Source organism: Bidens hawaiensis, unplaced genomic scaffold (genome assembly GCF_021521415.1).
Source record: "Bidens hawaiensis isolate Kalapana, Puna unplaced genomic scaffold, B.hawaiensis_p1.1 tig00024989_1, whole genome shotgun sequence".
Classification (NCBI taxonomy): domain Eukaryota; kingdom Viridiplantae; phylum Streptophyta; class Magnoliopsida; order Asterales; family Asteraceae; genus Bidens; species Bidens hawaiensis.
Window position 1 is genome coordinate 104,639 of NW_027493966.1, and position 144,179 is coordinate 248,817.

General features: G+C 36.1%; 3 protein-coding genes and 4 pseudogenes across 4 annotated transcripts; 2 read left to right on the forward strand and 5 right to left on the reverse strand.

Annotated features, from left to right (window-relative positions):
* Nucleotides 1-44,032: 44,032 nt before the first annotated feature.
* Nucleotides 44,033-49,047, forward strand: LOC143570460 (tRNA (guanine(26)-N(2))-dimethyltransferase 1-like). Its single transcript, XM_077056109.1, has 12 exons — nucleotides 44,033-44,254; nucleotides 44,755-45,012; nucleotides 45,080-45,167; nucleotides 45,861-45,982; nucleotides 46,068-46,207; nucleotides 46,340-46,412; nucleotides 46,513-46,601; nucleotides 46,685-46,790; nucleotides 47,404-47,616; nucleotides 47,706-47,900; nucleotides 48,357-48,434; nucleotides 48,540-49,047. Exons 1-12 carry the CDS (start codon nucleotides 44,117-44,119, stop codon nucleotides 48,774-48,776), a joined length of 1,737 nt encoding a protein of 578 aa, XP_076912224.1. The 5' UTR covers nucleotides 44,033-44,116; the 3' UTR covers nucleotides 48,777-49,047.
* Nucleotides 48,939-50,965, reverse strand: LOC143570461 (UDP-arabinopyranose mutase 1-like; annotated as a pseudogene).
* An 18,730-nt stretch (nucleotides 50,966-69,695) lies between these two features.
* On the forward strand, nucleotides 69,696-71,836 carry LOC143570464 (COBRA-like protein 4). The gene is made up of 6 exons (XM_077056110.1): nucleotides 69,696-70,043; nucleotides 70,111-70,190; nucleotides 70,282-70,738; nucleotides 70,841-70,988; nucleotides 71,166-71,443; nucleotides 71,528-71,836. Exons 1-6 carry the CDS (start codon nucleotides 69,992-69,994, stop codon nucleotides 71,803-71,805), a joined length of 1,293 nt encoding a protein of 430 aa, XP_076912225.1. The 5' UTR covers nucleotides 69,696-69,991; the 3' UTR covers nucleotides 71,806-71,836.
* A 111-nt stretch (nucleotides 71,837-71,947) lies between these two features.
* LOC143570462 (protein COBRA-like) lies at nucleotides 71,948-75,688 on the reverse strand (annotated as a pseudogene). The gene is made up of 6 exons (XR_013141935.1): nucleotides 75,553-75,688; nucleotides 74,835-74,914; nucleotides 73,927-74,373; nucleotides 73,165-73,323; nucleotides 72,395-72,672; nucleotides 71,948-72,304 (listed from the first exon to the last, which is right to left on the reverse strand). The product of XR_013141935.1 is annotated as a protein COBRA-like (transcript).
* Nucleotides 75,689-80,399: 4,711 nt separating this feature from the next.
* Nucleotides 80,400-82,948, reverse strand: LOC143570469 (receptor-like protein kinase FERONIA pseudogene; annotated as a pseudogene).
* Nucleotides 82,949-95,718: 12,770 nt separating this feature from the next.
* On the reverse strand, nucleotides 95,719-97,043 carry LOC143570470 (uncharacterized). The gene is made up of 3 exons (XM_077056114.1): nucleotides 96,113-97,043; nucleotides 95,882-96,047; nucleotides 95,719-95,794 (listed from the first exon to the last, which is right to left on the reverse strand). Exons 1-3 carry the CDS (start codon nucleotides 97,041-97,043, stop codon nucleotides 95,719-95,721), a joined length of 1,173 nt encoding a protein of 390 aa, XP_076912229.1.
* Nucleotides 97,044-126,536: 29,493 nt separating this feature from the next.
* LOC143570471 (receptor-like protein kinase FERONIA pseudogene) lies at nucleotides 126,537-133,474 on the reverse strand (annotated as a pseudogene).
* Nucleotides 133,475-144,179: the final 10,705 nt, after the last annotated feature.

Sequence of the window (144,179 nt, forward strand, 5' to 3'; positions counted from 1 at the left end):
CATACATGTAATAAAAGGTAGGTAAGAAAAAAAAAAATCACATCACAACCACATATTAGTCTAAATAAAAATTTTTGATTAAAACCATTGTATTCGCTACAAAGTATTTCCAATCAATCCTTAAAATCGTAGAAAAATAATAGTTTGGATGGAGACAACCCCTCCATCTAAGTGTCATCATCACTAGATGTCGTCATCTGAGGACACCTCTGAATGTGCCTCCTCCTCAGCCGGTTCCTCCTCCGGTTCTTCTTCGGGTTCCTCCTCGGGATCTTCCTCGGGATCTTCCTCAGGCTCCTCTTCGGGATCTTCTTCAGGTTCTACTTCGGGTTCTACTTCAGGCTCTGCCTCGGGCTCGGCCTCAGGTTCTGCTGCGTTCTGATCGAGTTGCGTTTGTAGGATATCGCAACGTTCTAACGCTATTTCCGTTCGGGTCCTTGCTTCTTGGAGTTGTTCTTGCAAGTCTATCATCTCGGCTTGCATCTTCATCATAACCTTGGTTCGTTGTTCACTAGTCTCTTGCATTTCTTTCATTGCCGTTGTCATGCGGGCAATCTCCTCTTGAGTCTCGGTTCCATCTTTAAACAGTCTAGCAACATTTTCTCTAGTGTAGCGCATGTAACCCACATCACGCTCCAAACAAGAAATGACAGCTGCGAGGACTCGCTCCACAGGTTCGGGTATAGGTGGTAGAGTGTTAGGGTAAGCAGGGTGGTTCGGGTGAGGCAATGGGGGAACTTGTTCACGGTAGACCATACGTCTGATCATGTTGGGGTACCATTCCCAGCTAACGTTGTTGTCATACAAGCCTCCGGATAGGCGGTACCTCTTCGGTGCAGGAGCTTCGAGTTCCGGGACTACGTGGGGTGGCGAGGCAGTAGGTAACTGCGGTTCCTTCCCGTGAGAATGTGTCATCGAATCGGATGATGATGAGGGTGGCGTCGACATTTCTACAGGTATGCCGTGTATATGCGCGCGTATGAGTAAAGGAGGTAAAGAAATAAGATTTCAAGACTACACAAACCTATGCAGTGCGTATTATTATAACTAATGGGTCGTCGCGGTTATAGTCTAGTATGCATGCGGCTTCTAGTTCGCTATAACCAATGGCTCTGATACCAATCTGTCACACCCTCAAAATCCACTAACGGAGTTTTACCGTCAGAGGGTGTGAACTGGCAGGATCGGAATCATTAGTTATAACCAACCCAAAGAAAAACGTTTAAATGAAAGTAAATGCGGAAACGTAAAACCTTAATTCAAAAGTTGCGTCACGCAGGACGACTTAAAAACCAAAAGTAACTGTTTAAGTTTAAATTTGCAGAATAAAAGTGTTTTCAATAATGCATGCTCCTAAACCGCGCGCCCGCCTCGGCTACCTGAGAATAACATACTAAAAGTGTCAACACAAGGTTGGTGAGTTCACAAGTAAGATAAGATAAATTGTTTAGCGTTTTGCGTAACCTCGTTACGACGTTTAAATGTTGCGTAACCTCGTTACGGCGTTTGAGTGTGTAACCACGTTACAACGTTTAAGTATTGCGTAACCTCGTTACGACGTTTGAGCGTGTAACCATGTTACAACGTTTAAGTGTTGCATTACCAGATAGTGTTATGTCAAATTATATATCGATAGGTAGCTAATCTATACAACAAGTATTGCTAAGTGGTTCGCGACCGAAGCTGACTGTTTATCAAGTGCCCGTCACCAGGTCCTCCAGACCATGGTATGTGTTAGCCCAAATTTACACCCACTCAACCTCCAGTTGAGCTATAACGTCGGGTGGGGTTTGTCAAACCCAGTAGTACTACCCAAAAGTGACTCGCTATTCCAAATATTAACCGGTCCGATGTGTGGGACTTCAAGTTGTTACAAATGCCGCTTAGCCTTTACAAGTGATATATAATTTATAACAAAATCTTTCATATGCGTTTATCTCAGAAAATATGTTTATCGGAGTATGTTATCTCCCCCAAGTGAAAACGTTTGAAAGCAGTTTAAGAGTGGGGTAAAGTGAACTCACTGTTTGCGAAGAATATCCGATCTAGATCACCGAGTGATGCGCGTCGTAGAAAACTCTCTAGCGTTCTAAAACAACAAGGAGATTTTCTAAGTATCGGAACGTTTAACGAGTCTCTAGACTCGGCACATAATACCTATGCACGTAACATGTTTCGTTTGTGTATTGTGTGTGACTCTACAAGTACAATCGTGATACGACATATGAGTGAGCAATTACTTCCGTGTCATGTGTTAATAACCTACTTACTAGCAATAATTCCCGTAAGGGCAATTTGGTCAACAAACAAAGACTAACTAACCAATATTTCCCGCAAGGGTAATTTGGTCAATTCATGGCAATCAACTAGCAAATATTTCCCCGCAAGGGTATTTTGGTCAAAATTACAACAATTATATAGAAACTACCATATTTCATGCATTCCTATACAACTCAGCAGCTAGTTTCGTTATGACAGAATTTCTACTTGAAAGATTGTACTAGTTCACCGATTATAATGTCTCAATTAATTCACCAAAAATTACCACAGAAACATACATGTCTTAGGTTTCCAGAACATATTTTATCTTATTTTTATTCCATATAGATTGCTCACAATGATCAAAACATTACAGCTAACTTATATCAGCCAGATTCATGCACATCAGAATGTTATTTGCAATTCCCGTTAAACGAAAAATCCAATAAATGCAAGACCACTTGGGTTTGGTTCCTAACTCAGTGAGTCAACTTCCAGAAGTGGAACCAACCCAATTGGTCTCGTGGTTCATGAGATATAATATTTACAATATAACCTAACAGCAGGTCTAACAGCTCAGCTTTGCATCACGTTTTTGTAAAATCATAAAAGTATACTTCTACTTATCCAAAAATTACGAATTTATACTTTATAGAAACTAGACTCAACCTAGTTTACTGCAGTACCCACAATCTCAATCAATTTTCACGTTTACACTTCGTTACAGTCAGTTAAACATCGTATATACATTCTGTCCAGAATCTGTTCACATCAAAACTCAACATAACCATAACCTATGAACTATCATGCATCCATATAACCTTCTAGATACTATAACTACTATCCATGCATATCAATCATACCATACATACAAGATTAGGGTTTGTGTTCTAATTCAAATCAAAGACAATCAATGAATCATGTAACAACATCAAGAATCATATTAATCTATCATCCAACTATCAAGAATCATATTAATCATATAACACCTAGAATCGGCTGAGTTAGGGTTTGTATACAACTCATTAAACATCAAAATTACACAACAAGGAGGTAAGGGATGATCAAGTATACCTTCCTAGCACCTAGTTCTTGGATTAAACTCTTGATTTGATGTGTGTGTGTGGAAGATTGTGGACGGCAGCCGTGAGTAGGGAGGAGCAAGGGGCCGATCGGGTTTTTAATAATAATAATAATAGTTAGGGTTTAGAGTTTATGTTATATTTATAGGCCAACAAGTTACATTCTAGTCCCTAAACTTCCAATTGTTGTTTTTCTCTAGAACATTCCATCATACTTGAACAATAAGTTAACATGACCATACTATTATCACATAGCACATAATCCTAACACATAATAATCATATAATTAGTGTCTTGACGTTTGTCGTTTATTTGTCAATCGTTTGCGTTAACTCGTTTGCGTTTCGGTGCAAATCCCGAAAGACTACACATGTAGTAAGTGTTAAGCGTCATTTAAACCCTAGTTTAAATGTAATGAAGTGTGCGTTAAAGATTCAACAATCTTAAAGTTTGAATTGACGGAGTTGAGTTAACGAGGTTAACCTGAAATTGACGATTGTCACATAGTAGATCATTCGTGTCATATGATTTTGTTTAAAATTCCTCTTTTGTTATCGATATCCTACAAACACCTTTAGAAGTTAAGGTTGTAGATAGTAAAAGCTTTATAGTGTTTGACATGAGATTGTAAGATTACAATAGAAAACGAGGATTTCATTGTTGACCTTATACCCATGTTTATGGGTGAGTTTAAGGTGGTGGTAGGAATGGATTGGTTATCTCGATACCTTGCTAATGTCATATGTAACCGCTAAATGATTTATCTAACTTCACCAAGTGGCCGACACGTTCATGTATACAGAGAAGAGAAAAGCTATTTTAATGTTTGCTCGGTGATGAAAGCAAAGAAGTATTTAAGTCATGATTGTGAAGTATTTCTTTCATATGCAGTTAATGTTGGTCATGAGGTGAAAAGATTAGAAGATATTCATGTTGTGAAGATTTTCCAGATGTTTTTCCTAATGAATTATCGGGTGTTCCTCCGGAACGCGATGTTTAGTTCGGTATGGATCTGGCACCCGGGGCCAAGCCCATACATAGCTAAGGCTCCTTATAGATTAGCTCCCAAGTAGATGAAAGAATTGATGGTTCAACTACAAGACCTCCTTGACAAGGGGTTTATTCGCCCAAGTACCTCTCCTTGGGGTGCTCCCGTCTTGTTTGTCAAAAAGAAAGACGGGAGCATGAGGATGTGCATTGATTATCGGGAGTTGAATAAATTGACCTTGAAAAATATGTACCCTTTGCCTAGAATTGATGATTTGTTCGACCAATTACAAGGCGCCAAAAACAAATCCGTGAGCTCTTCGTGGGAAAAGCGGACAATATTGGTGATGCGAGGGGTCATATGTTACAAGTTGTATCAGAGCCACTCTTTTGCCTTTTGGGATGGTGGAGCAAACCTTATCAGAGATGGTGAGTCCCCGAGAGTGGTGTGAGGTACACCTTAAGCAAATCCCACATCCTGGATGGGATGGTGGGGCAAACCTCATCTAGGACGATGAGTCCAAGGGGGGGGGGGGCGTTTGTAACATCCTAGGAAAATCAGACATCGGCTATGGATAAGGGAGATCCTTGGTTCATAAGTAAATGTCCTGACTCTTATATCACCAACGCGTTTAGGGCTTAAAGGTAGTAGACGAGAGGAGAGCTCCATAGTTAATAGTGCTCAGTTGGAAGTAGTAGCAGGATGGGTGACCTCCTGGGAAGTCTCTACCTGGGCAACCAAAAACAAATCCGTGAGCTCTTCGTGGGCAAAGCAGACAATATTGGTGGTGCGAGGGGCCGAATGTTACAAGTTTGTAAAATCCTAGGCAATCCCACATCGGCCATGGACAAGAGAGATCCTTGGTTCATAAGTAAATGTCTTGCCTCTTAAATCACCAACGCATTTTGGGCTTAATGGTAAGGGACGAGAGGAAAGCTCCACAGTTAAGCATGCTCAGCTAGAAGTAGTAGTAGAATGGGTGACCTCCTGGATGTCTCCAGCTGGGCAACCAAAAATAAATCCATTAGCTCTTCATGGGCAAAGCGGACAGTATTGGTGGTGAGAGGGGCGGATGTTACAAGTGGTGTCAGAGCCACAATTGTGCCGTTCGGGATGCTGGGGTAAACCTCATCAGAGATGGTGAGTCCTCGAGGGTGTCCTGAGGTACACCTTAGGCAAATCCCATATCTTGGATGGGATGGAGGGGGGGGAAACTGTAACATCACATAAATTTCGGGCCAAAAATGTCAAGAATCAAAGTCAAGGGACCAAAACTATCGATTTCCAAACTGCAAAGACTAAAATGAAAATTCTGATTTCCTGACCTATCGCGATACACGATGGATCAGAGAGGACACCGATCGCGTACCGCGATAGGGTTGTCTAACACATGTGACACGTGTGCCACTTGGCACACAGTGGCAACGTCTGCCGCCACGTGTCACCACGTGGCAACACGTCCGCCACGTGGTGCGGCGCCTACCACGTGTCACCACGTGGAAGGTCTACACTGTGACTCAGCTAGCCTACATCGCGATACGCGATGGGCTAGCCAGGGAACCCATCGCGTAGCGCGATGGGGTCCAAAAACAGGCCTATAAATAGCGACCACGGGATTCATTCCCATCACACTAAAATCACACACATTACTCTCTCTCTAACATCTCTCTAGACCTCGAAAAGCGTGCCCTCGATCCACCTCGATAAACGTGCCCGAATCCTCGTTTTCCATGCCATACCTCAATATTCGTGCCACTCCCCGACGACATTCCAAACATGAAGGAGGTGTTGTCCCGACATCCCGACAATCATCTCGAAGTACGTGCCGTGAAGAGTTTGTGTCTCGATTCGCGTGCCCAAGTGGAATATTAATCAAGGAAGGTTGATAAAAAAAATAGCGTCGAAGTGCTGTCCGAGTGTGTAGGGTTTATTAAGCCAAGAAAAAGGTAGGCATAATGCCCAAATAGAATAATAATAAAATATTATAAAGGCTTAATACCCTAAGTCGAGATTATACTCGATATCTCGAGAATAAAAGAAATATAACAAAGAAAAAGAAAGAAAAGTAATTGTATATGTATGTGTGAACATAATTCTTTGTTATGAATATTATTTTAGTATAATGAATATTCTTAAATAATAAAAGAAAAGAAATGCGTTTCTTAAAGAAGAAAAACCTAGGGTTTTATAAATAAACTAAAGGTTTATAAAGATTACTTTTTAACTAAAAGTTTTTAAGTAAAGAGAGATGTTGAACTAGAGGTTCATCGAGATAAATAAGACTAAAGGTCTTAAGCTGGATTGTATATCCGACTAACAAAGGTTATATGCGTACTATAAGTGCGAGATAGCAAAGGAAAGACTCACGGACGGTGTTGGAAACCGATCCCATTGAAAAGGTGAATACGCCCCACTTTTATAAACTTGTTTTCAAACAAACAAACGTGTTATGTGTAAAACTTTACATGAGGCTACGTGTCTCTAAAAACATTGTAAATAAGAGTATAAGTCTAGCCCTCAAGTTGTGTTATACGTTTGTCTGGATCCTTACATATGTGGAACGCGGTGGGCACATCGCACCATGCTTGGTCATGACCTCCAGCCACGATGGACCTAAGTTACGTCCGAGTGAGACTGACCATGTGTATATTTATGGTACCTAAGTTATGTCGAAACGTTGCGGTGTTTTGCTGAGGTGACCTAGTGTAGAGACTCGAGTTTATGATGATTGTTTAACTTAATTATTCCTAAGCCAAGATGGGCCGAGACTTACGTGGTCTCGAGGGGTGATTAAGTAAAGAAAATATTTTTAGCGTCAACATATTCACCAGCATTCGTTGCTGACATATTTTATAACATTTTGCAGGTAATCAAGATTAGAGCTTGTGAAGACGAAGAAGCTCAAGAATCTGATGGCTCGGATAATTTTGTTTGAATATTAAAATATAATGTTTTTGTAAACACATAAACAAGTAAATACTAAACGAGACTTTCGTCTCGTCTTTTTGTAATGTAAATATTTACAATTTTGATCCTTTTATTTTATAAAAGTCTTCCGCTATAAACCGCTACTCTGATTTATTTACAAATATGGTACCAACTATTGATCGCACTCCTAGGCCTAAGATAGGGGTGTGACAGGTTGGTATCAGAGCCATCGATCTTAGCGAATTGGGTATCATAAAACAATACCCAAGCTTCGATCCAAGCATAGAAAATATTTATTTGTTTAACTGAATAGGGATAAGATTGGTTGGTAACCTTTTCTTTCCCTCTCCACATTCTAAACCACCCAATAAAGATGTCCTACGAGAAATTAATGGAGTATTATAATAATGAAGCAAGAAGAGCAAGAAAGTATTACAAATTCCCAAAGGACATCATAAGTAAGGATTACTTCGAATCATTCTTCAATTCCAATGAGGGACACGACCAACATCCCAATAATGAACCAAGTCCCATCTACCATCTGGTAACACGCCACATCAAGTGTACCAAGCGCCAAGGCACTCAAGTTATCACCCGACGAGTCTACCTATGTATCAACCATCCAAGATCCCGACATATTATCCTTCCGAAGTTCCGACTTATCAACCAACCAAGGTTCCATCATATTTTCCATCTGGAAGTTCAACACATCTACCGAATACTCACCCTTCATACACTTTCCTCTCCAACTTACCAATCAAGGAGGAACCAAAATCTTCTTCATCCGACTGGATGCAATGCCACTCCGATCAAAGAAGATGGCATACCGGCATATCAACTATGGATTCTGCTGATTCCCGCGCCAACAAGGAAGGGATTTCTCATAAGCCCAAGATGAGGGTGACAATGCCATACGAGAAGATTCACATGCCAGGAATAACTGAAGAAGAACCAGAAAAGGAAACAGATTCCGAGGAGGAATACCCTGACAATCCAAGCCAAGTAACAACGTCAATCGAAGAACAACACTCAACTCCAAGCTATGGTTCTGTCGATCCCTATATGCAATTTCTCCATGAACTCAAGGGAAAGGCGTCATCAAGTTTCCCGCCATACCAAGGAAAAATTCCATCCATTGAAGAACAGACCAATGAAATCCGTGAGCAAAACAAAGCTGCCGATGCATTCTTCAATTATCCCTCTGATGTGACAACATCTCCGTATCCAAACCCGAAGAACTATGACATATTGATGATGGGTTACCGCGACCCACCGCCAAGGTATGGATACCCGAATGAGATACCGCAATCACAAGAGGAGAATTTGGACAGAGCCTTGCACGAAACTAATGACCTTAGGAAGAAAATTGCCTTGGATGGGAAGAAAAAGAAGAAGATAGGAGAGACGCTTCTTCTAAAGTGCAACAAGCTAACCAAGGTGGTGAAGAAATTCATGAAGGATTAAGGGGATGACGATGTTGTAGATGAAGTTTACTTGTTAAGATAGTCTGTATGATATGTGTAACATATAATAAGGATAGGATTTATATATTGCTTAAATGATATATAAGTATGTTGTAAAATAATATACATATCATTTTATGATATGTATATGTATGTGAAATAAATAAACTTGCATATTAAGAAAAGAAATATGTTAAATTTCAGATAAAGAATAAAAGATAAGAATGTCTAGACAAAGTAATAACCGAGAGGCCCCCAGAAAGGAAGCCGATAAACGTGAAGAAAAAGGGAAAGGTCCCGAGAAATAACAAGTGGAACCAATCCCCGATAAATATATGAATCAAATCCAACAAATGATCAAAAAGGCTGTTAGGGAAGAATCTGAATTTAGATCCCAATCTAGACAAACAAAACATTCTCAATCTGAAAATTCTTCTCGAAATTTCGTTTCTAAACCTCGTTCTCGACCTTCACGTATGGATGAAAGCATGCATGAGTCGAACGATGATGCTGGAGTTCGCCAAGAATTTAAGAAACTCAAAATAAGTGGGTGTTCGTTTAAAGACTTTAAGTACTATGGGCCAAAAGAATTCCATGGAGATAAAAGAACCATCACAACCGTGAGGTGGCTTGAAGAAATGGAGACGATTGTGATTACAAGCAAATGTTCTGATGAGGAGAAGATTCAGTATTCTGCCCTGATGTTCAAAAGCGAAGCGCTCGAGTGGTGGAACACGTTAATCATGAGTAGAGGAAGGGAGGCGATGTATAGTTTGACTTGGAACGAGTTCAAGGAGTTGTTGATATCGAAAATCTGTCCGATGCATGAAACGGACCAAATTCAAACCAAGTTCTTGAATCACAAGGTTGTTGGAACAAACGTTCGTGAATACAACACGAAATTCCACGAATACTGTCGTTTGGTTCCCCAGCTGGTTACCCCTGAATCCAGCAAAGTTACACGTTATATTTGGGGACTTCCACGAGAGATTCGTGACATGGTAAGATCGCACTTACCACAAACCGCTGACTCCGCGATGGAGTTGGCTGGATACTTGATGGGCGGAATGATCCGCAATTAAGAGGAGGATAAGAAGGTCGTAACAACACATGACTCAAGGAAAGGAGGAGACACCCGTTTCAAGGGTAAAGGAGTTGACCAACGAAGGTCTGGCTCCAACCTCGGCATCCCTCAATGCAAAATTTGTAAGAAATACCATAGGGGTAGATGCAACTTTGCTCCTCGAGTCTGTGAATCATGTAATCGACCCGGCCACGCAACGACCGATTGTTGGAAGAAGAAGATGACCTGCTATAACTACAAAGAGATGGGAAATCTTAGCTTCGAGTGCCCCAAAAATAAACCCGCGACTGGTGGTGCGGGTGGTAGCGGTCAAAAGAACGAGCCCAAGAAGGGCAATGCAAGAGTCTTCGTCCTGGATACGAAGAAAGCGGCCGACACACCGGAAACCATTACCGGTACATTCCTTGTTAACAACGCTTATGCTAGAGTCTTGTTTGATTCAGGAGCCAATTTAAATTTTATAGATTATAATTTTTGTAGTTTATTAAACGAACCTTTAATCAAACTTAATAAAACTCTAAGCGTCGAGACCGCTAATGGCGAAATCGTTAAAATCTCCGAAGCCTTAGAAAACGGAAAAATCTTAGTAGCCGGTTACGATTTGCCTATTCAATTGCTACCTATGACTCTTGCTGATTTTGATGTTGTGTTGGGTATGGATTGGTTATCCGACAACCATGCTCGTATCCTCTACAATAGCAAGACCGTTGAACTTCGAGCCCCAGATAAACGAACTATTCGAATTGAAGGGGATAAAGACGCTGGCCGAATTAGCTTAATCTCCATGATAAGGGCTAAAAAATGTTTAAATCAAGGATGCTTAGAATTCATGGCCTACGTCACCGAAGAATCAAAGCCCAAAGAAATCAAAGACGTTCCTGTTGTTTCCGATTATGCCGATGTCTCTCCCGACGAACTTCCTGGCATTCCTCCCGATCGTGAAGTAGAGTTTAGGATCGATCTTGTTCCTAGTACTGCTCCGATCGCCAAAACTCCGTATCGCCTCGCGCCAACCAAGATGAAGGAACTGAAGAAACAATTGGACGAGCTTCTCGAGAAAGGCTTTATCCGACCAAGTTCATTACCATGGGGAGCGCCAATACTTTTCGTTAAAAAGAAGGATGGATCCATGCGTATGTGCATCGACCACCTAGCTCTAAACAAAGTCACAATCAAGAATCGATATCCACTCCCTCGAATCGATGATCTTTTCGACCAATTTCAAGGTGCTAGCTTCTTTCCTAAAATCGATCTTCATTCCGGCTATCACCAACTCAAAGTTCAATCCGAAGATTTTCCAAAAACCGCCTTTTGAACAAGGTATGGCCATTATGAGTTCACCGTTATGCCATTCGGACTTACTAATGCTCCAGCCGCGTTCATGGACATGATGAATCGTATTTGCAATCCTTACTTGGATAAATTTGTTATCGTCTTCATCGACAACATACTTATTTACTCTAAGTCTAAGGATGATCATGAAAATCATCTTCGAACCTTACTTGAAATTCTAAGAACCGAGAAATTATACGCCAAGTTCTCGAAATGCGAGTTCTTATTGCACGAGGTGCAATTTCTTGGTCACATCATCAATGTCAATGGTATTCAAGTGGACCCCGCTAAGATTGAAGCTATCTCTAAGTGGGAGGTCCCAAAGTCGCCAACAAAGATTCGAAGTTTCTTGGGGTTGGTCGGCTATTACCGTAGGTTCATCGAAAACTTTTCCCGAATCGTTGTTCCCCTAACTTCTTTGACTCGTAAAAATATCAAGTATGAATGGGGAACAAAGCAATAAGAGGCGTTCAATATACTCAAACAAAAGCTTACCCAAGCACCTATACTGGCCTTACGGAAGGTACCGAAGACTTCATTGTCTTTAGTGATGCATCTCATTTCGGTTTGGGATGTGTACTAATGCAATGAAAGAAAGTAATCGCCTACGCCTCTCGTCAACTCAAGGTGCACGAAAAGAACTATACAACTCACGATCTAGAGTTAGGCGCCATAATCTTTGCACTCAAGATATGGAGGCACTATCTCTATGGAGTAAGGTTTATCGTGTATACCGATCATAAAAGCTTAAAGCACGTTTTCGATCAAAAAGAGCTTAATATGCGCCAACGATGCTGGATGGAAACTCTAAACGACTATGATTGTGAAATTGTCTATCATGAAGGTAAGGCCAACGTCGTGGCTGATGCCTTAAGTCGTAAAGAGCACGAACAGCCGAAAAGAGTCCGAGCGTTAAGGCTAGAACTTCAAATCGATCTTATTGACCAAATCAAATCTGCTCAAACTCAAGCGATCAATGAAAACAAGATCTCCGATGAAAAACATAACGGCACCATTGACTCGTTAGTCAAAAGTGACGATGGTATCCTTAGAATGGGAAGCCGAATTTGGGTACCAATAATTGGAGACTTGCGTGAGAAAATCATGAATGAAGCCCATAAATCCAAGTACATGATGCACCCTGGTAGTGACAAAATGTATCAAAACCTCAAACCAAACTACTGGTGGAATGGGATGAAAAATGGCATCGCTTCGCACGTTGCGAAATGTCTAACGTGTTTGAAAGTCAAGGCTGAACACCAAAAGCCATCGGGATTGCTTCCCGTATGGAAGTGGGAGTTAATAACCATGGATTTTATAACTAAACTCCCGAAGACGACTCGACAACATAACGCTATATGGGTGATTGTGCACCGCTTAACAAAATCCTCACACTTCATTCCTATTAATGAGTCGTACTGAATGGATAGATTAGCACGTATTTATGTGAACAACATCGTTGCTCTACATGGAGTACCGCTATCTATAATCTTTGATCGAGACAGTCGTTTTACGTCTCATTTCTGGAAGAACTCCCAACAAGCCTTAGGCACAAAGCTTAACCTTAGCACCGCCTATCATCCGCAAACTGATGGGCAAAGCGAAAGGACAATTAAAACATTGGAAGATATGCTCCACACATGTGTGATAGACTTAGGTGGAAGTTGGGATGACCACTTGCCCCTAATGGAATTCTCGTATAACAATAGTTATCATACAAGCATTCAAGTCGCACCATTTGAGGCATTATATGGTCGAAAATGTAGAACGCCCGTGTGTTGGTCTGAAACTGGAGATAATCAATTATCTGGACCCGAAATAGTCCAAGAAACCACCGACAAAGTTCTTCAAATCCGAGAACGACTTAAGACGGCATGTGATCGCCAAAAGAGTTATGCCGACGTCCGTCGTAAGCCGTTAGAGTTCAATGTTGGTGACAAAGTTTTGTTAAAAGTCTCGCCATGGAAAGGCGTAGTTCGCTTCGGCAACAAAGGAAAGCTAATTCCTCGATTCGTCGGACCCTTCGAGGTAGTCGAACGAATCGGCACTGTTTCATATCGTTTGCGACTGCCTGAGGAAATGCAAGGGATACACGACATATTTCATATTTCGAATCTGGTTAAGTGTCTAGCCGACGAATCTCTTTCGATGCCATTAAAAGATGTAGAAATTAATGAAAACTTAAAATTCATTGAAAGACCAATACAAATAGAAGATTCGAAAACAAATAAACTTAAAAGACGAACATTGAAGATTGTGAAAATGAGATGGGATTAACGAAGAGGGCCTGAGTATACTTGGGAACTCGAGTCCAAAATGAGAAAGAAATACACCCACTTGTTCTCGTAAGCAATCTCGAGGATGAGATTTATTTCAAGGTGGGGAGGATGTAACATCACGTAAATTTCGGGCCAAAAATGTCAAGAATCAAATTCAAGGAACAAAAACTATCGATTTCCAAACTGCAAGGGCTAAAATGAAAATTCTAATTTTCTTGACCTATCGCGATACGCGATGGATCAGAGAGGACACCCATCGCGTACCGCGATAGGGTTGTCTGACACATGTGACACGTGTGCCACGTGGCACACTGTGGCAACGTCTACCGCCACGTGTCACCACATGGCAACACGTCCGCCACGTGGCGCGGCGCCTGCCACGTGTCACAACGTGGCAGATCTACACTGTGACTCAGCTAGCCTACATCGCGATACGCAATGGGCTAGCCAGGGAACCCATCGCGTAGCGCGATGGGGTCCAAAAACAGGCCTATAAATAGCAGCCACGGGATTCATTCCCATCACACCAAAATCACACACATTACTCTCTCTCTCTCTAACATCTCTCTAGACCTCAAAAAGCGTGCCCTCGATCCACCTCGATAAACGTGCCCCGAATCCTCGTTTTCCGTGCCATACCTCAATATTCGTGCCACTCCCCGAAGACATTCCAAACAAGAAGGAGGTGCTGTCCCGACTTCCCAGCAATCATCTCGAAGTACCTGCCGTGAAGAGTATGTGTCTCGATTCGCGTGCCCAAGTGGAATATTAATCAAAGAAGGTTGATAAAGAAAATGGCGTCGAAGTGCTATCCGAGTGTGGAGGGTTTATTAAGCCAAGAAAAAGGTAAGCATAATGCCCAAATAGAATAATAATAAAATATTATAAAGGCTTAATACCCTAAGTCGAGATTATACTCGATACCTCGAGAATAAAAGAAATATAACAAAGAAAAAGAAAGAAAAGTAATTGTATATGTATGTGTGAACATAATTCTTTGTTATGAATATTATTTAAGTATAATGAATATTCATAAATAATAAAAGAAAAGAAATACATTTCTTAAAGAAGAAGAAACGTAGGGTTTTATAAATAAACTAAAGGTTTATAAAGATTACTTTTTAACTAAAAGTTTTAAAGTAAAAAGAGATGTTGAACTAGAGGTTCATCGAGATAAATAAGACTAAAGGTCTTAAGCCGGATTGTATATCTGACTAACAAAGGTTATACTCGTACTATAGGTGCGAGATAGCAAAGGAAAGACTCACGGACGGTGTTGGAAACCGATCCCATTGAAAAGGTGAATACGTCCCACTTTTACAAACTTGTTTTCAAACAAACAAACAAACGTGTTATGTGTATAAAGTTACATGAGGCTATGTGTCTCTGAAAAACATTGTAAATAAGAGTATAAGCCTAGCCCTCAGGCTGTGGTATACGTTTGTCTGGATCCTTACATATGTGGAACGTAGTGGGCACATCGCACCACGCTTGGTCACGACCTCCAGCCACGATGGGCCGGACCTAAGTTACGTCCGAGTGAGACTGACCATGTGTATATTTATGGTACCTAAGTTATGTCGAAACGCTACGTTGTTTTGCTGAGGTGACCTAGTGTAGAGACTCGAGTTTATGATGATTGTTTAACTTAATTATTCCTAGGCCAAGATGGGCCGAGACTTACGTGGTCTCGAGGGGTGATTAAGTAAAGAAAATATTTTTAGCGTCAGCATATTCACCAGCATTCGTTACTGACGTATTTTATAACATTTTGCAGGTAATCAAGATTAGAGCTTGTGAAGACGAAGAATCTCAAGAATCCGATGGCTCGGATAATTTTGTTTGAATATTTAAATATGATGTTTTAGTAAACATATAAACAAGTCAATACTAAACGAGACTTTCGTCTCGTCTTTTTGTAATGTAAATATTTACAATTTTGATCCTTATATTTTATAAAAGTCTTCCGCTATAAACCGCTATTCTGATTTATTTACAAATATGGTACCAACTATTGATCGCACTCTTAGGCCTAAGATAGGGGTGTGACACAAACCTCATCGAGGACGATAAGTCTGAAGGGGGGGGGGGTGTTTGTGACCTCCTAGGAAAATCCCACATTGGCTGTTAACAACAGAGATCCTTGGTTTATAAGTAAATGCCCTGCCTCTTAAATCGCCAAAGCGTTTTGGGATTAATGGCAGTGGACGAGAGGAGAGCTCGACAGTTAAGCGTACTCAGCTGGAAGTAGTAGCGGGATGGGTAACCTCTTGCTAAGGCTTCACCTGGGCAACCAAAAACAAATCCGTAAGCTCTTCGTGGGCAAAGAGGACATTATTAGTGGTGCGAGGGGTCGGATGTTAAAAGTGGTATCATAACCACACTTGTGTCGTTCGGGATGGTGGGGCAAACCTCATCACAGACGGTGAGTCCCCGGGGTGTCGTGAGATACACTTTAGGCAAGTCCCACATCCTGGCTGGGATGGTGGGGCAAACCTCATCGAAGACGATGAGTCCAAAGGGGTGGGGGTGTTTGTAACATCCTAGGCAAATTCCACATCAGCCATGGACAAGAGATCCTTGGTTCATAAGTAAATGTCTTGCCTCTTAAATCACCAACACGTTTTGTGCTTAATGGTAGTGGACAAGAGGAGAGCTTCACAGTTAAGCGGGCTCTGCTGGAAGTAGTAGCAGAATGGCGACCTCCTATGAAGTCTCCACCTGGGCAACTGAACACAAATTCGTGAGCTTTTCGTGGTCAAAGCATACAATATTGGTGGTGCGAGGGGCCAGATCTTACAATATATATATATATATATATATATATATATATATATATAATGGATTAGGATCATGTGAGAACCATTTTGAAATTGAGAACTTTTGAGAACCATTTTAAACCACAAAAAAACTCTTTTTAAGAGAAATAAAAAAAAATTAGAAAAAATTAGAAAATAAAAGTTAAAAAATCAAAATTTTTTTATTTTTCAATTCGATTTCATAAAATATTAAAATAAATTCGATTTAGCAAAATTTTAAATATATGTATAATACTTATTTTTTAATTGTATACATGTTATTCTTTATACACATATGTTTATTTAAGATAAATGATATGTAACATCCGGCCAATCGCATCACCAATATTGTCAGCTTTGCTTACGAAGAGCTCACGGATTTGTTTTTGGTTGCCCATGTGAAGACTTCCCAGGAGGTCACCCATCCTACTGTTACATCCAACTAATTACATTTAAAATGCGTTGGTAATTTAAGAGGCAGTGCATTTACTTATAAACCAAAGATCTCTCTTGTCCACGGCCGATGTGGGATTTGCCTAGGATGTTACAAACACCCCCTTCCCCTTTCGACTCATCATCCTCGAATGAGGTTTGCCCCACTATCCCCTCCAGGATGTGTGATTTACCTAATGTGTACCTCACGACACCCCCGGGGACTCACTGTCTCTAATGAGATTTTCCCCACCATCCCGAACGGCACAAGAGTGGCTCTAATACCACTTGTAACATCCGGCCATCGCACCACCAATATTGTCCGCTTTGACCATGAAGAGCTCACGAAATTGGTTTTGGTTCCCCAGGAGGTCACCCATCCTGCTACTACTTCCAGCTGAGTACGCTTAACTGTGGAGCTCTCATCTCATCCACTACTGTTAATCCCAAAACGCGTTGGTGGTTTAAGAGGCAGGGCATTTCTTATTATAACCTTTATATATATATGTGTGTGTGTGTGTGTGTTTCATCTGTTTTTCCCTCAACTTTTTGACTATGGCACTGTCCTTAGCCTCTCTTTCCTTTCTTAGCATTTCCTTTAATCTATCAGACTTCTTTTCAGCTTCGTTCCCAAAGGCATCAAGGAGGTTCTCCCCCTTTTATGGCATCAGCAGCAGCATCAGCTTGCTCTTGAAACCATGGAGCAGGAGGAGAAATCCCTGAAAGTATGGATGAGCAAAATCAGTATTGGTCGGTTGGTATCGGTGCCGAAATCGTTACCGAATCGGTACCCAATTTTGAGTTTCGGTTTTGGTACGGTAACGGTATGGTACGGGACCAGTATTTCCCGAATTTTCACCTTCAGTACATGTACTGTCCCGGTCTCGTACCGGTACCGGTACCCAACCGATTATTTCGGTATTGGTACCAAGAATTCGCGTATTTCGAGACAGATATTTTCGGGATCGGGACCGTACCGGTACGGTCCCAATCTCACCCTACCTAAAAGTGCTACCAATTTGAAGCAACTTTCTTTGCTTTTATCGACAACTACTTTTCATCTATTGGTCTAACCAGGCTTCTTTCATAGGCCTATTGCTATTGATGTGTGATCAACTCTTCAACATTCTTGGGCTTGAACTTTTTGGCAGGATGAGATGGTGGTGAATCATCTTCTTATGGCAAAACCATTCTTCTTTTGAAACTACTGTCAGAAGCCTTTGGTTGACCTGGCTTTGACTCCTAGGTTTCAACTACTTTTGGAATAATAGGTGGTTCTTGTGTTACCTTGGGTGTTTCAACAGTCTTTGAAACTACTGTTGGTTTTTGTGAAGCACCAGTAGTTTGTGTAGCATCAACATCAACAGTTTTTGAAAGTGTTGTTCTTGAATCAGTTCTTGGTGTAACAACAGTTTGATCATCAGCAGTTTGGTGAACTACTGGTATTTCTTCATGTTCATCAGTAATTTGGGAAACTATTGGTCTTTGTTTTGTTTTTCCAACCTTTCTTCCACCTTTGGACACTGATTTTAGCCTTTTTGGGATCCAGTTTCATCAAGTTTTTTCCTCAGTCGTTTGACTAAGGCTCTGTCCTTAGCCTTTTTTTTTCTTTCTTAGAATTTCCTTTTATCTATCAGCTTCTTTTGTAGCTTTATTTGCTGATTCCTCATGCTTCTTTTCAGCTTCTTTCTTGGAGGCATCAGGGATGTTCTCCTCTCATTTTGCATCAGCAGCAGCATTAGCTTGCTCTTGAAACCATGGAGCAGGAGGAGAAATCCTTGAAAGTTCTACCAATTGATTTCTCCGATCTACCATCTGCTTTCTGGACTCATTAGTAAGAGTGTTTATGGAGTTTCTAAGCATGGTGGTATCGGTATTTACTTTGGTGTGGAATATTTGGAGTTGTGAGGAGATAAAGGATTTTACTTCAGCAAGCTATGGGTTAGAGGTGGTTATACCCTTTAAAGTACTGCTTTGAGTTTTCTTTTGAATGACTAATTGGTGGATGCAAGATTAAAATTTTCTCCGGATGGAGGCCAACAATTTGGGTTGATCTTGGGGTTGTTAAAATTGAGTTTGAGTCATTTTGGTGATGAGCTTCTTGAGCTGCAAGACCTCAGAGCTCAAACTTTGAACTTGATCCGTTAATTCTTGAATAATTTTAGCATCAACTAAATAAATAGTCTCATCTGTTGTCCTGCAGTCAGTAGTTTTACCTACATCAGGAGTTAAATCTGCAGCAAAGTCAGGATTTGTATCATGAAATTATTCAAATGCACGTTGATCTTGGTACTGGGGACTTCCAACTGTAGTTGATATCAAGATATCATTAGTTGTTTCCGGGATAGAAGTCTTAGTGCCTAAACTATTGTCCAACTGAGAAATAGTTGTTTCTATAGATGTAGAAGTTGCTTCTATTCCTTTATTCAAATCACCTGTAGTGATAGGGATAATAACCTCCTCTTGCTCTAGGATACTAATGCATATCTCAACATCAGTAGTTTTGGATGGGGTTTCCCTTTCAGTTGATGAGGTAAAGAAAGGTCTGCTTTCAGTGATGTTGGATAGTTTAGCAATTACTTGAGAAACATCTTCAGTGGTATTAATTTTATGATCCAAAAGGGGTGAAAGAGAATTAGCCCAGGGAGAGGGCTTGAAGTTGGAATGCTAATTAGCCCTTCAACTCTTTGATGTGGCCCCCATATGCTTAAAACAGTTTCCTTTTGTGAGGAAGACTGAGGAATTGGCTTGGGTGGAGATGTGACATGTTGTGATGAGGTAACAACAATCAATTTTCTTCATGGCCTATGTGTTACCAAAGGTGATTCAGGCGCCTCTTTTTCTTGAACTACCATTTTGGGTGTCTTTTTGGATTTGGCTTTTGAAGATTTCTTTATTTGTTTCTTTGTGGTGGTAGGTGTGGGTTTTAAAGTGCTAGGTTAAGCACTTTTATCACCATGAACAATGGGATATTTTTCTATAACCGATGTTGTCAGAGCATCAGCAGTTTAAAAAAGTTCCTCTTCTTCAACGGTAGTTGAAGATTTGGAATCATTCATTCTCGCAAAGATCTCATTGCTGAGACTTTGACTTCGAACAGATGTTCCTTGGATCAAATCTGATTTTGTAATATCTTCATAAGATATATCATTATGAACCTTGGAAACATCAAAAATGGTTTTCCCTTTAGTTGTCATTGCTTTTATGTTTGAAATCAAGTCATTAAAGAGTTATTTTGAAAAAACAGTAGCTTTCACCAGTTATAATAGAGTATGCCATATTTTGAACATTTACAAGCAACTCATTCCAACATGTGGGTTTGCAAGGCATACATTGAAGTAAAGTGTGAAACATAAATTTCATTGAAGTGGGGAACAAGTTTTTATAAAGAGTGGCTTTTTGTGTTGAGGCATGATATCCCCTTTTAATAAATTCTGTTTTCAGTGAATGTGATTCAAATTCCGTTGTACAATCGTTAACATTCAACACAAGATGTTAAGAAAGAAGAAATGAAGATACAAGCACATTAGTGTTACCTACCTTTGTGTGAATGTACAGTGGCATCTTCTCATCCATGTCATATTGGATTTTTGCATTTTTTTCAAAAGTCATTAAGAGTTTGAGGGTAAATATCGGGATTAGTGATTAGGAGACTGAAAAACCTGTGATTGTGCTGATTGTGTTGATTGTCAAACCCCAACCTAAGGAAGAAATGTCGGGGTGTGAGCTGATTATTGTCCTCTCGGCGGTCCTTGCATGGCTTTTAGTAGACTTACTAGGATGTAGATTCTTCACTGCAGCAGCTAAAGCTTGAGCAATGGCGGCTTGAACAACAGGGTCAAGTTGATACCCTTCGTTGTTACTCTAGTGCTGCCCAGTTGCATTTACTTCTTCTCTTGTGTTAGTAACTGGTCCTTCAGAAGGTTCCCGAGTAATACGTGGCCAACCACGACGTCCAGTACGACCTCCTTGACCAGCAACCTTTCTAGCTCCAACCATTCGTATTCTATAAGGAAACACAAACGTCATCACTCAAAGTATATTTAGTACAAGGATAGTAAGGCTAACAGGTAATAACAATGCCCAGCTGTGATTAGTTGATCACGTTACTCTTCATGTTCTATACACTTCCCTTATTGAGTCCAGTTGTGCTAGGTTCTACTTTTAACTGTTAAGCATTCAACCATTTAATCACAATCCACAAACAATCAAATAATCCTATCCCTAGCAATTAAGCTAACTTTCTTACATATTCTTACAATACACATGAAATTAATCAAGTACTATACATTTAGTTAGCTTACTTGAGTGACACATGGCTTTCTTGAACTGACATCTTCTTTCTTTTCTTATTAAATTCACATTCAATGTTCGAGTTTAAGCATGTAGGATGCTTATTTTTCTCGAACTTATGCTCTGATACCAACTTTTAAGGCCCCGGTCCCGGTGCCCTACATTATCGTTGGATTTACTCATAAACACAGTTCTAAATATCAGAGTAAATTAAAACTTTTCGCGGAATATAAGACTTCAAACATATATTACATAAGTCTTAAAATTTAAACTATATAAAACACGTCTTAAGTTTAAGCATTATTAATTAAGTCTTCAGATGCCAGCTTCTTTATTCTTCTGCCAGGTGTCACTCCTCAAGCCAGCTGTCTCATCCTACTCATGTGTGTGCATATTAAAAGTCAGCTACGCCAAGTGAGTTCTAATTAATCAGACAACATGCAACACGTTCACATACTTAGATATATATGTATCCGAAGATACATATAGCATACTTAGCATGTTATTTTTCTTTCATACGTACTTACATACATACTTTCATTCCTTATTTCATACCTTCATTCTTACATAATTATTTATATATTTTAAAGAGCATTTCGCCCTATAACCTTCGCATATATTATTATGGTTTGCTCCCTACATTCGCATATATTATTAGGGTATGTTCCCTTCTTAACCATACCAACATTTCATCTCACAACCATACATACCTTTCCTTATATATATTTATAAATAACTTTATGCATACTTTTAACTTTTTCTATATCGTTCATATATCATTCATACATCATTCAAAACAATAACATATCATACACTTACCACTTAAGGTAAGTATATTAACTAATCACGTTGAGTATGCACATAGCCTCGAAAGCATAACAAGGAAATTAGGCTAGAAACTCACCTGGATTCCGTTACGTTCGGAGTTAATCGTAATTCCCTTCCTTAGTTGTGCACGACTGACTGTAATAAAGCACATAAGTTAACTACTACTTTAGTGTTCGTTTATGTCCTTGGCCCTTCTTTCTAGGTCTATCTCATTTTAAATATTACCTTTCCTTATTAATTAGTTTCTTATTCTTAGCGTATGTACCGTATAAGTCCATATTCTTTGCTTGTATACGTATACGTCATACATACATATAAATATTACATACACATGCATTATACATGTAATTACGGCATACATACATACACAACATATATACATACACATTATACATACATATATGGCACTCATACATGCACAACATACATACATGCATATGAGTTATATCCATAAACTGCATGCGACATACATACATATATATGTTATATACATATACGGCGTGCATACACGGCATACATACATATATACATACATATACGTAATATACATATACGTTATCTACATATACGGTTTGCATACATATATATACGTTATACACATACACGGCCATATATACGTACATATGCGTTATATACATATACAGCATGCATACATACATATACGTTATATACATACACTGCTACATATACATATACGGCATGCATACATACATATACATTATATACATACACGGCTACATATACATATACGCTATATACATATACGGATACATATACATATACCCAATATACATATACGGCATGATTACATACTTATACGGCCATGTACATATACGCATATATACTTATACGGCCTATACATACTTATACGGCCATGTACATATACGCATATATACTTATACGGCCATGTACATATACGCATACATACTTATACGGCCTATGCATACTTATACGGTTTATACATATATGACATACATACTTAGACACCCTATATGTGCAGACTAGCCCTCTTCTTCGCATTTTTAGGGTTTTTATTCGATTCTAGTGCCGTCAGCCGCCGTTAACCACCATGGTTGGCTGGATTTTGATTGTTTATAACTGAAGTAGCTTCGGGGTGTCCAGATTATAAGCTAAGGTGGTCCTTAAGCTCGTTTTTTGTTGATTAAACACCCGAATAAAGCTTGATCTATATTCAAACGGATTTTCGGCATCTCGGGGTTGCAGTGTCGGGTTCTAAAATGTTAGGTCAGCTGAGGTAAATGATTTCTTATCTTCGGTTGGTCTTAGATCGTAGAATAGAATAGTGTAGAGAGTGTTTAGCTTGAGTGTGTGTTTCTGATGGTGTAGTCTAAGGTGTAGAATGATGGAGATGGAAATTCTAAGTCCCGAATTTGGATCACTACAATTATAATATCAATAAACAAGTATTGGTGCGGAATACCAACACTTGGTGACTCAAGAACACAAATAAACACAAACACATAACACCGGGATTGCTTCAAAACACACGTATTATTGATATACGTCGGGTGCTTAAGCACTATTACAACCTCGTCTAGTATACACGTAGACGGCCAAACTTACAAGTGAACGAGCAACCTAACCCTATACATTGCATTATCTATATATAGGGAACCAACAAAACTGGCCCAACATCTAACCAAAAGCCCACCGAGATCCCAAGGGATCTCGGTTTACATCATTGCCCATAGCCCAATCCCAGCATACAAGCCAAAACCAAACATAAGATAGGCTAAGTACAAACCACTATAATCTAGGCCAAACAATCTCCCCCTTGGTTTGTAGCTTGGTCTTCAATCATGTTCCATATAATCAATATCAGCATCCTTCAACGCACCAGCCCAGAATTTGCATCTAATAATAGACGCTACCATGCTCGTGTATTCCTTAGCAGCTACCTCAAAAAGTGGCTCAGCTATTATCTGGAATGTGCTAAGAGTCTTAATATCTTTTTCACCAAACTTCAGCAGATCCCTTGGATCAACAAATCTATATTGCCCCTTGCCCCTCTGTAATTTGACGACAACAGTGGCAGTTGCACTATCGTAAATCCAGAACCGCATGTTGTCCAATGTACCGTCTGGAATTGCGTCAGGTACAGGAATATGAGTAGCCTTCTTTGTGGCAGGCCACATAATGTTTACCATTGTTTTTCCTGTCTTCGGATCTATGACTCCCTTGGCTTTCTTCAAGAATGATTCGGCAGTTGGCATTGTTGGAAAACCTCGATCAACCTGATTTCTCAAGAAGTTCCAGACTTTCGTAGCCCGTTTATCATTCGACGGGTTGTGGAACGGAGAGTTTATCAAGTCACTAAGATTAACTCTAGTCCAAGAACCAAAGTCTTTCATCTTTTTGTAATACTCTGTTGTTCCCGACTTCCTTTTTTACCGACCACATATTTTTCTCAGCGTCAAAACCCCACGATATAACTCCCGATCTATCACCATAATTATCCGAGAAACCCTTTTGAAAAGTTACGACAAACCTGTCTGGATGGTCTGATGATTCCACATTCTGATTTGAGTTCTTCATCACCAGTAGCTTTCTCTTAACTCTATCTGACTTTTCATTGGTGATTGGTGGTACAGACATATACTGTTTCAAGGTCTCAGACTCATAAATGTTGTCAGCTGGACAAATAGGAGAGCCCTTACCTTGATCAACGTTGGGTGTTTGAGAGGCCACATCATCATTGCCTTTAAATTCATCTCCAAACTTTTGAAATAGTTTTTGTTGGAGGTCAAGATACATGGCCGTCAATCCTCCCATGCCAGACTGTAACTCTTTAATCTTGGAATCCTTTTTAGAGTTGCTTGCATCCAGTTCTTGAATACGAACATCCTTGACTACTGAATCTTGCTCGAGTTCAAAGACTCAACGTTGTAGTGCGTGAATATCAACAGGAGCATCTTCAAGAACAACTCCCTTACCCTTGTTCTGAAAATAAGTTTCTTGCATGACAATAATTTGGGCAACCTTGTATGACGCGACAGAACTTGACTGACCTTGATCAGCTGGGCCAGATGAACCTGAGGGGATGTGCGGAATATCTATCTCGAAATCAAAGTCACTAGCAAAGTCATCAAACATCTGATCTTGAAATAAAGACTCTGTAGTGGATGCACCTTTGTCTACTTGAGTCGCTGGAGCATGAGACTCAGGTTGTTGTGGGCCAGTGAGGGTGACTATTGTTGGTGCGGGGTTGTTGTTGATGTAACAATTGTTGTTGGTGTGGTGGTTGTTGTTTCAGCTTCATTGTCCAACCCACTAGATCTCGGATCTATCTTTTTTCGTTTACGAGGGATGAGATCAGCGGTTAGTTCTTCAATCAGATCTTCTTCAATGTTTTCAGCAACTGTCTAAGGAGGTCTCAGAGCAATTGACTATAATAAAGCTTTGGCAACTTCAAGAGCACTCAATTTCTCCGCATTCGGAGTGGTGTCCGTCTCACGGTGTTGTGTCTCATTATCTTCATCATCAGAAATCTCGAAAGCTGCAGCACGTGGTTGAGCTGGTGCCACATGCTCATCAGCAACCTGAGCTATAATGGGTTCAGCTTCCGTTTCACCAAAACGTCCAAATTTCACCAGAGCATTTAGGTCCTAATATAAAATCTTGGACCCTTTTCTGGCCTGTTTTATTAACCCAAAGGTGTTGGGTCCCATTGACTTCATATCCAAGGTGTCAACGGTTTTGACGAGATCTGTGTAGTGAAAATCGAAGATCATCTGCAAGAATCTTGGATACATAAGGAACATCTCTTTCTTCTTCCCTTTTAGATTGCTCATCATTTCATTGAAAACGAACTTGGAATAGTTGTAATTACAATCCATGATCAGAGCAACGAAAGTAGACATCTGAGTATGGCTGATCTCGTCTGATCCTCCATTTCTTCCCGACACACAAGTAAAGAATGTGTGTATTAAGAATCTCCAGTATGGGTGAAATAATTTCTTGATCGCCAGAGGATAAGTACCCTCGTAACCCATCCTGGTGAGGATCTCAGTAACAGCTGCATTAGAATATTCAGCTGGGTAATCTGCTTGATCATCAAACAGCAGCACCTCTCTGATAATAGCTTCTGTGACAGTGACTGGCTTCTCTTGTACTTTGGAATCTATTGACACAGCTCCATCTAGCCCTTGTTGATTAATTTTGGCATTTTTCCAAAAATCAGTGATCATCATCTTGCATATAACAGGATTTTCTCGTAGTGCGTGAGAAATCCTGTAGGTGTTGAGGCCGACAATCATAGATTTGAATTCCATGTGAGCTAGAGGTGGATCAAATAAATGTCCAGCAATATTATGAGTATCAACGAATTTTAACGGAGCCTGATCAGCCATTTCTGCACCAAACGAATCAAGTTAGTCAATGTAAACTTATTTGTTAATGTTCAAAAACAGCCCATGATTTATAAGTAGTTTCGGGCCATAAAATTGAAAGCAGGCCCAAATATTCATTAGATGGCCCATAAGAACATAATACCAATATTAGCTAAGCCCAAGTGTCAGTTTTAAGTCCAGGTGAAGAGATCTCGGTCAAAGAAGTGTGTTCTCGGTCAACAGTTAATGAAAGTCAACCGAGAACAGGAGTTCTCGGTCAATATTAACCGAGAACTGGAATTCTCAGTCAAGTCTAGGTGATCTCGGTCAACAAAAGTCAACCGAGAACACCTTGACAGCTGTTGACTGAAAACCCTTTGGTTTCCGTCTTGGAAAGAGTGTCATCTTCTTCAAGTAGCCGAGATCTCCATTAAACCTGCAAAAATCCATTAAATTTGTAACCAAGAACCTCTATTAAACCCTAAGATATCAACCGAAAAATCTAATCTCTCATGAATCCACTCAATCTATCAAACCATCCATGAAATCAATTCATGAGAACATCAAACACACATCCATCATAACTTAGGTCTCATAATAACAACTGGTTCAATGACCTTGTTCATTACCTGTGAATCAATCAAACGAACACCGATAGATGATTAATGAGGTTAGTTTAGTATTCGGCTAGAAGGCTTGAGAGAGAGAGAGAAGTAAGTTTTGAAATCTTGAAGGTAATGAGGGTAAAACTTTAGTTTCAAAGATATTTATACTGCAACCAAAACGGGTCGAGAACTCATAATGGGCTCAAAGCCTTCTAACAGCCCAAACTCATAATGACTTAGAAATTGTAAGTAGCCCAAAACCTTCTAACAGCCCATGTTGAAAAAGGACCCAGATAAAGTAACACGTTTCAAGGAGAGTAATTTCGAGATAAACCAAACAAAACAAAATAAAGTAAATTAAAAATAAAATAAAATGAAATTTAAATGAACTAACTGAAAGAGAAACAAATATTAACGTACAAAAGAACTCCCTTAAATTTTATAAGATTGGGATCAAATTTCAGTTTTTATAAAAATGCCGCCCGTTTATGATAAGATCCGAACATGGAATCATATCGTTTAAGAGGCTGTCACTAGGATTCATATCCAACGTTATTATGACACAAAGAGACAGGTTGATAGCAGGTATAACATACTTAGCATGATTTTCATTGCATCAGTGATATGATTAAGGTTCAGTTCGGCATAAAGCTTAGATGGACATCACTCATGGATCTGTGATGCCTCCTATCTCTTCTCAAAGCGTATTTGGCTTTCCCCAGATCACCCCAATTTGACTCCAACCCCCTAGTGCTTGATCAAAAGATTTTGTAGATAAATAGATATAGTTTAAGCTTTAAGGTTAAACGTTGGACTTACAAGCCATCCGGACTTACAGGCCTTTCATTCGAGACATGACAGGACTTACTTTTATGCCCCTATCTCTGTAGTTCTAGTTTGACCCTCTAAGCTTTCAAAAACATAGATTTTGATAGGATAAAATGAACACTTTTGGTGATTTTTTTTAATAACAATATAATATTTTTGGTGATCAAGACACTAACGGGCCTGTGTATGATTGGGTAATTGCTTTTCTGCCTATCATTCGGAGAGATGTATCTGGAGACATGCGCATTGCTTCAAAATGACTCTCCACAGTAAGTTTAGCATATTTAGTTTATATCACTTTAACTTTTATGCATCATGGAAAGAAAGCTACCATACAAATCAATGACTGTTCTAGAGCCTTTTAAGCTTAATAACTTCACCCGTTAGGCACACAAAAACAATTTACCTATCATTTTCCAAAGGTTGGATCAATTTTCATTTTAAAATATTTTGAACCTATTAATTGAATAGTAATATCATTTCCTAAGGAGTTATGTAAACCACACGTGTTGAAAATTCAGTCACCCCGGTCACTTTTAAGCTTTTAGGTAAATGGTTATCCTGTATGACCACAAGTGGTTAACTGGACCAAACATGTATGAAGATACATGTCCTTCCAGCTCAGAGTTACCGACATAATTTTAAGTGAAAGAATACAAAACACAAAACCCATCACTGGGTAAATGGCTATCCTGTGAAACTAAAAGTAGAACGCCGGACCAACCATATACAAGTATATGTCCTTCAAACTTGAGCAACCGATATAATTTTAAGCGAGAATGAAATAAAAACAACGCACACGTACAATTTTTTTTTTTGAATTTTTTTCTAAAAGACAACGCGCACACACTGTTTTTGACTTTTTGATTTTTCTCCCCCTAAATTTGTGCAAATTAAACAAATATGTACAAATTTATTCCCAAAAAGACTCAATCCTCAAAACGAAGCATTTTAAGAAAACTCACAAGCACATAAATTTGGCTGTTCCGACCGGTTTTGTAAATAAGTCCGCCACATTGTTGTCAGTGTGAACTTGTTCAAGGTGAATCAATTTTCGATCGAAACAGTCACGAATAAAATGAATTTTAATATCGATGTGCTTGGTTTTAGAGTGCTGAACAGGATTTTTCACAATTGCAATGGCAGCATCATTATCACAAAAAATTGGAGTATCAAGAAATTCCAAATCGTAATCCAGCAGTTGGTTCTGCATCCAGATAACCTGAGAACAGCAAGCTGACGCAGCAACATACTCCGCTTCGGCGGTCGATGTAGACACTGTCTGTTGTTTCTTACATTGCCATGAAATGAGACGATCTCCTAAGAAATGGCATCCAGCAGATGTGGATTTCCTGTCAATGTCATCTCCACCATAATTGCTATCAACAAAAGCATAAAGATCAAATTCTGATTGTTTGGGATACCAAAAGCCCTAACTTCGGTTGTCCCTTCAGATATCTAAAAATACGTTTAACAACAATTAAATGAGAGAGTTTAGGATTATCTTGGAAACGAGCACATTGGCAGACTGCAAACATGATGTCAAGACGACTGGCTGTGAGGTACATCAGAGACCCGATCATCGATCGATAATACGTTTGATCTATGGGACTCCCTTCAGGATCAGATGACAGCAATGGCCTTTCTGCCATAGGAGTTTTGGCACTCTTGGAATCTTGAAGTTCAAACTTAGCCAGCATATCTTCAAGATACTTCCCTTGATGCAGTAACATTCCTGTCGAGCTTTGGCGAACCTATAACCCCAGAAATGTTGTCATTTCACCAAACGAGCTCATTTCAAACCTTTTTTCATTACCCTTCAAATTATGTGCACAACTCAGCGCTGGTGGATCCAAAAATAATGTCATCTACGTAGATCTGGATGAGAATCAAATCTTTTCCTGTTTTCCGGAACAAGGTTTGGTCGATGGTTCCACGCTTGTAGCCATGATCAAGAAGATGTGCGGTCAATGTAGCATACCACGCTCGAGGAGCCTGATGTAACCCGTATAATGCCTTGTCTATATTGTAGACGTGATTTGGTTTCTTAGAATCAACAAAACCTGATAGCTGATCAACATAAATCTCTTCATTGACTTCACCATACAGAAAGGCGGTCTTAACATCCAACTGATACACTGTGAACCCCATATATGATGTATAAGCCAGAAAAATTCTAATGGCCTCAAGTCTAGCCACTGGGGCATAGACTTCAGTGTAATCTAATCCCTCAACCTGACGAAACCACGAACTACCAACCGCGCCTTATTTCGAACAATAACCCCGGTGTCGTCTTGCTTATTTCTGAAAAACCCTTCTTGTATCAAGAGATTTCTTTCCTTTCGGTAACTTAACCAATCTCCAAACCTTCAACTTATCAAACTGATTCAATTATTCGTGCATAGCATCAACCCAACTAGGTTCCTGAAGAGCCATTTCTACTGTCTTTGGTTCAATTTGAGAAATGAAACAGGAAAACATACAACTATTTATGTGTCATGTCTGACTTCTGGTGGACACTCCCGTTTCAATGGGACCTATGACATTCTCAATCGGATGATTATTGTGGATTCTCGATGGAATTAAATGATCGGAGACATCACTGTTAGGTTGCAGGTTTGACAAGTTCTCACTAACATCAGCAAGGGGATTCTTCCAGCCAGAGGTTGTCGTACTGTGAGAGTACGAAGTACCGGCAACATATTCATTTGGAATGGCATCGGGAAACAGTGTGCTCCCGAAGATCTGACGGATGGAACTCTCCCCCTCAACTGTAGCAGCATCTTCAAACGTGTTCGGCGAACATTCAGTTTCTGAAGATTCCTTTGGCTGAGCGTTGGTTGCAGGTGAATCATTACTTAACTTAGCGACATCGTCATCCAGTAATGGAGAGATGTGAGACACTGCCTGTGAATCATCTTTTACAGCTTCCACTTTGGAACCACCTGAAGGTTCCATGTTAATGACTAGAAACACGTTGAATGGTTTGAAGAGTTCATTGTAATCAAATAACCAGTCTGGACCAACACGAGCATCAGTCTCATTTTCTTCCAACCAACGAACCTCATAGGACTCTAGAATCTGCTTGGTTGATTTATTGTAGACCCTGTAAGCTATATTACCCGCATAACCAACAAAATAACACTCATCAGCTATGGCCCCGAACTTTGGAGTAGACTCAAGATTTAGTAGTGTACAGGGACAGCCAAACGCTCTGAAATGTGCAACAGTGGGTTTGTGACCATAGATAATCTCATATGGGGTTTTCATCTTGGATTTGTTGATTATCACCCGATTCTGAACATAACATGCCGTATTAATAGCTTCTGCCCAGAAGAACAAAGGCAGTTTAGAATCACACAACAAAGTCCTTGCTGCCTCGATAAGAGTTATGTTTCTTCTTTCAGCCATGCCGTTTTGTTGTGGTGTCCGAACGGCGATGTATTGACGAAGCACCCCTTTCTCTGAACAGAATTGATTTAATGATGCATTCTTGAATTCAGTTCCATTATCACAGCGAATTCCCTTTAGCTTCAAATTCAGTTGGTTTTCCATGAGCACAACAACCTTCTTGATCAAATATGCAGTTTCACTCTTATTCGATAAGAAAAACACCCAAGTAAAACGTGATATTCATCAGTAATAACAAGACAATAAGAGCTACAAGATAAACTCAAGACATGGACTGGTCCAAAAGATCCATATGAAGTAATTGAAAAATAGATGAGATAGTGTTGATTAACTTCGGCTTGTGAGTTTTTCGATGATGTTTTCCCAAGGCACAAGCCATTTTTCAATGGTTACAAAATCCTTAATGGATAGGCCACGTACCAAATCATTTTTAGCAATACGATTAAGGTTTTTAGAATTTGCATGACCAAGACGACGATGCCATAGCATGGCGTTATGTTCTGACACTTTTGAAAACAAACAGGTTATTTTATCAGGAACATTTTTGTTCATGTCGATCACATAAGCATTATCTTTTCGTTGTGATCGAACAAGAATCCAGTATTCTGGTATAATTATACCAGGTTTCAAAATCAGACACTTTTTCTTAGTAAAATGAGTTGAGAACTCTCTAACATAAATTTGTGACGCGCTCAAAAGATTGTGCTTTAGTTCTGGAACAAAGTTAACATTTTCAAATTTTAGAACACCGTTACTTACAGTACCCTTTTGAGTGATCTTTCCTTTCTCTCCTCCCGCAAAGGACACATACCCACCATTAAATGTTTGAATGTCGTGTAGTTGGGTGATGTCCCCTGTCATGTGCCTGGAACAACCACTATCAACATACCAAGGTCTGATGATATTCCTCCATAGCTGTCCCTGCACAAAGCGCGGGATTAGTTAGTTTTTAGTACCCAGTCTATAGTTACACTGGGTGACCCTGATTCGTCTACAGTCGTCACGGATTGCCATGACATGTCCTTCTGATCGTCAAACATAGATTTGGTAGATACTTTCACCGGAGATTTAGGCAACCATTTATGTCTGTATGATTTAGTATTATAAGTACGAATGGTTGTCGTAACCTCCGGTGTTTTGGGTTTGGAAGGAGACGAATCAGCCTTTTCCTCCTGTTTTGGTTTAGACTTAGTTTTCATATTTGAATTTGAATTTGAAACACCTTTTCTAACCCTTTTTCGAAACATGTTAGGTTTTGTCTGATGAGGAATAAACCTGCCATATTTGTTTCGATTCCAATCATCGTCAAAGGAACTAGCCTTATAAGGCCTGAATCTTTTCCTGTACGAGTTATGAGGCATATAGGGCATATTCCTCTGATAAAATCCATAATAAGGAACATATGGACGATGTGGACAATTTCTGGCAATATGTAAAAAAACATTTTGGGAAACTCCTCGTCTGGACTGGTTGTGTGGACCAGTTTTTCTAAAACTGCGAGAACCCCTTTTAGCAGCCTTTAACTTATCACCTTGTTTGTCATTAGAGCATCCCTCTTTGACAAATTTAGGTGCAACGTATTTTTTAGAAATTTTGAATTTTTATTTTTATTAGAAACCACATTATTAGAATTCAAAGTTTCAACCGAATCAACCACACAACTATCCTTGCTCTTTAAAACAGAGCCCACACACACAGTCAAAATAATAGAATTCAAAACAGGAAGTTTTAAAGAAACATTAGAAATAATGTCATTATTAAATTCAAAACAAGGGTCGTCAACCTCATCAGTCCACTCCTTCACAATTACTCTTTCTGCACATGAATTAGATAAATTAGAGTCGTTCATATCTGAAGTGGACGGACCAGCATTCACAGAACTGGTCCCATCACCTTTGTCTTGTTTACCATACTTCATGTCCTTTATCTTTTCTTCCTATTCTTTGGTAACAGGGGTATGGACATAATTTTGGTTGTAAGGTGGGGGAACTTGACTGTATCCTATTCCCTCACCTTCATTCTCCTCCCACCACAACTGGTTTTCAATCATTGAATCAACTACCTTACTGGAACCATCGAATTTTTAAAATGAAGTTCAGCCCTTTCAAACTTACTAGTTAGATTCAAGATTTCTAACTTGGAGGCTTCCAGTTTAGCAGTTAATTCAGCAATTTCTTGTTTAGCATCAAGGTGGTGACACCTTTATATACTAAAATCAGACTTAATCTTAGAAATGTCTTTTTTCTATGCTTCTATTTTATCTAGAAAACCTTTTTCATTTTTCTTAAGTTTGAAATTTTCTGATTTTATTAGGTTATCGTGATGAAGCTTATACAATTCTATTTTTTCAACACAATCTAAAGAGCATGGTTGGAAACTTACCTCAGATGAATTTGGAGAAGTGAATGCCATATATGCAAATTGAAGTTCCTTGACCTTCTTCTCAATAGCATTTTCTTCTCTAGTGTCTTCAACATTGGCAAAGTTTGCGGTCTGATTTCCAATGTTGAGCGTAGCCATCTGACATTCCCAAGAGAACTGTTGAGCAACCATACCTCTTTCACCGTTACCTGAACTACCTCCAGCCTCACCTCTGGCATTCCCAACTAGAACCAATGCCCTTTCCGTGTTTCCATCCTTCGCTGGGTTAGTACATTCACGAGCAAAATGACCCGGCTCGTGACAGTTGTAGCACCTAAGAGTGTCTTTGTTAAAACCAACCTTTTGATTATTAGGCATGTTCCAATTATTTCTACCCGTCCTCTTAGTGAACATCTTTGCACGAAACACTGTCATGGCAATTTGCCACGAGATGTCCATTTATTCAACATCATCAGGATGGATCTGATCAAGTTCGGCAGCAACCACAGGTTGAACCAAGTCTCCAGCTAAAAATGCATTATAACAATTCATGATTCCCGCCATTAGAGCTATATTCTCCTGAGTCTCTTTTGGTATGGTAGGAATCTGACTGAATTTCTGACTGGGAGTGGCCCCTGAGTGAGTAGTTTTTCCAGTATCATTTGAAGATTGTCCAGACTTAGTGAAGAATACCGGAGCTGGTTGGGGTGGGATAGAGGATGATTGACCTTGAGTGGATGAGAACATCTGGAAATTACCTTGAGGTGGTTGTTGAGTAGGCTTGAATAGTGAGAAACTATCTTGAGAAATAAGAGCATTGTTGGAGGCAACGTTGTATCCAGCCGCATTGTAAGAGCTTGCATGATTTATTGCACGTTGCTTATCATCCATATCACATGCCTTAATAGTGGCTATCATTTCACTCATAGACATTCTGTTGAGATCTTTAATCTTTTCGATAATCGCAACATTCATGTCCCAACTCTTTGGCAATGAGTTCAGCAGCTAGTTGTTTATTTCAGAAGTTTGCATATAAATACTTTCTGATCTCATTTCAGTCACAAGTGATATGAATCTTTAAAGTTGGGTTTCCAACGTTTTTCCCAGAACATGATTAAACATGTTGAACTTTTATCGCAGCAAGTCTTGGCGACTTCTCTTCATATCTTCATTTCCCTCATACAATTCGATCAGTGCTTCCCATAACTCTTTAGCAGACTGAAGTTCTCTAAATTGAAGAGCAATCTCAGGTGAGAGTGCCATGATTATAGTGGAAAGAGCCTTCTCATCTTCCTCAACTTTAGCAAAATCATCATCGTCATACTGTGCAACAGGTTTCACAATGACTTCAGTTGAGTTATCCTTTTGATAAGTGATTCTTTGAGGTCCCCTAACAATACTTCTCCAGACTTTTGCATTTTTCATCTTGACATATTTTTCAATACGAAACTTCCATTCACTAAACCCCTCATGAGACAAGAGACGGGGTATACGAGTGGCAGTCCCCATGATGGAGTCAAGTTCTTGATGGAGTGAAATGTTGTTGTTTGATCCATTACTAATTGTTAAGTGATCCATATCAATAGTTGATTAAGGTCCAAAAGTTTAATTGTCCAAGTAATAAGCCCAAGTTAAAATCAGACAAGCCCAAACAGTTTACTAGGCTGGGGAAAAATGTCACACTGTTAACCGAGTATGACTGAGAACTCAACGTTTGACCAAGGTTGACCGATAACAACTAATGTTGACCAAATATTGACCGAGAACAGCTAATGTTGACCAAATATTGACCAAGAACAGCTAATGTTGACCAAATATTGACCAAGAACTATCAATATTGACCGAGAACGAAGCTTGGTGACCGAGAACTGTTCTTGACCGAATAATGTTCTTAACCGAAAACAAATTATTGACCGAAAAACTTGAGTTGGCCATATTTGACAGAGAACTAAGTTAAGCCGAAAATCAAAATCAGCCGAAAATTGATTGTGGTCGAGATCAATTGGCAGCCGAGAACCCTGTTTTTCTCCAATAGTCAACCTAAATGCAACAAACTTCCGAGAAAATTGGAATTTGACTTCCTTTCCAAACCAAAACCGATCTTTACCAAAAATTTAACCTATCTTCTTCTCCGAACAGTGACCCACCGGAAAAATAACCAAGACACCAAGGAACACAATTCTTGAATCTTTGATATCACAATAACGAGCCTGAATAAGGTCTAAGGCTCTGATACTAATTGTAAGTCCCAAATCTGGATCACTACAATTATGATATCAATAAACAAGTATTGGTGAGGAATACCAACACTTGGCGACTCAAGAACACAAATAAACACAAACACGTAACACCGGGATTGCTTCAAAACACACATATTATTGATATACGTCGGGTGCTAAAGCACTATTACAACCTCGTCTAGTAAACACGTAGACGGCCAAACTTACAAGTGAACGAGCAACCTAACCCTATACATTGCATTATCTATATATAGGGAACGAACACAGCTGGCCAACATCTAACCAAAAGCCCACCGAGATCCCAAGGGATCTCGGTTTACATCATTGCCCGTAGCCCAAGACCAACATACAAGCCAAAACCAAACATAAGATAGACTAAGTACAAACCACTATAATCTAGGCCCAACTGAAATACTCCCTAAGCCCATGGACCTTAGACCCATCTTCATCTTAAGTCCATAATTAATTCCATCTATTTTAGCCCACCATCCTTTTTGTGACATTCGTCATTTTCCTATTCGATTCGTATTCGCCCTTGTATTTGTTTTTATCATGAAACCCGACCCGTTTTGTATCCCGAACCTTTCAATAATATAATAATGATGAATTTTATGTTACATATTTGTTTTATGGTTGTCGGATCTCAAAAACACGTTTTACAACCCTTAAAATGCCCCTAAAACGCTCAAAACGAGCTTCATGGACTAAAACTGCCAAAGTTGGAAAAATCAGATTTTTCCCTCGGCGACCTTAGCGCCGCGCTAAGTGGCAAGGGCAGAGCCCTTAGCACCGCGCTAAGGGGATATGCAAAAGCAGTAACGATTTTTGTTGTTTTGCGTTTGTTTGACTCTTTTTTCTCCACCCATTTGCATGCAAACACTTGAATTAAACCTCATGCATGACGCATTCAACTTACCTTATAAATACAAGCCTATTCCCTTCATATTTCCCTGCTCATTTCATCAAATCTCTCTCTCAATCTAAGATTTCTAAGGTTATTATTCAAGTTCTTGGCAATTTGACTTTCCAAAGACAAACTGAGTTTGATCTTACATTCTAACTAACTTCTTAGTAGTTAAAGCTTGTTGTTGTAACATATATATATAATATATATACCCCTTGTTTTCCTTCGGATTTCACTTCTCCGGTCTCGGCCGGTGAAGTGTCGAGCTTATAAGGCAAGGCTACATGAAGGATTATTGCAATCCTTGATTATACTATATTCCGTCTTAATGCTTATTAATCTTGTAGTTACTATTTATTTCAGTTTCTAATTCATATTTATTGAGTTCCATGGTATTGGGTATGTGGTGACTAGCCTCGGTTTCATCCCGAGTTGAGAACCGAAACGAAACCGAACTTTCGTGTAAAAGCTTTATTATTAACATTTTGAATGTAAAACTTAAGTATTATTATTTATAAGTTATTTTACAAGTTCCATGGTATTTGGGCATGTGGTAACTGATGTATATAAAAATATACATCTTTTTAGTATCAAATAATTTCTAAAAACTGCAACTTCTATCAAATAACATAGCTCAGAATGCTACTTATCATACCAAAATGCAATTTCAGATAAACCCAGGCCTCAAACGAAGAAACAAGAAAAAAGACGAATAAAAACGAAAGAAAACACAAGAAAAACAAGAAACACGCCCCATGCTCCAAGAAACACGCCCCCATGCTTTTGAACACAAGAAAAGACAATAAAAACACACAAGAAAAAAAAGCACTGAAAACAAAAGCACGGGGTCGTGCCTTCTCAACCACGGGGCCGTGGTCACCTTTCAAATAAGACAAAAAGAATTAGCACATGTCACAATAAAGCACGGGGCCGTGGCTGAGTCATCATATACGATCTGACAGCATTTAATGCAACTGGACACCTAGACACGGGACCGTGCCTCAAGAGCACGGGGCTGTGCCTCTCACTCCAGACTGCCTATAAATAGAGGCTCTTGTTGCATTTGATTAGTGTGCTTGAAGAATATCTCTAAACGGGTTTCTCTTATAAAAACACCCACATTACACTCATATTGAAGATCTTGTGGATAGTTTGAAGGCTTGGAAGTTATCATTATCATTTATCATCATAATCATCACCCACCATCATCATTAAGAAGGAATATTTATCTACAATTGGTTAGATTGTTCTAAGTTTAATCATGTGTTTGTTATTATCATCCATTTTAATGTTCATAATCATGCTCATTATGAGCTAAACTCCATTTACCATCTAAAATCTATGAAGAAGCTTTGTTTTACTTGATGATTATGTTTAACTTGTGATTTAGTTTAGTAAAGTACATGGTTATTTTTCAATTATCTTTTGATGAGAAATGTTTCACTATCTTAATTCAACAATTCAAAGTTGGTGATTAACAATCATTCATGATCGACTCATGTTCTTGAAATAAAGAATACTTTGATAATTTATTGAAACATGGATCCTTATATTGTACTTAGAAATGATGAGATATAAGCTATGATCAGTTTCTCTAGTTTTGATAATTCTGAAATAACATTGTTAAAACGATTGCTTAGGTTATCATGCTAGTTAAAGAAATCATATGTCAACGGAATGCATAATTATAACTTACTTAAATCAACCAAGGGGAGGTTGTGTGATTAACTATAACCACCCGAAGTTGTTAGAATTGGTATTTGAGAAATCGAAGTCAATCCTAATCTTTCTAGTTTACTAAACTACTTGTCAACACAAATTGACATTCTCGTGGTAGCATGACATTAGGAAAGGGTTAACATTAAAATGCGCATGCTACTTTCTTTTATGTCATAAGATATGCTCACTTAGAAATGAGGGGCTATTCTATCATATATTATTACGGCAAGTTTATCACATGTTTACTTTATAATCATCAAGGATAAATGGAGTGGATTCTTGATCTTAGGTGGTAACCTTCATATATTTGAAACACTCATTTAGAATTTCTCTTCTTGTCACCTATATATTATATAAGTATTTCTATTTTATAAAAAGTTTGAAAACCAACATCAAAATGATTAAACCCTCTGATTAAACTAAAACGAATATTCATTATTAGAAACATTTGTGTCCACGGATCGATACTTGATTCTTACCAATACTATTCTACATATACGATAGGTACACTTGCCTATTTTGTGTGTGTTTAGTCCTAGTAGAAATCACTTTTATAAATTTAAAACACGATCTTGTGCAAAAGCTAAATCTCCAATCAGTTATCAATTTTACTACCACACGCAGCACAACACATCTGTAACCATCCTCGGTCTTATTCCGAGTTAAGGACCGAACTAAACCGAGTTTACTCGCTTAAGACACACAAGTGTGTTTTGGGCCATCGAAACTCATCTTTTTCTTCAAGATTATAATTTAAACTAATTTTAAATTATTTTCTCAACATACTTGGCATGTCGGAATCCAACTTGATCTTATAACAAGTTGGGGCCGATAAAACTGAATACTCGCTTAACGAACGTTAAGGTTCTCCATAATAGAACTATATACTTGGTTAAGTCTTTTTGGATTTTATTGAGCTATCTCATAACATTTATCACTTTGAAAAGTTGACTGAGTCTGGTTAATTATCAAGTCTCGAACCGACAAATCTGAACACTCGTTTAAAAACTCGTTTTGGTATTTATATAACAAAGGGTCTTGCAATAGTGCATTATAACCAACGTAGTTACTTAACATAGGTTGAGTAATACTAATGAATAGAATACCAAAACCCAGTTTTCGGGTAAACTTATTTTTCAAGAGACATTTCTTTAATTTCTCAAATATTTACATTTTAAACCCAAAACTTTATTTATTTACTTTACTTGTCAAATGTTTTACTTTAAACCCTTCCAAAACTATCTACTAACTCAAGACCCATTTAATCTAGGTCTTGCTTGTTAAACCGATAGCTCCAATTATTCATGAAACAATCCTTCAAGTTACTTAGTTAACGTGAGTACTTTTTCATCCCTCGTTTTTCATCTTACGTTTTGGGGTGGCATTGCATACTTATTCAAATTCAAATGATTTGTACTTTGTGTCTCAAACCACATACTCTTTAGTATATGTTAATTAAATAAATGCTCGATTTGGTGCTGTATGCTTTACATGATTACATGCTATATGTTTATTGCTTTAGGCGGGCTGGCCTCTGTGAAACTATTAAGTATGATCATACGCTCCCCTAGCTGTTTTAGCTTAATTGCTAGTAGCATAAGGCAACTATTATCCTAGTATATTTGGTTGTTACCATATAGAAAGGTGTCTCAAACTATTTACTATTTGCATATCGAAATTGTTGCTATTATATATTATTCCATATACGAGTTGTGGATTTCATCTATTATATACTTATTGTTCAAAACCATGAAAATTGTTCACCAACATTCGTGTTGACAAAGTTTATTTTATGCAATGTTACAGGTTTATTACTTGATTGATTTGGAGACTTGAAGAACTATGATCTTGTGACCGTTTAGGTTATTAGACATAAATGAACAATTTATTTGTTTGACTATTTATTCGGTTATTTGTATGAACAATGTTGTGTTATTTATGATATTATGAATTTAAATGAGTTGTTTAAATATTGTCACTTAATAGTGTCGTTGTGTAATGGACAATCGGCTGTGCCCCGACGTTTCCGTCGCTTTTGGTCAGGGTGTGTCACACCCCGACCAAAAGGCAGCGGAACATGCCGGGGCGTAACGTATTGATTGGACAGTAGCTCAAAAGACACTAATTAAAGCGACAATAAATATTTAATTTCATTAACATTAAACACGTACACAAGTTCAATCAAAACAATTACATCATATTTATTGTTTGAATATATATCCTAAGGTAAAAACTAATATCTTCAATCTTGAATAATATCAACTACTTGTACCTGTAACATGTATGAAAATAGAGTTTGTCAACACAAATGTTGGTGAGAATACATAAGTTTTACTTTTATATATAGAGAGAGATAAATCGCAATCCATATGTAAATGATGAGTATTACAATTCTTATGAAAATGTAAACAACTAAATAGATGTGGACTCGTTCTTATTGATACGAAATCAACGTACTTGGGTAAATATATGATCATACTAGATGAGGATAGATGAGGATGAGATACCAAATACCAAACATAAAATAAACAATTAAGCACATAGAGCGTTTGTTATAGAGCATGCAATAATCACACATAAACATATATTGAATTGTGTTTTGAATAGATGTGGAGTAAAACATAAGTAAATTTGAATATAGTATACATGCTGCCCCCAAAATATAAAAGATGGAAAAAGGGGTATGTAAACTCACCTTCGAGATAAGGTAGATGATAACGGGGAGTTGGGTAAAGTGAACAAGTTAGTTAGATTCCGCGACGAGTCCCGACGAAACGCCCTAGTTTCATGTACAACTAAAATAAATATTCGGATGCTAAAAGGAACAAGATTTGATAATAAGGGTTTACAACGGATTTGGGATTTGTAAAGAATTAAATATATTTTATATACATTTTGTATAAGTTGAATAAAACGTAACGATTAATTATTCTCACAAGTGATTTTTAACTATAAAATTGCTAACATTTATTATATAATTATGTATTTAAACGAAAAACTTATTTTGATGGTCGGCTCGTTTAGCGAATAAAACTATTCTTAGTTTAATTCTCTTTTAACAATTTAGGTTTTAAATCTAGAAAACATAAATATTATAGACATATGTAAAACATGCATGTTTATATTTACATGAACGGAAACATTAATCGAGATTTATTTTGAAGGTTAAATGAGGTTTGGTTTGTTAACCGAGTGAGAAATGATATTGATTTACAAACTATTATTAAAGGAATAAATTTTTAAAACCAAAACAAATAAAATTAAAAACACAAAACTAAGCACCCCAGGGTTCGAACCCGGGTCCCTGGGCGAGTCAAAGGTTTAACACAACGCACACCAGCCAACTGGGCTTGTGTGTTAATTTTTTAAAGGAATGAAACAAGAGATAAATATTCAGAACCCCAAATCAGTTCCCAACCCCTTTAGAACCCTAAATCGATAAAGCCCCAAATTGACGAACATACACCCTCTGTTGAATCAAACTAACAAAGGGGTTTTAATACTCAACAAAAACCGATCACAACCAATATATCAATTACCTTAAACGAGTACGAATTGAAAGATAATGGCAAGTTAGGGTTATCGGCCACGAATGGGTTCAGATGTCGATATTAAACGGCTCCTAGGTTGCAATTGGTTTAGGGTTATGATTCGTAATGGTCTGAGGAGTGTGGGTGCAAGTTTAATTGAATTTTAGACGAGTATATATAGGGATTAGGGATTAGTTTAGGTCGCGGTTCATGATGAGCGAAATTGGTATACCAGGCTGTCATTTTCCAAGATTAAACGAGCAGGTAAACGCGTGTTTGGTTAATTACTGATTTGGCAATGCAAATCCCCTAATTTTCGGCGTGTATTACGGGTCAAGAAAACAAGAGGGGGGGTTCGACGGTGGTGACGGGAAGGAGAAAGAGGTTTGGTAGATTGGCATAACTGGTCCCTGATTTATGATTGTTGTTTAAAAGCTAGATATGTTAAGCTATAAGGGTTAAAATGAACAAGTTGGATAGTTCTAGTATTTTATCAAATAACGAAACAAATACGAGTGGTGTAATTAAATAAATGTCAAAGACCAACCAAAATAATAAATTATTGGTTTTAATAAATAGCAACGTCCGGTTAATCATAATAAAAAATTTAAGACGGGTCGTGTTTTCGGGTCTAAAAATTAACGGATGTTACAGGGTGTGACACTTTTTATTATTATATTATTATTATTCTACTAACTCAATTAATTATTCTGGCGCAATTAATATTTCAATATTACTCAAGCAAATCTCGGGATGTTACATGTTCCGCTGTTTTAGTCGGGGTGTGACATCCTTAAGTTGTAATCATGTTCTTTAACCACTATTATAGTTACACGCAAAGCCATCCGGCTTGAGGTGTTGCATGAGGCATACCCCTAGCCAACACGTCAACTAATTAGTTATCCGATATACGATCATATACCTCTATACGAGCGCATACCATAACACATGTTGGACGATACGAGCGTATGTCATACATTAGGTTCCATATACGTGTGTGTATATTAACATTCGACCTCTCATGTTAGCAAAATTGTATGCTTTGCCATCAATAAGCTTGAAGATTTGTTATTGGTCGCCCAGGGTGGAAACTTCCTAGGCTAGGAGCGTATCCATCATAATACTACTCCTGGGTTATGCTTAAGTGTGAAGTTCTCCACTTCTCCACAACTATTACGCTCAAAACATTTTGGTGATTTTTAAAATTTTGTATTTCTATTGAACCCATCGTCTCTCATATTCATGAACATGTACCATACTATTAGCTGGTTATATATTCTTAATGTTTAAACCTAATTACTCAATTCATTTAAACCCACTTTTATTAAAGAGAAAATTATGATTCCCCCCCCCCCCCATCCCCCGCGTAATATGGGCATGATACCCCTAAACCATTGAATCTTAATTTGCGCGTATTGAACCACTGAAGTTTTCCGGCGGGCTCAGTATCCCCCCTTCCGTTAATTTTGACTGTTAAGGACTGTTATATTTGGGGGTATTTTAGACTTTGTACATCATAGAATTAGGTGATTGAATTGAGCTACTCTGGTATACTGTTCGGGATTTAGTTCGAGAAACCAGGTACTGTTTTTCCGGTTACACCATCCATTCTCTTTATACTCCAATCTTCTTCTACACTCAATTTAATCTTTCTTCTTCTCCTCAGCTTCCTCCCAATTTCCTTTTTCTTCCTCTCCTCATCTACCTCATCCATTATGTTCAACTTATCCATCCTTCCACACCACCCAAAGAGTAATCGTATAACATTAAGGAGTCGTTTGGTATAACGCTAGCGTATTTATGTTTCCAATAAAAAGGTTATCTCTGAATCAGTTAAAGGTACAATATATTTGGTTCTCTCTTAGTGACTCATTCAAATTGTACAATTCAAAAATTACAACTTAATTAGTGGGAGCTCTTAGGGTGAGGGTAGTGGGGTGTGGTGGGCGCGAACGACGTGGTCGCCGCGCACACCACTACCCCATAGACATGGACGGGGGCGCTGACGGCCGCCGTGGAGCTGAACGCGGGAGTGGATAGAGCTGTTAGGCATGGGGTGGACCAATCAAGCCCCACTGCACCTTATGGGACTTGATCCAGAGGCTTGATCATGTGCCACGTCAGCGCCTACGTGACGTAAATATATTGATCACTTGGGGGTTGGATCAAACCCCACTACCTTTAGCCTTATTAATTCAGCACCAGATCGTAAAGCAAACCTCATTGGTTTAATATTTAATTAATAGGATGTTTGTATACCCAAATTGTTTAGAATAAAAAATAGGGTTCTTTTTTTGTTAGTTCCCACTTTATAAACCACTCAACTTGAATACTTTGAGCTTCTTCCGCAAAACCCGGTACTCTCTGAACTATCTTAAACATATCGCCGGAAGAATCCCACAAATGGGTAGCGTTGAAGAACATGAACAGATTAACAAGACCCAGCAGCCTTTTGATCTCAATGACTACACCATTATCAAAGAAGGCGAAGCTGAGATTTTGATGCACAAGAAAAACCAAGTCTTTTACAATAAAGCCCAGGTCTATTATTAATTAATTAATATTTTCATGATTTATAACATTTTTATGTTCTTATGGATGTTAATTGTTCAAAGTATGTTGTGGGCGTGATGTGTTGTGTGTCTTTATAGTTAAAGTTTGTTAATTTACTCTCTATAAATAAATAGGATGCCTCATTTGATTCAAACAAATTGGGGCTTTTTATTGGAATTAATGTATTGTTTTGTCTGATGGGATGTAATTGCATTACTTTGTTGTTTACTTTAGATAGTCCATTTTATTCCTTTTTAATTCAAAAAATACACCGAATAGACATTTAAGTGTCACATATACATATGAATCAAGTTGTTAAGTTATGCATATGTCTGTTATTGAGCCCTTGATTTGAGGGTACCCGATTCTGTTGTTCGCATTAATTAAGGATATTTTTAGATGGTTGACAAGTAGTCAAATGTTTGACTTAAACTATGCGCAAAGTCAAAGCCTCAAAGGTTGTGACATCATGGTTATACGTATATCAGGTTAACAACCGAGACATGTCAATTGCTGTACTGAGGACATTCATTTCAAAGTGTAAAGAAGAACATGAAGCATTGATGGCTAAAAGAATGAATAAAGCATCAAAAAAAGAAAACCATTCTTCGAATGGAATCTCCAATGGTGAACATGAAGCTTCAGAGGAGATACCCGAGGGTGAACCGTGTAGCAACGGTGATGAACACGAAAAACCTGTAGAGGGTAAAGTTCAAGGGCAACTTAAGCCACCGAGAGTTCTTGAGGTTCCCATTTTTATTGGTATTTGCATGTTTTATTTATTTTTTATTTATATTATCCTTGGATTTATAGGCTCTGTCAGCTTCGGGACTAAGAGCTCTTAGATATGCAAGAGAAGTGGAAGAGATTGGACAAGTGGTCGCACTCGACAACGATAAAGGTGGGTCATAAAAAATGTTATTTTAGCACATTCCTTGAATTAATTCATTGTGATTAGGCGTGTAAATAAATTGAACGTTTAGTGAACCGTTTGGCGAGAAGCCTGTTTATGTTTATTGACGAGCAAACATGAACACATGTCCAGTTCGTTTATTAATGTTCGTGAACGTTCATTTACGTTCGTTCATTTATGGTCGTTTATGTTTGTTCATTTATGTTCGATTACGTTTGCTTAAGTTCGTTCGCCTACATTAATATATATAATCATTAATTTTTCTTAGGCACATTACAATTTAGACTAGTGTTATGATATTAAAATATTATCCTTTAAAACTTATTATAGTTTTATTAGATTGTTAGGCCCAACAAATTGATATTCACGTTTACATTCAGTTGGTGTTTGCTCATCTATGTTCAGTTATGTTTGTTCGATTTTTGGTCATATTATTAACGATCAAACATAAAAGAAAACGAACACACTCATTTTCTTAACGGACAAACATGGACAAGAAAACCTCGTTTGTTTAATTGTCTGTGTGTCGATTGTTTGTTCAGTTATAGTTAAAAGAACAAACATGAACATGCCTTGTTTATGTTCGTTCAGTTTGTTTACAAGTCTAATTGTGATAGTGCAAATCTTGGTTGAAAATAGTAAAAATACTTGAATTTGATATTTGTTATTGCTTTTGTGCAGCATCTGTTGAAGCTTGCAGGAGAAACATAAAGTTCAACGGTGCGGTCGCGAGTGCGAAGGTGGAATCGAATCTGGTTGATGCTCGAGTCTATATGATGACGCATCCTAAGGAATTTGATGTGGTATGCATATGTGTTTATCTATCAACCATCAAATTATAATTCTTTTGTTATTTGTATTTCGTAACCATTGTTTGTTGATTTTTAGGTTGATCTTGATCCGTATGGTTCACCCTCTGTGTTTCTGGACTCTGCGGTTCAATCAATTGCAGATGGCGGGTTGCTAATGTGCACCGCGACAGATATGGCGGTTTTATGTGGTAGCAATGGCGAAGTCTGTTATTCAAAGTAAGATTTATTCTTTTGCTTGGGGAAATACATATATGTTCTTGAAAAGTTGCTTAATACTCAAAATATTATGTTTAGTTGTTTACCCATTTTGACGTTGACGCCCTTAAATAATGTTTTATTATGACTTAGATATGGTTCGTACCCATTGAGAGGAAAATATTGTCACGAAATGGCTTTGCGGATCGTACTTGCATGCATTGAGGTATTTCTCTAGAAAAGTGGATTCGTTTAATTTGTAATTTAATGTTGTTTGTTAAAAATATTTTAATATTCCAACATTTTGATATCTTCTTTGAGTGCAGAGTCATGCAAACCGATACAAGCGATACATTGTCCCTGTGTTATCTGTTCAAATGGATTTTTATGTTCGCGTGTTTGTTCGAGTTTACACGTGAGTGTCATTCGTGCAAATGCCAATATATAGACATATAGTCACAATTTTTGCATGTTTACCAAGTTATAAAATAAATCCAGGTCAGCAAGTGCAATGAAGAATACGCCTCTTAAGCTCTCATACGTGTATCAGTGTGTCGGTTGTGATTCCTTTCATCTCCAACCAATTGGAAGGACCGTTTCTAAAGTATGCTTCTTTTTAACAATCTTTGAATTTGTACATGAATCAACACATTTGAGGGTGTGCATATAATCGAATTAACCAAAAATCGATGGGTCGGTGTAATGTTTTATTTTAATAACTGAAACTAGTGGGTCAGTTTTGGTGATTTCACTGTTAACCGAACCTACCCAGTATATAAAACCGAACCGTATAACCAAATGGTAAGTAATATATACAAATGTCAAATTGATAAAGGCCCAGTTATTCAAGCGAAAATGTGTAATAACAATTTATTTAGTGGTTAAAAAATTTTAATCCCAAACTTTCACGCCCAAAGTTTCAAGACCAAATCTGGTTCACTGTTAATCGACTTATAATCGAACAAACATGTTAAACTGATAAACCGATCGGTTATCATTCTCTGGTTAACCAAAAGTTCGGTTATGGTGACAATTTTCGGCCAAAACCGACCCATGCACACCCCTACTTTGAGTCAAACTTATACTTTTTTTATTGACCCATTTTGACCTGGCCTAGTTGGACCCGCAGCTCGACCCCATGTTTTGGCAGGCTTACTGTTGACTATCTTGAATTTAAATTTAATTAACTTCCTTCATATTATTATCTTTTTTTGAAGAATACTAGTGTAAGGTATCTTCCTGGGTTTGGACCCGTGGTCCCACAAGAGTGCAGCGATTGCGGAAAGAAATATAACATGGGTGGGCCCATTTGGTCTGACCCGATTCACGATCAAGATTGGGTGGCATCAATACTATCAAATGTGAAAGCTATGAAGCATCGGTATCCCGCGTTTGGTCGGATTTCTGCTGTTCTGACAACTATTTCAGAGGTTGGGTTATCTCCTTTAACTTGACTCTATTAATATTTGACCCGTTTTCCATTTTATTGACTCGTTGCACTTGAACTCCAAATATTCAGGAACTGCCTGATGTTCCTCTGTTCCTGAGTTTGCATAATCTATGCGGGACCCTCAAATGCACGTCTCCGTCAGCTGTAATATTCAGATCTGCCGTGATTAACGCGGGTTATCGTATATCGGGAACTCACGTTAACCCGTTGGGGTTAAAATCCGATGCTCCTATGGATGTTATATGGGATATCATGCGTTGTTGGGTGAGTGTGTTTTTACCCATTTTGGTCATTTCACACCATAGTTATCAAAATCGACCGCTTAAGGCGCTTAAGCGCATTAAATGTGATTTCAATGCATCTATATTAAAAGCGCCACACATGTAACATAAAAGATTACCCCATTCAACGGCAGGGACTAAATTTGTAATATAATTTAACCACAAGGACCAACCGTGTAGTTAATTCTAATCGTTATCATTCAAGAATGCATTTTCTGCATATCCGCTACTTTTTGAAAATCACCCGACTAAAGGTTTAATTTCTAGAGGTGGCAATGTGAGTGGGTTGGGTTGGGTTGGGTTGGATTTGGGTGATGGGTCAGGATGGGTTAATCTGTAATATGGCTAAACCACGGGGATCAAGCGTGTGAATAATTCTAATTATTTTTCCAAAAAATATTCTTTTAATGCTAATCTTTTTTTTTTTCTTTCTATCAAGGTTAAAAATCATCCCGTGAAGGAGCAATCGTCCGATCAGTCAGGAAGTGTAATCCTCGCCAAAGAACCCGTTCTTCAGGTTTCTTGCTGTGCTTTATTATTATTTTTATACATTTATCGAACCAGTTTCTTTTATTATTATTTTTTTTGAAATTTATGTTTCGTTTTTCGATTCGTCAAACAGGCTAACTTTGCACGAGCAGTGGCATCTCTAAGCAAAGCTCAAGCCAAGAAGGTGGCCCGTTTCCTTCCAAACCCGGAAAGACACTGGGGCCCGAAACTCAGAGCGGGCCGAACCATAACCAGCAAACACGTCTCGTTATTGGGTGCAGACGCAGTCAATGAGATTCTTAACAATAATGAACAAGAAGCCGAAGAGCCACAAATGAAGCGTCAAAAGACCGAAGACCTAAGTTCTTAACAACCTTAAAGTTTTGCTTTTGTTTCAGTTTTGTTTTTTTTGTTTTGTTTTCATTCTTATAATTTGAAATTTTGAACTTAATAATATTACAGACACTATGTTACGTGTTCAGTCCAATCTTACCGAGCTTGGCCCGGTTTGATGATCAAGGGTTTGCAAAAAGATTAAAAACGAACACGAACCAAACTGAACCGTCGTATTATTATCTCCTCACTTGCCATTAACAGTGTTAGCCGGCGGGTTGAGCTCGTCCCAAGTGTCAATCCACGTAACCATCGCGTCTGCAAGTTTGACAAAATATGGGTCGATTTTTCCAAGCTTATCTTTAACTTGTTTCGCCAACTCGGTAACAAGATTGAACTGTTGTGCACTCTTTCGGGAGAATAACGTCTTGAAAAAAAGGTATCATTTCTTCTTGCCAAAATATGCCTTTGTATTCTTTTTTTAGGTTCACAAACGGGTTACTCGCCTTACTATGCCAAATGTAAGGCAAGCCCGTTTTGATCCCGAACCCTAAATGGTCACATATCACCTTCACGCACCATCTTGCCCACATGTCGTCGTACCTGCCAATGGGTTGACCGTCACCCATGAGCCCGAAGTACATAGCCGGGCCTATTAGGGTTCGGTCAAAGGCGAGGTTCATTCCACACATAGGGAATAGAACACCCTTTGGAAGTGTCATGACTGCATCAACATACCTGAAAAAGAGTCTGAACCATGTTAACAAACCATGTATATATTGGCCGGACGAATGATTTGGCAATGTACCTTGTGTTTCTTTCTCGTGGCTTAACGAGTTGTGTCGGTGCGTCATAGTCAGGGATGTTGAGCCAAAGCCCGTGAGACACGGCGGTTGGTACACCCTCACGGAGGCTAAACGGGTAGCCACGGACGAAGTCTGCACCAACTGAGAATGGGTCATACAGGGTGTTGAAGAAGTAAGGCGTCGATGGGTTGAGGAGGTTGTTGATGTGTTGTCGAAGCGCATCTATGTCCTTTCCGGTAGGGTCTTTTGCGACCTGTCAACATATCGTCAAAATCGTTATTTTAAGGTTTTGATGGATTTTAGGTCAAACCGTTAGTAGCGGGCTTTTACTATTACAAATAAAAACCAACTGTTTAAAATTAATATCAAACCACATCATTTCTAACGGTCTAAATAACAAGAGAATAATGTTCCTACAATTAGAGCATTATAAAAAGTTACAGTGACCAAATTTCTACTTTCTGGTTTGGATTTTTCAAGTGGTTTCAAGTATACATCATAAACCAAACTGTTTGGTATGATTGAAAATCATTCAACTGGCTGACAAAAATTAAAAAGAAAAAACAACTAGTTAAAAATTGTTTTGAAAACCGAAGATAAAGCCAAACTGATGACTGATTTAGTCATTTCCAAACTAATCGTAAAAACCCCTAGACAGTGATTGATGATACCATTTGGTCTAATTGAAATGATATGATTATCTTATTTAATATTTCTCTTATCCCACCCTCTCCTTAAATGTTACTGTATGAGTGAGATGTTACTAGCTATGTTTGTCTGTATTTACATATAAGTTAAAAAAATATACAATGAAAAGAAAAAAAATCATAGAAAAAACTCACAAAGCAATCATCATCAATGGTGAAGATATACTTCTTCTTGGACACCATATAACAGAAGCACCGACAAGCCGAATCCTTAAACGAGATACACGATGCTTTTTGACCCAAGATTTTATTAATATCGTTACGATTATAAAACTCGTAATCAAACCCATCCGGGACCTTGATGACCTTAGACGGATCACCATCTTGAACGATTATTAAATGATACGGTTGAAAGAACGGTCTCCACATTTCAAGAAACTCGAGGTTTCGAATAGTGGGTATGACGATATCAAGTTCATCTTTTAGAGGGAATGCTGAAGCAGCCGTGGTTTAAAAGATATAGGGGAAAACAGAAGTTAATGGTTGAGTTAATGAGTGTGTGTGTGTGTGTGTGTGTGTGTTATATAAGTGTGGAGTTAGAGGTTGTAACGGCTGGGATTTGTTCAAAGTAAATTTATATTCCGAGTTTGTTGGTTTGCCTTGTGTTAGTGTTATACTTACCGAAAGTGGAGGGTTTAAAATTTTGTCTAAGGGGTTTAAGTTACTGTTTCAGATTTGTGAGATGCTGGGTTGGTTAAGTAGTCAAAATAAAATGTACATTTTATAAGTGTTCATCTTCTATGAATGTCTTATAAGCAGTGTTTTAAAAACCGGTTCAAACCGGCCGGTTGAACCGGTTAAAACGGATTTCACATAGTAGGCTGGTATTTTGAGTCCGATATTTTTGACCGGTTTGCTAGAACATCGTACAGGCGGTTTTTGTTTAAAATACCGGTTTTTACCGGCAAACCGGTTTTAAGCCCAATAAATTGTTGATATTTACAGCCCATATTTTTTCAAAATTACTTTTAACCCAACAATTAACATTTAAACGTGTAAACTTTAAGACTATTTTTTTTAAAAACTGAGTGCTTTTGCATTATTTTTTAAGGTGGATTAACTTTTGGATTATTTTTTGTTATAGGAATCATTTAGTTTTAGGTTATTTTTGGATTGAAGTTACATTTATATGCAATTATAAAGTAAAATATTCAACCTGTTGAACCTCCCGGTTCAACCGGTTGTACCATTTTTTAGCCTAATTCGATACAATTAAAATACCGGTTTTTAAAACATTGCTTATAAGTTATAGCATGTTTTTTTTTTTTCAAAACAATTAATAAGTAATTTCTTTTTTAAGAAAGATTCAATAATTGTTCAGAAATATCTCTAATTCGATTGTGCAAATTCGACTTACAAGATCCTTAAGGATGACAAATCTTTCATCTTATTTTAAATCATGAAATCATACCATTAGATTTTTGAAAGTTTAGTCAACTCGTAGTTTTAAGAAAACATTTTATATTCAAAGATTTAAGGAAAAAGGTTCTTGTTTATGTTATTTTTTATGCACGAAATTATGCCATTATATCTTGAAAGTTCACTAAAATGGTAGTTATAAAATAATACATTTTACCTTTTGAGTATTCAGTGTTAATGGAAAAATGTGAAAAAAAGAATCAATAGAACTAATACAATTAAATTAATTACTTAAATTATTAACTTATACGTAATATAACTAAAAGTACTTTATGCATTACAAATGTTAAATTTGAGTATGTGAAAAATTGTTTTATTTTTATTGAAACTATATAGATTAAAAATATTATTGTTTTAATATTTCACCTAGCTAAAATTACCCGGCCCACTCCAAACCATAAACCAAACAGTGAGGCCTGATTTATCGAACCGTATACCTGAACTGAACCGGTTCACAGTTAACCCAGCCAAGTAGTCTAACTTAGCTTGGTTCCAATCTACGGTTGCCGGCCAAAGTATGCTAAGTTGCTCACAAAACCAACAAACAAACAAGCTAATATAAGTATATTAATTTATGGAATTTATATCGTACAAAAACTATCACACACTTGTACAAGAAAAATATTATAATTCACAGTACTAGACCAAAATACATGGGTAACAATTATGTAACAAAAGTACAAAACCAGTTCACGAATGTGTCATTCCAAAGGAGATTGTAGCGATGCCTATTTGGTGTTGGAGAAAAAGGAGTTGACAGATGGCATGACCTCAGGTGGTCGTGTACGTAAGAATCTCCGAAGTCCATGTTCAGCGTATTTTTCACCCTCTTCGTGATTTTCAAGCACCCCCATAGTATGATGCGCCTTATTCACCCTGTAACACCACACAACAATCATTAATTCATTATACAAATTATTAATCAAAAATAAGTTAAGAACAACAAACAAAACTAGCCACAACGTCAATGTAAAAGCCTAGAGATCAGTAATTGTAACACGTGGTTTGTTAATAACATGACACCATTCAATTTCATCTGTTTTGTCTACGTACCTATGGATATATTTTTTATATCTGACTGAAAACTTCTTAATATTGTCGATCGATATACATGTTTCCTTCTTTTTATCTTTTTTCTAGATGATCTTGATGTCTTGAAAATCAAAATAATGATATTTCCCTGACATCAGGGTTCACGAAAACATTTCTAGTAAGCTGGAAAGCACACATGCTCGTCACAAACGTCATCGCAGCCATTAAAGGATAAACCTGCATCGTTAAAATTAAGTATTTTTAAAATATGCACTTTATAACACAAGGATCACGTGGAACATTGTATATTGTGGGTTCTAAGTTCTAACTTCTACATGCTCATGATAACATATAAGTATATAACAATATTACTATGGTTAACACATTAAAACAAGACTTGCGGTCATTTTTACCTCAGGTCGCACCCAACGTGGCATTTTTTAAGAATTTTCGCTACTTTTGGAACTCCAAAAATGTTAGAAATATTATTAGAAAGGATTGATTTGAGTCGCGATCAATTTGGAATGTGAGAATGAAGAATGCATAGGAGCGTACGTATTTAACTATTTATACTGAGAGAGGGTCACTGGGTTTGACTGCGTACAAGAATATGAATATTCAAGCCAACAGATAAATAGGGTCATTCTTAAGTACCGTTTGATGGTCCCAATATACCCAGAAGACAAAACATGTCCGATCTGCCGTAAGGCTTGCCTGGATAAATTCGGAGAGCATGCGGTTCATTGTAAGGAGATGCCTGGGTTCAAATACCGACATGATTGGGTGCGGGACGTTCTTTGGAACATCTTAAGGCGAGCTGGGATATCAGCTAAAAAGGAAGCCCCCATAAACTTCCTTACAGACCCCACGGAAGGGAGATCCACTCTACGACCGGCAGATTTGCTCTTCTTTGGTTGGGCCGGGGGAAAACACGCTTGTGTTGACCTCACAGGGTTATCTCCGTTAGCTGGTTTGAGGGATAATGGGTTTGTAGCTGGGCAAGCAATAAAAAGGGCTGAAACGAAGAAGGTGGAGAAACATGCTAAAGCCTGAGAAGAGAACCAACATGTTTTTGTCCCTCTGGCTTTTGATACATTTGGCTCCTTGGCACCGGAAGCTATCCGTTTCCTAACCAGGGTCCAACAGGTTGTGCATAGCAATGTGTCGACTCCAAAAGGGCAGGGGTATGTCTTTAGCAGGTTAGGGTTTGCAATTCAGAAAGGGGTGGCGGCGCAGCTTGTTGCCCGCCTACCTGCTATATTGATGTAATATCTATGTTTCTATATATTGTAGTTGGATCCTTTTAATTAAAAAAAAAGCCAACAGATTGGTTTGTAAAATTATAAATACAATGTTATAAATATATATTATTATGGTTATCAATACCTAATATAGATTAGGCTTATTCTTCAAGTTATATTTTCCTATATATACATATCATTGTATCTTATTGTAAGAGGCACCATATTAATGAAATCTCCATCTTTCTCCCTACATCTCTTTCTCACATGTTTGGCTATTAGGTTTGTTTCACAACACGTTATTAGCACGAATTGCTTTTGGAGTTGGATCGCAAATCATAAGGCAAGTAGCTTATATAATTGTTCTCTATTCTCTTAAGTATGAACCATATTGTAAGTAATACAATTTTGGTTTTGTTTGAGACTCATCATGTTCTTTTTATTAAATCTCTTCGATTAACTAATTCGTATTATAATTTATGCAATCTTGGTTAAGTCAAGATTTATATTTATTATTCTAATAACTGAATTATGAACTAAGATTTGATCTAGTATTATAATTTATCTAATTTTTTTATTGAGAATTTGTGAGTTGCTCTTTGTTAAAATTGTTTCGGTTATTGATTTTCCAATGGGTGAAATAAACTCAAACAGGTGTTTGATATGGACATGGGTGATTGTTTGAATACCCTTTATAAATATGATAATTTATATAAATTCCAACCTCACGTTTAAGCATTTAACTTATAATTTCAATAAAAAAATAATTAGACTAAAACACACTTCTCGAATTGATGAAATATTTACACAAATATTAAATTCTTTTATTATAACTCGTAAGATTTGTTTTCAAACAACTACTGTTAATAAATAATCATATTGTTTAAATTGTTTCATATTTATATTGATAAATATATTTATATGCGTAACAAATTTTTAAGTAAATTTGTTTTCTTTGACTATACATTATGAAAAGAAAAATGATGGTACACATTTATTTGTTTTTGGTTTTTATCTTAGAGAAGTAATATTGTGATATACTAAACTACTGATTCAATATGTTTATTACTGAAGAATAATATTAAAAAATAACTGTTACACAAAATTTTATTAGATCTCATTGGTTTCTCTATGAAGATCTATTCCTTTCAAAAAGTGACGATAACGTTTTCTTGATAATTAGTTGATTTTAAAATCATTAAAAAGTATTTAATATTTATATAAACATGAATGATTTTTAAGGATTTGCATTATGACAGCTAGTTTTCAACAAATTTTGCTATTGAATCTCATTTGAGCCTTAGCTAAAGAAATAGATTTCTTTTCAATAGAATTTGACTTTATACCATTTGTTATAAAAAAAAGGTGACAAATTGGAACTATATGGATATATTTTGTGATGATAATCTACAATGAAAATTCTCGCATATAAGATATATTTGTTGTTTGTTATATTGTTATATAGGTGGTTGCCACACAAATTATATGTATTTGGTTGTAAGTGTTGAAACCTCTTATATTGTAGAGTTATATTATAACTCATTTTATATGATATCATGTTATAAAGTCATATATTTATTATTTAGCTTTGTGAATGCTTTGTATTCTATATCTTATTAATATAGATAGTATACAATCAAACAACTAACCAAAGTTGTATTTTATTATTACTCTCATAAAAGAGATGTGCTTATATATGGCACCTGAAGTGTCATTCTCTCTAAGATCTCATTATCAAATGTTATAAAATATTATCACGATAAATCTTATATGACTCATTCATGTAGTTACTTCTCAATACTTGTTATATGAAGAGATGATTAAGAGAAGATTAATTATGAGGAAAAATCGGAAACGACAATTTTTCATTAGTCAGACCTCAAGTATGCTCCTGAAGTAGCATATCATTAAAGCGTATGAAATGTTTGAAGTGAGTTTGTATCTATGTCCGAGAAAATTATGAATAAACCATGAAAAGTGTTTGGTTTGATATCATTCCCCGAAGTGAATGTGAATACGCACTGATTGTTGCGATCATGGACATAATAGAAAATTTGTAATAATGATTATATTAATAATGAGATCGACCACCACATGTGGCAAAGAGATTGATCATATATGAGAACAAAATCTAGAAATACACAAATGAAATTACATGATCATTTGAAACGATAATACAATGTTCACTCATATTTACAATCTTGTACTAAAGAAGCATGATACATATACGATCATAAACCTGAAGTTTATGAATCATGATTATCTAATGGCATGACCGGTTAGACCACACCGAGTCAATGATGTGAAATATATTGAAAAACCATGAGATTCTTCATGATGATTAAACATGCAAAGTTTGCTCTCAATGAAAATTACCTATTTATTAAATAGAATAGGGTGTGAATCCCTAAATATTATGGAATCTAATATGCTACCATTTAGCATTTTCAAAATCGATGCATCGTCTAAATGGTTATAAAGATCGCAACTTCATGTTTGCATGATCTATTGCTTAGCTAATAAGATAGCAAGCATATTATTCCAGATTGGTATATTTACATTCGATATAATAATGAATTTGATTCCGAAGTTAATAATGGTCATTGGAATAAGTGTTTAACTTCATAACAGATTATGTTCTTGCATAAATTGTATTGTTAAAGACGATTACTCAACGTCTATAATTCGTTGCAAAGGCAATCATTACGAGAGCAAAGGTTCATGTTTGTATTTGAGTACATATGATTTTATTGTCTTTAAACTAATTCACATCAAGCCAACAAGTTATGACACTTCCTCCCCATTGCAATTGGTTTATTGTCAGTAACCAAATATTTCTCATCTAATTTTTCGTATGTGTTATATACTGAAATTAATCCACCACAAGACACAAAGATGAGAACACAAAGGAAGTTGGGAATATATGTCGGTATTAAATATTATATATGATTAAATACTTAGAGCCATTAATGAGATATTTGCTTATGGCTCATTAGTTTTCACTTTAGTGAATCAACATTCCCAACATTAGAGGGAGATTTAAAGCAGTTGGAAAACAAATTTAGTTGGAATGAATTATCATTGATCCTCAAACTAAATTATATGAACTAAAAGTTCAAAGGATAATTCATGAATAAAGATCAACGAATGAATTACCAGACGATTCACTGACCAAAAGAGAGTGTCTAGCTAAGACACCTATACGAACTGCTAATGTTCCAATTAATAAATGTCCCGGAAGGACAAATGCAAATTGATAAGAATTCTAATACACGCTTGTAGCGTGGTAGATTGATCGGTTCCAAAGTTTAAATTTCCTCGAGAATTGGAGCAAGTAATAAAGATGGTCAAGTCGAGGTGCAGTAAAAGGTCTTTTGAAAGAGATTAGACATGATGGTTCTTGAAGAACCTTAGGTATCTGAAAACAAAATGCTCTCAATAAATTATATTGTATCATGTCTACAAAGATATATGAAATCGAAATAAAGTCGACGTCGTTATAATTTTATTTATATAATATAATCAGCGCTTGAAATGATGATGAGGATCAAGATCTAAATCTGCCTATAAAAAAAATGATTGGCCAAAGTGGAAAAAACGCAAACAGGGCAGAGTTGAATTCTCTAAATAACTGAAAGTTTGTTGGACCAGCAGTCCGTACAACTAAAGTTGTAAAATGTGTTAGATACAAACGGTCTTGTATATGAGTTATGAAAATTCATCAAGTGATATAAAGCAAAATTGATGGCACAAATATTTTTGCAAAGACCCATGATTAATTATGAGGATTGAGGAGACACATTCTCCAATGGTGCAAGCAATGACTTTCCGATAACTAAAAAGTCTGGTAATATAAAGAGAGAATTGATATGCGTCCAATAAATATTGTTATTCAGTTGATACTGAGAGTTTACAAGAAAATCTATGAAGGATTTGAATTATCAAATCATGTAAAGTAAGTTCTCGAGAACATAATGATTGTTGTGTATAGAGTCATATTTGATACTTTACGATTATTGAATATGTTGAACATAAATGGAACTCCTGAAAAGTTTTCTAAGGTAATTGAATGCTTGAAAGATTAGTTGATTTTGTGCATCAATAAGCATACACATAGAAGAGAATACACGTTATGAGTACAATATCTCAATAACCAAAGAAATTGTACAATATGGATTTTGATATGTGATACAAAGTGATGTGCTAATGAGCAAGTTTATGCAGCAAATATCCTGATAAAGTGAATGCGTATGCAGAATTTGTCAAGTAGAAAAGAAGTCCATGATGAATTGGTAAATGGATTTATGCTTATTACGTATGAACTAAACTATTTGAATTGAGCTTGGCACAAATCAAGAGATATTTTGATAAAGAGGGAGATAAGTTGGGTATAATTAGCCATATTTTTATCAAAATTTCACTCTTAAAAGTTTATTATAATCACAGTTTACAATGACGATATATCACCGAGAGAAAATTATGAGCTTTTAAAGAGATAATTGTTTTTGAAAGACCTTGACAAGGTGTGATTATTACTCGACTTATAGTTCGAGTATATGTGTAATTATATATTTATATGTTTATAAATCCACCAAAGATTTATGAAATGTTGAGACATTTTACCATGGACAAATTTAATTCTTTTAGCATGTTAAAGGAAGTCACACAATGACTCTATATCATTTCCTATCTGAATATGAATATTATTGGTTCGAAAATACAATAATTAAATGCATATGTGCATTATGTCGTATTGTTAGCTATATATGATTATTATTTTCTTTATTTATATTTATCGGCTTGTGCCCTGCTAGGAGACAAATTGGAATGGGTTAAAACATATATTTCAAGTATGAAAAGGTATGTGTTTATAATTTACTAACCCATCAAAACAAGTTTGGTTAGTCTTGTTGATGCAGAGAAACACAACATAATCATAGTGTTTACTAGATGAAGCAAAAGAAGTTTTCACGTGAAGATCATACAACATTATTCAACTTAAAGATTCAAATGTCAAGGGACGAAGACGCAAATGATTGACTACAAAAGTTTTGGGTAACTTTCACATAAGATCGATATTTACCATTTTAAAGGATATATAAATCAGGGGGAGACAATACGCGCTGCACTCTTTTTCCCTTAGCTATGGTTTTGTCCCACTGGGTTTTCCTAGCAAGGTTTTTAATGAGGCAGCATATCCAAGCGTATTGAGTTGATAACCAAGGGGGGGGGGGGGTTTATAAATATATATTATTATGGTTATCAATACCTAATATAGATTAGGCTTATTCTCCAAGTTATCTTTTCCTATATATACATATCATTGTATCTTATTGTAAGAGGCACCATATTAATGAAATCTCCATCTTTCTCCATACATCTCTTTCTCACATGTTTGGCTATTAGGTTTGTTTAACATACAACATATATTGTATTTAAATAGATTTTCTTTTTTATTGTTTTTATACTAACTTTAGTTTATCTTTTTAAAAGTTAATAAGTAAATAGACTAATACGGTTAGGACTTGTAAAATATATACTTTACTTCAGTTTTAAACAAACCGACAGGTCAATCCATTTAATTAAAATGATTAAACAAGTCAATACAAACACAACTCTTTTAACTATATGAGTTAAACATAATAACTCACTACCTTATTGTTTTTGTGTCGGATCTATGATGGGTTTTAGGTCATGTCGAAAATTGTCACTCTAGTTATCAAAACAGTTACAATTACGATATTTTAGTTGACATGTATATTTAAATTTTAGTTTTAAACAAGTAGACGGACCGACTTGTTTAATTGAAAAGATTAAACAAGTCAATCCAAACACAACTCTTTTAACTAAATAAGTCGACATAATAGCCCGTTACCTTATTATATGTGTATCGGCTCCATGTTATGTTAGAAATTGTCACTCTACTTATTAAGACAATTAAGAATTTTCGGTTAAAATGTTTATTTAAAAAATTCTTAATAATATCTACATCAACTAACCATTATTATGCATATTTTATCCAAGTTAAGGTATGAACATAATATATGAATTGTGTAATATAGTTTTAGAAAATTACATGTTGTAGAAAACGAAAACCAGGTGCTACAGCCAACTGATTTGTTTGCGGGTTAACGTGATGGATGGACCACGGTCAAAGTTTTTATACGCGTTATGGCTGTACATTTCATTCTTTACATGGCTTCTTATTTAAAGGGCATTGGCTTCTTATTTAAAGGGCATTGGAGGGTAATTTGGTCATACGTATTCTCTGAAAAAAACAAAATAAGTGCGTATTTAATTTGTTATATACGTTTGAGATTTTAGAAAACCAAGCCGTATTATTTAATTTAAGGAAATTGGATACTAATAATCCAAACTATTGACAATTGGCCAATAATAATCTCAACTAACAATCTAACCGGTGACAGTCCCAACTTCCGGTGTTGTTACCAATAACAATCTCAGTCTAGTAAACCATTAACTCCGTTAATTATAATTGTTAAATTTGTGTTAAATGACCGAAATACCCTTCACTAACAAATAAATAATAATAAATAAAATTTACCCTCATCGTTTTATTTCTTCCTCATAAATCACAAATCACAAATCACATTATTCTGGTCATCTCCGACCTGCCACCATCTCTGGCCCGCCACTGTCAACAACTATCTCCGTTAACATCTCAGTCCGCTACTACCGTCATCTTCGCCCATCACCACCGCGATTTTCCGGTGAAGGAATTCTGATCGGTGGTGGTTTTGCGGTAGTTACAGCGCGGTTTCCGTGGTTGTCGAAAATTAGATAAGCGACGGCAACATGACTACAGTGGCTATTAACGGCCATATCGATGGCAACTGTTTTTGTCGGTTCATGCGGCTGAAATGGTAATGGTTGTCAAGACTAGATCTGTATCTTTCCAGCGTCATTGTCACAGCCCGATATGAAGGATGTTGTAGGTGTCGTTAAGGTTCCGCCCGTACCCAGCGGCGGGTTTGGTTTTCCGGTGTGGATGATGGTGGTTCGGGCAGAAATGGGGCCCCGACTTTGGTTTTCCGGTGTGGATGATGGTGAGGGGCGACGAACTAGTGTGTTGCCGGAGATGGTGAAGGTAACAGTGGCCGGAGATGGCGACCAGAATGTGTGAGGGTATTTCGGTCATTTAACACAAATTTAACGGTTATAATTAACGGAGTTAACCATTTATTAGACTGAGATTGTTATTAGTAACAACACTGGAAGTTGGGACTGTCACCGGTTAGATTGTTAGTTGAGATTATTATTGACCAATTGTCAATAGTTTGGATTATTAGTATCCAATTTTCCTTAATTTAATAAAAGAATATTTGTATACATACAATTATAATCCATAAAAATAGATAATTTTTAGGTACGGAAAGGGTTTATGTACAAAATAATCTTAGCATAAAAATGTCAACATTACCAATCTGCAAAAATGTTTTATAATAACAAAGAAAAAACCTATAATAACAAAAAATAATTAAAATATTGAATGTTATTTGTCTGCCACGTTATTGTAATCGCTTTATAGTAGCTGAATGTTATTTACAAAATAATAATCAAAATCAACAACAAAATAATAACACCAAATAGTTATAACAAAAGAATAAAACCTAATACTACCAACAAAATACAAATTAGCAAATACTTATAACGTCATAGAGGGCCGGCCCATAGGGGTGGCGGGGTGGTCGACAACCATAGGCGCGACAACCCGTTAGGCCCGAAATTTTTTTAAAAAAAACTTTATGTTTATTTTTATTAAAAACAATATGTATATTTAATGTTGAAACCTAATTACATGACCACTAGCTTGGTCTAGTGGCAAAGGGATATTACTCTCAACCAAAAGGTTATGGGTTCAATTCTCATTTGAGACATGCTTAATCTTATTTTTATATAAAAATTTTTTACACAACTCAAATTATAACCAAGTAAACTTATATACAAATTTAATTATTTAAACCAACAAAATACTCCTTTTTAATTAAGGCCTAAAAAAAATTCGTCTTCGGCCCAAATTTTTTTTTGCTTTCTCGGAGCCGGGCCTGACGCCATATAATAAGAAATCAGCATATACGAAAAAAATTATCAGCAAATACTTATAACAACAAACCTAATAATAACAATAAACTGGTTCTCATTTTTATCATATTAAAAAGTATTTATGTTTGATCTTGAAACTTGATAACCATGTGTTGTCTTATGTTAGAATACTAACATAAGAACCACATTTTATACATAATTAATAGTTTTTTTTACAAAAGATATCATATTAGAATACTAACATAAGAACCACATTTTATGCATAATTAATAGTTTTTTATAAAAGATATCATTAAAACGATTATTTTATTCTCTTTAATTGATTTGAGTATGATATTGCTATAATTAATTTTATTTAATTCATAAATTTAACATTTAACATAATTATATCAAAACTTCAAAGACTTTCTCTATGAATTTGGATCTTCCACAATGAAGAAGCATGTTTTTCTTATACTAGAATACTAAGAACATTCACATCCCGTTCCGTATCTCCATCTCTATAATTACACTACAAAACACTACATTTCTCTTTTTTGTTTAATTAAATAATACTTTTATCATTACAGTTTCTCTCTCCTCTACTCACAACCAATCCAACAAATATTAAAAAATAGAAAGGGGCAAACTAGGGGTGTCCAAAATACCTGAACCCGACTAACCCGAACCTTAATAGGGTCGGGTTTCGGGTTAGATATTTTTTAAGAAAAACCCGACTAACCCGACCCGATTAACCCAAAACCCGATCGGGTTAACCCGATTAACACCCCTAGGGCAAACAATATTCCCCAAATGTTTCCCTTAATTTACAAAAAATCACAACATTTCTCTCCCCACCATATGATTTACACTCACAATCATTCAAAACTCCACCCTATAATTTACCAATTCTCCTCACATAATTATGGGGGATGAGATAGGAATGCTCTAACCTGTGATAGTGATAGAAAAGAGAGAATAGAGTCTTAAATTTGTAATTAGCGTATTCTAGATTAGTAGCGTAAATTTAAATTATGTTAACTAGCAATGTCTTATCTAACAATCTATATAACTACCTATCATAAAATCCTATGTGTCATTCTCATATTGCTCCCCTATTTTTCTAGAGCCGCCAGATTGCTAGATTTCAAAATAAAATAAAGCCATTCTTTTCAAATTCGTCGATATAACCTAAAAAAAATAATCCTCAAGACCTTCTTCACCCCACGTCTCATCTAATACCCAACACTTCCCACCATCTTCGTTCCTAAATCGATCATCCTAATCCGCCTCTTTCACTGTGATTTATCCTTGTGGGTGATCATCCGTATGTTCACCCTAAATCAGTTTATATGTTTTGAATAATTAATTCGATTTCTATCATAGATGGATCTCCTGACATTGAAATCTTTTGTCAAACTGAAACAATTAAATGGGATTACGAGGAACCAATTAAACGGGATTACTAGGATTGATTAGATGAGATTGGTTATGATGATGTAAATAAGTGAATTGGTTGAGTTACCATTAGGACACCTCTTTCAATACAATGACCCAGTTTTAAGAGAAATCACGAAAATCTCTACTAATTTTATACTTTATAAACGTTTAGAGCATCGTTGCAGATATTATATTAACTCAATAGTAACTTATCTTTGGAATGCTGACCACAATGTTTTTTTTTCTATCAATATTATCATACTTTTAATGTAGGTATACTTTGATTAAAGTTTTATTTCTTTTTTCTAAATAGAGGCTTCTCATGCATTTGACCCGAATTCACGGGTATGGGTCTTACTAAACCCGGATAGTCTTTAAATGAGTTATAACATCTCATATATTTATGAAACTCTTTCATAATCAAACAATAATTTTTGCGTACATCAATCGAACATCATAATGCAAATGTTATTTATAACTTTATACCATATTGGTGTGGTATAACAACAAATTACACTGTAATCTTATACGCACATTGCTTTAGGATATTATAACAAAAAGTTATTTTTGTTATATACTTGTTATATACTACGTGGTGTCTTTGAAATTCATGAAGCATATGTACTTTATGATTTCAGTGTACATATTTGAATCCAACCTTACAAACTTTGAACGTGCCGAGGTACACAAATTATGAAGAAAAATGGTTATGAAGTCTGCAAGTTGCAGGTGAGTTTTGTTCGTTATGTATCAAAACTATATTATAAGTAATAAATTAACAACCCGTGATATATCAATAGTCTGACTAAATGATTTTGTATTTCATATATTTATTAGTTTGTGAAAGTTTAGTGTTTTAGCTGGTTAACCGAGTAAGTGGCCTTATTGGCCCGTGGTCTGATTTTTATATAGAACGAAAGTCAACATGGTAAACGAACCAAACGAGTGAAACGAAGGAACTTAAACCAAATGTAAACTAACGAACATAAATGGATTTAAATAAATGAACATTCAAGAACATAAACGAACTAGATGTGTGTTCGTGTTCTTTCGTTTTTATAACAGTTCGCTTACATGTTGTGTTTTTCTTTATAATTGTTAATATGAAGGCTTTTGTTTGGTGAAACTACAATTATATTATAAATAGTAGATGATTGTTCTGACCTGCACTTAGAAGAACAAAAGCTGAAATAGTCAACATTATGCTTATATTTCTATTAATGCTAATATGCGAAATTGATGTTTTTTTTTCTCTTTGGTTCAGGTATACAAACTGTTGATTTTTGGTTGGGTCAAAACTGGTTTGAGGAGAATCGGATCCTGTTAGATACCGGCGTTCAAAACTGGTTTGAGAAGAATCGGATCCGGTTGGATACCGGCTTTGGGTTGAAATTGGATCAAGTACCTTACATGTAGGTATGTTTTAAGTTTTAACTCTTAAAATTAAAGCAATTCTTTTTCCTTAGGATAATATATCTTAATATCTTATACACAATTAAAAAAATTGGCTAATCTAACTCAACGATGTTTGTTTAATCGATTCAATTTGGCTGTAAAAGATCAGAAAACTTCAATTTGCCAATTGCCACTATGACCTCTCTCTAATACTTAGAAGTCTTTTTGTTTTTTTTTTGTTTTAGGATGATATGAAGTAATAAGTGTTAGTGGGTTTACAAATTTGATGGTTAAGTTATTTATGTATGTGTGCAATTAACCAAATTAAACGTCTATTTTTTTTATTTGTTTGATGAATAATATGAAGACTCAACTTTAGTGCATGTGCACCTGCTACTCATCTTCATCTAAAGACGTTTTTTATAGCAGTGGTTCTACCGTCATAAATAAGTTTAATTACCATAGCTTTTTATTTGTATCTTATTTCGCTTACTATTGTTTGTTTATTTGTTGCTGGGCATGTATTTACGGTTATGGCTTTACTCACTATTAGGGTTGTGAAAATTGTAAAAGGTTTGATCTTCTTGGGGATTTTTGTTTCATAGGCTCTGTTGACTAATGGGTTTGAGATATCTTAAGTATTGATGCTTACATTCTCTATGTGATAAATTTAGCGTTCTGTATATATATAGTTGTATTGTAGTGTAACGCCCTAAATTTGAAAACGACTATTTAACATATTTAATTGCGGAAAGTACGGTCCCAGAAGTTTCTTTTGTTTCCAATAACATAAAATCCATTCTATCAACCGAACATCACGAATAATATCATAGAAACTTGTCTTAATAATCAAAGACAATACATATTTTAAAACTTGTTCATGACTCTATCAAAATTAGAACTTTGAACTTTAGATGTGTATTGGTGTCATAGTCCGAGCACTTGATCTTCGACTTTCCGGTTCCATTTGGGGGCTTCACCTAAAGCAATCTAACACCACATATTAGTTATTCGTTATTACCAATATATATATATATATAAACAAGACATTAAACCCGAAGTAACATTAGTCTAAAATTTCAAAACCAAACCAGGTCCGGCGTAGTCTACGCCAGCTACCGTTATGCAACTCCAACGGTTCAATTCTTTATGTATCTTAACTTGCCCGATTGATCCCGAGCTTCTCGTACCTGTTTCTAATCACCATATCCAAAACTAAATGAAGTTCATTAACAATATAAAATAATATCCCAACATGATTCAGTTGGAAACCATTACTGTTATACTACAATAAACCAAACCCAAACAAACGGGTCAAGATCATTGATTACTTTATCGTCAACTTTTATTCTCTTCATCTCATAAGCGTGTATATCCCTTCTTTATTAAACATAACACAATTTCTAAAACTACATATATCCACCCATTTGACCCGTTATCATTTGGTTAGTAATGTATATACTTTGACCGGTTACAACATTACTAAAGTCACTGCTAACAGTCACGATTTTATTAACGAAGCACGCATAAAAGCATACCACACCACTTCAGAAAATTCTACAAAAATTCCATAAAATAATTTATGATGGTAAATAACTTCCTACCAAAAATCATGTCAAAGTAAAATGGTTAAGAACCCGAAACAGCACCTGCAAACGGGCTGACCTGGTTACTGAAAATCCTCATTTCATAGATAAATAATTCACAAAACCAAATCAAACGATTTTAGAAAAATCTATAAAAATTACATAAATTCCATTATGATATCAACTAACTTTTGGCAAAGATTCGTACAAAAATAAAACGATTAAGGTCCCGAAACGAGACCTGCACGTGGGCTGGTCTGGTTTGGACAGCAACCGTTTTTCAGTTGTACAAACCTGTTTTGACTTCTTTTCTAAACCAGTTTGACTTGAAACCTTTTATAGGATGTAGACAAATGTGTCGGGACTGTTGAAACTATATTTCAAGTAGAACCGACACTTTTCAATGTCCAAGATAACCCGCGACCCGCAACTGTGTACCACGAGCAACAACTTAGCATTTACCAAACTAATTGTTATATTTGCCAAATTAGTCATAACTACACTTGTTTTATGATACTTACTTATTATAAGTAGTAACTAGCACAAGTAAGGGATGTGTTACTAACCTTCGCCCGTAGGATATTACATACTTAGATTCTTCTCCTCGCGTTTGGTTAACTTCCAAGCTTCATATCGAGTAACTAACTTCCAAGTCAACACAACACATTAGAATGTATTATAAAAGATCTTTTAAAGTGTGATCCTTAAATAAAACAACACATCTCATATGATTTTTATCATACATTTATGTTTTTTACATATCTCTACACAAGTTAAAACACATTTTCCATTTAAATTTCACAATGTCTTCTTTGTGGCGTTTTATCAAACATCTTGTGTGCATTATTAACCTTTCAGTTTACTAGATTTCTGCAATATCCTAGAAACCCACTCTTTTCATCAATTAACGTCCCACTTAACCCGAGTCAATATTAAAGCATTGACAAGGTCATTAACAACTTAAAACTTATCCACAATAACAAATTGTTTCAATCTACTATTAAGTATCATTTACTAGTATTTCTATAACATTATTATAAATGATGAACATTCTTTTTAACCTACCTAAAAGTAATCACATAATCTAATTCTTTCACCAACAATGGAGTTTCAAGCAACATCAAATCAAAACATTAACTATACTTCTTTCCAATATTACAATAATCATCAATGAAACCAAACCCATCAACATTTGAGTATTTCTAAGCATTTAAAGATTAAGGCAAGGCTTACCTCTTGATTTCACAAGGTGAACATAAGGATTAGATGCTAGGTTTCAGATTTCAAGTTTTCATACAAACTACCAAACCTAAGTTTAGTTTTTCATACAAACTACCCCAAAGTTATTGTTGTTCCTATTCTTTATAAAACATTACAACTATTATTTATATAAATATGTCAACTTATGACTTATGTGGAATATACTATGATATTGAAATCAATATTTTCCAACTGGGATGTTACATGTAGTAAGTAAATGTTAAGGGAATTGAATAGGAAGCTTTTAGAGGTATATGCATTAAATATGCACTCTATGCAGCCTTCTAGCCATTTAACCCGTTTCTGATAGTGGGCATTTACAGTTTTACAGATAATGAAGATCTTTTTAGGTACATGGATTACTAACCTACGGGCCCCACCTTTCTGCTGGTGCAAAGATCAAAATCGGGTTAGTAGCATGCAAAATTAGTTATTATTAATCAACTATGATTTAATTTGATTTGTACTTGATATACAATATGCTCATTTTGTTGTAAAGTATGGTCTCTTTCTATTATTTTCTCTATATCATGGTCGGTTTGTATATTGTAATACTGTTTCAGTGGATTTGTGTTATCTGGTTCTGCAAAATTAAAATTAACTCAACATTGGTTAACATTGGTGTTGTTTTGGAAAAGATTCGTGGGAAACGAGTTGTGTTTGTTGGTGATTCATGGAGTAGGACTCAATGGGAGTCATTGATATATTTTCTTATGAATGGAGTGGATAAGACGACTGTTTATGAAAATAACGAGAATAAGATAAGTAAAAAAGATTAGGTATATAGGTGTTTGGTTTAGTTCGCATAGTTTTATGGTTGGAGTTTTATCTCCTGGTTTTTTTAGTGCAAATTGGGTCGGTTCCTGGACACGCGACAAAGAGGCTTTGGTCAATGATTAAGCTTTGGCTATGTGTCGGGGTATGGAAGTGGTCTTTTTGTATCATAATTTGTCGTGTTCTTTTATGTTCGTTCATTTAAAATCTAAACGAACCGTTCAAGAACATAAAAAAACATAAATATGTTAGTTTATTTTCGTTTATATTCGTTCATTTAAAATATAAACGAAAAGTTCATGAACATATTTGAACAAATGCAAACGAACATAAATGAGCATATGTGTACAAATGTAAATAAACATAAACATCAACGAATAAAAATGAACACAAACGAACAAATATAAAACATTAAGTAGATGATTAATTTAATGTTTCATTAAAAAATAATCATAAATAAACATAACTGGATCAAAATATATATAAATTCTACACGAATATAACAAACTTTCTTATAATAAATTAAATGAAAACAATTAACTATAAAAATATAATTGCAAAATTATTTAGAAAAAAAATTAAATAAACCCGCGTGACACGCGGGCTAAAAGCTAGTGGACATATAAAACTCTTATTTTACTCTTTCATCATTAACTCAAAATTCTCATCTTGGAGTTACAAGTGTAGGAGAACCGAAAACATACTAACTACTATCTACAAATCAATGGCTAAAGAGTTAAAAAACTATTATATGTTTAAGATGTCTCATTAGGTACGAAGGTCAAGGGATATGGGCCAGACCCCAACTCAGATCCGACATTTAAGACGCCCGAAAGACGTCAGCCCAAATACTCAACCGCAGTCGGCCCACCTCCTTGGGCCCAAAACATGGAAACAAATTATTTTCGGATCCTTTCGATTGGACTTTATTTTCTTACATGTTATGTTGTTGTGACTTTCTATAAATTAGGTTTTTACTCATCCAAGTCACTTTTGGTGTCGACTTCAACTCAAGCAAGAGACATCTAGAATAATTACACTACAAGAACAATTGAGAAACCAAGACAATCCGTTCAATTACTCAATCTATAACTTTATAATCACATCATCCTAAGGTTACCATGTCATTTTCATTTGAAATATTACACCCCATATATTTTTTAACAAAACCCCGAAACCGACACCCGTTTCTCACATGTCCAAACATCCAATCAAGCTTGCAATACAAACATCTACCGGTCTTAGTAATGACGGTTTAAAGTCAGATTAATTGTCACTTTCTTGACACAAAATGTGGTCGTTGGGTTTTATTCTCTTTTATGTGCTTCACCCATCACACAAAGTCTTTGCTTCTAGAAACAGACACCCCAACAGACAAATTTGTAAATTACACAATGTCTATATTACATTACATATATAAATAAACATTTCAGAATTTAACAACCAGTAGGTGATCCATCTTCAAGCTCTCTATAACACCTACAACTCACAACCAAATATTATTTCAAGTTGCTCAACCGTGTCTCACCGTTTAACACGAAACATTAATATGAGAATCATCATCTCCGCATGGGTCTTTCTTGCAGTATGTTCGTTTTCAGGTATTACATGTTTTCAAATCCTTACACTTACAACATAACTTTATCTAACAATATTATTGCTTTGCAGCGGCTTTTGATCCTCTAGATCCAACGGGAAACATAACGATCAAATGGGATATAATGTCTTGGACCCCAGACGGTTACGTGGTATAAAACATGTCATTAAAAGCTTGTCATTTTTAGTATTCATTGATGTTTATTTAAACTTTCATAATGCTTTATTGATGTTTGTTGTTAGGCGGTGGTAACGATGAACAACTTCCAAATGTACCGCCACATCCAAACTCCTGGGTGGACCTTAGGTTGGACATGGGCTAAGAAAGAAGTGATATGGTCAATGGTCGGAGCTCAGACCACTGAGCAAGGAGACTGTTCAAAGTTTAAAGCCAACATGCCACATTGTTGTAAAAAGAATCCTACGGTTGTGGACTTGCTGCCCGGTGTTCCGTACAACCAACAAATCGCCAACTGCTGCAAAGGCGGCGTGGTGGCGGCGTGGGGTCAAGATCCGTCGGCTTCGGTGTCATCTTTCCAGGTCAGTGTTGGGATGGCCGGAACGACAAATAAGACGGTCAAACTACCAAAGAACTTCACTCTTCTAGGCCCGGGACCGGGGTATACGTGTGGGCCCGCAAAGATTGTTCCTCCAACTACTTTTCTCACAGCTGATCGGCGAAGAAAAACCCAGGCGTTAAGTAAGCGATCCTTGTTTTGTAATTTGAATAGCAAATAGTTTGACTTTGATATTGACTTTGACTCAAGGTGAAAGACTAATGAGTTGGGTTATGTATATGCAGTGACATGGAACGTAACGTGCACATATTCTCAATTTTTGGCGTCAAAACATCCGAGTTGTTGCGTGTCTTTCTCGTCATTCTACAACGAAACGATCACACCGTGTCCTAATTGTGCATGTGGTTGTGAAAATAAGAACAAATGTGTCAAGTAAGATTACAAATTCTTAAACATAAGTTGGTACTACTTTTTACAAAACTTATAATATATCTCCTAGACCGGCATACCTTACTAATAGAGTAATAGCAGTGCTATGGACATGATGTTACTAGCTTAGGTTTGTTTGCTATTAACTTATAATATCTAATCATTTGATTATGTTCATAGGAGTGACTCTAAGCTTCTAAGTGTTGTCGGAATAAACACGCCAAAAAAGGACAATTCGCCATTGCTTCAATGCACTCGACATATGTGTCCCATCAGGGTCCACTGGCACGTAAAGCAAAACTACAAAGACTACTGGAGAGCCAAGGTGGCGATAACTAACTTCAACTATCGGATGAACTACACACAGTGGACACTCGTGGTTCAACACCCGAATCTCAATAATGTTACTCAAGTTTTTAGCTTCAACTACAAGCCCCTCATCCCCTACGAGTCTATAAGTAAGTAACGCCTAATACATAATATGCTTTCTTCGGGTACTAGACTGACATGATAACGGATGTCTTGTTATTTTGGGCCTGCAGATGATACAGGAATGTTCTATGGGATGAAGTTCTTCAACGATCTTTTAATGGAAGCGGGGCCCACGGGAAACGTACAGTCCGAGGTGCTGCTACAAAAGGACCAAAACACGTTCACTTTCAAACAAGGTTGGGCGTTTCCTAGGAAAGTCTACTTCAATGGTGAAGAATGCATGCTTCCTCCACCGGAGTCTTACCCATTCCTACCAAACTCGGCTCATGAAACCCGAGTTGCCGCGTTAACTTTATTAATTTCACTTATTATGTTTTTCCTCTTCTAATCACCATTTTCTCACACATTTTTTATAGTTCCGCGTGTATCATGTGACAGTGTACTACAAAATTTTGTATATTTTACCGAAAGAAGTTTAAAATTTGATTATTATATAATATATAATAATAATACAAGCAAAGAACAATGTTGTTACTTTCTACAAGAACAAAGTTCATATATTACTATACAAAATGTTGCATGATGAAAACAAACCTCGGTTAGTTACTCAAAAGAGGAAGAAGAAGGTGAAATATGTCATGATTAAAACAAGCATTGACCGTTTGACCCGAGGACTAGCATTCGGGAGATGTGGATATGCGTCTGGTGGTGGCATTACACAATTGTCACCGTTGAAATAAACTCACGCGGGAAAGCCCAGCCTTTATCAAATGTAAAAGTTGATTTATCTTTTCGGAAGAGTAATTCTGATTGAACGTTCCCCATCGGTCCAGCTTGGTTAAGAAAATCGTTGTAGAATTAAACGCCCCATAGCATACCAGTATCATCTGTAGATAAATAAGTTACAAATCACCATTAGACGTGTTTTAAACTTAATCATTAGTTATAAATAAATCACCAAGAAAATAATTACTTACTTACAGAAGAGTAAGGAGTCAACGGTTTGTAGTTAAAGCTGAAAATTTGAGTAAGGTTATCAAAATTCGGGTGTTGTACGACTAAATTCCATTGTGAGTAATTCATCCGGTAATTAAAATTAGTAATCGTGACTTTGACCCGCCAATAATCCTTGTAGTTAAGCTTCACGTGCCAATGAACACGAATCGGGCACATATGTTTGGTGCACTGAACTAGGGGTGTTAAGCTGTTCTTACCGGGCCCATTAACAACTGAAGCTAGATATGGTGAGTTTGCGCTGCAAAACAGCCAATAAAATTTGAATAAAAACTAGATACAATGATAAATGTTGGGGTAAATAACAGTTTTCACTTTTCACCATTTATGAATGGGGTAACTTGCATATCGTGTCCTTTAACTTTAATAAGTACAAAAAATGTCCCTAAAGTTCACATGTTGCCACACTTTTCGCCCTTTTCACTAACTTTGTTAGCCTTTTCAGTTAGTGTTTTAAAAATGAACAATTTGTGATAGAACATGTAAATTTTACAATTCTTCTCTTTTTTCCTTTACTACAAAATTACACATTTTCTCCTTAAGTTGTAATAACAAAATAATTACTTTTGAAAACAGTTAGTGAAATGACGAAAAGTGTAACATATTAGGGATTTTTTTTATTTTATTTATTGAAGTTAAAAGAGACGATCTGCAAGTTAGCACATACATAAAGGATGAAAACTGTAATTTACTCTAAATGTTGTAAAAATGGAAGCACAGAAACTAAACATACTTCACACAACTTCCAGGGTGAGTATCATTGTTTTGGCATCCACAAGTGCATGTCGGGCATGGCACAATAGTATCGTTGTAAAATGATGAGAGTGACACACAACAAGTGGGGTTTTCTGAGCTAGAAACTGAGAATACGTGCACGTAACATTCCACGTCACTGCGCACCACGGGGAAATTTAGTTATGGCAATTCCAAACATGACCAAGACACGACACATAAACAATCAGGTTTGGGTTGACATATCTAAGTATCTAACCCATTTAAGAGAATGGGTCATGCACGGGTAGACTTGTTTAATTAAATGGGTTGTGTTTTGGTTGACCTGTTTAATTAAACGGTCGTGTTCGGGTTGACATGTTTAACTAAACGGATTGTATTCAGGTCGATTCGCCAACCCGTTTATGACCTGTTTAACCCATTTTTATACAACCCAACAGCTTGATTAACACATTTATTTCTTGATTGTTACCCACCAACCCGTCTGACACACTTAGATATAAACGGGTTGTGTTACGGTTGCCCTGTTTAACGAAACAGGTCAACCCAGAAAGCCATTTAACCCATTTCTTACAACCCACCAACATGTCTGTTTCTTGATTATTACCCGCCAATCCATTTGATATGTTTGGATAAATGTGTTAAATGGGCCGTGTTCAGGATACTCAATTTTATGCATTATTACCCGCACCCGTTAATCCACCAACCCGACACAGTTGATACCCCTAGTAAAATACAATTTAGCATTATTGCTGATACTCACTCATAGCTTGAGTCACTCTTCTTCCATCTGGACTTATAAACTTTGTCGGTTTACCAACAACAGCAGGCCCACATGTATATCCGAGACCCGGTGCAAGCAATGTAAAATTCTTGGGCGGTTTAACCGTCTTGTTACTGGTTCCGGCTGACCCAACACTAAGCTGAAACGAGCTCCCGTAATTGTTGGGCTCTTGGGCCCACGAGTTTATAACTCCACCTTTACAACAATTGGCTATTTGCTGGTTGTAAGGAGTCCCGGGTAATAAATCAACAATCGAAGGCGTTTTCTTGCAACAATGTGGCGGTGTAGTTTTGTATTTTGAACAATCTCCTTGATCCGTGGCTTGACCACCCATCATGCTCCATATAACCTCTTTCTTAGCCCAGGTTCACCCGAGGGTCCACCCTGGTGGCGATATGTGGCGAAGTTGTACATTGTAACAATAGCCTACATGTTATAAATTAAATATAACTTAGTTAATAGAGGTGTTCAAAACTTATAAATTTAATGACTTTCTGTTCTTGCACCCTAAGAACATAGAAAATTGTAGACAAAATATGAATTTCACTCAATTCTTCGACGTTTTGGTCTCGTTAATGATCATCTCATAGTTTTCTTACCTTTTTGTGTTATTAGTACGTAGGGGTGTGCATGAAGCTGAAATCATCGAAATAACCTGACCCAATCTAAAACGATGGTTTGGTTATTTTTATGTTTCCAAAGGCCGAATTTCCTGTTTGGCTAAGGTTTTGCAAGTACCAAAAACCCAAAAACTGAACCGAACCAACTTTAATAAGCTAACCAAACCCGTAAAAACCGAAAAAAAAAAGAAAAAGTGACTTGTGTTATTGAACTTAAAATTATAAGTTTTATTTTTATTAGTGGTCTAACTCAAGTATGAGACTTACAACATATCCATCCGGGGTCCAACTAATGATGTCCCATTTGATTGTGATGTTTCCGTTTGGATCAAGTGCATCATAGGCTTCTGCAAGTAAAGAACACGAAGGTTCGATTAATGATCATCAAGATGGATACTTCAAATGAAAGATGACTATGCATTAAGCTACTATTGTAAAAATGATTAAAAGACTCCTATTCTTTGGAAACCATTGACTGATCAATCTTGACTGAATGAAGTCAACTAAAAAAAAGATAGTAACTTGTTCTTTGTTCTATCATTCTAGATAATCAAGCATATACATTAGGGTTTTTGATCAATCTAGGCATTTACTGATCTTTATCTACAATACAAATTTATACAAAACATGACAATAAAAATATCAAAAAACAATTAAAAAATCAAAAATTCATCACTGTATTCATCAATCTTTAAAATATTAAAAACCCATTAGTAAACAGAGCCTCTGAGCCCAAAATCCCCAAAAAGATAAAAACTTTATTCAAATTTCAAAACCCTAAAACCAATTTGATCAACAAATCACCATCAGATTCATCAAAGATTAAAACTTTAAAATCTTTCACACCCACCAGTCAACTAAACTAGTAAACACAAAACATTGACTAAAAAACGCTCCGATCAAACAATCAATCATAAAAACCCTAAAACCAATTCGATCATAATGGTAATTAGAACCTTCAAAAACTCAAACAATTAGTGCAAACCTGTGCATGTGAATTGAAGTGAAGAAAGAAATATGGTGATAATAATGGCGGAAACAGAGAATGGTTTAAGGGATGATCGGAAGCAATCCATTAATAAGAAGATTTGGTTATTGGATTGTTAATTAATAATAATAATGGGGTGGTGAATTGTTCAAACTTGGAACAAGTGATGAAGGCAGAAAGATGTAATAATAAAAAGGGTTTTGAAAAGTGAGTAGTGGGAACTTATGATAAAAATAATAATAAATAATAAATTGGACAAACAGCTCCCTAGATAAGTGCTGTACAAGATGTCAATGTGATGTTTTTGAGTTTAAACTATTACTTTGTACCAACATTCTTTTTGGCTACCAAACAAGTTTTTGTTTTTGTTTTTTTTTTAAATAAGTATAGTGCTTTTCTTAAAGTAAAAATTTGGAACTAATAGTATATTTGAAAGTTTGGTTTTGTGCAACCATGCTATAAAAAATTAAAAACAAGTTATTTGAGAGGGGGAGAGAGAATAGAGAGGAGCAGGAGATATAAGAGTTCTTTTTTTAATTGATTTTGATTATGAGAGGGGAGTGTTCCTGTTAGTAAAATATGCTCGATCGGATGCCATGGGCGGTTGTTAAGAAATGTCGTTTAAAGAAAGAAAAACAAAGAGGGGACAAAGCTCGGACAAGAATACAAATGCTTATGTGACTACATTTTTAAACTCGGTATTGTGAGTGTTCAAATGCAATCATTTCTTTTTTTAGTAGTAACTGGATTATAAAGATTTTTTTTTCTTTTTACATATTTATATAGTAAGTCCGTCACAAATTCAAGTATACAACTTTGTGTGGGTGTAGGCAGGGTTCGGTCCGGTTATTGTTAATAACCAAAACCAACCTTGTTAGAAAACTAAGTTGTAGAAAATATATTTTGTCTTGTTATATCCGTTCATTAATTTGGATATAACTCTCTTCATAATATAAAAATTATATCTAAAAAAACCAGACAAATAAAATACATAATTTGCTAGAAATAAAATATAATCAATGAAAATTGAAAAGGAAAACCAAATAAATAAAACTTTTACCATTTCAAACGCATAGAGAGAGAAAGATGGTAATAGTTTTATTTTCATTTGGCTTTCTTTTTAATCTACCTTTAACCAATTTATGTTTGACAATTTCATTTGTAAAAATTTAGAATAGAAATAATATAAAAACAAGATAAAATGGAGTATTATTGTTTTTATGGCCTTTTATGTCTTTAACTTAGTCAAGTCAAAAACCATTAGTCCATCACACACCTTTTTGAGATTTGTTTGCGTGTGAGATGGTGCTTCATGCTTCTTTTAAATCTTTTTCTATTTTATTTGGACAGTGCAAAACCAGCTCACCCTGGTAATTACGTGTGGGCCTTTCGGGATTTATCATTTATGTTTCTTTCTCCGCGTATTTTTCTCTTTTCTCTCTTCTTTCCACTTTTTAATCTTTAGTAATGGTACTTTAGTATATCAAAATATTATGATCTTAGTTTTATTTAAAAACAAACTAGTTTTTAAGACCCGCATCAAGAAAAAAAATAGAGGTTAAAATATTGAATCACGCACATACGTTAACTTGTAAAACAAAAGTTAAATGTCAACTTATAAAGGATATACAAACGAAAAACTTTAAAACAAATTCAGATAATGATAATATGGACACATCTATCTATGTTATAAAAAATATAGACATGTGTTTTAAATCAAAAACTATAGATATGAATAATGATAGGCGTTGCGATAAGGTTGTTAAGCCGCACACATAATAGATGCGGAAATGCTAGGCCATGCACGCGCGTCGCGGAGTGTTAAATCGCAAAATTCATATTGAAACTTAAGACATAAATTAAATATATTATAGAATATATTATTAGAGTTTGATTATTATATTGTTATCGTAATTAGGAGATTGTATTTGATTATGTTTACTTGTATTTATCTCATTGTATTCGCATATATATATATATATATATAGTTTATAAATAATACATTACATCTTATAGGGTGTTCATTATTCTACATGCATGGCATCAAAGTCTTAGGGTTATGCCATGTTTCATCTCTTATTCTTCTCGTTCTTGTCCTATCCCAGGGACGTTTGTACATACAATTATAGTTTGCTACGCTTTAACCTACCCCGCCACTTTCAAATTATCCGCAGTGGATTACGATCTGCCACCACCATATAGATTACGACCTACCAACACCGTCGTTGCAATTTTTACAACTAGCTATTTCCTTTTTATTATTTTTTTTTCTATATGTTTTGGTATGGGTCAACCACGGTTGTCTTTAAGTGCTCCTTTGATTTTCTATGTTTTTCCTGTATTTTCTCTATTTCTTTTGTTTTCGTTGAGAAAATTCTTATCATGTGGGAAACCTTGTATATATATTTTGTTTACTTCCTTTAAATAAGTTATTTTCCTTTGTAATTTCTTTAGTTTTTATTTTTATTTTTCATCCGTCATTAGTTCGTTAAAAATAAATTTTATTTATATATTCTTATTCGTTAGTTCTATTCTTTGGAAGAGAAAAATTGTCATCACGTGCCTCCAAGTCGTTGCTTTAGCCAACTCAGTTATAGCTCCTGTTGTCGTAGACGAAGCTTTTGTCATCATGCATAGCCGTCATTTGACCACGGTCATGATGCCACTTATCTTCTTAGATCCTACAATCCATTGAGTTCCTGCTCTACGTGACACGCGATCGAATATCTTCACAATCTTTGTGCTCCAGCCTAAGCATTTAATTTCCTACCCCTGTAACTGCGTGGGAATATTGGAGAGAATATTATTGAAGTCTGATTATTATACTGCTACCGTAATTAGGAGATTGTATTTGATTATGTTTTCTCGTATATATCCCATTGTGTTCCTATATATAGTTGATAAATAATAAATTACCCATTAAGGAGTTTTCATTATTTTACATGGTATCAAAGCCTTAGGATCTTGACATGTTTCTTTCTCTTATTCTTCTAGTTCTCGCCCTATCGCGTGGACGTTTGCACACACAAATATATATTACTACGCTTTACCCAACCGTCACCGCTTTTGAATTATCCAAAGTGGACTACGGCCTACTGTCACCGCATAGATTATGATCTACCAACAACGCCGTTGCGGTTTTTACAACTAACTGTTTCCTTTTTCTTTTTTTTTTTCTTTTTTCTCTCTGTTTTGGTCTGGGTCAACTACGATTGTCTTTTAGTGTTCCATTGATTTTCTCTGTTTTTCTTGTGTTTTATATATTTTTTTTGTATTGATTGAAAAAATACTTACCCTGCGAGGAAACCTTTTATACATATATATTTTGTTTATTTTCTCATTCACAAAAATTATTATCCTTTGTAATTTCTTTAGCTTTTATTTTATTTTTCCCCATCATTAGTTCGTTAAAAGTTGTTTTTATTTATTTAGTTTTATTCTTTAATTTATTCTTTGGAAGAAAAAATTTGCCGCCAAGTCATTGCTTTGGCTGACTCAGTCATAGCTCATGTTGTCGCAAGCGAAGCTTTTGTCATCATGCCTAGCCATCGTTTGACCAGTCAAGACGCCACCGATATTCTTAGATCTACAACCGATCGAGTTCCTACTCAACGTGATAGGCGAGCGAGTATCCTTGTTCGGAATCCTTTTGATTGTACATGTTAGAATTTGATCGGGGCATGGAGACTGCTTGTTTGGATTCGGGATCTTCCGCACAAACTGGAATTAATTTGGGACAAGAAAGCAATCACTCGTTCCATTTTGACTAAATTTCTCGACATAATTATCATTTATCATTTCTTGTATCGAGATGGAAATCTCACTTTGGTGTTCTATGTAGTGCAATTTGTAATGCGTGGCAAGTCAGGTAATACTTTGACATTGCATATGAATATCGATTTCTTAAGACTTGCTTATAATATTGATGTTCCTGTGTTTTGATATTGTTCTTCCTTATACTTATGCGGTCAAAAAGTTTTGTTGGATAATAATGCAAATGCTGTTATATATCCGGGATTCACTGAAAACAGAAGGCATACCCTGTTTAATAAAAAAATATATAAACTATGACTAACCTAGTTGTGTTATGTAAAGTTGGAACTCTTTTTTCTAAGTTCTTTCTATAATTTTACATAATAATCGAAAGTTCTTGATTTTTTGCTATTGTCTCAAGACCCAGTACCGGCCCTACAGTATAATCAAGTGAAGCAAGGGCTTGAGGCCTCTAATTTGAGAAGGCCTTCGTATTTTGAAAGCATGTAGAACCTAGGTTTGTGTCAACCGGTAGAGAGATCAATAAGTGTAGGAATCCAGATTAATCGGACAAGCTGAAAGTTTTAATTGCGTTGAAGTGTTTCCCATACGTAGGTGATGATAAAAAAGAGGTTGCAGGTTTTTTTATTGAAAGAGGAGATGGTTAATGGTTAAAGGAAACCACACAATTGAATTGAATGTCAGCCACTCATTGTTTTCTCTATTAATCTGTGTTTTCAATTATTTTTATTAAAATCTCTTTACTCTTTTTTATTCTTTCTTTCTTTTTATTAATCTAATAGTCTATTGCACATATCCATTATTTACGCTGTTTATAATTATACTTTTTATTAATACTTAACCTTTTTATATATATATATCTTTTGATGTATAACATATGTCTATATATAGATTGTATGTTTCAAAGGTTAAATGTTTTAATATTTACTCGCGTAAATGTTTTAATATTTACGCGCGTAAATATTTATGCTATTAAAACTTAGTATAATCTATATTTGACAAAATAAAATAACATATTGATAACAAATAATTTGTGAAAGGGCCTCAAATTTTTTATTTGCTTTAGGCCTCTAAAAAGGTTGGGCCGGCCCTGTGACAAGACCATCCATTTGCTTAGCATCTTCTTGTAGTTGCAACGCAAACTCTAGACGCCAAACAACCTCCTCCATTGCAGGTCGCTCACTCCCTTCCTCATGCAAGCATTTATTTGCTACATATCCGAACTTCTTCAAACACTCAGGTGCGATCTCACCACTTAGTTTTGGATCAATAATTTCTTGAAAGGTTCCCTTTTGATAGCAAATCTTTCCCCATTCTGCCAAACCAACTTGTTCATCGCTCAACCCCACATCGATAACAGGTCTTGCACACAACACTTCCAAAAGAACCACTCCAAACGAGTACACATCAGACTTCTTTGTAAGTTGTTGTGTCCAACAGTATTCAGGATCAACATACCCCAAACTATCCTTCACTACTGTGTTAACATGTGATCTGACCGATATTCGGAGCCTAGCTTTGACAGGCCAAATTCAGAGAGCTTAGCAACCCAATTCTCATCCAGTAATATATTTGTAGACTTGACATCACCATGAATTATTGCACGCATTCCACCAGAGTGGAGATAATGCAACCCTTTGGCTACGCCAATGCAAATTTCCATACGTGTTTTCCATGACAGAGGAGGCTTATCTATGTTGTAGAGATGCTCTCGTAGAGTCCCGTGCGCCATGTAATCATACACCAATATCATCTCTCCCTCATCATCACAAAATCCAATCAGGGACACTAGTTGGGCATGGCGTAGTTTAGACAACATCTCGATTTCTGTACGAAATTCTTGAAAACCTTGTCTGGACAAGGAGTCGAGCCGCTTGATTGCAACTATGGGTGTAGCGTTGTCCATGTTCCCTTTGTACACTTTATCAAACCCTGTGTTGCCGATGACACAAATGTCACTAAATTCATCTGTAGCTTCTTTCAATTCTTTGAGTGAATAACGACGGCATGGAGTTAATGACCTGTCCTTGGCACAGCCATAGTTTTTGGTTCCCCTTTGTTGTCCGACGACTATAAAAACTAAATATAACAAGACTAAGGCTCCACCAATTCCTCCCGTTATCTCTGGATATGGAGGTTTGTTCTTGTTACCTTTTACGGTTTGTGTTTGCCCTTTTTGTGTGGTTGTGGAACTAAAGATTTTTATCCGCACTAAGCTTGAAGGCTTCCAAACCGTTCAAATAAGCATCAAGATATAGTTCAGATTTGGTATTAGGATGCACCGCTAACCATAAATCTTGCTTGCTTCGACTGCCGTCGGGGTCATTGACAAATACAATGTAATCCTTGAATACTGGATACCCGCTACCTTGAGTCCAGTTGAATAGATCAACCTCGTCTTCAGCAGTTTGATTATTAATGAAGATCTTAAAAACAACTTGACTCGTTTTGTTGTATTGTGGTATAGTGTTGCAAAAATGGAGTCGAAGCATGTAATGAAACCCAGAATCAACAGGAAGTACCCAAGTCAGATTGTACATGCGAGACAGTTTGCCCATACTTTTCTGGGTTTTATAAATTGCCTCAGGTGCGGTATAATAAGGTGTCTCCTTGGTATACATGATCGGAATTTGAGAAACAGGTATTAACCCAACTGCAGCTCCATATATGTAGCTATTATCTTGATCCCATGACCGGTACATACCTGTATCGTCTTGAACGGGTATTTGTCCCCCGCCCATGTTTAGCCTGTAAATATTTTCAAGTGCAGTTTGGTTGTCAAAAACGGGTTCGTTAACTAACCGAACGTAGTTCAGGCTCTTGGACTTATAATACAGATCGTCAGGCAAAGAAACGATTTCAATACCATTGATGAAGGCATGTGAATTGGGTGAGGGTGTAAAGGTAACTTTGAGGGTTTTGGCATCTTTTACATAGATGAGGAATTCTTTGAGGACTCGTGTGTCGGTTCCAAGGGCTTGGAAAGCACTAAAGTTGGTTAAAAGAGAGTAGCCATTGGACGATACCGAGAGAAAAGATTGCTGGGTGTTGTGGTTGGAGTAAGTGGTAGGATAGAAATGTAAACGGAGGAATTTGGGGCCTTGTAAGACAGGAAATGTATAGGTAAATGGAGTAGTGTTAAAAATTCTAGCAGTGTTGTAAGGGATAATATCATGGAGTGAAGAATGTAGAATGTCCGAGGTGGATGTGAAGGAGGTGGTGATGAAGTTGGAAGGCATAAATTTGGAATGTTCGTCACCGACCCAATATCTCTGGTCGGATTTGGAGGTTGAAGAGGTGGATGAACTGCAGTTGAGGAAGAAGCGATCGGTGGGTATATATGGTTTTGTGCTGGTGGTGGAGGTGGAGGTGGAGAAGAGTACTACCAAAAGAAATGGTAAAGTGAAGTCGAGCATCATGATTGAGTAGTATGTATTCTTGGAGAAGAGTATTGATTATTGTTCTTTAATATATTATAAATAGCACCAGTCATAGATTTGCTATGAGTAGACTTGAAAGTTCAAAGTCTTCGAGAGGAATACCAAATAAATTGACATGCTTGTGGTAAGAGTATATAGTTTCCATTACTTGATGTCCACAAGGAAAAGTCATTTGAATTAGTCAATCATTTAAAGAGGATAATACAAAATTGTTTGGGAATGAATTGAATTATAAGCATAACAAATTGAAACATACGCTTTCATATTTTTTCTAACGGCTGACGGGCCACTGACATAACCGATCATCTCATTTCACTCTTATGAGAAAACTCACCATTTGTGAGAAAACTCTTAGCCTAACCTGAAATCACCTTTTTTTTCCACATGTGAGACTTGAACAGTTAAACCCAATTACTTCCCCGTTTTAAAATAAAGTCTTTAAGCGAATCTAGGCGTGCGCAACATGACCGACCTGAACCAGAACCGGTTAGAAGGGATTTTCAAACCTGGAACCGGACCATTTACATATGGGTCGGTCCAGGTTTTGGAACCGGTTTTAAACGGGTTTCCCATGAAACTGGTTTGCAATTGCATGACTCATTGATCACATATTCAAAACAGCATGCTTCTGGCTCGTTATGCTTTCAATGCGTTCCCCAGGTCAACAATAATATTTTTATGTAATCACATGTGATAATCACATTTGCAAATAGAAACACACTTGCTAAGGATGGCTTTAGACAATAATTAGTAATAGAGATACGGTTAGTAGAGTTGTAACAGATCATAACAAAGTCAAGTATCAGAATTCAAGATTCCTTTCCTACAATTTACTTTCATGCCAAAGTAGTTACATATATATTTATAGTTTAGATAATCATTCAAACCAGAATCTACATTAATCAACAGGCATCTGAAACTCCAACTTTAATTTCTATGCTAAGACTTCAAGCAGCAACTTAGTCATATATGCAAGTTGCTTGTTATCGATGAATTTATTTAATAATTGTATTTTATCATGACAGTAAACATTCAAACAAGAAGACCTAAAAAAAATCAATTTTCGAACGATTTTTCAATTTATAATATAGCATCGTTTAGGCAGCACCTGGATATCAGGTACGTGAAAAGTGGCTGCCTTTTAATATTCACAGGTTATAAGATTTCTGGCGGGTAAAGGTTCCGACTGGACCAAACCTGTTTAGCTATGAGATATGGAAATGGAACCCGTCGGGTACGTGGTTTTGACAAGTATGAGCCCAGTGGCAGACATATATAGAGGGCAGGGGTAGCGGTCAACTTTTTAACGGCAGTGTAAAAAAAAAAAAAATTTGACCGGTTTCGTGTTTCGTTACCCCTGGAAAAAAAATAGCGTTACCCCTATGAGTTTAAGCTCAACCAATTTAAGTTTTAAACCCATCAAAAGTCCAAGCCCAAACCAAAAAACCTGATAACCAAACCCAACCCAAACCAAAACAGGTTCACTAATCCATTTACAACAGCATCAGCCGCTTCATAGTTTTGAGTTCACTGCTTCACACCACACCACAACGCCAGCCACCGCCTCGCCGGTCACTCCACACCACATCGCCGACCACCGGACTACGTCTACTCCGCTGGGCGACACCACACTAGTCACCAAAGTCCACAACCACTGCACACCTCTCCATCTTTCCGGTAAGATTTTTCGTTTTCTTGTTTAAATTAGAATTAATTCGGGATTTAGGGTTTATGTTTAAATTGGAATTGATTAGGTATTTAGGGTTTATGTTTAAATTGGAATTGATTAGCTTTTAGTTTTATGTGTAAATTACCAAATTAGAATTGATTATTGATATTAGGTTTTTGTTTCAAAATTTGTTTAGGGAACTTTGATATTCGGTTTTTGGTTCAGATTTTGTTTAGGGAACTTTGAAGATGAGTAAACAACATCTTATTATCAACAATTTTAAACGTCAAAGAAAAGAAAACGATGGCATCGGTTCATCACTAAGTTTAAATATTTCAACTATGATAAAAAGCCTACTACTTAATTAAAACCTAAAAGCCCAACTTAAATAACCGGGTGAAGGCACATGTGAAATGTGTTACCAAGCGCCGACACAAACGAAACGGGCAACCAAGTGCCCGTACGCGTCAAATGGATAATCGGGCGTGGTAAATACCAAAAGGGTAATCCGGCCTAGTATGTTTGTAACACGAAACCGGGCCCGAAACATAGAACACGTAACCAGGCGCTTGTACGAGCAAAACACATTACCGAGCGCTTGTGCACACCAAACGGGTATCCCATGCAAGCACACACATTATGCGAAATAGGGCATGGTACGCACGACATGCGTTTCCGGGTGCCTGCACTCGTGAAACTAGTAAATTTTTTTTCTTCTAATGTACGGTTAGAAAAAAATTTACGTTACCTGAAATTTTATTCTAAAACCGCCACTGTATGAACAGTAAGACGCTCACCCCTAGCTGCCTTACCTTAACTACTTAGGATGTGACTAACATACCTTTACATAAAACTAGGATTGTTTCCCGCGCGTTGCGCGGCGAATTATGTTTTGTGTTGCTTGTTATGTAATATCGGTTTAGCTTGTAACAATACTGCTATGAAACCAACACACGGTCTGTGGCGTAGCCAGAAGTTTTTTCCTACGGGTTCAGAAAATTTCGAGGGACAACGACCGATTGTTTATCACTTAGATTTGGGTTTTCTACGGTTTCGATGTTGAATTTTCTACGGATGCGATGTTAAAGTACAATAATATATAACACTAAAACAAATATTTGTAAGGGTTCGACCGAACCCGCCCCCCTAAAGCTGCTTACGACTCTACACACGGTATAACAACCAAACATACATTTGAACTGGAAATATAAAAAAGAATGTTGTTATTGGTTAAAATAATACCAATACTAATACCGGTATTCTTTGATGTTTTTTTTCCCATGCATGAACTTTGTGAAGGATTTAACTAAATTATCATGATACTGCAAAATAACCGAAATGGTAAAAAACCTTAAAATATAAAAATCCAAAGTTTCGAAAAAAAGACTAAGCCAAGCATTTGCGGTTTTTAAGCTATACAACTCTCCTCTAGCCATTCAACCAAATATTTCCTTGGTTTATCTAACAATCTTTCAGAGTATACATAAAATAAAACTTACAAAAATTGCATTATGTATTTGCAGTATACCAGTTTCGAACTTGAGCCCATCCAAGTAAAGTAAAATACCTCAAATCAGTTTTACTTTGACCATTACACCATAAAGTTTTGTTGCTTGAATTTCCTACCTTCGAAACATTATACAGAAACTATTATTAAAATATTCTTAAAAGACCATCTTGGCGTCAAGAATCGCTCTTACTCTATATAGATAATATATCATTTTATAATGTACTAGTTTGATCCTTCCGTGTTACGGGAGTTTATTCAGGTTTTTGTTTTAATCGTTTTGCTATTTTATGATGATTTATTTTATTTTTAACGTAGATTTGTTAACGTAGTTTAGTTTTAAATATATATTAGTTTGTTATTATATTTTTTAGCGTTTGATTTTTTTCAATTGAGATGTGTAGATTTTTTAGATTTTTAACGAACAAATAGAAACGGACATGAGCATGTTGATTTTCTTAAATGAACAAACATGAACACAAATATCTGTCTAATGAAAAAGGGGATGTTAATGTAGTTGACAATGATGGGTAGTATCAGAAGTTAACCGACGATGAAGATGATAGAGAGAACATATAAAGGAGATAAATTAAATTAGGGTTTAATGATAATGTTTACCAATAAATGTGATCTTATAACACATTGAGGGCTATTAGGATTTGGTAAAACCCATAACCCGTGTAAATTATTGTTTGATGATTAAGGAGTTATTTAACAAATAAATGAGATGTTATAAACCGTTTAGGAGTTATCCGGGTTTGGTGAGACCCATGACCCACAAAAATTATTGTTTGATTATGAAAGGGTTTCATAAATATATGAGATGTTATAACCCATTTAAAGACTATCTGGGTTTGGTAAGACCTATACTCGTGAATTCGGGTCAAATGCATGAGAAGCCTCCATTTAGAAATCAAGCAACCTAGTGGTTCTAGAGAATGAGGAGAACAACCTGAGAGTGACACATAAGATTTCATTATAGACAATTATATAAATAGTTAGATTGGATATGGCTCTGCAAAATACAGTACATATATTATTTTATAAGGATAAGTTGGACAATTTTTCTTGCCTTCTTGTCCTTTTCACACGGATTCAAACGAAAATCATCACAAATTTGATAACGTTCTTTCTTCAAGAAATAAATCTTGAATTAAGGAGATAAATATCAAAACTGGTTACCAAAATTATTTTATAAATTATTTATTAAGTCTTATATATTCATATTAGATATTTTAGGATAAAGTTAAAATATAAAGAAAATCAAGTATGAAAAATGTGAGAAGAAACCCAGCTAATTAATTGATCTTAGATTTGAATAGTATAGATTAATTAAAATAAAAAAATTAATGAGAATAGCATAAAGGTAATAACCTACTTTTATTGATCTTCTCTCTCCACATTCAGTACACATACCAATTCCTCATCATTTTAAAACGTTAATAACTTTTTCATATAATATTCTTTTTTTAAAAAAATTTCACCATAATAACAAACGTTTTTTTATCTTTAATATGAATATCATATTGTTATATAATCATAAAAAAATAGTTGGTTTTTTATATTATGTTATTAGTTCTTCATTGTGTTTTTTAATGAGTTTTTATTTGTATTGTGTTATGGATTTTAATCATTATGTTATCAATTGGTACTCATAGTAAAGATTAAAGTTAAAATAAAGATTACGTCAATGTGTCTTTTTGTTTGTCATTGTGTCTTTGTGCTCATCATTTGTCTTTCTACTTATCATTGTGTTTTAGACATTGTATAATTCGTTTATTGTCTTTTGTTCGGGATTGATATGTGGCATTCACTGAATTTGAGAAAAAGAGTATTACGCTCATTTTACGTTCATGTCGTTATGTACTATTTAGTTTCTATTGTGTTTTACGTTTCAGGTCATTGTGTTATATGTATTCACCATTATGTTTTATGTTTCAGGTCATTGTGTTATATGTATTCATCATTGTGTTTTACGTTTCAGGTTATTGTGTAATATGTATTCATCATTGTGTTTTATGTATTAGATAACTTATTGTTATTTTATCATTATATTTACGTATTATTATTTTTCACAGCGGTGTTATTAACATTTAAAAAAAACACAATGATGATTTGAAAGACACAACGACGAAAAAACACAATGACAAATAGAAAGAAACAATGACGTAAAAAGACACAATAACGTAAATTTTGTTTTAATTTTTATATAGCAATGTCATACTCATATTAAAGATAAAAAAACGCTTGTTATTATGGTGATTGTTTTTAATATCATATGAAAAAGTTTTAGACGTTTTAAAATGATAAGGAATTAACATGTAACTTGCATGTGAATAGAGAAAATATGTACAATTACTTTTATGGAAAATTAGATTTTAAAATACAGTTGGCCGATAATAGTCTCAACTTTGAAAATAGTTGTAATTAGTCATAACTTTCACACTAATTATTTTCATAGGACCTCTGTTAAAAAAATTTTAACGACGTTAAGTTTTTTCTAAATTTCAAATTGATATCTTAGGGCTTTTGATCGGAATGAAAATATAATTCGATTGGTGTAAAACTTAACTCGAAACAACGCTTCAAACAACTTGATTTTTGTTAATTAAAAGTTTAAACACCGGAATTGAAGCATCCTTTAGTCGTTTGGACCACAGTTTGGAGGTAAGGTTTACATCAATCGATTCGTATCCTCATTCCGTTCAAAAGGCCTAAAATATTAGTTTGAAATTTTAAAAAACTTAACGTCGTTAAGTTTTTTTAACGGAGGTCCAATGAAAACAAATAGTGTGAAAGTTGGGACAAATGACAGCTATTTTCAAAGTCGGGATTATTATCAGCCAACTGCATTAAGTTAGGATTATTAAAATCCAATTTGCCTACTTTTATACCCTTTTTCTTTCGGTCTCAACTTGACACATGCCAATTATATATAGTTTCTCACACTTCTCATTTATTGGCCTTTTTAGAATAATACAACTCTTAAAAATAGTTGTTAGTTTGAATTAATAAGCCTTACATAGTTGATTCATTTGATCATTAAAATGGAGTTTGAATTGGGTTGGGATTTTAATGAGTTTAGTATAAATATATGCATATGGTTAGGTTGTTCTCTATGGTGTGGGTGGGGGGCATCGAAGCCCCTCCACAGTGCCACATCATCACCAAAAGAAAGCGAGGCTTCAAAGTCCTTCTTCATAACGTCCTGCTATTGTTGAAAGCCCATTGGACGCCCCAATATACATGTATATGTATGTATGTGTGAGAGGTAAAGAGAGAGAAAAATGCTGACGGCCCACCAAATTGATCCAAGCGCCGGTCATTCCAAGCCCCCCCCCCCCCTCAGCGCCGCATAAACCGCGCCCCACAGCGGTGTTCCACGCCATCGGCGCCCCAATGTCGCCCATAGCGTACCACCTTAGGGTTATTGCAATTTGTGTGTTTTAGTTTATACTAATAAAAAATTCAAAAAATTATTAAATCTCATGTTTGTGTCTTTAATCAAGTGCCTAATTTCCAATATTTTTATGTGCCCACCTTTTCTTGCCATCTTATTTTGATGGAGTGATTATGCTTTAAGACTAGCCGGTGTCGAGTTCAGTTAAACATGTTTAGACCTTTAATCATTACTCTTTATATATCATTAAAAGTGTCATTGTTTGAAAAACATAAAGTTTAAGGTATGTTGAATGATTATTTTTTTGTTTACCAAATGACAATATTGTCATTGAAAATGGGGTCCATCAATATTGTTTATTAATGTTAGTTGTGTATGTTTAAGACTAAACTTGGAAATTACCTAATAAATTTTAAAAGTAATATTTCTAATTGAATAAAGGAAAATTGGTTTTAAATAATCTCAATTATGCCTTATTGGTAAATAACAGTCCCAACTTAACACTTGTCTGGTGGCGGTTCCAACTAAAGATGTATTTGTTTACAACAGTCCACGATTAACGGATAGTTAACTCCGTTAGTTTGATGCTTACGTGGCATGCCTAGTGGTCAAAAACAGATTTACGTGGTAGCTTATGTGGCAATAATCTTATATCTTTAAAAAAACAAAACAAACAAACAAACAAATAAACTAGATCTTCAATTAACCCTCACCCAGCTTCATCGAACATAACTTAAAGCAACCAGCCACCATCACTCTGCTCACGATGGCCACCGCCGCCGCAACCCTGACCGCTAACGGGCCACCACCACCACCACACTGCAGCACCCACGTCGTCCATTATCTTTAACTATCATCTGATATCTCGTCATAAATCACCATCTCAAGACCATAGAAACAAGCAAGCAGAGCATCAAATGTAGGCGGTTTCAGGCGAGGATGTGATTAGGGCAAAACTCTTGCAAGGTTTAGAACGGATCTGGGTTTTAGATCGAAAAAATGATTTTGGGGGTTTTTGTGAGTTGTATGTCCCCGGAGTAAGGGATTGAGAATCTGACGAGCTCAGAAGTGGTGGATGATGTTCCGTTGAGAATCTAAAGAAGAAACTAATCAACGAGGAAGATGATGTTGTAAATCCGTCGGCAAGAATAAACCCCCAAATCTTGAACTTTGAATTTGCTAAACTAGACAATGGTGCTAATCTGGTGTGTGAAGAAGAAAGGATATGGTGGTGGTGGTGAGTGGCGGCAGAAAAGAGGTAGAAGAAGAAGGTGGTGCTGGTGGTTGCCGGTTGGTGTTGGGTGTAGTGGTAGGGGATGAGGAAGAAGGTTGGTTTTCCACATAAGCTGCCACTTAAATCTTTTTTTGACCACTAAGCATGCCACGTAAGCATCAAACTAACGGAGTTAACCATCCGTTAGTCGCGGACCGTTGTTTACAAATAGATCTTTAGTTGGAAACGCCACTAGGAAAGTGTTAAGTTGGGACTGTTATTTACAAATATGGCATAGTTGGGATTATTTAAAACCAATTTTTCTTAAATAAATAAAATGAAAAATATGGACATTTTTAATAGGGCTGAAGGAATATCACATAAGATTAAAATGGAAATTTGGTGACACATACTTCTTACCGGTCCATGTGGTAGACCAAGCCACCTCAAGTTTTCTATTTAGCTTACTAATTTGTTTTATTATTTCTTGAAAAATTTTAATTTATTGTATTTGGTGTTGATGAATTTATTTTTTGGTCTAATTTCGGTGTCATAACCTGTTTCTAGCCGAATTCGCGTTGACTTGCAACCACGCCACAAGAGTTATATGAACCGATACCATAACCCGATATCGACCTAAATAGCGTCCACTCCCAGCCGAACCCCGAGGGTTTTGTGAATGGACTGCACCTTGTTTTAAATATGCTTTCATCATTAGATATATGACTGTCAATATATTATATGTGTTTACTTTAATGGGTTTATTGTAGTCACTGTTACAAACCTAACCGAATAAAGTCAAAACTAAAAACAAATATAAAGGACTCTGTAAGCATATTAACGAGATGTTGTAGAGGATTTTAGGAAATTCAACCCAGATAAATCAGAGAGTTGTGTGATAACTTTCAAATTAAAATTTATTTTGATGGTTCTCCAAAATACTATAATTAGATAAAACTCCAAACATTAAGACTTTGTACTGATTTGTGTGAGAGAGATGAACTAGAGAGAATAGACAAGTATTACCAATGGCATGCTTATCTCCAGAGCAAGGGTTTCTAGATAATTGTCTTATGCAGTTATTTTCAAAATTCAAATTTTATTGATATTACCTCCAAAACAATACCCTAGCGAGGGGCTCTGTCTCTTGGTAGCGAGGTCGTGATCCTAGGATCCCGCAACAAGGGGCGCTCCCGGGACCTTGTTTTTGCTCCTAAGATCATAACAAGCAAACGTGCACTCCGTACATCCCTAAGTTACTTAATGTGTGTTATGATTACATTAGTCTATCGGTTACTACCCTTACACCAATACTAATAGATGATCGAGAATGAAGACGACGGCGAATAAATTCGCGTAGTTGCATCATACAATATGAAAATTGTGTTGGTATTTAGAGTTTGATTACAATAAGTAAATAAGAACATAAGGAATCTTAATTAGAGTACGGATGATCTTTTTATTGATTCTGATGAATGATTAAGTCACAAAGAAAAACAAATGAAACTTACATAGGAAAAACTCCAACGATAAATCCTATGGACTAGGAAAATAAGCAACAAACTAACAAACAATGTCACACCCCATCTTAGGGCATAGAAGTATGACTAATAATTGGTACACATTTTATAAATACATCATAGTATATGTTGCAAAACGGAAGTCTTTTAATAATATTATATTTGAAAAGTTGGGAATTAAATACCTAATAGTTGATACAAAAAGTGTTTAACATAGAAACCATTATTTACATCTTTAACAATATAAAAACACCTGAGCCATCAAATCATCTAATGTCTATCACCACCATTCTCTCATATTCTTGGTTACCTGTAAAACAATTTATAAAATACGTCAGCAACACATGCTGGTAAACACGTTGACATCATAACATTATATTTGCTTAATTATTTTCTATGATTATCTTGTGACCCGGCCTGTCATGGCAAAGAGAATAACCAAGTTCTAAAATTCTGAATTCACAGTATTATAAACTCAATCTCAAGCTTAGCAAACACCGCAACGTTTGAGTAGTTAGCAACTACCAATATACACAAGATCATTCCCCGCTCGAATATTACTTAGATCCGGCTCGTCATGGTGGAGGAATGACCAGCTGTGGCGCGGTGTGCTCATCTACTGCTAACATATGTAAGGATCCAGACAAACATATAAGGTAGCATGAGGGCTAGCGATTACCTTTGTTTATAAAGTATTAGGGATAAATAATCCCATATAAACTATTAATGACTCGTTTATAGAGTTATAAAAGTTTGAGCGTATTCACGCTTGTAAATAGATTATACGTATTCACCTTTGTTATGATCATTGTGTCTCACTGAATTATGCTTGAATGTTATCTCAGACCTATAGTATGAGAATAACCTTTTGTAAATAACTAGATCAACAATCTAGCTTCATACATTTAGTCTGTTTTGCAGAGCTTTAACCTTGATATACCATTTCCTTGTATAAAACATTTGAACCTTTAGTGCTTTTGTTTCTTCATCATTTATATGCTACGTTGCTTTTTCATAAAGAAACGTCAATGCTAGGTTTCTTCTTCATGAAGAAACATCAATTTGACTATATCTCTTGCATGTAAAACTTTATGTTTCTTTAGTTATAAAGAAACATTAGTTTAACTATAACCTTTGCATATGAAAAGCTATGTTTATACTTAATTTGATCAAGGTTTGAGCTATATCCGTAACTAGGGCCTAAGCCAATGTAATAAAACAATAAATTAAGCAGAACCCGTACCTTACACGGATACTAATTTGGAGTTAAGCGCCTAATCTTGACCAATACTTCTACTCTATATCGCGTACAGGTGCCTAAACTGTTGAAACTTTGGGGTCGTGGCTCGTCGACACCCTTCTAAAGGCTATGTATGTGAAAACGAATGTGTGGAGTGCATGGATAACAACCTCGTTCGCCCCCCCCCCCCCCTTTTATAACATGTTTCCAGGCTGGTCGCGTACCGCGATGGGGAGTTACACGCCCCATCGCGTGGCACGATGCATGGGTATTGATGTGTTGCTGATGACTCAGCGTTAGATTGTGCTGTGTGTCGACATGTGACACGACACATGTCTCGTTTGCTTGATAGCTATATTGCGTAGCACGTCGGTCAAAGGAAAGGAACTGTCACGTAGCGCGACACCGCCCATCTTCGGGTTTTCTCCGGTCCGTCGCGTAGCGCAATGGACGTGAGTTTTGTCTATCACGTAACGCGAAGAGAAGAAAAATTTTAAATTTTCATTTCAGTTCCTTTCCACAAAAATACTTAGGCAAATCTCAAACGGCTCGCAATGATGCGAGTGTGCAAAGTGCGTCATCAAAGTGTCACATTGTGCCCATCGCACTTCCCCTGAGCCCAAGCGCGTGCACGTCGGGTGCTTCGCACCCTCACTAAAACCATTGAGTGTGTCTTGTAATACAAGAATATTATCTTGTAAGCCTTCTTTCTTATAAGGAGTTCACAAGTTTGTCTTTCTAGCGATGTGGAATAAGTTCACTTCCTTTTTCTATTCATGTGGGATGGATCCCCTTTCTTTTTTTTTTCAATGTGGGACAAACCTACTTTCTTATTTTCCATTCTAAAGTAAATATTTTGGTCCTTCAACCTTTTAAAAATTGACAAAATTGGTTCAAAATTTTCCGGAAGTTACAAACAGATTTATTCAAAATAATTCAAAAAATGTTGTAGATAACTCGGTCAACTTTAGCGAATAACATGGTAGAAGTACGTGCATAGGACTTCTTAAATTTCTTTAATTCCACACGTGCATAAGTTTTGGCTCATTCTTTAATAAAGTTCATGTTATACAAAAATGCAATAAAAAAGTTAAATTTAATAATATACTTATATGGACTTATAGTTTTTTATTAGCTTGGTGTAGTTACAAAAAAATATTTATTATTTTGATGTACTTTTAAAAATATTTACCAAATTGAGTACTTTTTTTAAATCCTTTTTGTTTTTAACTTATCTACATATATCTTTTACTTCTTTTCAATATATAATAAAATTAGAAAGCTTAATATTCAGCAAAATAAGATTTATCATATTTTGGTTGTTTACTATATCAAAATTTTAAGAAAATTTCATAAGAATTCTAAAAAAATTCAAAAAGCTGCATAAATTAAAAAAAAAATTCTGCAAAAATAAGAAAAAATTCTACAATAATTCATGAACAAACAACAATTTTCCGTTAATACCAACCACAAAATGAATCAAAATAGTTGTCTTTTTAGCAACAAAACACAAATAAAATACCAAATAAAGTCAATCCATTAGTGATATCAATATCAAATGCATATCTAAATTAATAATCAAAACGACTCGACCCGCTTAGGCATCCATTCTTCTAGGCTTCAAAGGACATGTTGCTCGATTATGACCAGGCAATTTACAAATTCCACAAGTGTTAGGATTTTTCCCTTCCTTAATGTTCATTCCATTTCGTAGTCTTGTTGAGCGAGGACGACCCTTTTTATCCCGTTTTAGATCTGATTTGGAAGTAATCCCCTAACATATGATGAGTTAGGCCAATAAGCTTCATGAGGAAGTGGAGAAAACTCAAACGACCAAGTAGCACAATAATTAGCAATTGAGTAGCATTTATCAATATATTGCCAAGTTTTCAAAGAAAGTTTGGCACATGCACTCAAAACATGAGAACACGGATACTTAAATATCTCCACTTATAACACGTGCAAGTTTTTTTATACAACTCAACTACTTGGACATTTTCCCCTTTTGAGTTATCACCTTAAATATACCCTTCTGCTGGTTAAAATCCCTAAAAAAATGTGCACCGGCTTTTGACATTAAAGCTTCTTGTTTGGCCAAAACATGGGGAGTATACATATCTTCGTTAGCTCGAGCACTAAATCCTATAGGGCGTCTCACATTAAAATAGTGTACTAATCTATAAAATGTGAGTTGAACACATGCTGTAATTGGTAAGAAACGTGCACCTATAAGTACACTGTTGAAAATCTCTGACAAATTTGTAGTGAGTAGCCCATACCGCTTTCCACCATCATGTGCAAGTGTCCATTTTCGGGTGCATGTTCCTTGAGCCATTGGCGAGATTTTGGATTAATTTTTCCAATTTCCTCCATAATAGAGTTGAACTTTCTAATTTGATTCTAACTCCCCGCACGGTATGCTAAAGCTTTCAATTGTGAGTTACGAAACTTATCATTAAAGTTGTTAATAAAATGCCTTAAGCAATACATATGGAAACTGATGAATGTTATTAACATGAAAAATAAACCTGAATCAATTAAATAAAATTCTAATAAATGATACCTGTGAAAACTATGTGGCTCTAACCAAGGAGATCCGTGATCATTAACTGCCTTTAGAATCTCAGCATGACGATCGGATATTAAACATATCCCTTCACTATCTTTGACGACATGTTTCTTAACATGAGAAAGAAACCAACTCCAACTAGCATAAGATTCATTTTCAACTATAGCAAATGCAAGAGGCAATATCTGATTACTACCATCAACTCCATTGCAATCATCATCTTACCTTTATACTTCCCATACAAATGTGTGGCATCTATGCTAATCACAGTTCGACAATGCTTAAATCCTTTAATAGAAGGATCAAATGCCAAAAAAACACATCTAAATTCCACATGATCTACACCGGTCTGTCTCAAAACACACCATTCAACGATGGTACCGGGATTGAACTTTTGTAGTGCCTCCATAAATTTAGGTAAAGTTAAATAAGATTCATCCCAATCTCCAAAGACATGTTCAATCGCCTTTTGTTTTGCTACCCAGACCTTCTTGTATGAAGGTGTATATCCTATGTTATTAACTACTTCGGCGCTTAAAGCAGAAATGCTAATAGATGGTTGCTCTTTTATAAGGTGTTGTATTTCTTGAGCGATCAAGCTTGCATCTAGGTGAGGATGGTCTTGAGTAATGTTAGAATGCAAACAAGTATGTGGGCCGGTATACTTTGTGATGTCAAAAGATCCACTACGTTTAGGTTTACATGCACGAAGTTTCCATTTGCATCCTTGTTTATGTAGCTTACATTTTACGGACCAAATGTCTGAATGTGATTCAACAACCTCAAAGTGTTTATGTGTCTTGATGTTGTAGAGCTTGACAGCTTTGATAAATTCTTCCTTGTCATTGAAAGAATCATTTCCCAACTCACGAATAAAATCATTTTTAGTCTCAGAACGTTGTCGTACCATCCAATTGCCATCAACATTCAAATTAATTTCCTCCAAAGTGGTATATGTCGATGGCACTTGAACATTATTGTTTGATGTTCCATCTCCATCTACCTGAGTTTCTTCTCCAGTTCCGTCTTCTTTAAACTCATCATCCGTATCACTATCAATCTCATCTCCAATTTCATCATCTACCACATCTTCCACATCATCATTATTTACAATAGCAATTTGAGACATCGCGTTAAAATCCTCATTTTGAATCATGTCTGATATTACATTAACCCTATTCATAATGCAACAACCTGAGATAAAATAAACAACACGATAAATATGATAGATAAAGTAATTATATTGAAGAATCTGACATGCGATTTTGAATATATGGCACATATAATAATTATAGCTATGCTTATGTTAGTAAAATCATATATTATTATAAACATATTGCATACTACACAATCTGAATTATTATAAACAAATTGCAAACTAAAAAATCTGAAACATATATTATTATAAGCATATATGGGTAAAATCAACATGTAAATCAACAGCAAACTTTAGAAATCGTTTTTTTCGAAATGGGAGTGCCAACAACACAACTAAATCAAAACGTAACAGTAGAAACATGTAATCAAAATAAAAAAAAACTAGCATAAACGAACTTGAATATAATCGAAGTAACCGTTGAGTGAACCAAACGCCCTCTACACCGAAACCGAGGTCTGAACGGATCTGATAGTGCGATTCGAACCAAGACTCGAATCAAAATCGTGGAGAGATCTGTTGCAGGTTCCTTACTTGTGTTTGATTATGGGAGAGCAAACGTCGGAGATGTCGGGGATATGGTTGAGGGAATGTGTGAAGCGTCTATTTTTTTTTTCTTTTTTAATAATGAAACTAATAAAAACTACCCATATTAGTAAATATTTTTAGAAGTACACTAATATGGTAAATATGTTTTGTATCTACACCCAACTGGTAAAAAATTATATAATTCATAAATATCTAAAAAGCTAAATTAATACAACATTTAAAGTTACATTTATAACTTTATTAGTAATTCTATAAATGGTAATAGTATTTGACTACTCTAGATGAATGAAAGAATGATTTTGTTTTAACAGTATACCTAGATTTTTTCTAGATTGAGTCATATATTTCTAAATCTTCACACAACCCTTCGATTTCCACAATCAGTGAACTATAGTCCTTTCCATATTGTCATTTAATACTTTGATATCTCGAATATATCCTTTTGAATTTGAAATATAAACATTTTGGGTTACAACTCACTTGTTGGATTTTAAATAATAAAATAACTACTGAATTCAAAATTGAAACAGTCTATATGAATCTATATTCTATACACACGTATGTGTATATTTCAACAAAGACAAATATGCATTCACCGACATACAATCTCTATGGCGGACTAGTTCAGTCGATTACAACATAAGTTACTAGGCTGTTTGGTTCATTCAGATCTGATGAGTCAGATCTGAATAAGCCTCTAACCACTTCAACAACAACAATAAGTCTGAATGATTCAGACCTAATTTTAACCATTCAGATGTTTTTCTGTTTGGAACCAAACAGTCTGAAGTCTGAATGAATCAAATGTAAGCATCTGAATGGTTCAATTAGATGTAAACAAACAGTCTCTAAGACATACATCCCCTCTAAAGTACCGATAATAACATTTTGAATTTAAAATAAAAAACCACTAACTGAAAATTTCAAGAAAAGCTCTAAAACAAAAATAATAAAATATGAAAAGCAACCTAAAACAAAAACTTAATAACATAATTATACGGATACGAAAAAAACATATAATTAAAGAAAAATAAAATTTTCTATATAATAAAAGAATACTCGCTGTGCCACATGTCACTCTCTCAACCTTCCCCACCTTTTTTAACCCGTTTTCAATATATGATTACTTTTCTCCGATCCCACTTGGGCCGTTACCCGACCCAAACATTGGTTTTCGGATCTATATATTGCCAAACCCGGTTTGTTTTTCTTTTAGCACAATCGTAACCCTAGGTTACTCTCACGCTGTGTTCCTGAGTTATATTAATGGAGAGAAAAGAAAGGGTTTAGAAGGAAATTGAGGAAAATGAGTGTTCCATATATTTTTAATGAAGAGAAAGGGTTTGGCAAGAAAGGAAAGGAAAATGTTTTTAGTGTAAATCTATTTCCTTCCAAATTGGTAGGATTTGAAGAGAAAAGAAACATAAGCATCATGTTCATATTTTAGTTCCAGTTTTACCCTCGTCTTCAACCCAATTCTTTACCAGGTGTGTAGTGCTTTCTTATGTCCTCACATGGCTTACCCAAAATGGTGTTAGGGTTTGATGGTTGAATAGGTCTAGGGTTTTGGTGGTGATGGGGTTGGGTTGGTAGTTGGCGGCGGCTGCTACTGACGTGGCTGGTGGTGTTGCTACTGCTGCTGGTGAATAATTTGTTGTTGAGGTTTGTAGCTATTGGAATTGGGGTTTTGGTGATGGTTCTTGGTGAAACAGCAACCCATTGTTGCAGATCACGAAAAGATTGAAAAATGGTGTTAATTCAAGAGTAAATGGAAGGTTGACATTGAGGATTATAGGATAAAGATTGATCTTTAATGTAAAGATTTGTTTTTTATGAAGAAATTTGAGAGCTTTTTTATGGTCTGGATGGAATTTGGGGGAAAAAGAAGGTGGAAGAATAGGAGGTGAGTTGGGGGTATAAATGTAAAAATGTAGTTTTCTTTTCTTTACCTACCGTCTCGGGAACACATAAAATGTTTAATTTTCGTTCATTTCTTTAAAACTCGGGAACACGAAATGAAATCACATTTTACCTTTCCTATAATTTCTTTTCCCTTCAAATTTCCTTTTGTTTCCTTTCCTTTCTTTTGTTAAATGAAACTCGGGAACGAAGCCTCAATGCCGCTTTAAAAGAAACACAAATAGATCGTTCATCACCACCGCAGCTGCCGATTTAGATCAGCCCCTTGTCGATTACAAAACCTGATTGCTCTTTCCATTCTTTCTCCGATTACACTTGTGATACGGTTTATCCACACCGCCGCTGATTCATAACCATTACTTCAATTGTTGCAGAACCCGATGACTTATTCTGGTTGCAATTCCTACTTTTAGATCCATCAATTCTCATGTTATGTTATTTTGAAATCGTTTTGATGCTTGATTAGCTTTAGGCCACCTATATTTTTTTTTTAAAATTTGAAGTGCTACAAATTTATGATTTCATTATCATTGTTGCAATTGCTAATTGTTGCCATCTTCAGTCATGTGGAAAGTTTTCATCTATATTGTTTGGTGTGCTATAATTTAGCGTCCTATGTTTAGTTTAATTTAATAATTACTGGATGTTCGTTATTTGTTATTGCATATATGCTATGCTTAATATTTTTTATTTTAATTTGATTTTATTATTTAACTGAAGCTATGGATAGCTTAGTAATATTTTTAACAGCTGCTATGTTCAACCTTTAACCAATTTTATCCAACACTTCTTTTTGGATTTTGTGAACAATTTATTATAGAACACGTATATCTAAGTTTATGTTGCAATTTTTTTCTTTTGTTAAGAAACTTAAAAGATTGTGAAACTTGAGTGTGCTGTTGATGATGTTTGATCCACCTTTTTTTTTTAGTTTGAATCATAACCCCTAAAACATGGCCCATGATTTACACTTTTTCACATGAGTAGGTGCGATAGAATTTCAACAATTCCGATATATAAAATTTAAATATTTATAACATTAAAAATATTATTAGTTTTACAACTTTGGAAATCTACAATTCCGTTTTTAAATATTAAATTTGGAAACCATTATAAGTTTATCATCTTACTTGTGCATTGGGTTTCTAAGTATTTTCATCACTATAAGTTAGAACATTATATTTTGGAAGGTACACAGTTACTATATTTCAATAAACGTGTAGGTTGAATGCTAAACAAATATTTTGTCAATTTTCAGGAATTCAAGTGACCGTGAAGTGGCTCTTATGATGCTCATGGCTTATCTTTCTTACATTACTGCTGAAGTGCTTTCTCCACATATGACTCTAAGAGCAATTTGGGTAATTTGCCACAAAACTAGCGTGTATTCTCTCTAGGTATATGGATTAAGTGGAATCCTTATTGGATTTTTTTGTGGGATTGTAATGTTTCATTATGTGTGGCATAAGGTCACTCATAAATACAAGTGACTACAAAATGTGTAATCATCTCCCAATTTCCTTTTAAATACATTTAATAATTATTTAAAAGTATTTACATCAAGTTGTGTTGTTTACATGCATATTTTTTACAACAATGTCATGCATTGCAAAAGTGTTTATTTTCCTCTATGTCGATATGGACTTGCTGAATGTTGAAAAATGGAGGTTTATTAATTACAAGTAGACGTTGTAAAGCCAACTTTTTTTTAACTGAAAATCCTTTTTTCAATTATTATTTTTTATATTTTTCAGCCCGAGAAAATCAATCTGGGTAACTGTTATACTGCTTTTGATGATTATGATTTGAAGAGTGGCTTTCATATTACCTCTTTCATATATCTCTAACTTAATCTGGAGGGAGAGGGGAGGTAAATTGGTAAAGAAGAAATCAGGATGAAACAATAGCTAAGTTAAAAGTATATTTAAATTACTTAATCGTTGGATCACTCATTTTAACAATAATGTTTTATCATAAATGTCTACATATTACAGTTTGGTGGATTGGTCTAATGCGAGGAGCCGTATCAATTGCATTTTCATATAAGAAGTTAAATTGGTAGAAAAGTCAATATACTTTAAAGAACCTGTGTTCTCACACGGACAATTATACGTCGTGTTATCAAGAGTTACAAGTAGACATAGACTAAAGATTTTGATTCTTGGTAAACAATGTATATTGACCAATATAACAACAAATGTAGTGTACAAATAAATTTTTTTACTTATTTGTAAAATATTTGTGCAATACTCGTTTTGTAATTCCGCTTATTGTATGTAAATTGTAATTGTATTAACAATATATGATAATCGTGTTGTTGATTGTGTTTTGCTTGATGTTTAAAGTTTAAAATTTTTATCAATTCGTGTAATACACATGCCTCAAACTAGTACAACATAAACTAGCTAACAGGGGCCTTGAGATGCTACAAGTTCTCGATATCGTGTTGAAACATCACACGCTCTCCACATATAATTTCCATCTATTGTCGGAGTTTTTATATCTTCTCTCGTTCACTCTCATGTTATGCTCTTTCACTCTCCCAGCCACCCTTCCTTCTCGCTCATTCTACATCTCCCTCAATTGTGCTAGCATAGTAGATAACTGTAGACATTCTACGTATGCTTTGCTTATCAATATTACTATTAATAATATATATAAATATGAACTTTGGTGCCGTAAGTGCCCTGTTGGCCACTTGACGGCACCGTATTAGTTCGTGAATTTTGTTTTTTGTATTTAGTTCAGTTATTAAATCAAACGCAATGGAAACCGACTAAACGCTAAATTTTTTGTTTGAGTTCGGTACCATATCGAAGCTGACGGAAACCGACCGAATTCACATAGACTCGATGCGTCAATGCTCGGGTTTTACCTATGTGCAAGTTACCGATCAACGCCCCCCCCGACTCCCACCCTAGTGGTTGACCTTAATTTTTATATATTTTTAGCTCCAGTACGGTAAAGAACATAATCGAAACCAACCGAATTCATATCATGTTACCGCCTCGCCGGGATCGAGAACGCTTGAATTTTACCATCACATGGGCTTGCCGATCAAATAAACATCCTTTTAAATATAAAAAGTTTTTAATTTGTTAATCATTTTATATGCTAATATGACGAATTAATTTTTGTTTTTAACGCTCAAATTTTATTAACGGTGTCTATATCGTCACGAACACAAACGATATCAAATGAATTCGTGTCGTCTCACCGTCGTAATAGTCAAATTTAACCAACGTCTGCGTTTCAACATTGGGGTTTTGCCAGCTGCCCGGCGCAACGCGCCGGGTAAGAAAACTAGTTATATATAAAGCGAATTTAATGAACGAATTAAGACGATTACTTACTTTTAAGAGAACCTTTGAAAAATACTTACAAGTTTGCCCCACCATCTTTAAGTATATACTAGGATTTAAGACCCTGCGCTTCGCGACGGGACCGTTAAACCGAACTAAAAAAGATAAGTAAAAACGTTAAACCATAAACTCGTTGCAAGTCGACATGAATTCAGTCTGCATCAAATTACGACATTTAAACTAAAAAAAATAAAGTAATCATTCAATGCCAAAATACAACAATTATTATATGTAGAACAAAAAAAATGGCACATTATAGATGCGAACCAACACAAATCCAATTAGTATCAACGATACCAACACAAATTCGTAAACATAAATGGTAAGCAAATGACATATTTTAAAGGGGAGGTATCAACTGTTGAAACACGGATATAAAACCATGCAATGAGATATTTTTAAATCATGAAAATAGTTCCGCTCATTGTCATGACGAACTATAAAAAATATGAAAGCAAAGTTTAAGAAAATCGTTTAACCGACTAACAAAACATGTAAAGCCGACACTTATCCAAGTTTAATGTTTAAAAGTATAGTTTTCTAACTATTTTAATTAATTGAAATGAAAAGTAAAATAAAATAAATAAATAGCATTATATTTATCTATGGAATATTGATTTAGTGCTATAATAAATAATTAATAAAACATTAAAAAATAAATAGTAAAAGGAATAGTAAATTTGTAAGGGAACTTGAATCCCCATTTTAATATATATATATATATTAATATGCATAAACATACACACATATGTTAATTTTTAGAGAGAAGTGTAAAATGCAACCATGTGGTCACACCCTTTTGTAGTTTGAGCACCTATAGTGTCCCTTTTGCACGGTGGACACCTGTAGTCTAATTCATGCCAATTAAACCCACTCGTTAGCCCCCGTTAATTTTAGCCGTTTAAATACAGGGCAAACCTGTCATTTCACTCGAGTAACCCACCCTTGCAAGTAAGGCCACCCACATATTCACAAACTACAACCCTAATGTCGTCTTCTCCATTTTATCATCTTTGTTCATAACTCTTCGATCAAAAGTACGTCAAATGGCTTGGATAATCGACATGTTGGTGGATACCATGGCTTTTACATGTATCAGTGACTTGTTTACCAAAAGCTTCAAATGTACAACTCCATTTAGTTAATTGATATGCTTTGTTTGTTTTGAATTCAAGGTTGTTTATATATTTGAATTCAAGAAATATTCATAGCTAATGTGATTATTTTATTGACTTTCCAGCCACGATTTGGGTCGATGTCACCTTTACCCTTCACATGGTGGAGTTAAAGGTGTTGGTGAAGACTTGGCCGAACAAGATCTTCACTTTCAGGCTTGCAGGAGGGAAGGATCAAATAGAGTAGGGTTGAAGCAGGTTTATTAGGTGTTTTGTATTAGTTGATCAAGGTTTTTTTTATGCCATGTATTATATTGATCATGGTAAGGTTTGTAATGATCAACTTTTAATTAGGTGTTTTGTTTTATATTAAGCACTAATTAACTATTGTGTAATATATGTTTGACTATATTAATGATTAACTACTTTATAAAAGAGTTAAGTGCAATGGTGTTATGAGCAATATATATATATATATATATATGTATATATATATATAGCTTGATTGTATATATGATTAGGTGTTACGTATGTTGATAATTGTTATAAAGATAACACTTTACAATGGTGTTGTGTATATAGTTTATACAACAATGTTATGTATGATTGTAAACTGCCTTAGGGTGATTAAGGGCATTCTTGTATTGACGATTAGGTGTTATGACATCGACTCAAGCGATGTCAATGTTCAAGTAAGGAGTTATATATTACAATCATATATAACACTTTACAATGGTGTTATTTTAAAGTGTTGTGTATGAGTTTGTTGTCATAAAAAGGATGAGTCTATGGTCAAAGTGCATCTAGTCAATGTCAACATGGTCAATTGAGAATCAATGTGGTTCAAGCAATGTAATCATTGTAATATGTTTTGTGTCTTTCTTGATCATTGTAATATGTTTTGTCTTGTTTGATCAAGTCAAAGTGATCAATTCAAGTCAATCTAAGTTAAATGTTAATGAATGTTAGTTTCAACAAGTTAATCACTTTTATGTTAGCTTCATAGTGGAAGTCAATAGTTAAAATGGTCAAGATTGCCAGGTACTAAGTTTGACTTTTTGTGTCAAGGCTTTTAAATGATGCTGATATGCTTCTGAATGCTGCTGAATTAACAAATGATAGATTGATAGTGGTCAAACTGGTCAAATTGCTTAAACATATGGTGTTGATTAACTGGTCAAATTGCTTAAACATAGTACATTTATCCACCTACTAGTTTAATAATAGAAAATCAGCTCACAAGCAGGGAATCATAGGAATATAAGAAGCAGCAAACATAAGTAGTCATATTGGGAAACTTGACACTTGCCCAATGTAACATCACGGAAATTTCGAACCAAAAATGTCAAATTTCCAAAGTCAAGGGACCAATTTTGGCAAATTCCAAACTCCAAGGTTTAAAAAGGAAAATTCTGTTTTGTTGTCCTATAGCGATACGCGACGGGACAAAGGACAAGCCCACCGCGAAGGGCTTGGTCAAAAGGTTCTAGAAGAGTCAACAGCGATACGCGATCGCTGTTGAACCAACGTCATCGCGTATCACGATGACGTGGTCTGACACCTCTGGCACAAGATCTGCCACGTGCCTATACGTGGCATGCCATCAGCCACGTGTCCCGACACGTGGCCACACGTGGCACGTCTCCCGCCACGTGTCAACACGTGACACACCGTCTGTCACGTGGAGACACGAGGCAGACCTATATGGTGACTGGCCTGGGCTACGTCGTGATACGCGACGGGTGATCAGGAGGCCATCGCGTATCCCGACGAGCTTCCAGATTTTGCCTATAAATAGCAACATCCGGGTTTGATAATTTCACATCCCAAAATCAGTTTTGCTTTCTCTCTCTAACATCTCACTAGAACTCTATAATCAAACCCTCGATCCACCTCGAAAAGCGTGTCCCGATCCATCATTTTTCATGCCATCGTATCCTCGAAGTTCGGGCCATGTTCTATCGACATATCAACCAAGAAAAACTTTGCTGTTCCCCGACATCATGGTGATTAGTATTGGAAAGCGTGTCGACGAGTGGTGAAAGTTTTGGTGTTAATCGTTTGGCGAGCATAACAAGATGAAGGGTTGAACGAGAAAATAAAGAAGAAGAAACGTTGCAGAAGTGCTACTCAAGTATTTAGGGTTTATAAGCTGAGAAATGGTGGCATAATACCCGAATAAAATAATAATAATAAAATATTATAAGGCTTAATACCCTAAGTCGAGGTTATACTCGATACCTCAATAAAAAGAAAAGAAAATATAACAAAGAAAGAATAAAAGACAGAATTATAGAAATATGTATATACGCGTGTAAGTATATATATATATATTCTTTGTTATAAATCTTATTTAAGGAATAAATAACTATTCTTAAATAATAAAAGAAAAGAATACGTTTCTTAGAGAAGAAAAAACGTAGGGTTTTATAAATAAACTAAAGGTTTATAAATTACTTTTAAAACTAAAGGTTTTAAAGTAAAAGAGATTTTGAACTAAAGGTTCATCGAGGTAAAGTTTATAAATAAGACTAAAGGTCTTAAGCCGGATTGTATATCCGACTAACAATTGGTTATACTCGTACTATAGGTGCGAGATAGCAACGGGAAAGACCCTCGGACGGTGTTTGAAGCCGATCCAAATCAAAAGGTGAATACGCCCCAACTTTTACAAACTTGTTTTAAAACGAGTCAAAAGGTGTTACTTAAAAAACTTTACATGAGACTAAGTGTCTCTAAAACATTTATAAACAAGAGTATAAATACTGGCCTCAGGCTATCATGTACTTTTGTCTGGATCCTTACATATGTGGTGGGCACATCACACCGGGTCACAATTACGCTCGCCTGCGGGGAGGATGACCTTGTGTATATGTATAGGCACTCAACTAGTCGAACGCTGCGGTGTTTGCTGGGGGAACCGAGTATAGAGACTTGAGTTTATGAATTGTGTTGTTTTGAATTGATTATTCCTAAGCCACGTTGGGCCGAGACCTCGTAGTCTCGAGGGGTGATTAAGTAAAGAAAATATTTTTAGCGTCAGCATATTCACCAGCATTCGTTGCTGACGTATTTTCTTACATTTTGCAGGTGATCAAGTTTAGCACTTGGAATGACGAAGTGCAAGAATCCGATGGCTCGGATATTTTTGTTAAATATAATATAATGTTAATGGTGGTTTGTTTTGTAAAACTTAAAAACAAGTAATCTTTCAAACTATATACGAGAACTTTTAAATCCTGTCTTTTGTATGTGAATATTACATTTTAAATCCACAAGTTTTAATGACTTCCGTTATTAAAACGTAACTTTGATTTAATTCCAATTGTGGTACCAACATATATGTCATACACCTAGGCCGTAGTTTGGGGTGTGACAAGATCTTAGCGAATTGGGTATTAAAAGATAATACCCAAACTTCGATCCAAGTATAGGAAAATATTTTGCTTGTTTATTTGAATAGGGATAAGATTGGCTGGTAACCCTTTCTTACCCTCTCCTCATTCTAAACCACCTAATTTAGATGTCTTTCGAGAAATTAATGGAGTATTATGATAATGAATCAAAAAGAGCAGGAAAATACTACAAATTCCCAAAAGATATCATGAGTAAAGATTATTACGAAGCATTCTTCAATTCCGACATGGAACATGATTAATACCCCGGCAATAAACAAAGTCCAATCTACCATCTATATAACACTCCAAATCAAGTATACCAAGCACCAAGGCACTCGAGCTACCAACCGTCAAGCTTGCCCATGTATCAACCATCCGACGTCCCGACATATTATCCTTCCGAGGTTCCTACCTACCAACCATCTGAAGTTCCGCCATACTACCCATCTAGTATTCCGAGCTACCTACCGCCAAATCCTCACCCTTCACACACCTTCCTCTCCAACCGACCGATCAAGGAGGAACCAAGATCTCCCTCATCCGACTGGATGCAATGCCACTCAGATCAGCGAAGGTGGCATAACGGAACTTCTACCATGGATTCTGCCGACTCCCACCTTAACAAGGAAGGGCCATCTCGCAAGCCCAAAATGAGAGTGACAATGCCGTACGAGAGCTTTCGCATGCCCGCAATGTCAAAGGAGACTGGCCAGATAATGGAGGAGGAGGACCCGGAGGAAGAAGACCTGGAAGAAGAGGAAACATAAGAAGATCCAGAGGAAGAATACCCCGACATTCTGAATGAAGTTACGACGCCGGTGGAAGAACTATTCTCTCACCCAAGTTATGGTTCTGTTGATCCCTACATGCAATTTCTTCAAGAGCTCAAAGGCAAAGCACCATCAAGTTTTCCATCGTATCAAGGTGAGATCCCATCGATTGAAGATCAAGCAAATAAAATCCGGGAGCAGATCGAGGCTGCTGAAGCTTTCTTCAATTATCAATCTGACGTGACTGCATCACCATATTCGGACCCGAAGAACCATTTTGACGTTGTCATGATGGGTTACCGTGATCCACCACCCCGCTACGGATATCCCAATGACATTCCTCAGTCACATGAGGAGCATCTTGATCGAGCCTTGCATGAGACAGATGAATTGAGAAAGAAGATAGCTGTTGATGGAAAGAAAAAGAAGAAGATGGGAGAGACGCTTCTTCGCAAATGTAACAAGCTAACCAAGGTGGTAAAGAAGTTCATGAAGGATTGAAGAAGAACAAGTTGGGAGAAGTGTGTGTGTTAATGTAATCTTGTTGTGTTATGTGATATAAGGATAAGAATAAATATATATACATCAATTATGGATGTATATATATGTGTGTGATGTAATAATCCATGAATATATCTTATATGATATATACTTATATAAATAAAATGTATGTTTAATAAGAGGAAATTTGTTAAAATTTCATTTAAAGAAAACGTGAAAAAGAACAAATGTCTCAATGAAGTAAAAACATAGAGAATGCTCGAAAAGAAGAAGAAATAAGAAAAGAAAAAGGGAAAAACCTTGAAAACAAACAAGATGAACCTATACCTAATTAATATATGAGTCAAATACAAAGAATGATAAAAGATGCAGTTAGGGAAGAATCCGAGGCTAGATCCCAATCTAGGAAATCTAGAAAATCGCAGTCTGTTAACCCTTCCCAAAAGTCCATCTCTAAACCTCTTTCTAGACCATCTCATCTAGAAGAAAGTGTTCATGAATCAAATGCCGATGGAGGAATTCATCACGAGTTTACGAAATTAAAGATAGGTGGGTGTTAAAGTTTCAAGTACTATGGACCGAAGGAATTCCATGGTGCCAAATGAGCCATCACAACCATGAGGTGGCTTGAAGAAATGGAGACAATTGTCATAACAAGCAAGTGTTCCGACCAAGAAAAGATTCAATATTCTGCTCTTATGTTCAAAGGGGAAGCGCTCGAGTGGTGGAACACGATGATCATGAGTAGAAGAAGGGAAGTAATGTATAATTTGTCTTGGAATGAGTTTAAGGAGATGATGATGGCAAAGTTTTGTCCGATGCACGAAACCGACCAAATCCAAACTAAGTTTTTTAACCATAAGGTCATTGGGACAAACCTCCGAGAGTACAACACAAAATTCCATGAGTATTGTCGCCTTGTTCCCCAGCTGGTTAACCCTGAGTCCAGCAAAGTCACAAGATACATATGGGGATTGCCGTGGAAAATCCGCGATATGGTGAGGTCTCATTTACCTCAAACCGCTGATTTCGCGATGGAATTGGCTTGTTATTTGATGGGCGTCCTGGTCCACAACAAAGTAGAAGACAAGAAGATAACAACAACCAACAATCAAGGGAAAACTGGTGGAAGCACCCACTTCAAAGGCAAGGGTGCAAATCAAAATCGATCTGGGTTCAACTCAAACACTCCATTTTGTAAGGTCTGCCGAAAGCGCCACCGAGGGCAATGCCGACGTGTTTCGACAGCCGTTTGTGAATCATGCCAAAGACCGGGCCATGCTGCCGCTGACTGTTGGAAGAAAAAGATGACGTGTTATAATTGTAAGGAGATGGGGCATCTAAGTTTTGAGTGCCCGAAGAACAAACCCGCGAATGGTGGTGCGGGTGGAAGTGGCCAGAACAAGAAAGGAAACGCAAGAGTCTTCGTACTTGACACGAAAAAGGCCGCTGACATGCCGGAAACCATCACCGGTACGAATCTAGTCAACGACACATATGCTAGAGTTTTGTTTGATTCAGGTGCCAATTGAAGTTTTATATATTATAGCTTTTGTAGTCTATTAAACGAACCTTTAACAAAGTTAAATAAAACTCTAAGCGTCGAGACTGCTATTGGCGAAATCATTAAAATCTCCGAAGCCCTTGAAAACGGAAAAATTCTCTTAGCTGGTTATATTCTGCCTATTCAACTCTTACCAATGACTCTTGCTAGTTTTGATATTGTACTTGGTATGGATTGGTTATCCAACAACCATGCTCGTATCATTTACAATAGCAAAACCGTCGAACTTCAAGCCCCTGATAAACGAACCATTATAATTGAAGGGGACAAAGACGCTGGCCAAGTTAGCATAATTTCCATGATTAAGGCTAACAAATGTTTGAATCAAGGATGCTTAGCATTCATGGCCTACGTCACTGAAGAATCCAAACCAAAAGAAATCAAAGACGTTCCTATCGTATCCGATTTTTCTGATGTCTTTCCTGATGAACTTTCTGGAATCCCTCTCGATTGTGAAGTAGTGTTTAGGATCGATCTTATCCCCGGTACTGCTCCGATCGCAAAGGCACCATATCGTCTTTCTCCAACTGAAATGAAAGAACTAAAGAAACAACTTGATGAGCTTCTTGAGAAAGGCTTCATCCGACCGAGTTCGTCACCACGGGGAGCGCCAATTCTATTCGTTAAGAAGAAGGATGTATCTATGCGTATGTGTATCGACTATCGTGCGTTAAACAAAATCACAATCAAGAATCGCTATTCACTCCCTCGAATAGATAACCTTTTTAACCAACTCCAAGGTGCAAGTTTTTTTTCTAAAATCGATCTTCGTTCTGGTTATCATAAACTCAAATTCCAATCCGAGGATATTCCAAAAACAACATTCCGAACAAGGTATGGGCATTATGAGTTCACGATCATGCCGTTTGGACTTACTAATGCTCCAGCCGCGTTCATGGATATGATGAATCGAATCTGCAAACCTTACTTAGATAAATTTGTTATCGTATTCATTGACGACATACTTATTTATTCTAAGTCTAAGGTTGATCATGAAATTCACCTTCGAACCTTACTTGAAATACTTAGAACCGAGAAATTGTATGCCAAGTTCTCAAAATGTGAATTCTGGTTGTACGAAGTACAATTTCTTGGGCATATCATAAATGTAAATGGTATTCAAGTCGATCCCGCTAAAATCGAAGCCATATCGAAGTGGGAAATTCCAAAGTCGCCAATCGAGATCCGAAGTTTCTTGGGTTTGGCCGGCTATTATCGAAGGTTCATTGAAAATTTCTCTCGTATAGCCATTCCCCTAACTTCTCTAACTCGTAAAAACATCAAGTATGGATGGGAAACAAAACAACAAGAGGCGTTCGATATACTCAAATAAAAGCTTACCCAAACACCTATATTGGCCTTGCCATAGGTACTGAAGATTTCATTGTCTTTAGTGATGCGTCTCATTCCTTCTTGGGATGTGTACTAATGCAACGAAAGAAAGTAATCGCTTGCGCCTCTCGTCAACTCAAGGTGCACGAAAAGAACTATACAACTCACGATCTAGAGTTAGGCGCCATAATCTTTGCACTAAAGGTATGGAGGCACTATCTCTGTGGAGTAAGATTTACCGTGTACACTGATCATAAAAGCTTAAAATATATCTTCGATCAAAAGGAGCTTAACATGCGACAACGACGATGGATGGAAACTCTCAACGATTACGACTGCGAGATCATTTACCATGAAGGCGAAGCCAACGTGGTGGCTGACGCCTTGAGTCGTAAAGAGCATGAAAAGCCAAAAAGAGTCCGAGCGTTAAGATTAGAACTTCAAGTCGATCTTTTTGAACAAATCAAATCCGCTCAAAATCAAGCGATCAATGAAAACCAAATCTCCGACGAAAAACGTAACGGCACCATTGACTCGCTAGTCAAGGGTGACGATGGTATCCTTAGACTCGGTAATAGGATTTGGGTACCAATCGTTGGGAACTTGCGTGAGAAAATTATGAATGAAGCTTATAAGTCCAAATACATGATGCACCCCGGTAGTGATAAAATGTACCAAAATCTTAGACCAAACTACTGGTGGAATGGAATGAAAAAGGACATCGCTTCGCATGTGGCGAAATGCTTAACTTGTTTGAAGGTCAAGGTTGAACATCAAAAGCCTTCAGGATTGCTTCAGCAACCCGAACTTCCTGTATTGAAATGGGAGTTAATAAGCATAGATTTTATCACCAAACTCCCGAAAACAACTTGACAACATAATGCCATATGGGTTATTGTGGATCGATTAACAAAATCCACACACTTTATACCTATCAATGAATCGTACTCAATGGATAGATTAGAGCGAATCTATGTGAACAACACTGTTGCTTTACATGGAGTACCGCTATCTATAATCTCTTATCGAGACAACCATTTCACGTCTCACTTCTGGAAAAGCTTCAACAAGCCTTAGGCACCAAGTTAAACCTTAGCACCGCCTATCATCCACAAACTAATGGGCAAAGCGAAAGGACAATTCAAACTTTGGAAGACATGCTCCGAGCTTGTGTGATTGACTTAGGTGAAAGTTGGGATGACCACTTACCTCTAATGGAATTCTCGTATAACAATAGTTATCACACAAGTATTCAAGCCGCACCATTCGAGGTGTTATATGGTCGAAAGTATAGAACGCCCGTGTGTTGGTCTGAAACCGGAGATAATCAGTTATCTGGACCCGAAATAGTCCAAGAAACTGTTGGAATATCGTATGCCCGAGACACATATTTAAGTTAATGTGGCTAGTTATGTTTGATCCAAGTCGGGTCATACCCAATAACGAGTTAGACACACACCAATTATGTATTTGTTAAGATAAGATCTATAAGACAAATACAGAACACGACACTTTCAGAAAAATGGGTTTCTGAATAATTACTTGAAAGTATTAAATAATTAATTGGTTAATTTATTTATTTAAATAATTATTATTGGAATGATTATTTAACTATGTATTCTTTTATAAAATGGTTTATAAAAGATGGGGTGTTTATATATTTTATAAAGTATAGAATATATAAAATAAATAAAAAAAAAAAAAAAAAAAAAAAAAAAAAATAATAAATATATTGGGGCCGGTTTTGGGTGGGCCCCACACCCCACTAACTTGGTCAAATTGTCAACATGCAAAGGGTGGAGTGTAGATATATACAATCACCTAACATGCATTTGTGTATCCAAGAATTCAAGTTTCATTATACTTTCAAGTAATCAAAAAAAACCACAACACAACTCCTTTTCTTTCTCTCTAGCTCACGGCCAAAAGAAGGAGGGGCTCGGGTGTCGGTTTTTCGTGTTCAAGCATCCTAGCATAGCTCGGTGTGTGTTGGAGGCTCGGGGTATATTCCGTTTGAGGGTTTTCCTTTGAAAGTCTAGCATTCACATCATCATCTTCTTCAACATCCACTAAACTCTTAAAGGGTTAAGATTGTAAGTATTTATATGCTTTGATAGTTTAGTTATTCCCGTATCATTTGATCCTAGCTTCGGGTTTCTAGTAAATAGATTATTGGTAATCTTGAAATGAATAAACTAGGTTGTTCATATGTTTAGTTTGTATATCACGTTTCCGCATATATTATAACTAGTTAATCGGTTAACTAAGTTTGTAAATTCCATAGAAACTCAACAAATGGCATCAAGAGCCGGGATACGGGATACTAAGCTTCGGGTTCTCGGTTTTTATTTTCCCCTTGAAAGATTTTATACAAAAATTAACATGCATGATATTTTTGTATTTAATCTTGCTATCGTTTTTGGCTAAGTTCAAAAAAAAAAAAAAAAAAAAAATATATAAAAACCGGGCTAATGGGCCGAAGCCCATTTCGGGTGAAATTTGGGCCGAAGCCCATTTTTGTTATTGGGCCGGGCCCATAAGTTTTATTTGGGCCGAGCCCATGTAAGTCATTTGGGCCGAGCCCATGTAATTTTGTTTGGGCCGAGCCCAAGCAGTTTTTTAATTGGGCCGAGGCCCATAATCTTGGTATTGGGTCAAGCCCAAATGGGTTGGGCTAGGCCCGATAAAGGCAAGGGGTTTTGGAACGGGTTCCTATGACATATCGGGTTATGTTTGTTAGTACTAGACCGAGTCGTAGACCAAATGGATGTTTTGTTTGTGATTGATGGTTGTGATTGTAATTTATTATTCAAAGTATCGGTTTGTAATAATTAATTAGGGGCTATTTTGTAATTATTTATTCATATGGGCATGTAATAAATAGGTAATTTGTAATATCTTTATTTTATAGAAAAAAATGTATTAGGACATTTAATTTTGTAAAATTAAAGAAGATTGCAAAGTTGGAAGTTTGGGCCTAATTGGGCCGGGTATGGTCATAATGGGTTTCACAAGCCCATTAAGGGATTCAAGCCCAAAAGGACCTAAGCCCACCAATTGAGCCCAAGTGGAAGCTTATGGAAGCTAAGGCCCAAGTTCAAGCCCAATGGATCACAACAAGGTTGAAGAAGATGCTCGAAGCATTTGGATGCGGGATCGAGTGGGAGCTACAACATCCATGTGTCATGTGTCCCTTAGGATTGGACCTAAGACACACACTTGTTTCGGCTAACAAGTGTGGTCTAACTTAGTGGCTCGTGTCTAGTATATATTGTGTGTATGCTTGTTGATTGATTGTTTGATTGTGTGGTTGTTAGATATTAGGATATCAACTCCGTCACATAGAATTAATTAACAAAGCATAAAACGGGTTCTAATAATTATCGGTAATTACGTGACACGTAGTTTAATAAAATGGAATTATTAACTAGCCGTCTCACGCCCATAATAAAAATGGTTTTATTATAAATTAGTTTTGAAAATGGTTTCAAAATCATGTTTCTAAATGCATGTTAGAACATGATTTAAAGTTTTATATCTAGAATTATTAAAACTAAAAATCCCTTTAAAATTAAGGATAATAAGTTAAACACCATCCTTTTGTATAACACTTAACATATTAGTAAGCTCTTAGTGGGAAAAAGGTCACCTAACCGCATAGAGTAAATTAACATGTTAAGGTAATATTGGCATATAAATGGGAAAAAGGTCACCTAACCATTTGTATGTTAATATTACAAGTTGATACAAGTAGGACGACTTAAATTAGAACCATGTGAAGAGGGTCACCCAAGCATGGGGTCTAATGGGTGTTGATGGGATAAACATGCCAACACGAAATATGATTTCGAACCGGTCCCATAAATTCTAGAAGTTGCAAAAGGGTTTGCAATTGTTATGAATAACTACCTTGATAAACCGACAAAGGGAAAAAGGTCACCTAACCGGAGTCGGGTTTATCGTTGGATTCTAGATTTTAATTATTAATTATATTTGGTATATATAAAAGGGTATTAATAATTAAAAGGTTAAAACACTAAAATGAACTTATTTAAAATTCTGCAGATGGCCACACACGTCGACGACAACATTATCCCTAACGTCCAAAACGTATCTCTCCGATCTATTCTCGCTAAAGACCGTCTTAACCACAATAACTTTTCGGATTGGTTCCGAAATTTAAGGATTGTTCTAAAACAAGAAAAATTATATCATGTTTTGGAAACACCTATCCCCGAAGAACCGGAAGAGGGAACTGAGGTCGAATACATGAATTGGGTCAAACTCACGGAAGATTCCATTCAAGTATCATGCCTCATGTTGGCGACTATGGTTCCCGAAATCCAAAAGGATTTCGAAAACCATAATGCGTACGACATGATTACTCAACTTAAGGAAATGTTCCTTAAGCAATCGAGAGTGGAAAGGTTCGAAACGGTTCGAGCCTTACATGCATGTAGAATGGATGATAGTCAACCAGTTTCATCTTATGTACTTAAGATGAAAAGTTATATTGATCGGCTCACTAAGCTCAATTGTCCCATCTCAAATGAGTTAGCAACGGATTTGATCCTTAACTCTTTGTCGAAAAGGTTCGACACTTTCGTGTTAAATTATAACATGAACGGGTGGGACAAAACCATTGGAGAACTTCACTCAATGCTTAAAACAGCCGAGGCGAGCATGGGCAAAAGGGTTTTACCCGTGTTTGCAATCAATGAAGGTAGATCCAAGAATCGATCTCAACCCAATCTTAAGGCTAAGGTAGCTAAAAGGAAGGGTCCCCCTATGCATCTTAAGGGTAAGGGCAAATCACCGGTTATGGCAAAGAAACAAAAGGTTGTGGAACCAAGGGGTCATAAGGATGATCCTTGTTTTGGTTGTGGGGAGACCGGACACTGGAAACGCAATTGCCCGGTCTACCTAAAAGAGCTAAAAGACAAGAGGAATGCGGCGCATACCTCGGGTAATGTCTTTATGATTAATGTTGAGCTAAATCTTATTTCTTCTAACACATGGGTATTGGATACTGGATGTGGAACTCATATTTGCAATTGGTTGCAGGGGTTCAAAAAGAATGAAGACTTAAAGAAGGGCGAAGTGAATCTTTTCATGGGCAACGGTGCAAGAGTACACGTGGTCGCTAGAGGAGACTTCACTTTATCACTTCCAAGTGGCTTGGAAGTTGTTTTAAAAAATGTTTTGTATGCTCCTAGTTTGACTAGGAACATTATTTCTGTGCACCTTCTTAGACAATGTAATTTTGACTTTAAATTTGTAAGATCGGAAATGCATGTGTCATCTAATGGTATCTTTTATTTTAAAGCTGTACCAAACAACGGTATTTATGAATTGGTTCATGATAATACCTCAAATAGCTCATTATATCAAACTTCTACTAAAAGACTCAAAAAGGGTTTGAGTGATTCCTACATTTGGCATTGTCGCCTTGGACACATAAACAAGAATCGTATAAATACTCTCCAAAAGAAAGGTCTTTTGAAAACAAACGAGTTAGGTTCGTTTGATGAGTGTGAATCTTGTATTCAAGGCAAGATGACCAAAGAGCCTTTCAAAGGTACAAATGAAAGGGCTAAGGATTTGTTAGGTATCATACATACGGATGTATGCGGACCTTTCAAGCCAATCAGTAGGAATAGTGAAAGGTACTTCATTACCTTTACCGACGATTTTAGTCGATATGGGTATGTTTATCTAATGAAACATAAACATGAAGCCTTTGAAATGTTCAAAGAATTTCAAAATGAAGTACAAAATCAGCTCGACCGAACAATCAAGGTACTCCGCTCCGATAGAGGAGGCGAATACCTAAGTGAAGCTTTTCAAAGTCATCTTAGAGATTGTGGAATTATTTCACAGCTCACTCCTCCTGGAACTCCTCAACATAACGGAGTATCCGAGAGGAGGAATCGAACACTGTTGGACATGGTTCGATCAATGATGGCACGAAGCTCACTACCGCCATCATTTTGGGGATATGCGCTACTCACAGCGGCTCGTATTTTGAATATGGCCCCGACCAAAAAGGTGGATCGAATACCCTATGAAGTGTGGCATGGAAAGGTTCCATCCTTTTCATATTTAAGGATATGGGGATGCATAGTTTATGTTAAACGTGACACCCCAAATAAGCTTGAGGCTCGATCCATCAGGTGTGTCTTCATAGGATACCCAAAGGATGATATAGGATATATATTCTATGATCCTAGTGAACAAAGAGTGTTTGTTTCACGCAAAGGATACTTCTTAGAAACTAGGTTCCTTATGGAAGGACCTAGTGAAAAGAGAGTGGAACTTGAAGAGGTTCAAGAATCACTGGATGATACACAGTTGGTCGATACTAGCTTTCAACACGAGGATGTTGAAGATGATCAAATGGTTGATCATACGCACGTTGCTCGCAGATCTAGTAGGGTTAGTCAACCTCCCAAGAGATATGGATTTCTTGTGGATGATTGCTACTTGATTGATTCGGATGAACCGATCTCCTACAAAGATGCTATGTCACAACCTGATTGTGACAAATGGCTTGAAGCCATGAGCGCCGAGATGCAATCCATGCACGATAACCAAGTTTGGGAATTGGTTGATCGTCCACTTAACTCCAAACTGGTTGGATGTAAGTGGGTCTTCAAAAAGAAGACCGATATGCATGGAAATTTAGATACTTACAAAGCTCGACTTGTCGCAAAAGGTTTCACGCAAACTCAAGGGATTGATTATGATGAAACCTTCTCGCCAGTCGCGATGCTTAAGTCGATCAGAATATTGTTTGCCATTGCAGCTCATTTTGATTATGAGATATGGCAAATGGATGTCAAGACCGCTTTTCTAAATGGATATCTTGAGGAAGATGTCCATATGGTTCAGCCTGAAGGTTTTGTCGATCCATCTAATTCTGATAAAGTTTGTAAGTTAAGGAAATCAATCTACGGATTGAAACAAGCATCACGGATGTGGAATCATCGTTTTAATGAAGAAATCAAAGCGTTTGGTTTCGTCCAAAACGGTGATGAGGCATGTGTGTATAAATGGGCTAGTGGGAGTATAATCATTTTCCTTATTTTGTATGTCGATGATATACTTTTATTTGGAAATGATATACCAAGTATGGAAAACGTTAAAACGTGGTTAAGTAGTCGTTTCTCAATTAAGGATCTTGGAGAAGCGACATATATCTTGGGAATAAAAGTCTATAGGGATAGACAAAGGAAATTGATCGGACTCAATCAAAGTGCGTACATTGATAAAATCCTAAAGAGGTTTAGGATGGAAAACTCTAAGAAAGGTTTGGTGCCTATTCCTAGAGGAACCGTATTAAGCTCATCCCAAAGTCCTAGCTCTAAGGAAGAGCAGGATAGGATGAAGCATGTTCCTTATGCTTCGGCAATAGGATCTATTATGTATGCAATGATGTGCACTAGACCGGATGTCTCGTATGCTTTAAGCATAACAAGTAGATACCAGCACAACCCAGGTGACAGTCATTGGATGGCTGTCAAGAATATATTAAAATACCTTAGAAGGACTAAGGATATGTTTTTAATATATGGGTCTGGTGAGGAGGAACTCGTCGTAAAGGGTTACGTGGATGCGAGTTTCCAAACTGACCGAGATGATTCTCGGTCACAGTCGGGATATGTTTTCATCTTAAATGGAGGCGCTGTCTCTTGGAAGAGTTCGAAGCAGGATGTTGTCGCGTTATCCACTACAGAATCTGAGTACATCGCCGCTTCAATGGCAGCCCAAGAGGCTGCATGGATGAAAAAGTTCATCATGGATCTAGGGATTATCTCTTCCATTCAGGAGCCCCTAGAGATATTCTGTGACAATGAGGGTGCTATTGCACAGATCAAGGAGCCTCGTGCTCATCAGAAAACGAGGCACATTGAGCGCAGATTCAACTACATAAGGGATGAAGTTGAAAAGAGAAAAATATGTATTCATAAAGTTCATACCGATCAAAATATTGCGGACCCACTCACGAAGCTCCTCGATAGGCCAAAGCATGAGGGTCATGTTTGTGCATTAGGACTTCGGTATTCTAGTGAGTGGATTTAATCCGTGTTTAGTGTTTGTTTAAGAACGAATGTAATGGGTATCTCATGAAATTAATTAAGTTTTAATTATTAAATGAGTTATGTTCTATTTTTGCATGTTTAATCCATGAATGACTTATGTTGTTCTAAACGTCCGTAGTCGATCATGCTTGTGGGAACAAGTATGAAGGTAAGACTATTATGAACCCGGATTGGTTGATATTCATGTGATGAATATAAGGCATAGGTTTGCCACCAAGGTTCATAGATATTTGTGGGATACAAATATTGGACATGATCCGCTCTCGAGGATCACTGCATGGAGTTAGTGAAACTGATCATAAGTAATCCTTGAGTAAAGGCGAGTATCATTGTGTCCTTTGACCTGAGATGCATATAGGATCTGGCTTTTCATCAAGTCTGATAACTTGACTCTCTTCTTTGTTTTTCGGTAACACGATGACATAAAAGAAAGAGCTCAGATATCATACGAGATGTCAACAAAGATGTATGCAGTCAAGATGGGATTTGTTCCTCTTATGTGTTGAGAGTTTAGATGTCTAAGGCCTGTTAAGTTAAATCAATGAGAGAATGATCAATCTGTGTCTCTTCGATTTGACAGGACATCTAGCAACAAAGGGATGTAATGAGAAGACTTACCTATATCATATCAAGTATGGACTTGAAGGGGATGATGTTATTGAATGGCACTTAGTCAAACACACTAGGGGTGGTGACCTGTTGTTAGGCGGTATTCACCATTAGCATTAACTTCCTATGAGTCTCGTGCAAGTGGGAGATTGTTGGAATATCGTATGCCCGAGACACATATTTAAGTTAATGTGGCTAGTTATGTTTGATCCAAGTCGGGTCATACCCAATAACGAGTTAGACACACACCAATTATGTATTTGTTAAGATAAGATCTATAAGACAAATACAGAACACGACACTTTCAGAAAAATGGGTTTCTGAATAATTACTTGAAAGTATTAAATAATTAATTGGTTAATTTATTTATTTAAATAATTATTATTGGAATGATTATTTAACTATGTATTCTTTTATAAAATGGTTTATAAAAGATGGGGTGTTTATATATTTTATAAAGTATAGAATATATAAAATAAATAAAAAAAAAAAAAAAAAAAAAAAAAAAAATAATAAATATATTGGGGCCGGTTTTGGGTGGGCCCCACACCCCACTAACTTGGTCAAATTGTCAACATGCAAAGGGTGGAGTGTAGATATATACAATCACCTAACATGCATTTGTGTATCCAAGAATTCAAGTTTCATTATACTTTCAAGTAATCAAAAAAAACCACAACACAACTCCTTTTCTTTCTCTCTAGCTCACGGCCAAAAGAAGGAGGGGCTCGGGTGTCGGTTTTTTCGTGTTCAAGCATCCTAGCATAGCTCGGTGTGTGTTGGAGGCTCGGGGGTATATTCCGTTTGAGGGTTTTCCTTTGAAAGTCTAGCATTCACATCATCATCTTCTTCAACATCCACTAAACTCTTAAAGGGTTAAGATTGTAAGTATTTATATGCTTTGATAGTTTAGTTATTCCCGTATCATTTGATCCTAGCTTCGGGTTTCTAGTAAATAGATTATTGGTAATCTTGAAATGAATAAACTAGGTTGTTCATATGTTTAGTTTGTATATCACGTTTCCGCATATATTATAACTAGTTAATCGGTTAACTAAGTTTGTAAATTCCATAGAAACTCAACAGAAACCACCGACAAAATCCTCCAAATCTGAGAACGACTTAAGACGGCACGTGATCGCCAAAAGAGTTATGCCGATGTTCGTCGTAAGCTGTTAGAATTCAATGTTGGTGACAAAGTTCTTTTGAAAGTCTCGCCATGGAAAGGCGTGGTTCGCTTAGGAAATAAAGGAAATCTAAGTTCTCAATTCGTCGGACCCTTCGAGGTACTTGAACGAATTGCAACTGTTTCATACCGTTTGCGACTGCCTGAGGAAATGCAAGGGATACATGACGTATTCCACGTCTCGAATCTGCGTGAATGTTTAACCGATGAATCTTTAGCTAGCCATTAAAAAACGTCGAAATAAATGAGAATCTAAAATTTATTGAACGACTAATTCAAATAGAAGATTCAAAAACAAAGAAATTAAAAAGATGAATGTTGAAAATCGTAAAAGTTAAATGGGATTCACGAAGAGGGCCCGGGTATACATGGGAACTCGAATCCGAAATGAAGAAGAATTACCCCAACTTATTCTCGTAAAGAAATCTCGAGGACGAGATTTATTTCAAGGTGGCGAGGATGTAACATCACCGAAATTTCGAACCAAAAATGTCAAACTTCCAAAGTCAAGGGACCAATTTTGCCAAATTCCAAACTCCAAGGTTTAAAAATGAAATTTCTGTTTCTTGTCCTATAGCGATACGCGACGGGACAAAGGACAAGCCCATCTGGTATTGCGAAGGGCTTGGTCAAAAGGTTCTAGAAGAGTTAACAGCGCTACGCGATCGCTGTTGAACCAACGTCATCCCGTATCGCGATGACGTGGTCTGACACCTCTAGCACAAGATCTACCACGTGTCCACACGTGGCACGCCATCCACCACGTGTTCCGACACGTTGAACGTCGCCCGACACGTGGCACATCGTCTGCCACGTGGCGACACGTGGCAGACCTATATGTTGACTGCCCTGGGCTACGTCGCGATACGCGACGGGTGTAAGGCCCCGTTACCGGTAGCCCTACTTTCGTGTTGGATTTACTCATAAACACAGTTCTAAATATCAGAGTTAATTAAAACATTTACGCGGAATATAAAACTTTTATAAAACATTACATAATTCATAACTTGTCTCAAAACATCCTTTGTCTTTCAACATTAAAGCATTAAAATTAAAACATCATAAGTCTTCAGATGCCAGACTCTTGTTCAGTGCCACGTGTCTCCTCAAGCGAGCTGCCTCATCCTACTCACCTGCGTGCATACTAAAAGTCAGCTACGCTGAGTGAGTTCTAGTTAATCATATAATCATACAATACATTCTTACATTTCATACTTAACCTCTTAACTTTCCTTCATACACACCTAAGTGCTTATACTTTCATTTTTACCTTCATACTTTCTTTACATACATAATTATACGTTTTAAAGAGCCTTTCGCCCTATAACCTCACATATATTATAAGGGTCTGGTCCCTAGTTCTCGAATATTAGAAGGGTTCGATTCCCTAACATCACAGATATTATAAGGGTCTGGTCCCTAACATCACAGATATTGTAAGGGTCTGGTCCCTAGTTCTCGAATATTAGAAGGGTTCGATTCCCTAACATCACAGATATTATAAGGGTCTGGTCCCTAACATCACAGATATTATAAGGGTCTGGTCCCTAGTTCTCGAATATTAGAAGGGTTCGATTCCTAAACATCACAGATATTATAAGGGTCTGGTCCCTAACATCACAGATATTATAAGGGTCTGGTCCCTAGTTCTCGAATATTAGAAGGGTTCGATTCCCTCTTCGTTACCATACAACCATACATCATACCTCGAGTATTATTAGGGCTCGGTACCCTTTTCGTAACCATACAACCGTCATTTCCTTCTTTTATTAACTTTATTACGTTCATACACATAAACATACATATCATACTTACCTTATTTATAACGTTACAACCTGACAGTACGTGCAATATCCGAAGATCGTTCACATACCAACAAGCAATCATTCATACATATCACATATATCACATATGGCATACACTTATCACTTAGGATAAATGTATTAACAACACATCAAGTATGCACACAGCCCCGAAAACATAACAAGGAATGGGGCTAGAACTCACCTGAACACGGTTACGTTCACCGTTAATCGTAATCCCTTTCTTCAGTTGTGCACGGCTGACTGTATAACAAGTATACGTATCAATTAACTATCACTTCTCATAATGTATTTCTATCTTTATATGACCCACAACGAACAGGGGTCCGGGGGGCAGCGCCCCTGGCAGCGGGGTCTAGGGGCGGCAGCCCCTGGCAGCAGGGTCCAAGGGGCAGAGCCCCTGGCTGGGGTCGAGCTGCCAGGTCAGCTTGGAAAAATTTTATTTCCATTAACTGTCTTAACACATTTTTCATTAGATTTTTAATTTATTTTCTAATCGAACTTGACTTTAAGCGAAGTTAAACCTTAGGCGAACTTAGCTTTAGGCGAAGTTATCAGGCGAACTTGGCTTTAGGCGAAGTTTAACCTCAGGCGAACTTAGCTCTAGGCGAAGTTATCAGGCGAACTTGGCTTTAGGCGAAGTTAAACCTCAGGCGAACTTAGCTCTAGGCGAAGTTGTCATCAGGCGAACTTGGCTTTAGGCGAAGTTACCAGTTAGGCGAACTTGGCCGTAAGCGAAGTTATCAATTAGGCGAACTTGGCCTCAGGCGAAGTTATCGCTTTGAAGGCGAAGTTATCGCTTTGAAGGCGAAGTTGCCCAGTTCGCGGCGAAGTTGCCCAGATCAGCCGCTGTTTTGGTTTCTATCAAGCATTTTGGCGATTTTAACACCCTTGTTATGGTTCGACATCACCCACTACGTTTCCCAACCATTTTCGGTCGTATCTACACTATAAAACTTGGATCTTTAAACTTCAAAGATCAAGAATCATACCTTTTTGAGCTTGTTTGGATCTCGTTTACTTGTTTAATCACAACCAACGCTCTCTCTCTCTCGGATCTGGTCGCCCCTCTCCTCGGCCGGCCGGCGGGGTTTGGTGTGTGGTGTGGTGTTTTGGAGTGTTAGAAAATAAGGTGAAATGAATGATAGTTTGGGGTTTAGGGGATATTTATATCCCTTAAATCCCATGGACCTAAGGCCCATTCTCATTTAACCCATCTCAATTAATCCAAGTCCATGATCCGCTCCTTACTCGATATTAAATAATTAATAACGCGAAATCACTAAACGTAACTTTCTTTATTCAACATTAAAATTTTAGGATGTTACAACGGGTGATCAGGAGGCTATCGCATATCGCGACGAGCTTCCAAATTTTGCCTATAAATAGCAACATCCGGGTTTGATAATTTCACATCCTAAAATCAGTTTTGCTTTCTCTCTCTAACATCTCACTAGAACTCCACAATCACACCCTCGATCCACCTCGAAAAGCGTGTCCCGATCCATCATTTTTCATGCCATCGTTTCCTCGAAGTTCGGGCCACGTTCCATCGACATATCAACCAAGAAAAAAAATTTAAGGTTACCCCACATCATGGTGATTAGTATTGGAAAGCGTGTCGAAGAGTGGTGAAAGTTTTGGTGTTAATCGTTTGGCGAGCATAACAAGAAGAAGGGTTGAACGAGAAGATAAAGAAGAAGAAATGTTGCAGAAGTGCTGCTCAAGTATTTAGGGTTTATAAGCCGAGAAATGGTAGGCATAATACCCGAATAAAATAATAATAAAATATTATAAGGCTTAATACCCTAAGTCGAGGTTATACTCGATACCTCGATAAAAAGAAAAGAAAATATAACAATGAAAGAATAAAAGATAGAATTATTGAAATATGTATATATGCATGTAAGTATATATATATTCTTTGTTATAAATCATATTTAAGGAATAAATAACTATTCTTAAATAATAAAAGAAAAGAATAAGTTTCTTAGAGAAGAAGAAACGTATGGTTTTATAAATAAACTAAAGGTTTATAAATTACTTTTAAAACTAAAGGTTTTAAAGTAAAAGAGATTTTGAACTAAAGGTTCATCGAGGTAAAGTTTATAAAATAAGACTAAAGGTCTTAAGCCGGATTGTATATCCGACTAACAATTGGTTATACTCGTACTATAGGTGCGAGATAGCAACGGGAAAGACCCTCAGACGGTGTTTGAAGCCGATCCAAATCAAAAGGTGAATACGCCCCAACTTTTACAAACTTGTTTTCAAATGAGTCAAACGTGTTACTTAAAAAACTTTACATGAGACTAAGTGTATCTAAAACATTTATAAACAAGAGTATAAATACTGGACTCAGGCTATCGTGTACTTTTGTCTGGATCCTTACATATGTGGTGGGCACATCACACCTGATCACAATTACGCTCGCCTGCGGGGAGTATGACCTTGTGTATATGTATAGGCACTCAACTAGTCGAACGCTGCGGTGTTTGCTGGGGGAACCGAGTATAGTGACTTGAATTTATGAATTGTGTTGTTTTGACTTGATTATTCCTAAGCCACGTTGGGCCGTGACCTACGTAGTCTCGAGGGGTGATTAAGTAAAGAAAATATTTTTAGCGTCAGCATATTCACCAGCATTCGTTGCTGACGTATTTTTTACATTTTGCAGGTGATCAAGTTTAGCACTTGGAATGACGAAGTGCAAGAATCCGATGGCTCGGATATTTTTGTTGAAAATAATATAATGTTAATGGTGGTTTGTTTTGTAAAACTTAAAACAAGTAATCTTTCAAACTATATACGGGAACTTTTAAATCCTGTCTTTTGTATGTGAATATTACATTTTAAAACCACAAGTTTTAAAGACTTCCGCTATTAAAACGTAACTCTGATTTAATTACAATTGTTGGTACCAACATATGTGTCATACACCTAGGCCGTAGTTTGGGGTGTGACACCCAACAAGTTTTCTAAGATGATCAAGAAACAGTTATTTTAGAAAATTTCACAACTTTCCAAAAGCTGACACCTACATAAAGTAAAAACAAATACATGACAAAATAAAAGCTGAGCACAGGTTACACTAAAATGGCATAGGTCCAGTCTGCATGAGCTGAAAGGAGAGCTGACCTATTCTACTTAAGAAGTTTCAGCTTCCCCGAAGAAGCTTTTAAACTGCCTATAAATAGGATACTCCACCAAAGGTATTATTCATGCTCACTCCCTCTACTCATCATGCTCACTCCCTCTATTCTCTCTTAATATCATATCACTGATTCTCACGCCGGGGTTGATTGTAGGAGCCCCCCTCCTACGGTGAGACTAACCGGTCGTGTTTTCTTTGATTCTTAGCAGGTTAGGAAGCTTCGATAGGATTATACTCTTGAACCGCCATACTATCTTTGTGTGCTATATCCGTTGTGGCAACACATATCAAACTGCTTAAACATATGCTAGATTGAGTTCAAATTGCATAAACATATGCTGCTGATTAACTGGTCAAACTTGTGTTGCAAGTTGCTTAAAAATATGCTTAATCAATCAAACAGTTGTTGTAGGTTGGATTGGATCAATTGGATTAATCAGTCAAACATACAGTCAACTTGAAAGACCAACCCTTGCGCTTAATCATCTTAGTATGTAGCTTAGGTCCATACTTTGAAGTCAAATATAAAGTGAACATGTTATGTTGGAGCTAAATATAAAGTTAACAGTTTCTAAGTCAATGTTAGTTAATTAGTTAGTTATGTAATCAGAGTGTTAGTTAACCACCTAATAGGTTAGTTGATTACTTAATCATGTTTGTATGCAGCTTGGTAGGCTAGTTGATTAGTTAGTATGCATATTGGAATCAAAGTCAACAAAAGTCAAATATAAAAATAAAAATTAATTTATTTTAATTTGGGAGGAAATGGTATAAAACAATGAAGGTTCAAAATTTAAAACGTTAGGTTCACAGGGGGTATTGATTACGGAAAAATGTAGACCACAGGGGTTCACCATGCAAAAGGGCTACCACGGGTGCTCCAGCTACATTGAGATGTTGACCGAAGGGTGCCTTGCACTTAAGTCTATTTTTATCGTAATTTTAAACTAACCTCCTCTATCGACTTTTAAATGGTCATAACCTTTTCATACGTTAATATATATTTTTTAAAAGTTGCACCATAAACATGAACATTTTATTCTAGTTTGAATGTGGTGTTGTAGTTTTTGTCAATTAAAAAATGCTACATATGAGTGTTCTCGACCCGGTTTTGATAGTTTTTAAGTTAAACATGTGAGCGAAACGATTAGTAATGACTTTTTATCAACGAAAATCGAAACTGAACCGTTGAAAATTGAAACCGAAAGTTAAAGAAAAAACTAGCCGTAAAACCTAACCAATGACCGAATTAAACGGTTTTAAAGTTTCAAACCGAACCATGAACACCATAATTATTAGGTGATTATCGGGGTCTGTGTTCAAACAACCGTCACATCATGTGACATCCATCTAGTTGTTAATAGTATAATAAATCAATTATTGAAAATTCATTACATATGTCTAGATAAAGACGAGTACCATACGATCTTCTCATGCTACAAGTGTTGGGCTGATCCGTAATGGTATAGTAAGGGTTGTAAGTAGTCCGTGTCCCCAACAAACGACCCTTCTTCCAGCCCTTGACACTCTGTGATCACATATACGGGTCATCAGCAATTGGTGTGCCAGGATCCAAAGACAACAGTTCTAATTTTTTGACACTATCTCTGGACCATCCATTTTCTCAGCATCTTGTTGTAATTGCAATGCAAACTCTAGTGGCAAAACTACCTCATCCATTGTTGATCGCTCACTCCCTTCCTCATGCAAGCACTTGCTTGTTACATCTCCAAACTTCCTCAAACACTCAAGTGCAATCTCACCATTTAGTTTTGGATCAACAATTTCCTGCAGGGTTCCCTTTCGATAGCTCGTTTTGCCCCATTCTACCAAACTCACCTCTTCGTCTTTTAATCCTTCAACAATAACTGGTCTTGCACACAACACTTCCAAAAGAACCACTCCAAATGAGTACACATCAGACTTCTTTGTCAGTTGGTATGTCCAACAATATTCAGGATCAATATACCCCAAACTACCTTTCACCACCGTGTTAACTTGTGTTTCAGAGTGTTCTTCCTGCCCTAGCTTTGACAAACCAAAATCTGACAGCTTAGCAACTCAATTTTCATCCAATAAGATATTCGAGGACTTGACGTCACCATGAATTATTGCACGCCTACCACCCGAGTGGAGATAATGCAACCCTTTGGCTACCCCAATGCAAATATCAAGACGTCCTTTCCATGACAGAGGTGGTTTGTCTGTCTTATAGAGATGTTCCCGTAGAGTCCTGTGCGCCATATAATCATACACCAATATCATCTCTCTCTTATCATGGCAGTATCCAATAAGGGACACTAGGTGGATATGGCGTAGTTTAGACAACATCTCGACTTCTGTATGAAACTCTTGAAAACCTTGTCTGGATGACGAGTCTAGCCGCTTGATTGCAACAACGGTTGTAGCCTTATCCATATACCCTTTGTACACCTTACCGAACCCTCCTTTGCCTATGACGAACTTTTCGCTAAATTCATCCGTAGCTAATTTCACTTCTTCAAGTGAAAGACGACAACATCCATCTGATGATATGTCACTGAATGCACCATAGTTTTGAGTACTCTACTTATGCGGAAAACTAAAAATAATAAAAAAGATAACAAGACTAAAGCTCCAGAAATTCCTCCAATTATTATTATGGCATATGGAGTTTTCTTCGTATTCCCTTTGCCGGTTGGTGTCCTCGTTGTTGGTATGATTGTATAACCGTGATCCTTGTTTGGGTATAGATTTGCAGGAGCTGAAAGGATCTCAATACCATTGATGAAGGCATATGAGTTGGGTGAGGGTGTAAAGGTAACGTTTAGGGTTTTCTTTACATCGATGATGAATTCTTTGATGACTAGAGTTTTGCTTAGAAATGAGGCAGCTAGGAAAGCGCTGAAATTGGTTAACAAAGAGTAGCCATTGGATGATACAGAGAATAAAGATTGGTTCGCACTGAGGTTGGAATAAGTGGCCGGATAGAAATGTAAACGGAGGAATTTGGGGCCTTGGGAGACAGGAAATGTATAGGTAAATGAAGAAGTATTAAAAATTCTAGCGGCGTTGTAAGGGATTTGAGGGGCTGAAGAGTCTAGGTGGTCAGGGGTGGACGAGAATGAGGCGGTGCTGATGTTGGAAGGCACAAAGTTGGAGTGCTCATCACCGCTCCATCTCTGATTGGAATTGATTGGAGTGGATGAACCGCAGGCAAGGAAGATGGTATCAGTGGCTTGGTATGATTGTACGGTGACGACGAAGAAGAGGAGCACGACAAAGAACGGTAAAGTGTAGGACATGATGATTGAATAGGATGATTGATAAATTGAATTCTTAGAGAAGAATATATTAAAAGAGCTTTATTAGAGACCATGAATGGCCTATCTACTTGCTTTAGATTTGAGGAGTAGACTTGGAAAAGTATTGGCACTCTTTGACCATAATAAGTCTGAATTCTACGCTTAATTAGTTGTAGGTGTTGTGCAATAGAAGTTGTAGCATAGAAAGTGACATGCTTAACTTGATATTTGGTGTGGAAATTTGCATTTACACATGAAGAAAAATCCATCAGAAAGTATTCAGTGGTCCAAAATTATAAACAAAGATGAATTTTCAAAATCATACAATAATACTAATAATTATGCGACATTTTTTTATAAATACAATTAGCATAATATTATTAATCAGAAGGATTATATATTATACAAAGTAAATAAATATCACACCCCCATCATAGGTCTAGGCGTGTAATCCATAGTTGGTACCATTTTTGTAAATATATCAGAGTTATGATTTATTAGCGTAAATTTGACGTGAATATAATATTAACATATACATTCAAAACACAGGATTATAAAAATACCGATTAAAGTTTACAAAAGACATCTTGTTTGTTAAACCACCATTTATATTTAACATTCACAAAATTCATCTGAACCATCAGATCGCCTAATGGTTACTCCGTCCCCAACCATCTAATCTTCATTACGTGTAAAACAATTCAAAAATACGTCAGCAACACATGCTAGTGAATAAACTGACGCAAAAATATTTTATTTACTTAATTACCCCTCGAGACATAATTTGGGTCTCGGCCCATCGTGGCTTAGGAATAACCAAGTTAAAAACTAAATCACAATTATAAACTTAAGGTCAAATCGAAACCGCTCAGTAAACACCACAACGTTCGAGATTACTTAGCTACCATAAGTATACACATGATTACCCTCTCTCGGACATAACTTAATTCCGGCCCATCGTGGCGGAGGCATAACCAGGTGTGGCACGGTGTGCCCACCGTCTAACCACATATGAAAGGATCAATACAAATGTACACGACAGCCATAGGGTCAGCGACTACTTTTTTCATAATGTTTTAGAGATACGTAATTTCATATAATCAATTTAATTGACTCGATTAAACTAGTTATAAAAGTTTGGGGCGTATTCACATTTTTGCTTAATCAGCTTATCTTCAATGATTGAGTTCGCCTTTCTTGTTATCTCGGACCTATAGTATGAGTATAACCATTTGTTATTATTAGATCAACGATCTGGCTTAAGACCTTTAGTCTTTTTCGCATAATCTTTACCTCGATTATATTTTCTTTTCAAAACTTTAGTTCAAATCATTTTTCTTTATTAAATATGTTCGAACCTTTAGTTTGACTTGTTTACTTTTTCTAAACACTACGTTTATTCTTCTCGAAGAAACATATTTCTTTATTTATTTAAGAAACTTAAATAATATTTTTATTTAATAACAAAGAATTATTTTATCTCAATATCCTTTATTTATATTTTTCTTTGTTTATACTTTCGAGGTATCGAGTATACCTTTGACTAAGCTCTAAGCCCATTTAAATATTATAATAATATAATAATATTTTACTCGGGCATAATCCCTACCTGATAAGCATAATAATCACTTATACTTTTGGCAGTACTACCGCACTTGCACGCATCGAGATATCCTTGATTAATTCTTCTCGGCACCAATGTTGTAAAACTCGCTAGGCGGTCCCTAGGCGGCCGACCCCCTTGTAGGGAGTACTCGGAGTACTCGGGGAGTACTCGGCTTGTACTAGGACATGATAAATATAAAATAAATGAATTATTAGATATTATATACTAGGTTAGCTACCCGTGTAGCACACGAGTTTGAATAAATAAATTTATTTAAACAATAACATAATATAACATACAGAAAAATATGTTCAACAGATATAAAGATATATTATATGGTATAATAAATTATACAATATACAATATGGAAATTGAAAAGTTATAAATTTCTAAATATTTCTTGATACACAATATGTGTAGTTTTATTTATAACTTTACTTGTTTGTTCAAAACTTAATAGTTTCATATTGTTTATGATTTTAACTCTAGTTAATGCAACAAATAACTAGTCATGAGTTAAAACAAATTGTCTAAAAAACAAACCAACAATCTATAATGATTGACCTTCTATTTTGTTAATCTTCAAAAACAAACCAACAATCTACAATTTTCTAATTAATATTTTAATCAACGTCATTTCAACATCAGCTTTTAAAACTAACCTATGACTTAACAATATTATATTTTGAGGTCATTTAAAAAGTCAAGAAACTAATACTTTCTTGTAACGTATCATTTTATGTCTGATAGATACCGTATGAAGAATGGAAGGATATACAAAGTCAATTTATCGTCTGATTAACAATGTGCTAACGTTTAACATTTGTATTCCAAAGGTAAGAAGTTGTTTTTACCGAATGAAGAACCAAAACATGTAGTATAGTGTTAATATTTTTGTGGATTTTTAAGATGATGAATTTAACATAAATGATGGGTTGATTAAATAGTAAATTAAGAAAATGTTGTAAATGACTACTTTTTTAAACCAACTCGTGGATCGAAACTCATTATAATAATAAAATGTTTTGACTTGAACCATGTTTGATACTTTAACCGGTTAAAGAACCCGCCGTTTAAATTAACATAAACACTGAGAATACTTCAATAGTTAATTTGTCTTTTAATATTTTGAATGATTAAAATGAAAAAAAAAATGTATTAAATATGAGAGAGAGGATGGAAAATCTAAATACAAAATTTAATAATAAAGATAATGTATTTAATATGAGAAAGAGGAGGGAAATTTTGTAAGGATTAATAAGGTGATGACATGTGGCAATAAAAAAGTTTTGTTTATTATATAGCATAGATATGTTAAGATTAGCAAAATACACGTCAAAATAAGTATGATTCATATGAAAAAAAAAACATAATTAAAAAAATTCATGTTTTGTTGTTATTTTAATTTTTTACTAAATATAAATAACAAAAAAATAAAAAAAATTAAAAAATTGTAGCCGAGTTGACCTTGGAGGCCGAGTAATCCCGAGTACTCCGACTTTTGACCGACTTGGACCTTGGTGAGTAATAGTGACCGAGTTGGGAAAAGGACTTTTACAACACAGCTTGGCACACAAATCGAGGCGACATATGGTGGTCACAGGGATGTGCACGCACTTCGAGGCAGAACAACGGGTTACTTTTATATGGCACGAACTTCGAAGTATCGTCGCTGTTGGGCACGGTTTACGAGGCAACGCCGTTGGGTCGAGGCACGGTTTACGAGGTAGTGAGAGGGAGTAGATTATATATATATATATATGTATATATATATATATATAGAGGATGGGCTGATGAAATGAATTGACTTGAATCCCTATTTATAGAGCTAGTCAGCCAACCTATCGCGATAAGCGATGAGTCTTGAAAATGTTCCATCACGTATCGCGATGGATCTGACGACCGCTTTAATGAATATAATAATACATCGCGGTACCCGATGGACCTTTGGTAGGCCATCACGTATCGCGAGTAGCCCAGCTGCGACATCACTAGCTTTTCACGTATGCCACGTGGCCTGAAACGTGGCTTGACACGCGTCTTGAGCTGTCAAACCACGTCATCGCGTATCGCGATGACGTAAGAGCTTAGGTTGATCGCGTATCGCGACACGTCCATTTTTTGGGTTCTGTGACATACCCATCGTGGTACGCCATGGGCTGTATTCTGACCCATCGTGTATCACAATGGGTCAAGAAACTCAGATTTTTTATTTTGGTTCTTTAACTTTGATATCTTGTCACATCTCGGTCTCGCTTTCACTATCCAAAATCATTAAGACGGCTATAAAGCAGGGATGCGAGCGTGCAGAGTGCGTCATCAAAGCACCCATCGCCCAGAGCTTGAGCCCGTACGCGTCGGGTGCTTCGCATCCTCCGCTAGGATCACTGGTGCATGCATGTCATAAAAGAATATTACTATGTAAACTCTTCTCGTTATAAAGAGCTTCCAAAAGTTTCTCACTTTCCATGTAGGATGAACTTTATTTTCCTTATATACCAATGAGAAGAGTTCAATTTCCTTATATACCTATGAGAAGAGTTCAATTTCCTCTCTTTCCATATGGGATGAATTCCATTCTCCAATTTTCTTAATTATGGAATTCTTCCAACTTAATATAATCTATATATATTATTGCTTTACCATATTTGTTATTAAAATATTTTTGGGTCCTTCTATTTTCAAAGTTGACATTTTTAACCAAAAATAAATATGACATTTTTCAAGATGTTACAATAAACCAATACTATAAAATTTTAATAAAGGAGAAAAATGAAAATTAATTGAATAGTTTGACATAGGGATGAACTCGGTAACGGTACTGGAAAAACAGATATAGAAATTGTCAAAAATGGGTGTCGATACCGATATTGAAAATGTGTGATACGATACGTTACCGGTACTGAATGCAAAAATGGGTAAAATATCGGCTACATATCGGAGTCGTACCGATCTTGAAGCCTCAAAATGTGGGTACCGAGTTGGTATAAAAAATTCCGGCACCGTATCAACCGGGAAATCTCAAAAAGTGGGTACTAAAAATATCTAGTTTGATTGGGTACAAGTACCGAGTACCATTTGTTATCTATAGTTTCACCGTCTTCTCTTAAACCATTAGTTAAGAGTGCTCTTGGCCCACGTGGGGCTGTCTACTCTCCACAGGACTAGTCCAACTATTTTGAAGGCCAAAGCAAAGTAACTCTTTGGGGCCTTACCCGAAAATAAAAAGTGGCTTATACTTTCACGATTTATATAAGATGATGAACTTGCAAAACACCTAATAATTATAAATTAGATGGTTTTTACTAGTCCGATAAATTTGATTATCTCAACATAAATCAAAACAAAGTTGGCTATATTGTGTCAAAAGAAAGAAAAAGCATGCATAAAAAGAGCTAATGAAGGCCACATAGAGAGAGAGAAGAAAAATAGATGTAATTGGGACACCCAATAAAATAAAATAAAATACAACAGTATCTAATTTTACAAAAGATGAAGTTAGGAATATTTATGGAATCTGCTATTAATACATCATATACAAACATTTGATACCATTCTTCCATCTTGTCATAGACTTTATACGAAGTGTATGTTGACATACGCAGCGTATGAAATAATCACTTAAGTTAGTCGAATCAACAAAGACATACGAATCATATAGAAAACTATACGAGTCACATAGTATAAAAACTATACGAGCCATATCCTTTTGTATACAATTCGTATCCTTCGTTGTATATGCAAAAAGAGACGTAAAACATTTCATACGAAGCATATGAATCTAACATGGCCATACGTACCATATAAAAAATAATACGAAATGTATGCCAAAGAATCTTTAAAATTGATCAATTACTTTTGCAAGAAGCGTGTGTGAACAACTGATCAATCAATCTCTCTGACCATATGAATTGTGTAAGAAGAATACTAGGTTTTAAAAAAAATCTTTGAAACTTTAATTATAGCATGTTTGTGTAAGAAGAAAACTAGGTTTTAAAAAGAATTTTTGAAAATTTAATCACATTGTGTTCTTTTTTCTATCTGTAATACGAAGAATATGACAATGACAAGTCATACTACGTGTATGACCATAAACAAATCTTTTTACATGTCTATGCATCCCATACGAACTATATATGATTCGTATACTAGTTAGATTTTCTAGATAAGTGTAAACAAGTTATGAATTATATATAAGTGGAGTATGCAATTATGTTTTACCCACTTCTTCTCTCTCCCCCTTCACCCTTTCCAAATTGTTAAACTTTACCAACCTAATGACTTTTTTAATTTAATTTTCAAACCACACTGATAAATTTCGTTGATGAAATGTATAATTTTGAACAAATTGTTGTGGAATCCGATGAATCTTTCGCCACCGTTTTGTGGAATCTGGCCTTTTTTTCGCAACCGAACATGTATAGGTTTTCTCTTCGTGTTTGATTATGTTGTCCTGTCATTAATAAAAACGAATCCTATTTCAGGTGTTTATGTGTTTCGATGAGTTGAAGCAATGGGAGTACAACACCGGACTTGGCAATGGCTACGTGATTGTGACCCAAAGGTCTAAGACAAATGGTGATGGCGACAAGAACAAGGTGTTTTTTAGATGTGATCGTGGTGGTGTATACAAGGGGAAGACAACTGTCAGACTCGCTAGTACAAGAAAATCAATTGTACGTTTCAATTGATTGCAAAGTACCACAAAGAGGAAGGCAACTGTCAGACTCATGCGTATTGCCGAGGTTTTTCCCGATGGTGGTCTGCAGTGGTCCTTGCGGCTATAACTTATGTGGTTTCCAGGAATGCTGTTAGAAATGGAGGAGCGGGATATAACAATTGCAGAGTTGTTGGCAGCTTAGGATCAGGGGTTGGGGAGCGGTCAGGTATATCGTGGGGAATTATTTACTTATATTTTAATAGTAACAGTTGAAAATAAACCTTTTTTTATGTACAAGCTAATGGGCCACATGCCGGTCAGAAACAACCGTTTGTGCAGGGATATATGCAGAGACATTGACATTTATATGATCAAACATAAATTGTTAAAATTTAGAATCTTAGCAAATCAAACCAAATTATTATTTAAGGTTTACTTAAGTGTTATTAAATTTAATATATAATATTGTTCAAGTTGTTGTTCAAAACTTTCTTACATTGCTATCCTTAACGTTTATGACATGTTCAGGGGCCACGTGTTGATCAAGGGCAACCGCATGGCAATGTCGGGACGGTGAATCATAATATGCGATTAATTAATATGGAGCGACATATGATAAGCATGGAGAGGATGATAGAGTGACTGGTTCGGGACATGAACGATCCCATTGATGATGTGCCATTACGTGATATGCCGGCTCCGCCAAATGAGTCGCGACCGCAGAAGGAGTCAGGCGTTCATCATGTTGGTGATGACGCTAGTTATGATGCTGGTGATGATGATGCTAGTGATGTTGGTGTTGGTGATGATGATGATAGAGGTGATGGTGATGTTGATAGTTTTGGTGATGATGATGTTAGTGACGAGGATCAAGGTTTATGATGATGCCTAGTATGATAAATGCACAATTTAGTTATTATGGTATATCTTTTGAAGTTGCCGCACGCAAATGTAAACTTTTTTTGTTGTTGTATGTGTGGATTCTAGTAATTTGGATGGATGTATGCTAGTACTTATATTTTTATGTATTTGTTATAAAGCTATGTGAGCTTAGTACTTAAGGGTGTTCACAGTTTTGTGTTTTTTAGGTCAAACTTGTACTAAACATTTAGTAGCGATTTTTGTTAGTTGAAACCGAACTGAAGTAACGCAAAACACACGATGAAAATTATAGCCGAACAAATTTAATAAAGTATGTGGAACAATTGCAATAAAATATTTGAAACAAATTCGGTTAAAAAAACAAATATTAACTAAAGTTTAAAATGGGACTAAAGTTAAATTTAAATGGATATCACATATGCGAAACGAAGCAAAAGCCAACACGGTTAGTGGATGAAACATATTATCTTTAGTATAACTATGTATTATCAAAAACCATAAATTTTAAATGTTATAAAAATAATATATATTAAAATTATACGTCCGGTAATACGTAGATATTATGAAAGTGAGAAGTGATATATGAAGGTAGATTTTATTAAAGGAAGATTATGCGTTTTTTTCTAAAGCTAAGATCTAATTTTATAGTTGTAAATTAGGAATACAAATCGTATAAATAGCATATGATTCGTATAACGTTCACATGTTCTCTAACGCCTCGTAAATTTCATATACGACTCGTTTATCTATTTTACATAAAAGTGGGACTGTTGGAGTATGACTAGTATACAGTTTAGACGATTCACATGTTATATTATATGAAGTGTTTCCTTTCTATATGAGGCGTTTATTAATTTTACACAAAAGTTTTTCATACGGCTCATACACATTTTAGATGATTCGTATTATTGTTTATATAAGCTATATGAGCCGTATAACATTACATACAAAGCGTATGGGTTCTGAAAAAATTAAATCCAAGATTTCAGCATACGGGTCGTATACAGAGCATACGAATCATATGCTAAACGATGTGTAATTAAGCCTAGTTGGTGCGTGAGTAGAATTTGCCATATTTATTCGCTTAATAATATCATGTACCAGAAAACTTGGTATATAGAGACTTTTACTTTTTCTTACTAAAATCAACTAACCTTAATATAAGGTTGAATCATTCTACAAATATCATAAAAAAATAAGAAATGTGAGAAGACATAATTAATTGACATGTGTCAAGTGAGCATCAAAAGAAAATATTATATAAAAGTAATAATACACATTTTTTCTCTCCACAAGCAAGTCACATGTTAATTCCCCAATCATTTCTAAACATCTATAATTTGTCATATGATATTTAAAAAAAAAATATTCACCACAATAACAAGTGTTTTCTTGTCTTAAATATGAGTATGATTTTGTTATATAAAAATAAAAAAAATTTACGTCATCGTCATTGTGTCTTTTTGCTTATCATTGTGTCTTTTTTCGTCATTGTATTTTTTCCGTCATTGTGTCTTTCAACTGATCATTGTGTTTTTTTAAAATAATAGTAACACTGTTGTGTAATAATATGTAAATATAATGAAAAATACTAACAAATTATTTAGGGGGTGTTTGGGATTGTTTATTTTCACCAACTTATAACTTATAAACTTATTGAAAAATAATAAGGTGTTTGGGATTGCTTATATTGTGAAAGGAAAAGTTTCATAAGTTACACTTTGTAACTTATTAACTTAATGAAAAGTTATAAGGAGGCAAAATAAGGAATCCCAAACACACCCTTAATACATAAAACACAATGATGAATACATATTACACTGTAACCTGAAACGTAAAATACAATAATGAATACATATAACACAATGGCATGAAACGTAAGACACAATGATAAATACATATAATACAATGACCTGAAACGTAAAACACAATGAAATCTACATATTACACGACTTGAAAATAAGACCCAATTAACATAATACTATTTTTCTCAAATTAAGTGAATGTTGAACATAATGACTAAAACACACTGATAAGTAGAAAGACATATATTTAGCACAAAGACATAATGACGTAATCTTTTTTTTTATTTTTTATTTTTAATATGAGTATCAATTGAAAAATACAATGACCAAATTATATAACACAAAACTCAATTAAAAAACACAATATACTACCAAATAACACAATATGAAAAACCCACTAACCTTTTTTTATTTTTACATAACAATATGATATTCATATTAAAGATAAAAAACGTTTGTTATTATGGTAATTTTTTTTTTAAAATGACGTATGAAAAAGTTATAGATATTTTAAAATAATGGAGGAATTGACATGTTACTTGCATGTAGAGAGCGAAAGTTATCATCAGTTGATTATTACTCACATGCCCTTCTCATCAATTTTTATTCTTAAATTAATCTCTACTATTCAAATCTAAGATTAATATATTATATTTTTTTCACCATTCTTATTTTTATTGTTCTCTTTATTTTTACCTTACCCCCTAAATATATCATAGTTCATGAGGATTATGTAATTTAACGAACTACAGGCAAGTATTCTCTAACAATCAATACATTTTATATGTTTTTTTATTATTCTTTTAAGACCGAGAACCTTAAAATGTCATATTGATAAGGCCATGTGTACTGGGGCTTGAGTTTGGGCGATAAAGGGCGAGAAGGGGCACGAACAACCCCCCCCCCCCCCCCCCCGGCGATTTGTGGGCGAAAAGGGGCGGGGGCGGGGTTCTTTTGTCGCCAACTTGAAGAAGAAAATAATAATATTATATTAATATTATTTGGATAACGGCTAAATTAAAAAAAATAATTAAAAAGTTAATATAAATATCAAACCAATTAAACCATTTTTATCATATCATACACAAACTCAAGCATAAAAATACAAATCATTTTCATCATTTCATACTTCTTCAAACTCAATGGGTTCCCCGGATTCCACGAATTCTGCCGAGATTTGGGATCAATTAATCAACGAGAGTCAAAGAATTCATTAGATTCATCGACGAGTGACGGAAGAGCATTTAGATGAGGACGAGAACGAAGATGAGGACGAAATATTAGTTTTTTTATTTGTATTTTTATATGTATTTTGTTGTGGTGTGTTTTTTTATTATAATTTATTTTTATTATTGGTGTGTTTTTTTTAGTTTTATGTATTTTGTTGCATTTATTTTTTAATTTTAATACATTTTTATTTAATTATTTAAATAAATTGGTTTTTATTTGTTTAGTTTAATTATAAAAAAAAATAATAAAAAAGATACTGTGGGCCTAATTTGTAGCCCCTACGCCGTTACAACAAAAAAAACAAATTTCCACCGTGTAACAAGTCGTTCCCATCTTGTAACCTCTCCTCTACTCATAACGCATAGCCTAACAAAAATTTAATTCTCGAATTCATCTCAGGCGAGCTACAAATTATCTCCAGTTAGCATTCAATTGCAATTAATATGGAATCGGTTTCCATGTTCTCTCTCCACACACCGTTAAATGCCTTATTAACAATCAATCATCCGTTATCTGGTGCATTCAAGCCAATGCTCTGCCGACTGTTCTTCTCACTTTCATTAATATCCCATCGTCCGTTACCTGCAGTTTTTAAAGCTTTCCCCAATTCTCAGTTTCTTCAAAATCCTCATCTGCTTCATTCTAACGCATCTCAATTGGCCGCCAGGTTTTTTACTCTCTCATTCTACAGTTTGTTTCAATTGATTCGATTTGTTAATTTGGTTACAATTGTAGGGGTTTCTCTTGTTGCTAAATTAACACAAAGTCAATTATTTTACTTTGTTTATTCACTATTGAAGAGGTCTTACTTTGAAAGGTTACCCATATTTTTATCAAGACTTTAATACTTACATAAATATTTGGTATATGCGTTTTGTTATAAGTTTAATACGAATTATTCAGTTGTAATCGGGTTAAGAATTTGCATAAGCGAAAACCAGATTGGTAATTTGGTTACAATTTTAACCAAATTGAGTAAACCAACTAACTTTGGTTTGTTTTTTATAATTGGTTTCGGCTCAGTTCAGTTTTTTTTGGTTATTCGGTCTCGAACCGAATAATGAACCGAGCAAAAGGTATAAGAAGTGTGAGAACATGAAGTTACGAAACATTTGGTTTTGAAAAAAACAATTTTATTGAAAAACATGGATAATTCGGAAGATATGATGAAAAATGCAAAACATGTACGATTGTTAATCAGTTTGTTTAAATACTTAGTGGTACAAACAATAACAATTATGCTAATGTGCATTTATTCTTGACATGAACTTGGCTCCATGTAGTACTCACTAATCTTATAGTTTTTTGGTAATAAAAATTAAATAGAATTTGTTATTTTTTATTTTATTTAGTGATCATTACATCTCAGATACATCAAAGTGGATTACTTTTTTCTTCTTCGGAAAAACTTTGGGTTCCTTTTGTAAATTCCCTGTGCTAATGAGTAATTATAATATTTTTTAACTTTTAGGGTATGAGCATTCAAATTTGGTATGCAGATGATGAAATTAAAGAACTTGTTGCAGAAACATTGGCTGCAGTTGGGTTAAAGGTGAATTAAAAGGCTATTTGGTATAAAAACAGTGGAATTTTGACCGTTTGTGTGAATTTATATAGACTTTGATGACATGTTTACTATGGAATTCATTACTTTGTGACTTTGTTGTAAAGATGGTTGTCTTTACTGGCAGGGAGTTGAGGAGCGGATACCATCTGAGTGGCTGGAGGGATGAAAAATAGAGTGGCTTATGACACAACAAGTAATACAATAGGACAAGAGGTATACATAATGGTGCCCGGTTATGCAACTACTTAATATTATTTTACCCTTTTATATGTTTTTGATCCTAAGCTCGAGCTCGGCTTGTTACTTACAAGAACTGGAGCTTGCGTGGCTCTATTTCTAAAGCCCGGGATCGGCATGTTTACTTACAAGAACTGGAGCTTGCGCCGTTTCAAGCTCTATTTCTAAAGCGCGATATCGGCTTGTTTACTTTCAAGAACCGGAGCTTGCGTCGTTTCAAGCTCTATTTCTAAAGCCCGATATCGGCTGGTTTACTTACAAGAACCGGAGCTTGCGTCGTTTCAACCTCTATTTCTAAAGCCCGATATCGGCTGGTTTACTTACAAGAACCGAAGCTTGCGTCGTTTCAACCTCTATTTCTAAAGCCCGATATCGGCTGGTTTACTTACAAGAACCGAAGCTTGCATCGTTTCAACCTCTATTTCTAAAGCTCGAGCTTAGTTCGTGAGTAGTTTTTCAAGCTGAGCTGAGCTCATTTTTTATTTATTAACTAATTCATATACATTTTTAATTAATTATATATATTTATATATTTATGATTACAGTTTTTATACATTGCATAATATATGTCATTAGTTATTTAACTAATTTTATTTCTAATATCTAGCATAAAATATACAGTATAACTATTTTTATTATCTATTCTAAAACCAGTTCCTATAAGATCATGCAAATAAACCGTCCTCTGATCTCATCTTATCAAACTGATACATTGTAATCTATCATTAGTTAATTTTATCATAATTTTCTGTAGAATAATAATTATTATATAAACGTATATTTGGTGGATTAAATAAAATTTGTATAAATCGGGTCAATTCAGGCTTGAAAAGTGAAGCTCGTTCTTTTATTTTAAGGCTCGAGCTTGTTTAAATCGGGTCAATTCAAGCTTTTAGCGAGCCAATCTCTATCAACTTGCGTGCGTGTGGCTAGCTTACACTTAGAAAATGTTGTAATTTCACGGGTCATAATAGTTTGTATTGTCTACATCATTATACAGAATTAGAGGTTTAAATTTTGACCCGTTAACTTTTGAACGGGTCAACATGGCTTACATTATTACTCAAATGAGTCAAATTTAAAAGTGTAGTTATAAAGGGAATGGCCCAAAAGTTTTCCAAAGGTTCTTTTAGACACAGTTAATAAATAGATTTATTATAGTTATAGATTATTGTTATTACTAATTTAGCTTTTTGTAATAAAAAAATACATTACTTATAAAATAATTTGAAGGTAATTTGTGTGTGTTTTGTGCAGGTTCTTTTTTATGACGAACCAATGGCAGGCTTCATTCGATAGCATCTGCAATTGTGTTGTTGAAGATCTGATCCGGTCCATTCATTGAAAAGTTGAAGATGTAGTGGGCCTGGAAAGATTGCATCTTATGTTGTTGTAACTCACCATCATAGTACCATTAGAAAAGCTGTTGACAGGTATTACATTTATGTCTGATAATTTCATGACGTAAAATGAAGAGCTGTAACGTGATTTAAGGTTGGTATTTCCTCATGAGGGAAATGTTGTATGGGAAGGAACGATTGGTTATTGGTTATTTAATTTTGGTTAAGGAGAAAGTTAGGGCTGTAAGCTATTAGCCAGCCGAGCTGTACTGACTTTAGTCCAAGCTCCACTTGGATTTAAACGAGAAAACTATGCTCGGCTCGAATTTGTGTTACTAGGGTCAATATTTAGCTTGAACTCGACTCGGCTTAGTTTTTAGAAAACAATTAAAATTAGGTGGCTTGACTTTAGAAAGGTTTATTGGACTCATTGGTTGGGTTGAAATTAAAAATTACAAACTAAGGTGCTGTTTGTTTTTCCTCAAAAGCACTTCTCCACCTCTTTTGTCTGCACTGAGAAGAGGGCGCGCAGACGTTGGGCTCTGCAGTGCGTTTGTTTTTCCGAAGACGTTTCATTAAAAAACGTCTGCGCGCCCTCTTCTCCCAGAAGTGTTGGTATTGTTACTTCTCACCTCTTCTAACCCAATTTCACCCAATTTCTTTCCATCAGACACAAAACACCACGTTCCTTTATCATTCTTCTCCATTCTCAAACCCTAGCCCCCAAACCCACATTCCTCCCTGTCCACCAGCCGCACCACCACCAACTTCGCATCACCGCCACCGTCTCACACCTCCACCACCATCTCCTAGTCGCCACCAGTCGCACCACCCTTCTACGCCGCCAGTCGCACCACCCTTCTACGCCGCCAGTCGCACCACCACCCCTCGCAACACTCTCACAACCACACCACCGCTAGCCACACCACCACCACTCACCTTCGCACAGCCGGAACCTGCCAGCCGCCACCTTCGAACCACCATCTGTAAGGCTGCAATTTTTTTTTCTCCTACAGAATCACAAGGTCTTAATACTAGCCAACCACCAATGGTATTTGAGGAATCAGTACTTGTGACCAAGTTAATTGAAACTCTAATACCCCTGTCTTCCAAATTGAATTTTTGGAGCTCCATTTTAAG

Coding starts and splice junctions, on each gene's coding strand:
- LOC143570460 (XM_077056109.1), top strand. CDS start 44,117: ATGGGTAGCGTTGAAGAACATGAACAGATTAACAAGACCCAGCAGCCT. Junction 46,602..46,684: donor GTGTTTGTTCGAGTTTACAC/GTGAGTGTCATT, acceptor AAATAAATCCAG/GTCAGCAAGTGCAATGAAGA. Junction 47,901..48,356: donor GGGATATCATGCGTTGTTGG/GTGAGTGTGTTT, acceptor CTTTCTATCAAG/GTTAAAAATCATCCCGTGAA.
- LOC143570464 (XM_077056110.1), top strand. CDS start 69,992: ATGAGAATCATCATCTCCGCATGGGTCTTTCTTGCAGTATGTTCGTTT. Junction 70,191..70,281: donor GGACCCCAGACGGTTACGTG/GTATAAAACATG, acceptor GTTTGTTGTTAG/GCGGTGGTAACGATGAACAA. Junction 70,739..70,840: donor AAGAAAAACCCAGGCGTTAA/GTAAGCGATCCT, acceptor ATGTATATGCAG/TGACATGGAACGTAACGTGC.
- LOC143570470 (XM_077056114.1), bottom strand. CDS start 97,043: ATGATTCAAAATGAGGATTTTAACGCGATGTCTCAAATTGCTATTGTA. Junction 96,048..96,112: donor TTTGTATGGGAAGTATAAAG/GTAAGATGATGA, acceptor CATTTGCTATAG/TTGAAAATGAATCTTATGCT. Junction 95,795..95,881: donor GAGCCACATAGTTTTCACAG/GTATCATTTATT, acceptor GTATTGCTTAAG/GCATTTTATTAACAACTTTA.